This window comes from Cydia splendana, chromosome 2 (assembly GCF_910591565.1).
Source record: "Cydia splendana chromosome 2, ilCydSple1.2, whole genome shotgun sequence".
Taxonomy (NCBI): Eukaryota; Metazoa; Arthropoda; class Insecta; order Lepidoptera; family Tortricidae; genus Cydia; species Cydia splendana.
Genome location: NC_085961.1, coordinates 20,743,879 through 20,883,595, shown reverse-complemented (window position 1 = coordinate 20,883,595; position 139,717 = coordinate 20,743,879). Strand labels below are relative to the sequence as shown.

At 36.6% G+C, this 139,717-nt stretch overlaps 1 protein-coding gene and 1 non-coding gene across 2 annotated transcripts; both read left to right on the top strand.

Moving 5' to 3' along the window:
* Positions 1-24,184: 24,184 nt before the first annotated feature.
* LOC134805222 (lachesin-like) lies at positions 24,185-75,128 on the top strand. Its single transcript, XM_063778533.1, has 8 exons — positions 24,185-24,509; positions 57,462-57,559; positions 58,140-58,347; positions 59,293-59,457; positions 67,743-67,871; positions 70,307-70,441; positions 73,498-73,650; positions 74,938-75,128. Exons 1-8 carry the CDS (start codon positions 24,428-24,430, stop codon positions 75,084-75,086), a joined length of 1,119 nt encoding a protein of 372 aa, XP_063634603.1. The 5' UTR covers positions 24,185-24,427; the 3' UTR covers positions 75,087-75,128.
* A 1,406-nt stretch (positions 75,129-76,534) lies between these two features.
* LOC134806184 (U6 spliceosomal RNA) lies at positions 76,535-76,638 on the top strand. The gene has a single exon (XR_010146480.1). It is a non-coding gene; the product is annotated as a U6 spliceosomal RNA (small nuclear RNA).
* Positions 76,639-139,717: the final 63,079 nt, after the last annotated feature.

Genomic DNA, 139,717 nt, shown 5'->3' with positions numbered 1-139,717 from the left:
ATTTACTGCCGTATTCGAACTTCAAGATATTCACAAGAGACGACACGTACTAGATTCATTCTAGATACGTTATGGTTTAGATTCACCAGTTCTCTTTTGCAGCGCAATTCGGGCAACCAATGTCACTTTTACGTTAGATAGCGTAAGATATCTATTAAATGTGAATTGGATCTCTAAGTCATATCCTGAGGAAATCGTTCAAGAGTATCTCCAGAATCGTGCAAATGTCAAATTTGACAGGTTAGATCTTAAACATATCGTTATCGTATCTTGGTGATGTCTAAAAGATATCTAATAGATGTCTATTTCAAAATCCGAATCGGGCCCTTACTCGTTTCTAAGCGACAGTTTCATAAAAAATAACGTAAATATGATTAATGCACACAGGATAATTATTGTTTGTAAAGCCTTTAACTTCGGTGTTATCACTGATGGAAATAATAAGTATGCATGGGAGGTATGGTAAACCGTATTATTAATAAGTCTTAAACTCACTTAATACTTATTATGCATATTAGTTTTTATATATTTATGAAGTGAGCATTCTAAGATTTCTCTCTGATGTATGGAATGCTCATTTGTTTCTTGCACAGAAAATGTATGTCAAAGTACCTACTTTATAGGACAAAAACAAGCTATACCTATGTAAACTTAATAAACTTGTTTCTGCTATTCTTTACATAAGCAAATTTTAAAGTAAAAAAATAAACATTGTTTGTCCCCGCCAACGCATAAGCACGAGGAACCTTCAACAAAAAAGAATCTTATCTTAGGTACTTGCCTTTAATCTACTCACAAAATAAGTCCTAGCAATAGGTCAATGTGGGGACAAAAATTATATAATTGTGTGCAATGGGTAAGAAGCGATGGTGGCATAAGCCGTAGGGCAGGGTGTCCGTGCGTCGACCTACCGCAAGATCGATTGCATACCGCAGCTGCGCTTGTCCGCACGCCACCATAGCACGAAGCAAGCGACCAGTGGAACACGCAGATTGAAACAAGATAGATACTGCTTTGGCTCTAAGTACACCTACTTTGATTAGCCGCGGATGGATGGACAGACAGACCGACTGTCATAACTATGGACACGGGGAAGCTACAAGTGTTTCTTGTTGAATCCTAAAAATGTGTTCAACGCTAATGGAACCGCGGAAAATGGCGAGAACACCTGTGCCTGATATCAGCAGTTGACTAGGGGAGACCGAGGTGAGTTATGACAGAGGAGAGTTGTGACATCGTTGATTTTTTGGAATCTATTAACTAAAAACAAGGTCGCAATAGCGCGCGTTTGTTAGTTCAAGTTACGAGCTAACAAACGCACACTGTTGCGAGCTCACTAACAGTCATTAGATTCCAAAAAATCGACAATGTCACAACTCTCCTCTGTCAAAACTCACCTCGGTCTCCCCTACGCAACACTGAAAAGAGTATAACGACGAAGAAGAGAATGACGTTATTCATACGATCCTCAATGAAGGAGCTAAACATAAATTAACTAATTGAGGCTTGTAAAGTTTTATGAATACTTATTCGACCCCTCCCTCAACTACCCCCTTGGGTAGGTTAGTTATCTAAATTTAGACGTTAACGTAAACAAATGATCATCAAGTTTAACAGCGACTTCCGATCGACCCTTATTAAAATTCACTCTCACATTCGTCAAGGAACTTACACACCTGTAATGCACTCGTATTTAGTTGCAATAAATATATTGAGTAAATTAATTTTTCATCATCATAGAAGGCAAGATAGAAGGAAAGAGAGGCAGGGGCAGACCAAGACGTAGCTATATAGACCAAATAAAAGAAAAAGCTGGTGTCGAGTCTTATCAAGAGGTCAAAGCTATGGCTTATGAGAGGGAGAAATGGAAAATACTCCACCGACAAGAGGATACCTCTTAAATTGAAGAAGAGAAGATTTTTTTGTAAAAAATCTTATGTTATCTTATTTATACCTACATACATAAAATAAACCACGCAAACACGTCTAATTTTCATTAAAATTTCAATTGTATATAATTAGCCTGCATACCATAGCAGTATAATTTTAAAATAAAATAGCTCGTGACATAACCGATCGAGGGACGTGACGACAATATTTTAAAGTGAAGTATGTATAATTAATTATTATCAGAATTATTGAGATAAAATGTTATGACCCGCGCGATGGCCATATTCTCACGCTGCCCGTCGTATGTTTGGTTCTCTTCTAATTTTCTGGCTTTAAGCCCCCTTACGCTTTTCATAAACAATTCCGAATATTGTATAAAATAGGTACACGTAAAATATCTGTTTAATATTGAAACTGCTATGAAAAAAAATACTTGCTGCATACATTTATCATTTTGATGATAACGCTCAATGAGGGGATTTGCGGCAACTCGATGGACGTCTCTTGACACGCTGACCGCTTGACGTTTGCATTGACCAACATATTTCGAAACAGGAAGTAAGCAACTGTAGCCCTTCTGTTAAAGTAGGGAGAACTCCGATGTGTGACGTGGGAAAGTTTGTTAGATTACATGGACGACTTACCGGCAGATATAAATGAACAATGTTGAAAAACACTCACATATATGAATAATTACACATTTGACAGCATATTCATTAAAATTATGTCCGTGATAAATAAGTTAGAATTTAGGTACTTAATTACGTCTGGTGAGTTTTTAAACAATTATGAATTTATGAACCAATGACAGGGATACATAAAAAGTAACGTATAAATAGATACTTTACTTAAGAATTATGTACCTATACGTACATTTTTCAGTGATTTGTTGGTAAGTAATTTACCCTTACATAGTGTAATGTGATAGCGTAACAAGCTTGACACTATTCACGTTACTCACGCCTTCATAGAGAGTAGATTGAGGCGGAAGCTCTTACCGAAGACTTAAGATAGATGCAATTTGCTTCCAGCCACTAGAACACTTAGCTAATGCTCACTCTAATTTCAATAAGCTTAACGAAATTTCGGGTCTCTTTGATACCGTGTAAATTAATATAATCCTTTTTACTCGAGATTTAATCCGTAAATAGATCAGATGAATAAAAATCCACAATTCAAGCTCGTTGCCACTCCATAGTATTAAAAAATCTACTAAAAAAGCAATAAGATGATGTTAATATGGTATTTAGGGTATGGTACCCTATGACATATTTTTTTTGTATTTTCCAGACTTTTTAATACTATGAATAAGGTGGCAATGTGGGGCTACCTTTGTGGATTTTTCTTTCATATAGCGAGTTGGTTGGCACTCACGTCGTGAAGCATCGCATTGGTATTGAAACGTCGGTCATAATTAGCGTAAGCGCCGACCGACATATGGTACCTTGGCCCGTGGAGGTCACATATAAAAACCTTAACCTTAACTGGATGTATAGTTCTTAATTAATTAATGTTGTGCTTGGTAGTACTTAATTGAAATGTAAACTTAGCATTTTAAGTTTAAATTAAGAATACTAAGTTGTATGCATCTGATTTACAATTAGTCAAATTTCCAATTAAATAACGTTAACGGGTTGAGATGAAATGTTTAATGTTCGAATAAACCTTCAGATTATTGAACTGTCACGGAAGTGTATTGAAATAATAAATTGATGCATGTGTGTATCGATGCGCAACGACGCGAGACAGACGTGTGACAGACCGACGCGCGGCAGGAGGATTTATGGCTACCATTTAGTGGATGTCACGTGGGTTGACTATCGAGTGATTTTTACCTTTTATAAACGGTCGGAATATTTTACTTTTTCATGAAATAAAAACAAACTAGATACTATTTAGAAACTATATTTCATTTATTTATTATATTACAAAAAAAATAGTCATTACCTGAATCTAAAAATAAAACAACGAAAACTAAGGACCTAAACAAACAAGAAGTAAAAAAGAAAATAATATGTATCTTTATGTGTTATCTGTTTGCCCCGAATTTGCCCTGCGGAAGACCAGCGCTGGCTTTATAGCTAGCATTATGCTGAGTTGGGTTCATTTCGTGATGGACACTTAATGATCTGTTCTTTTTCTTGCTGTTATTGTCTGTACATATAATATACGTACATGTTTGGTGATCGTCACGAATAAATTTATTGTATCTTTTTACCGTTATCTTTATTTATCACTGAAAATGATCGGTTGCTATTCTAAGAAAGCATACGTGGTGAAGAACCCGGGTCATTTGTAAATAAACTTATTTTCCTATTTGGCTTGGAAGGCCAGAATGCAAACGCATGCAAACACATAACTATGCATGCAAGAGTTCATGGGATGAGCTTGGTGATTGGACCTTGGACCCCCTAAAAGAGCCATTATAAAAGGGACATCACAATGATGGAACGATGATGATATCTGATTTGTATCATCATTCAACGATAAAGTATTACTTAAAACGCCACATTAGATAGCTGTGTGTATTTATTCGACTTAGCAACGAGCCACAGCAAACTAATAAACGCATTTCTCGGTTTGGTATTTAACGGTCTCAGGCTTTAATCAGTGGGTAATATAAACAACTCTCTTCTAGCGTAAACTAGCGGAATTAAGACCAGATAAGTAAATAAACACACGCGTACGTTCCTTTTTTAATGAAACCTAGCTTAACGGTCACTTGCTTCAGCTAACAAAAAGGTTTAATACTTTTTTATTATAAAACTTACGGCCCGAACTTTTGACACTGACATATCTAATCCATAATGAATCCATATCGTATCTAGACGTAAATGACGTAATATTTGACTTATCTTAAAGTTCGAATCCGGCCGTTACTAAAGTAAGGTCATGTGCTCAGGTGCAAAACGCAAGGCCTGCTGATTCACAGTGTTCGTTATTGTCTTCTATATTGTTTTGGTATTTAACAGGGTTAAGAGAACAACTCTGTTATATAATAATATTTTATGCAACCGTTGTTTAAGAGAGGTTAAAAAGGCGAGTAAGACGCCATGAGTATTTTTTGACTCAGTTAAACAACGTTGCATACAATACTTTTTCTACGACCAAGCACTTACTTTGAAATTAAATTGTAAAACAAATATTTTTAATGTCATCTAGTGGACTTCTACCTACGGTATCTACCTATTTGGCTTGGGCTATCACTGATATTTTTTCAGGCCTACGCCTGTCTACTCACTAAGTTTTCGTCTTCATCCATTTTAACTTGAAAGACATACATACATACATACATCACTGGCTCAGTGACCCAAAGAGGATCTTGGCCTCTGACACAAGAGAGCGCCACTCTGCCCTATTCTGCGCCAGTTGGGTATTCCGAGGGCGGACAGGTCTTTTTGGGCTTCGTCACTTCAGCGGTATCTGGGACGCCCAGACGGACGTTTTCCGCCCGGGTGCCCCACATACGCTCTTCTCACAGCACGATCCTCCCCCATCCTCTTCAGGTGACCAAGGCAGCGGAGTCGTGTGGCTTTGATCTCGCCCATTATATTGGGCATCGCAACCAGCTCCTCTAGCTCCCTATTTTTCCTTCGCCTCCAAGTTCCGTCTTCCTCTCTGATAGGCCCCAGAATCTTCCGCCAGATTTTCCTCTCCGTCACTAAGAGCTTGCTCTCTTCTTTCTGAGTCAGTCTTCAGTCTGAGTGTTTTAACACAAAAGTTAAGTTTTTATTCGACAACCACAATATCCACATTCAAGAAGTAGGTAGCAAAGAATGGAGGGTACGGGCGGGAAAATGCATGAATGAAATTAAAAATACATGTCTTATTTGTCAGAGATGACATTTAAAATAAGGTTGGCAACAATGTATTTCATACAATATTTTTTAAGTGGTCATTACTCGAAGTATCGAACAGTGCCAAAAAGATACTGCGTGTATGCACAAATGCGTTTTTGGGGAATAGACTAAAGATTTGTCTTGACAACTATAAGGTATTAGGATTTTAAAGATGTGTGCACGACCCTTTATATGACAAATAAAAGTACAGGAGTAGAAAACATGTTTTACTCTCTTTAACATACACCTACTGCCAAATAACCATCTAGGACTATGAATTTGTAAGTAGGTTATACCACGGCTAGGCCGCTTTTGTTCTTAAATAATAATTTATAGCAATAGCTAGTAAATTCACGTATAATATTACGCGCGAATATTGGAGGTATACGTAGTTGTCGTAGTTACCCTACGAATATATTGATACATAATATAGTATAGTACTAGTAGGTATGTACGGTCGTTCGAGTTTCCATCACGTGGAATAATTAAAAGCAAACAAACTGCCACGTCCGCAGGCGATTCAAATAGTTACATTTATTTTTAATATTTTCCGGGATCTACATCAATTTTGTTTTACGAGAGTTGAAAAATTGAACACACCTGCGTACAAGTGTCAAAATATTATGATACCTACTATTTTTTTCTTGTTTATGTTTGTTAATCTTGCACCACTTGTAAGTAAGTAGTTGTTGTTTGGTAGATTACCAAAATTAAACCCGATGATTATACTTTCTTGCTTTGAATGCAATAAAAGTTGTAGAGTTCGCGTACCTACTTGTTAAAAATGTTACGTTCACCATAAACTTAACGCTGCCGAACGGGCTGGGGAAGTGGGGACCTGTACGTCGAAAATTACAAATATCTATTGTCCAAACCTTCCATTTAGGATTAAACCTAAGTCTATTATTGTCTCAAAGTTAGATATTGTTTGTATTATGGGCTGTCCGTCGCTTAATTAAATGAATATTCGACGCCCCAGCCAGTACAGTAGCGGGTAACAGCGCATTGTCACCACTTGCTGCCGACCACACTGTTATTAGATTTTACTGGTGCCGAAACTAACGTTAACTTAACAGGATGCTATGCTCTAATAGTGTTCTAGTGTAAACGGCAGTAACATCAGTGCGAAAATTGAGAATTATAGGTTACCACTTTGGAAAATTTGTATCATCATTATCGATTATTGAACTTCGCGGAAATCCATATTAGTTATACCGCGACCGTTCAGGAACTTGCATGCGATTTTCGATTCATTGCGGTTTTTGGTCGATCAACTGAATTCATTGTACTTTGTAATTAGCAATGTAACGAATATTGCATACAAGTTCTTAACCCGTCTAAATGAAGCTTAAGGGTACCGTAGTCAACTATGAGTCAGTACACGGCTTAGCTCATTAATTATTAGTAAGTACAACGATAATACTACCTTTTGCTTGTTTTCTCTATTCTACAAAAAAACCTTTTTAACTTAGGTATGTTCTTCAGTATATGACATACATATATTACATATACTCATGTATAAAACCTACAATAAAAAGCCGAACTAGGTGTCAAGCTATACGCTAAACAGTATACGTACCTACATCTCTAAAGCTTTTAGTTAATCCGTATTGACATTTAAAAGGTATTGGCATTCCTATTTTCCCTGCGGCGGTAGGTACTTTAGGGAGTCATATTTTTACTGTAATCTCCATCGCTTGACCCTCGGACAACTTATCGTAGATAATAACTGAACACTAAAAAAAGAGTGGTATGATATTATTTTGAGTTAGATACCAACATGGATGAAATGATAAAACTTTTTGTTTTCACCGCTTACACCGATTTACACCAGTGGTCCCATTTTTACTGAAAATATCCCGCAGTCAACCCTCATACTTTTCAAATGCAAATAAGCGTAGTATTTTTCAAAGGGTGCGTGGGTCCTGGCCTATTCTGCTCATTACAGGAAATTTAAAATAAATCTAAGAGTGTGTTTTTATTACGTTATTATTCAATGGAAATGGATACCTACCACATAGAAGAAAAAAATGATTTAATTGTGTATCTCGGCTTGACACGCGGCAGCGTGTCAAGCCGAGTTCAAAGGGAAAAAGAGAGTGTGTTATATTACACGAACCATGTTATATTACACGGACCTGTTTAAGCTGCTGAGGCAAAAATAATATTTTCAATATAAGAACATACAATATACAATGTTTACGTCTAAGCTTAAACTAAGCGAATCTTTCATAATTGATGGTAAAATCGGGTCTTGTCATTTTATTTTATTTATCACTAACTTTACTATCGTCACCGTTTGTACATCTGTCTTATTTTACAAAATATTTACCCAAAGTAAATGAAAGCCCCTTGCTTGTATTTCAGTAATAGATATCACAATATTAAAGGGACGACCCTTCTTCGGTCATTAGTGTCTCGAAAAAGTAGAAAAGAAGGTGCCTTTTCAGGGAAGTGTTATATTTCGCAGACTATAATGGCAAAAAGACAGCATTTTAGCATTGCGGCAGCGGACCATTCGCAGTTTTAGGTAGATAAGTACGCTTATTCTTAAAAGGATAGCCTGTTCCAGTTTTCTTCTTACATATTTACCCGGCACATCTCGTGTCCGCGGCCCGCGATATGAAAATGGCTCAGCGCTCATTTTAGAAAACAGGTTCTTAGAGAACATATTCAGAATCTAACCGAGTTCATAAGCTACGCTTTGAATTTTAAACTGAAAACTACATTGAATATGAGCGGAAAGGCGGGCGTTGTGTAGGTAAACAGTACGCTGCCGCTGTTTCCGCGAGTAATATTCGAAAAAGTACTTTTAAAAAGATGCCACTCCGAGTGTGGAAATAAAATGCTCACTATTATAATAGGTACTCTGCTTACTGGTATTCTCGTATTTGCCATGATGCTGAACCTAATTGTTACGTAAGATGAAATTAATTTTGTCTAACGATAGTTCGATAGAATGTACCTAACACATCTTGCAGTAGTTATTACTTAAAGAGACGTTAATTTTGACCCCCTTAATTTAATTTAATATACCATTGGATTAAATATCCCTACTTAATATTATAAATGCTAAAGTAATACTATCTGTCTGTCTATGACCTCTTCAAGCATAAACCGCTGAACACATTGAGATGAACTTTCGTATGGAGACAGTTTGAGACCCGAGGAAGAACATAGTTACTACCCATCGTCATCATCATCATCCCACGCAGAAGTAGTCACGAGCAGAACCGAGTCTAAAATACAGGTGATCTTAACTATGTGTTAATTGATCCAGATTACCTATATAAATTTACTCACCGACATTTTTTGTGTTAATTTAAAATGTAAGTACTCAGCCATAATTGCGTTGTAAAATAAAAGAGATTAACACAGCATTCATTGACCGATCGAGCGACTCCGTTTCAGCTTTGGCGAATTGCTTCTCTCTGTCCACCTGTTTTCCTCTACTGTCGGATTTCTCAGTCGATTGGAGTGATTTTTTTGGTTTAATGAGCAGCGGGCTTAGCAAGGTTGTACGACAAGGTAGTTATCACGCAATAGGTGTGGATAAAACGGCCGTTATCGTCGGTTTTATCATCCATACTATGGTTGCAGACGATATATGGAGTTATCCACATTTGACAGCGGTAGATGATAGAAGACAATTTGCATAACATGGTCGTTGGATAAGATGTGGATAATTTGACAGATTGTCCCATTTTGACAGTTCAACTTAGTTAATTTTAACTACGTGCTTCTTAGATGACGATAAGCCTTGTCGTGAAAGCAAAAGTAGTGAATAATCATATTTTAAGGTATAAATTACAGGTAAATATCAGTTTTTCTATGATTATATTGAGAGTTATTAGTTACAATGTTCCGCTGTATATAATATTGTCAATATTTTCTTCGCAGGGAAGTCAAATTTTATTATTCCTACTCGCGGCTGCTGTTGAAGAAAAATATCGTAAACAGCTTTAAGAAACACTTGCAGCCCATTTGATATGACGGACGAAGAGTTTCGGCATATTTACAGAGTGCGTAAGGAGTGTGCAGTGCATTTACTTATGTGCCGAATTTAACGCCGAGCTTCAAAACGGTGATGGGTGACCTACCAAAACATCTCAAAGGTAAAGCTATAAAATTGCAGTGTTTCTTATAAAGTTAATATGTATTCTATGCATAGACCCTATTATATTTGAAATCATTGATTCTATGTAAAACAGACGTCTTAATGACAATGCTACTAAACTCTTCAATACTAGGTACCGGCCTCATTATTATATGTAAAAGTTAGTATGTTAAGATATCTGTTGTACAATCTCTTACTTATGCTACTAACCTACTAACAGAGGTTACTTAAGCTACTATTTACTTCAACATTCATATCCTAACCTCCAGGGGGAAAATCTACTTGACAAAATTAGATTTACAGTACCGGTCAATAACATATCACCTTTGTGTGTTTTTGTATGAACTTGTAGTAGGTTAGTTTGTAGATTTCATATTTTACTAGTCATTTTATATAAATATGCATGTTTTTCCAGAGATGAGACCTAGCTAGATTGATTTTTCGCCCCCGAAAACCCCCATATAGCAAATTTCATCGAAATCGTTGGAGCCGTTTCCGATATCCCCGAAATATATATACATATAAATAAATAAATATACAAGAATTGCTCGTTTAAAGGTATAAGATATTATGAATACTGAAATACTGTGAACTACAATAAGAGACTCAGCATATTACTAAAAAAGCTCTTTAAAAATAATGAAGTTGACCATACATTAAAACAAAAAACCTCTATGAAAAAATCATTACATAGACCAATTTTTCTCATCACTGGACAAGGAATACTACTAAACTACCTAAAGCTCAGTCACTCAGGAAGTCACTCACAAATATAAAAAAAAGTTATACCGTAAAAGCATGGAGGTGATATATTATTGGCCGGTACTGTAATTAGGTACTTATTTGTTTTAGGTTCTAACAGTATACACCACACCAGCAGCACACCTACACCAGCAGCAGCAGCAGCAGCTGCTGGTGTGTAACAGTTACACCTGCTAGCTGATGGCAATTAACTACCAACGTGGGACTAGTCAAGATCATGGCTTGTCCATTGGAGCACTACTGACTGGATTGGCCACACTACTGTAAGCCTGAACCTCGAGCAGTTTGTAGATGCTGTAAACAGAAGGTAAGTTCTTTTGAGCACTGAATTAAGTATTAGACATAAAAAACTGTGACTTTCCACAAGGACTGTCTTAGTAACTTTTCCTTTTTTGAATAAGTATGAGTGCGGCTGTATTATGCATTGAGATATGTACCTACCCATTGTTTGATAGTTATGTATGATAAGTAGTTATCTCTGGGATATATAATCTGGGAATGCAATACTTATTAGGTTTAACTAAGGCACCTAGTTCTAATGTGCTGCCTTGTTTAATGGATATTATTCCTGGCGATTGTTTAGTATATATCTTGAGTGCACTAGACTGCACTCATGTGAAAATACTTACTCCATCGCTGCCACATGAACCTACTTTTACTTATTTCCTTCTTTTTCTTCCAGAAAACTTCTCGTGGATCAAGGGAAAAATTAGAGAAGACGCTCCTAAAAAACTTCCTAAGCATGCAAGCATGCACAAAACCGGCTCTTAATAAGCTTAATAAATACATATTTCGCCTATTACTATGTTTTACTATCACACAAATACCTACCTAATTTACCTATATTTCTATACAAGTAGAGACTAGTAAACATTCAAGACGGATAATCTTCACACAGAACACCATTCCCGGGCATGCTTCAATGTAGGTGTCACTTATTCTTATTTTTCATTTTAGCCTTATGCGTACAAAATTTGTGATATTATAGCTTCTAAATGTAAAATCCGACTCATATGCAGTATAGTACAATGAAAGCATAGGTAATAAAAACATTTTAGGCACGTTCTTACTTAAGAGGAAAGGGAGATGGCCGCTTCCGCTTCTCCATACAAACGTAGTCCTCATTTTCCTCTCTGGATATTGACATTATGGAAAATATTTTTACATAATTTAATGTATATTAACCATATAGCTATGCCCCTACGTTCGAATTTTTGATTATTTTAAAAATTAGGAGCGGAAGACAGATTACATACAAATTTTTAAATGCTTCTAACTCTTATAATAATTAAAAATTAAAAAAAAAGAACAAACGTAGGGGCATGGCTGTAGTTGATGTTGATATGATATACAACAAATTGTATCAAAATATTTAATGTTATTATCCAGAGAGAAAAATGTGGACTACGTTTGTATGAAAAGACGCGTCTAGTGAGTCTGGCGGTGAAAAGGTCAAATAAGAATATTCCTAAATGCTCTATTATGCTAATAAGTCTACTTTAGTGACTATAACTGCGGTCAGACTCAATACGCCAATAACTAATGTTGAATATTAAAAACTATGTTAAATTCCATTTAGGTAGATACAAGAATGACAATTCTCGTCACTTGTGGTGTTGTCAAGTCTTTTTTGTTTACTAAACTCTATAGATAAGTTAACAATTTCGGCTCTGTGCTAGAGAGAATATTATAAATGGGTAAATAAAACAACTATTGCCAAAAAATTAAACAAAGTTTATTTACACATTAAATGTAGGTGTACAAACAAATCATTGGCTGCCGTACCCGGTGTGAAAGTGCCCATCATGCCAGCAGCTTTATCGCTGGATTACTATGAAGTATGAACAGCTTTTGTACCAGGAACGTCATATGGCGCCCGGGGCAGGCACCAAATTTGCGCCTCCCCCCCCCCTCTCCGAAACGAAATGGGACCAACCCCTAAGTCGCGAAAAAAAATTTGGCTGTTTCATACATTTTGGCTGGTCCAATTTCTATGGGAGGGTAAACTATTTTTTTCGCGATTTCGAGGTTGGTCCCGTAGCAAAAGTTACTCAGTATAATCCCAAAACCTCCCTGGCAACGGGAATGTAGTTATTTTTTAGCCATCCTGTATAGTGTATAGGAAGCCTCAGTAGTCCACATATCGATGAATGTCGTCGATAGACAACATGTCACAGATATGCAGCAGCAGCTATTGAAGCAGGTTCCGTCAACTACGGCTCATATGCGCCTGCCGGACAAAGGGCTAGCGATCCACTTGCATAATAGGTAGTCTATTGGACAGTCCATAAGATGGTAACTTCGACAGGAGACCCCTAACGTAAGACGCGCTAACACTGGACACAACTCTGAAGCACTTGGCCCGCTCGCCTTATAAAACGAAAGCATAGCAACTCCCGCCGAATATCCCTCTGCTTGATACAAGTTTCTGGCATAGAGTATTCACACTACGGGATGGTGGGCGGCAGGGCGACAAAAGTTTCCCTGCTGCCTTTGGCAAGGCGGAGAGGTAGTCTTTAGACCATTTTGGCGCCCCCCCTTGGACGGCGCCCGGGGCACGTGCCCCCTCCAACCCCCCCCCCCCCCCCCCCAGTTTCGCCACTGAGCGGGGGCCCTTACCATTCTGTCTGATTCGACGGCCTAACTTACGTTGTAAAACGCTTAATGATAATACTAATGAACTGAAAAGGTTGTTTGTTGTTTTATTTGTGGATAGGTATGACACATATATATATTTTTGGAATGGTCTTCTCACTAGCTTTTATTTGATATCCATATTATTGTATTATTGCTATTTCATAACTGCTCATCTATAAGTTTCGTTTCCAATATAAATAGAATGCTTAACGGCGCAGAAAAGATCAACATTCCTCTCAGACCTCCAACAAAAAGGGGCCAAACTGAAAACCAGCGCTGGACGCCAGTCTAGCACATGCTGAGCTTGGTACCCACGGCCAACATGTCTTGCTAAATGTAATTACCTATGTATAGAGTAGACAATAAGTTAGTACTTAACCTAGAATAACTTAGTACATACTTAACATAGAATTTATATGTAGGTATATGGTTTGTATTCCTAATATTTTTTCTACCATCAACTTATCATGTTTTGGCAATGGAGCATTCCATGCAATTGTCTACCGTTTGTCCCGTAGAAATGCAGATTTTCTGGAGATTTGCAGGTATAAGAGTTTCCTTTTCTATGACAAATGGTCAAACATGCACGGAAAATTAATCGCTTGCTTTAAATGGCGAAAAAAAAAGTCGCAACACAGGAAATAAAATGCGTTTGTACGGGACAGCTCGTGGAATGCTCCAATAAAGTGATTTCATTTCATATCATAAACTGATGAGGGCATTCAGAGTGTAGTCTTGAGGTTGCCAAGCCAAGCAACCAAGTCAGGTGTCACGGTCTTCAGGTCCTCAACAGGCCCAGGAGTGGAGGAGGAGTGGAGTGGGCAGCGTTGGAAGATATGCTAAGTGGTCTGCATTCTGCATTCGCAAAGTGGGAAAGCCGTCTATCTCCATTTGTGTGGCTGAATTGCAGCGGCCATGTCCGGTTCTCAGGCGGCACCAGATTTTCCGAGGAAGGTCAAACCCTTTTGGTTTTTTAGTTGGGTCAGATATACAGCAACTCCGAGCTGCCGAAGCTGACCATTCCGCTATCCACCTATCCGAAATATTAAAGCTGCTCAGGCTCCCAGCTGTAGCACAGGGTCGGCGGGCAGTCGGGCGGCAGAATTCCTCGTGGACAGGCATTGTGGAGTTATTCGTGATATTCTCAGCCTCCCTCTTCAACGCCTTGAGTCGTCGGATGTGAGGAGGGGCAATGTGACTCAATGCCGGCAGCCAGTGGCGGTTGTAGATCGGATAGTGCCTGAGATGCATCGCATGGTCTCGTTGAGCTTAACGTCCAATCTATGGGTATGTGCACTTTCAAGCCTCCAATATGTTATGACTGAAACAGAAACAAATTATATTAGATGAGGTCAGGCGCAGGCTAGTACTTACAGCGGTCCATTGGCAAATTATGTGAAATTAATGTCACTTTTAGAAAGCTCTCGTTTTTAAGCCAGGGGGATTTTTTTGTTACAGTTGTCCAAATTATCGATTGAAAATAAATTGAATTTTGTTCTAGTAATTATTTATCCGTTATTAAAGTTGTATTATGTATCAAGTGTAGTTCTGTACCACTTGCGTCATAAAAACAAACCAACGAACACCTTATTTATCAAAATGTATCTCAGATATTCTATGCTAGGGTAATATACGACACAAACATACCCACACACATACATAGGCTGCTAAAATCATTCCCATAGTCAGGTATAGGTACAATAGACCACTTTACCAAACACAAAAAAAATATTCCAGCTGCCAGCAGTAAAGAAACCAGCTTCTACTCCCAAGCCCTAACAATATAAATAAGTTTTTGGCAATAATATAATTTTTGGTACAAGCTTTTATCGCTGACTGTACTTTTCTTTCAACAGGCAACTAATACTCCATGAGTCCATTCTAACAACACCAAGCACAATTAGTTTGCGTTGTTTTATCACAGTGTTCCCATGGCCACCTCATGTCTCCATCATCAGATCAGCTCCATGTCATCATAATATTGCAATTGTCATCCGATTTACATATTGTTATGTATGCAAAATTTCAGCTCAATCGGAAATCGGGAAGTGGGTCAAACTTAGCTGTCAAATGTATATGGCCAGCTTTAGTGCTAACATAACTGTTCCTAGTATTCCTATATTACCTACATGTTATAAGTAAGAATATTGTACGAGTAGGTATTATATTATTTTATAATCTTAGTAGAATAGGTACTAATACAATTTATTTGTATTGAATAAGGCCGGCGCCCCACTGCTGCGCACGCTACATCCACGGCCCACGTTTTAATACAAACCGTGGGCAAGCCCACGAAATTTTGTATAGGAACGTGGGTCGTGTACATAGCGTGCGCAGCAGTGGGGCGCCGGCCTAACTCTTGCAGGGAATTTGTAAGTTACTTGTGGGTATGGCTACTTTATTTATTTAATTTATAAACTTTATTGCACAAAAATATAGAATTACGTAAAAATGGCGAACTTAATGCCAAAAGGCATTATCTATCACCTACTAGTCAACCATAGAAACAAATATGTGACGTTCCACGGCAAAAGGTACCTTATGGCGGCTGGCGCTTACGTCGCATAGCGCCGCAATAATATTGGAGCGGCGTTAATAGTTAATAGCGTAAGCGCCAACCGCCATAAGGTACCTTTACCCGTGGGACGTCACATATAAACACTAAAGGTTGGTGCAAAAACCAATCAAAAAGCAAATGCAGTAGGTATATCTTAGATATACATACTAACATAAACATACATATATGTTATAAAAATAAATGTACTAATATGTATATGGGATGATAGATACTAGACGAGACATTTAGCAGATAACTACCGAGCATGACTACTCAAAAAACAAATTTTCTTGGGGCTTGTCTTACAGGTAGAGGGAGTGCATCCCATAGATAGGTTGCCTGAACGGCAAAACAATCATACATAAAACGGTTATGAAGAGGAAGGACTTAAAGTTTAAGTGAGCGGGACATCCGGAACGGGCATAAAAACTAAATACTTATTAATAATATTTTATCTTTATGTCTTAGATTTATGGCATAAAGTGTGTCTTTTTCTTTTTCAATAAACTTTTATTCTTGCTACAAAACCAGCTTCTAGAATATACAAACAGAGTAAAAAAATATATAAGTTTTTAAAGTGAGGTCTACGGGTTTCAAAGATTTTAATATTTGTTAGAACCCTTAAGTATGCACTTTTTATGCAGTGTGAATAAATGTATGCATAGGTAGTGTTGTAGTGTAACTTTTACACATCATGCATTGTTGCCAAATCAACTTCCTGCAATTATAGTAGTGATAGAACAGGTTTTTAACAAACTTTTGTCACTTAGTAGAACATAATAGATAGAATGAGAAGAAATAGATATTAAGTGTCAATAATATTAAAAGGCACCAGAAACTTTTCATGATTTTAGTTTAAGAAAGGTGTACTTACATCTTCAATCCTTTCTTCTAGATCTTAGAACTTGTGTGCACTGTGCAGCATTGCATTTTGTATCTCTGGGTTCCGAGAGGCTCATGAATCTCCCTGTAGGTGTAGGCGAACAGGGGATGCTGAGTTATATATTTGGCTAGCATTTTCTTGTGCGCCGAAGCATCGACTGAAATTAAACATATTCATGACAAAACCAGTTAATGATCAAACGAACTATAACTTTTTCTATAAATAAATTAGAGAAACTTACATTTTGGGTGGCATTTCCTTTAGTTTACACAGCAAATCAGTATTTTTCTTCGACTTGGTTTGTATTTTCACTAAATTCACTGAATCATGCGCGTACGCGATGCTTGTCAATGTCAAGTGAATTGTCAGTTGAGAAAACACGATTATCCGTGCATGTTATAATGTAAGTCAATTTGTATAAAGCTGTCACTCATTTAAACATTTTTCAATTTGGAAGTGTAGTAATAAAACTAACTATTCGTTTTCAAACATCGTCCGACACACGTCCGACATTTTAATAAAGCCAGGCATTAAATGGATTTTTCATAAACTCTAGGCATAGACAATCGTGGTCACTTACGAATGATAGTGGATATCTTTATACGATATCGACGTGGTATTCTTATCGTAGCCCGTAACCATGTTCAGCAAAACGATAAAAATACGACTATCGTTAAAAGACGACAGTAGATTTCACGCGCAATATGATATAACCTTGCTAAGCCCGCAGGTTGGATAATTATATCGAATTTTATTGTCGATTAAGATTTTGGATTTTTTTTTATTAATTAAGTTGAGAGGTTGAGAGTACGCTGTTTACTATTTGACAGAGCGCCTGGTCGAGCACATGGTCGTCATTAGATATGTAAATCAAATTGCTCTTCAGGAAATATTTTGAGTTATGTTAACCACACAATTCAATTACGATTACGGTTTCTTATAAAGGCTTACTTAGCAATTAAACCCAGAAATGGTAACGCGTTTAAATTCACCAAATGTTAAACATCCAAGATTATCTTTGGGTCGCTGTATTTGTTGGCAGAATATAAGCGTAAGTAGATACCTATCGCTAAAGGGATAGATACTGATAAGAAAATTGCCGTAGGCTCCATCGGGCCAACAGCGGCAAAGGGCCTAAAGGATGTTTTTCTGCAAAACAAGAGACAAATATACCTATACAAAAGCTAGGTAGATAAACGCATAGGTTGAACGCGAGTAGGTTGCCAAAAAACACAAATTACTTCAAAGCTTATTCCTTCTGTGACCCCAAATTATCCCTAAAAAGGAAGCTCGTCCTACATTAAGAATTGTATTTGCTTTGTTGTAATAAACAGCAGCGTAGGTAAAGGCAATGCAAACGGTTAGGCGTAAGAGCTATATGGGCGAGTAGGTATAACCGGGAGCAATTTATCTTATCCCTTATCCACAATGCTGGATTTGCGACTGTATAAAAAATATGCTTATAAATTATTATTTTCTAACCAGGCGGATGATAAATCTCGTGTCTATTTATTGTTTCGATTATGGACAATAATGTTCTGGTATCGCTGAGAGTGAGAACAAAGAAGATAAGGAAAATAATGCAATCTCTTCCGTTATAAATATGTTAGTTTATTCGTTAACTGAATAGAAAAAGAATTTGACTAAGTCAGACAGTTTGGAATAATTCATTTTTATTTACGTAAATTCATTACAATTTTTACGTTAGGTATATAAAAAAAACCGGACAAGTGCGAGTCGGACTCGCCCACCGAGGGTTCCGTACTATTAGTATTTGTTGTTATAGCGGCAACAGAAATACATCATCTGTGAAAATTTCAACTGTCTAGCAATCACGGTTCATGAGATACAGCCTGGTGACAAACAGGCAGACGGACAGAGGTCTTAGTAATAGGGTCCCGTTTTTACCCCAAAGGTACGGAACCCTATTGACCTTTATTTTTATTGGGCTGTATTTCAGAAATAGAAGGCAGCGTTTACATAACACAAACCTAAATTGATAACTAGGAAGAAAGCTTTTATCAAAATTATTCCTTCAACTGTGCAAACGGCTCTTCCTTATTATTAAGAGCGGAGTAATTTTACCTCAAACATAATTACGTATTTTAATAGCCGTAATCCAACGGAGATTGTAACAGGCATCACAACGTATTTTAAGAAATGAAAATTGTTAATTTCGGTCGTAATTTGTTTCGGTAGCAGGATAGTATTTTTTTTTAATTATTAAACAAAAGAACAACAGTAGTCAAGATGATGCTTGTCAGTCGGGTTTTTAACGGTCCGTAGTGAACTTATGTACAAGTAGTAATTTCAACAATTACTCTGCGAGATAAATCATATATATAAAATCGAAAAACCAGAACGGGATAAAAAACGAGCGAAGAAGCGAGATGGCGCCTTACAAATTTCTAAAAAAGATTTTGACACGTATCTCGAATACGACGCACGTATGATAAGAAAAAACTGTTTAAATCTATTATCTAAATATGAGAATAGAACTAGAGCATAAAAACTATCGCTTTCGATGCGTATTTAATTTACAATAAGCAAAAGAAAATTTCATAACAATCTTCAGTTTACGATGATCGACCATTTTCGGCAACTCTCGGTTAGTTTCGTTTCGGTGGTGGTACAGACAAAATTATTTGATGTGGTGCTACAGACATACCCAATGTATATGTTTGTCATGTTGGTATACAGTTATTGTGGCGTTTTATTACACTAAGTAAAATAAAAAGTGCTGTCAACCTCAACCTTAGTCTATAACCATACGAGTGACTTAAATGCCATAAATGACTTATCAATCAAATTAGTATTATCGTATGATTATCGTGTTAATAATTTGTATTTTATTGTTTTAAATTTCTTTTTGAGTTATATTATTCAGATTGACTTTCACGGCTTCGGCAAACATTGCCATTCGTCCGGGGAACGGGCTGCCGAGATGGGCCAAAAATATCAGTTCAAGGGATGGTGCCCGTAATAATGTGTGTGTGTGATAATTATACTTTAATGACTTTACAGATATAACCAATTCGGGAACTGTTTTCTCGCGTAATACGATACGACTCGACCAGGTAGGATTTTTTCTTCTTGCTGAACAGTCGCCATCAGATATATCGGAACGGCCGAGGTATTCACAAATATCTGAACAATGTAAATTATAATGTAGTTAAAGTGCATGCTCAGATATTTTGGAGCTCAAGGGTTGCTCAAGATCTGCTCAACCTCGGCCATAGCGACTGGCGAGAGCTATCGCAAGACCGGGAAACATGGCGTGATCTGGTGTCGGAAGCCAGGACTCATTTTCGGTCGTTGCGTCACCGTAGCCGTCGTAAGTAATATCAATATCCAGACAGGGAAATGGGGACTATTTACGTTTGTATGAAAATGCGATTTATGGGCGGTGGTCGTACATATTCGTCTTAAGGCGGAAATTAATCTAATGAACGTTTTTGCAATTGGGCTTATAAAAATAAATAATAATTTTGGGCTAGCATTTGAATCACGCATTATAAGGAGGGGCGGGGGGAAGGGTGGCATTTTATAGGGGTTGGTCACCCCTTTCAAACGACACCCGATTTGTGTCTAGGAGAGGCGTAGTTTTTTTTATAAGTGTTTCAAATTACGTGTGACGGAAGTGACGGAACGAAATACAGTACCAGAGTCATCGTTAGGTACGACGATGAGCGAAGCGAGGAGAAGTGTTAGGTATCTTGCGTTCACAACACACCCGACTCGCTGTCTAAAAAGAAATACAGTGGTCAAAAACATGTATACGGACAAAGTGCTCAGAAACATGTATAAGGACAAAGTGCTCAAAAATATGTATACGAAATTTTCTAAGTGCAAATTGGTTACCCTTTCGTATGCTTTAGTTGTTTTATTGAACATAACCTCAAAAATAAAAAAAATATTTTCGTGGTAACTATTGATTTCCTAACTTTGGGGATGGGTTCGGGGGGGTTCCTACTCCCTCCCCCCTGCCTATAATGCGTAATTCAAATGCAACCCCATAATTTTATGTTGAAACAAGTTTTAAATAAATACCTACGTAGATGAAAAAATACAATCTAGCCTTTTATCAAATCACATAATTTTTTGAGAAATTTGCGAATTAAGTTATCCAAATATCGGTTACAAATAAGAAGTCCCTATCACAGTTATAAACCCTGGCAGGGTTCAATACATAATAATATCGGTATTTAACTAAACATAAGACAAACTCTTTATTTCATTTACGCGAGCGGAGCTGCGGGCCCGTCTAGATTTAATATGTAAGGCGTACTGAACAACTTTCACAAGCTCTAAGATATTTTTAAATAAAATAAAAAATTAAGAAGTTAATACTTATTATATACGGAGCGTGCGTGAGGGAACTGCACCAAGTGGGCAGCCAGCTGTTAGCTGTGATTATCAGATGATAAATCTTATAATCACCATACTAAATAGTCTGAATAAAAACCGCGATACACTTCTTAGGTAACTCACCACTGCCACTGATCATTGAAAAACAATGAAAATAAAGAAGTTAGAAAAGATCAAATAACGAGAGCTTATCCTATTGCTGAACGGGAGGCCGATTCGACTTCACAAATTCCTGTCAATTTGATCACATTTTAACACAATTTCTGTACGCATCCCGGTCGGACTTATATATTGGTGCGAGCGTAATACGGTACGAGTAATAACATATAACGATGATTTTAATCGGTGATCAGGAAGATGTTTTTCTAACTCAGTAATTGATGTGTTAGATCACGTTCAAGTCGTAATTACATGGAAACAGACTTGTTTTTTTTTTATCATAATTTTAATTTAAGATCAATTTTATCCTAAATAAATAATAAATAAAAATAAAATAAAAATCGTTTATTGTAGACCAACAAAGTCCATAGGAGTGTTAGTAACATTCATCTTAATTGCCTAAAGGTTAGTGTACACAAAGAAAATAAAAACAATGCAGAGAAAACAAAAATATATTAAAACAAAAAACTAAAATTAAAATCAAAACCACCCCGACTATGGACTACTTGTCCCTCCCTACCACTACCTCGACCCAATACTTTGTTAGCGGGTAGTCTAGACGTTCGGCCATACACCTCAGCATGCTGTTGCCACTGCCGCGCACACGTTTTAGCAGTGAGGCTATTTTTTTTCGCCTAATAGCAAAATAGTCGTCCGCCCTTGCTTCGGCAAACATGCCAGATGCACTGCAGTGCTACGGCAGCCTCAACAGCATCCTGAGGATGTTATTATATTGTATGCGTATTGTGTTGTAGGCCTTCTGCGTACATTTCACCCACAGGCTGCACGTGTAAAACGTTTGACAGTAAGCTTTAAAGAGTGTCAGTTTCACCTGTTCGTTACACCGTGCAAACCTGCGGGCGATCATATTGCCTCTTACAGCCATCGCTCTTCTTTCCCTTTCCATATCTGTATCATCATTTAGTTCTACAGTGAGCATATGACCTAGATATTTGACCTTGTCAACTATTTTAAGGGTCACACCCCCCAGCTCGATCTGAGGCAGAGTGCTTATATTATATTTTCGTGCCTTAAAGATGAGCAGCTCACTTTTGGTGGCATTCTAAAATCCTTGTCACTCTACTAATCGGTATCTGTGAGTTATCGCGGTATATAGAGCCTCTTTACAAACTTAATAGCAATTGATAATTCATAAGTAAGAACTTGTCATTGTCATATGCATAAACAAAGTCATAGATCCGTCAAATTTCCCGCCATATCGATGGCACTTGACGTCTCGTAGTTACTTCATGTAGGATGTATTTAGTGGTTATTAGTTTTAATTATGTTTTAACTTTCAATTAATTAAACAATGAGATAATTGCGTGAGACCTAGCCTAATAAGTTTAATTTGGGCTAGATAATAATATTTTTCTACTCCTGATCACCGATTAAAAATCATCGTGTAGAATTTTAAAGTTCGAATGCCACCCCAGTACCCTGTAAATAAGTGGAGATTACGTACAAGAAAGAAATCTTGTGATTCTCGACTCCAATATCGAACTTGTTTTCTTATTTATTAAGGGAGGTTATACGCCCGCGACTGGGGGAGGGGGACGGACAGTTTTGGGTCTTCTTCTGTCTTTTGTAAAACTCATCTTCCTATTTTGAGAAATGACCTTGCAGTATAAAACTTAATTTAGTTGTCGGCGAAGTTGTGTCACGAATAAGAGCTTATATGGATAATTAATTTCTGCTATAATTAAAGCGTCTCGTCTCTCACTAGGGCACTTTCACGCATGTTAAATATTTTATCTTGTAGAAATAAATGGCTTGTACATGGCCACAAAATATTAGTTTATTTTATTTTTGATATATTCCTGAGATTAACACTTGGCAAGCTACACACGTTAAAAGGATTGATGATGACGAAATAAGAAAGTTATACAGTTTCTACGCTCCGTAAACGTGTTTACAAAATAATCCTGAACCAAGAAAGCCTGAAACCAAGGAATTTAATTTGAGTAGCGCTCAAAATTTAGAGAAAGACAAATGTAACTAATGGAATCACACACACAGGTGTAAACAAATTCCCTGACATAATCAAGCCTACATACGACGTGATGTAGTGTGAGCGTGCCTGCATATGTGTGTATGCAAGAGTCCGTTTTATTTGATACTCATAAACTATTTTAAACTTTATGGTACTGAATAAAAATAAAAAATCTGGCAGGCAATAATCTTTGCTTGTGACAAATGAGCCTTCAGCACAGCAGTTATTATGAATAGCTAAAACAATGGCGTGTCTCTAAAAATATTCTTTTTACCACACCAGCTCGGAAAGGCTTACTTTGCACTTCAAAAACCGATAGCAAAGTTGCATTTTATTCACATGTAAGGCAAAGTAATCAAATGCAAATTTTGAGTTGTTTTCTTATGTTTGCTGGTAGATTTTTAAATGATGATTTTGGATGATACATATTTAATAACATTCATGTGGATATGATATGGTTTGATTTTGTTTGATATTTTGCTTCGGGTTGGCGTGGTGAAAAATTTTGTGTTTCACTCGGGGGCAAATTTTGTTTAACCCTCGTGCTTTGAAACCCTCGCAACGCTCAAGATTCCATTTTTCGAATCACTCGCTACGCTCGTGGTTCAATATTGGAATCTTTCGCTTGCTCGGGTATCAATATCAGTGGTTAAACAACAACTTTGCCCCCTTGTAAAACAAATAACTACATATATTATAATTGGAAATGTGACCATTAAAATGTATGCAAATATTGATCTATAATATACCTATAGACTATAAAGAGGGTATTACCAATCGTAATCATTACAAGACAAAAATCGTTTTTGTTTATGTTTAGAGACCGACTGTGAAATATAATCTCATTATTCTCATTTTCGAACTGGAGATGGTTAAGTAACATTTTCTTACACTTTTGTCTTTATTTTTACGTACCATACAGATTTATTAATAGTTAATAAAACAGATAGAGTATAAAAGCACTCTGATAATAATCACAAATTATAACAAAGAATAAGTTCCAAACGATACAATTGCTGAAGCGCATGTGCACGAATCCGACTAAACAAGCAAAAGTCCGCTTTCTGCCAAATAGGCAGCGGCCTCAGTCGCTCCTCGGAACCGCGGCCGCCCGCACGTAGCGCCGCTACGCCTACCCCCTACGAACTTCGCAGGCGCTACGAGTGCTACGACATGTCACACTAAAGTGAAGTTTCCCGCGCTACGCTGCGATGTGACTTGAATGATGTTGTTGGGAAAACTTTTGTTCTGTATACACTTCGGACTTGTCTTCCATGTTGTGATCTGTTACAAGGATACCGCTGGTAAGTGCTATGAATGGAAATGTATCTAGAGAAAGCTCTTTTTTGCTTTCGGAGCGAGCTCTGAAACGCTAAAGTGGAGTAATAAATTTAATATTTATTTCCTTACATTTTTTTAATTCAACCTACAATATTAACATTACCTGAATATATTTTACAACTTGTTCAACTTCACAAGTGGTTTCCTCTTCCTTGCCCTTATGACCTATGTAGTTACTGAAATTGAATAGCAGATTATAAACACTCGTATAATTGGAGTCAATTATCTAATATGTTAATATTTGATCGGATATGTACTCAACTCATTCGCTTGTTAAATTTTAAATAAAACACTTATTTTCGAATTGTATTTTGGTTGTCGCTGGAAAGAGGTCTGGGGCCTATTGCATAATAAATAAATACAAAATCACAATTTTGTATTTCAAATCACTAATAGTTTTAGCTTGTATTTTATTATGCAATCCGGCCCTGATAATTAAATATTAAAGTTTTAAAATTATTAAAATATGCATACTTGTGAGTTTACAGAATGATAATACTATGTAGGTACTTTTGGTTAACATAACATAATTCGTAACATGCGAAAGGAATTAAGATATATCAATCAACCAGGTACCTACTATATTAATTATGCTTCGGTGACATTTGTATAACAGCATGGTTGAGGTTATCGACGTATCAACAAAATGTTGACAGTGTCTGTCTCTTTCAAATACATGGGTTTAAAAGTGACAGTTGCTCTGTCACGTTGATAACCACGTCCATCATACACCAGCAGTCCGTAATAAGTATGATCTCTTGAAACGAATAACCGCCTACCTTCCTTCTGCATTTCAGAAGATTTTATTCAACATAATACTACGTTCTTAGGTAAGCGAATGAGCTTTGGAAAGACAATGCCGCTGGTAGGCGTAAGAAATTATTTTATCTCTTTTATAATGTGATAAGTACTACTTAAATATTTACATTGCATGGTTTTAAGAAGACGAGTAAGTTTATTTGCTATTATTATATTTTACGAATAACTTCAAACAATAAATGAACCGACTTCCAAACAGCAGTTCCACTTTACAAAATGACGCTTTCCGACAGCAAATGCACAACATAGGAACCAAACTCAATATATACGTAATTTAGTTTTCAGTTAATTTTAATTTAACTTATTCATGTAATGTTTCTAGCTAAATACACACGTGCCTTTGAATTTGAAGAGATCTCTCGATTTCTCCAAGATTCCGTCATCAGATCTTGACTTGATGTCAGAAAACATACCCCTTCAAATAAAAAAATATATTTTCGAAATCAGTCGAATAGGTAGTTTCCGAATATTAGCTGAACATACAAAAAACCCTAAGAATTTATAAGTGGAACCTCTTTCTTTTTTTTTAAGTTAGTTATAATTAAAGAAAGAAAGTAACTAGATTCAGTTAACAAATGTAATTTTTTTTATTGAATTAAACGAAACCCAACACTCGCGAGCCGGAATCTGTCAGATAAAAATGTATGTTTCATAAAAAATGTTTTCAAACAGATTTTAAATATCACCAATAAGCCCGCATGAAAACATACAATCTGTATTTAAAAAAATAGGTGACCGAGAAAGGTAAAGCCCAATAAATGTTTTTTCAAATAGGTATACAATACGCTGGAATGATAAGTAATTTTTCACCAAACCAGCTCGTAAAAACTTACTTGTAAAACTGATGAGAAAGTAGCATTTTATCCACGAGAGTGGCAAGGTAATATGATGCAAAGTTTTGAGTTGTTACCTCATATTGGCTTTGAATTGATTTGCCTGCAGGTTCGAATAGACAATAAAGCAATTATTTTGGACGATAAATATTTAATAGCGTGAAACAGCAATTAGTTTGACTGGAAGTTAATAAGATAATATTCATCTAATATTACCTCACAGTCACGGCGATTTTACGTTAGAAATTTCGCTTACCTACTACTTTTGACTTTGTAATTTTTTGTATATTTCCTTTATACCTTTTTTTACTCTTATATCTTAAACGTCTTAACCTACCGTACTAAATGCAGAACTAGGGTGACTGATATAGTTATTGGCCACTACATTGTAAATGGCTACTCCTAAAAAATCAGAGAGAAACGAGCCAATTGCAGCCTTATTGTTAAGAGTGGCCAATTACTATGTAGTGGCCAATTACTATAGCAGTCACCCTGGCAACAAAAAGGGTCAATATGAAGACAACGTAAATTTCAAAATACCTTCTTATTATAATCGGATTAAGCAGCTCGTTTTATTTAAGAGGTACGAAGTGAATAAAATTTTATCTCTCATCAGTCTCGTAATGTCCTTTGAGAGCGAGGACATTTATTATTAACCCACACGCAGCTTGCTTGCGCTGCACATATATAGTCTGTTCGAGATCCTGAAACCGGTGAAAAATAAAGATACTACTCCTAAAAATACGTGTGATACCTCATTAAATTCGTCATGATGTCTAGAAAAATGTATTCGAAGCGTGTATTAGCACACAAAAAATATCAAAAGTTATAAACAAAAAAAGGGAGGAAAAAGTAGTTATTTTTTATTTCTCCAATATCTGAAAAAGTATTAATATTTAAGAAACCAAAATTAATATTACAAAAGAGGAGGATATTTCCAATCAAACATACCATACTTGCAGAACTTTATCTCCATTATTTATACTTTTTATTCAACGCTGAACACAGACAACCGCGCCTCATTTTCGAGAAACGGGCACTGCGTGAAAAAACGATTACGTAACATTAAATATGATTTTAAAGGTATTAAATGTTCATTAAAAAAAAATATGGTATATTTAAAACATGTCAACACATGTAATACTTGTAGAAATTTATCTTAAAGTTATTTTTTCAACAAGTTAGGCAATTGTTAATTAGCAAAATTTTCTCAAACTTCCACCTTTATTGAAAACGACAAAAAATGTATAAATAATTATCGTAAAATTTTATCGCTTTCTCATATACATGTTTAATAAGATCGCGTTAGAATAGTTCTGAATAAAATAATAGTTTGGTTATAATATTGTTCTATATTTTACAATTTTACCTGGATTTTTCGTTTTTCGTCAATTTTCTATGTTATTCTAAAACTTATTTTAAGCAAAGTATTAGCTTTATGAAAACTTTTATAATGTGATCTTATTAGGCATACATATGAGAAGGGTTCTAGATAGCATGAAAATTTTACAATAGTTATTTATACATTTTTTTTTTCGTTTACAATAAAGAAGGAATTTCGAGAAAATTTTGTTCATTAACAATTGCCTAACTTATTGAAAAATAACTTTAAGATAAATTACTACAAGTATTACATGTGTTGACATGTTTTAAATACACCATATTTTTTTTAGTTTTCCAATGAATATTTGATACCTTTAAAAGGATATTTAATGTTACGTAATCGTTTTTACACGCCGCGCGCGTTTCTCGAAAATGAGTCGCGGTTGTCTGTGTTCAGTGTTGAATAAAAAGTATAAATAATGGAGATAAAGTTCTGCAAGTATGGTATGTTTGATTGGAAATATCCTCCTCTTTTGTAATATTAATTTTGGTTTCTTAAATATTAATACTATTTGAGATATTGGAGAAATAAAAAATAACTACCTTTTCCTCCCTTTTTTCGTTTATAACTTTTGATATTTTTGTGTGTTAATACACGCTTCGAATACATTTTTCTAGACATCATGACGAATCTAATTACGTATTTTTAGGAGTAGTATCTTTATTTTTCACCGTTTTCAGGATCTCGAACAGACTAATAAATCGCATACTTAGTACAAGAATATAAAAGGCAAATACTATTTTAGCATTTACTTTAGCATTATATCCACCACACAAAGGCTTATAAAGGGTGCTTTTCCAACGAAGCGTACAAGAGAGTATCAGCTGATTATACTCCCACGGGAGACGCCTTTTAAATTTTTTTTTACTTAAAGTCATGCATATATTTAAATCAATTATATTCGTATTATTTCAGAAATTAATTTCTCTTCCGTGGATTTTAAGCGATTTTATACCATCTGTTTGTGAAGAATAAAAAGAGCCTCTCCGAGTTGATGTAATGAAAAAAAAACTGTACGTAATTATATTGCCATTGGCACAATAAACCCTTATGATACGTATCTTTGCGGTGCGCCTGCCTACCAATACTTTAACACTGGAAACTCTCGTTCATTTTATTACGAAACTACTTTTACTGTGTGTCACTTAGCACACCTGGGTACGATCTTCCTGCAGATTAACTCGTTGCTGAGTGGCTCTTTCTTTTTATAATTTCTAAAATATATAATAAAATGAATTAGATAATAGACCTACGTACCTAAATTAAATAAATTATTTAAGTAAGTAATTTTTTGATAATTATATAATATATTTGGTTAATTTTAGATCATTTCCGAATATCGGGTAATTTCGACAATGCACTCAGATGTGATACAATTATAAGTGATCTTTGGACGTACCCGACATTTGGAAGTGATTCCATATTCGGAGTTACTCCAATATGGGTGCGTCCCACGAGATATAACTACATAATATATAATTTCATATTAATAACATTCACAAGATATAATGAACGTTTGCTATAACATCAAAATCAATATTTTTATTAGGAATAACGGTCAATTAACATAATACTCATTTTGTATAATGATTTTTTATATAACACTCAAATACTCGAAATTCAGTTTATATAACATACATAACGTATATCGATCATAGTATATACTATTTTTTAGTATAATGATTATAAAATATAATAGCGTATGATATACTTAACTCCTACCCCTATACAAAACAAGCTGTTGCCAGAAAAGTAGGTTAGGTTAGGTTAGAACTGCGACCCCTACAGAAAACAAACTGCTGCCAGAAAAGTAGGTTAGGTTAGAACTGCGACCCCTACATAAAACAAACTGCTACCAGAAAAGTAGGTTAGGTTAGGTTAGAACTGCGACCTCTACAGAAACCAAACTGCTGCCAGAAATGTAGGTTAGGTTAGAACTGCAACGTCTACAGAAAACAAACTGCTGCCAGTAAAGTAGGTTAGGTTAGATTATAACTGCGACCCCTACAGAAAACAAACTGCTGCCAGAAAAGTAGGTTAGGTTAGGTTAGAACTGCGACCCCAACAGAAAACAAACTACTGCTAGAAAAGAAGGTTAGGTTAGGTTAGAACTGCGACCCCTACAGAAAACAAACTGCTGCCAGAAAAGTAGGTTAGGTTAGGTTAGAACTGCGACCCCAACAGAAAACAAACTGCTGCCAGAAAAGTAGGTTAGGTTAGGTTAGGTTAGAACTGCGACCCCAACAGAAAACAAACTGCTGCTAGAAAAGAAGGTTAGGTTAGGTTAGAACTGCGACCCCTACAGAAAACAAACTGCTGCCAGAAAAGTAGGTTAGGTTAGGTTAGAACTGCGACCCCAACAGAAAACAAACTGTTGCCTGAAAAGTAGGTTATACAATATGAGCATTATGCATTTTGGTGTTAGATGTTTTGAGTAATATACATTATAAATCTGAGATATTATGAACGGGTAAGTAATATAAGACATAAGAACTTATACTATAATATTCATATTATATACGCTCATATTGTATAAGTTTGTTTTATATACCGTTCAAGGTGTACAACGAACGTTTGATATAACATCAAAATATCTATTTTTGTTAAGTATAACGTTCATAATATCTCAGATTTATAATGTATATTACTCTATACATCTTACACCAAAATGCATAATGCTCGTATAGAATAACCTAACCTAACCTAACCTACTTTTCTGGCAGCAGTTTGTTTTATGTAGGGATCGCAGTTCTAACCCAACCTACTTTTCTAGCAGCAGTTTGTTTTCTGTAGGGGTCGCAATTCTAACCTAACCTAACCTACTTTTCTGGCAGCAGTTTGTTTTCTGTAGGGGTCGCAGTTCTAACCTAACCTAACCTACTTTTCTGGCAGCAGTTTGTTTTATGTAGGGGTCGCAATTCTAACCTAACCTAACCTACTTTTCTGGCAGCAGTTCGTTTTCTGTAGGGGTCGCAGTTCTAACCTAACCTAACCTACTTTTCTGGCAGCAGTTTGTTTTATGTAGGGATCGCAGTTCTAACCTAACCTACTTTTCTAGCAGCAGTTTGTTTTCTGTAGGGGTCGCAATTCTAACCTAACCTAACCTACTTTTCTGGCAGCAGTTTGTTTTCTGTAGGGGTCGCAGTTCTAACCTAACCTAACCTACTTTTCTGGCAGCAGTTTGTTTTATGTAGGGGTCGCAGTTCTAACCTAACCTACTTTTCTAGCAGCAGTTTGTTTTCTGTAGGGGTCGCAGTTCTAACCTAACCTAACCTACTTTTCTGGCAGCAGTTTGTTTTATGTAGGGGTCGCAGTTCTAACCTAACCTACTTTTCTGGCAGCAGTTTGTTTTCTGTTGGGGTCGCAGTTCTAACCTAACCTAACCTACTTTTCTGGCAGCAGTTTGTTTTCTGTAGGGGTCGCAGTTCTAACCTAACCTAACCTACTTTTCTGGCAGCAGTTTGTTATCTGTAGGGGTCGCAGTTCTAACCTAACCTAACCTACTTTTCTGGCAGCAGTTTGTTTTATGTAGGGGTCGCAGTTCTAACCTAACCTACTTTTCTAGCAGCAGTTTGTTTTCTGTAGGGGTCGCAGTTCTAACCTAACCTAACCTACTTTTCTGGCAGCAGTTTGTTTTATGTAGGGGTCGCAGTTCTAACCTAACCTACTTTTCTGGCAGCAGTTTGTTTTCTGTTGGGGTCGCAGTTCTAACCTAACCTAACCTACTTTTCTGGCAGCAGTTTGTTTTCTGTAGGGGTCGCAGTTCTAACCTAACCTAACCTACTTTTCTGGCAGCAGTTTGTTATCTGTAGGGGTCGCAGTTCTAACCTAACCTAACCTACTTTTCTGGCAGCAGTTTGTTTTATGTAGGGGTCGCAGTTCTAACCTAACCTACTTTTCTGGCAGCAGTTTGTATTCTGTAGAGGTCGCAGTTCTAACCTAACCCAACCTACTTTTCTGGCAACAGCTTGTTTTGTATAGGGGTAGCAGTTATAACCTATTTAGTATATCATACGCTATTATATTTTATAATCATTATACTAAAAGATAGTATATACTATGATCGATATACGTTATGTATGTTATATAAACTGAATTTATAGTATTTGAGTGTTATATAAAAAATCATTATACAAAATGAGTATTATGTAAAATGACCGTTATTCCTAATCAAAATATTGATTTTGATGTTATAGCAAACGTTCATTATATCTTGTGAACGTTATTAATATGAAATTATATATTATGTAGTTATATCTCATGGGACGCACCCATTATGAACGTTATACATAATGATCGTTATATACAATGATATTATACTTAAATAACGTTATACTTAACAAAAATAGATATTTTGATGTTATATATAACGTTCGTTATACACCTTGAACGGTATACAAAACAAGCTTATACAATATGAGCGTATATAATATGAATATTACAGTATAAGTTCTTATGTCTTATATTACTTACCCATCTTCGAGCTTATTGCACATGACAGCAGATGTATGTACCTATAGTCTGTATTTTTAGGTATTTAAATAAAAGAAAACAAAATCTACAATCAAAGGCTTCCTTAAGCCAGTTGAGGGTAGATGAAAACATTACACGACCAAATAATATAGGTTAAAGTCAGGTCGTTCAGTGACAGATCCAGGCGGTTTTGTATTTGGCCGGTTAACCAATAATTGTTATAACTACCCGAAAATGTACAAACTATTTGTTTTCTTTTATTTAAATACCTAAAGATACAGATATATTCGTAAAGCCCGCAATTATTTTGTAATATTTTTGTAAAGATATTCCAGTTTAAAACGTGAAATGTTTACTGCCCAAATGTATAAACACATTTTTATATTATTTACATTATAACGAGAAAAAAAAATAGCAACGATAACAACTATGTATAGTTGTATACCTACATAGATATTCTTAAACGCACTTTATATGGCAGCAAAAAAGAAAACCTTGTTTTTCATTACTTTTAGACTGCAACCTGGGAAGTAGAATCGATTAACATCTTCGAAAAATTTCATGCCTGTTGCTAATTTCCCATTTACATGATTTACAGAGTAACAAGATGCACGCTTTATATAAAAGTACCTACTGAGCCTATTTTAATGAGTTATTGAGTCGTATATTATTAAGGATGACTCATGTTAGAACGGCCCGGGTCCGGGCCGAGCCATCCGACACTTCGTTTTCCATAGAAAGCATCACGTGATCACCGGTCATCCGTCATAGAAAATGAAGTGTCGTTTGCCACGGCCCGGACCCGGGCCGTTCTAGTGTGAGTCGTCCTTTATGGTCCGCGCTGTATAATGTCGAGTATTTTATAGGTAAAAAGCTACCATAATGTAAAAAAGAATTCGTATACCTTGCAAAAATGAATCAAATTGACTTCTCAGTCGGGATCCTAACAAATTTCTTACCATTTGTATCCGTTTATTCTACGTCCGTTTTATGAAGATGCTCTACAATCTCTGAATGAAACGTTTGTCATTGGGTTGTCCCGGAGCTCAACTCGCGGCATTTTACCAACTCCATAATCTATGCTTTAGGTTTTTATTCCAAAATCCATCTAAAATTATTTTTACTTAGGTAGGTATTTTTATTTGTTTGTCTCTGCGCCTTTTACTTATTATTACAACTACTACTTTTTAGGGTTCCGTACCCAAAGGGTAAAAACGGGACCCTATTACTCCGCTCCGCTGTCCGTCCGTCCGTCCGTCCATCCGTCTGTCACCAGGCTGTATCTCATGAACCGTGATAGCTAGGCAGTTCAAATTTTCACAGATGATGTATTTCTGTTGCCGCTATAACAACAAATACTAAAAAGTACGGAACCCTCGTTGGGCGAGTCCGACTCGCACTTGCCCGGTTTTTCGTTTCCGTGGTTTATATTGAAATCCGTATCTGACTTACAGGTGTATTCTGATTTTAATAACAGGTTATGAATTAGATCTTGATTGGTTATGGATCTGATCTGTCAGTGTCAAAAGTGGCGTTTTTGGTTGAAGAAATCTCACTATTCTCACATAATGATGTAGACTAATATAGAATACTAGACGGGCCCGCAGCTCCGCTCGCGTAAATGAAATAAAGAGTTTGTCTTATGTTTAGTTAAATACCGATATTATTATGTATTGAACCCTGCCAGGGTTTATAACTGTGATAGGGACTTCTTATTTGTAACCGATATTTGGATAACTTAATTCGCAAATTTCTCAAAAAATGATGTGATTTGATAAAAGGCAAGATTGTATTTTTTCATCTACGTAGATATTTATTTAAAACTTGTTTCAACATAAAATTATGGGGTTGCATTTGAATTACGCATTATAGGCAGGGGGAGGGAGTAGGAACCCCCCCGAACACATCCCCAAAGTTAGGAAATCAATAGTTACCACGAAAATATTTTTTTTATTTTTTGAGGTTATGTTCAATAAAACAACCAAAGCGTACGAAAGGGTAACCAATTTGGACTTTGTCCGTATACATGTTTTTGAGCACTTTGTCCGTATACATGTTTTTGACAACTGTATTTCTTTTTTGACAGCGAGTCGGGTGTGTTGTGAACGCAAGATACCTAACACTCCTCCTCGCTTCGCTCGTCGTCGTACCTAACGGTGACTCTGGCACTGTATTTCGTTCCGTCACTTCCGTCACACGTAATTTCAAACACTTATAAAAAAAAAAACTACGCGTCTCCTAGACACAAATCGGGTGTCGTTTGAAAGGGGTGACCAACTCCTATAAAATGCCACCCTTCCCCCCGCCCCTCCTTATAATGCGTGATCCAAATGCTAACCCAAAATTATTATTTATTTTTATAAGCCCAATTGCAAAAACGTTCATTAGATTAATTTCCGCCTTAAGACGAATATGTACGACCACCGCCCATAAATCGCATTTTCATACAAACGTAAATAGTCCCCATATCCCTGTCTGGATATTGATATTACTTACGACGGCTACGGTGACGCAACGACCGAAAATGAGTCCTGGCTTCCGACACCAGATCACGCCATGTTTCCCGGCCTTGCGATAGCTCTCGCCAGTCGCCATGGCCGAGGTTGAGCAGATTTTGAGCAACCCTTGAGCTCCAAAATATCTGAGCATGCACTTTAACTACATTATAATTTATATTGTTCAGATATTTGTGAATACCTCGGCCGTTCCGATATATCTGATGGGGACTGTTCAGCAAGAAGAAAAAATCCTACCTGGTCGAGTCGTATCGTATTACGCGAGAAAACAGTTCCCGAATTGGTTATATCTGTAAAGTCATTAAAGTATAATTATCATTATCACACATACATTATTACGGGCACCATCCCTTGAACTGATATTTTTGGCCCATCTCGGCAGCCCGTTCCCCGGACGAATGGCAATGTTTGCCGAAGCCGTGAAAGTCAATCTGAATAATATAACTCAAAAAGAAATTTAAAATAATATAATACAAATTATTAACACGATAATCATACGATAATACTAATTTGTAGTCTGTTCGAGGTACGGAAAACGTGAAAAATATAGATAATACTCCTAAAAATACGTGTGATACCTCATTAGATTCGTAATGATATCTAGAAAAATGTATTCGAAGCGTGTATTAGCACACAAAAAATTACAAAAGTTATTAACAAAAAAAGGGAGAAAAAAGTAGATATGTCTTATTACCCAAGTATCTCAAAAAGTATTAATATTTAAGAAACCAAAATTAATATTATAAAAGAGGAGGATATTTTCAATCAAACATTCCATACTTGCAGAACTGTATTTCCACTATTTATACTTCTTTTTCAACGCTGAACACAGCCCTCCGCGCCTCATACTCGGGAAACGCGCGCGGCGTGAAAGAGCGATTACGTAGCATTAAATATAATTTTAAAGGTATTAAATGTTCAATGAAAAATTAAAAAAAAAAATGATGTATTTAAAATATGTCAACACATGTAATACTTGTATAAATTTATCTTAAAGTTATTTTTTCAACAAGTTAGGCAATTGTTAATCAACAAAATTTTCTCGAAATTCCTTCTTCATTGAAAACGAATAAAAAATGTATAAATAACTATTGTAAAATTTTGTCGCTTTCTAGAGCCCTTCTCATATACATGCTTAATAAGATCACGCTATAAAAGTTCTGAAAAAATTAATAGTTTGGTTATAATATTGTTTTATATTTTACAATTATACCTTGATTTTTCGTTCTACGTCAATCTTCTATGTTATTCTAAAACTTATTTTAAGCAAACTATTAACTTTATTAATTTTTTTATAATGTGATCTTATTAAGCATGTATATGAGAAGGTCTCTAGAAAGCGAGAAAATTTTACAATAGTTATTTATACATTTTATTTTCGTTTTCCATAAAGAAGGAATTTCGCGAAAATTTTGTTTATTAACAATTGCATAACTCATTGAAAAAATAACTTTTAAAAATTATACAAGTAGTACATTTGTTAACATGTTTTAAATACACCATATTTATTTTTAAATTTTTCAATCAATATTGAATGTCTTTAAAATCATATTTAATGTTACGTAATGGCTTTTTCACGCCGCGCGCGTTTCTCGAAAATGAGGCGCGGAGGGCTGTGTTCAGCGTTGAAAAAGAAGTATAAATAATGGAAATACAGTTCTGCAAGTATGGAATGTTTGATTCGAAATATCCTCCTCTTTTATAATATTAATTTTGGTTTCTGAAATATTAATACTTTTTGAGATATTTGGGAAATAAGACAAATCTACTTTTTTCTCCCTTTTTTTGTTAATAACTTTTGTAATTATTTGTGTGCTAATACACGCTTCGAATACATTTTTCTAGACATCATTACGAATCTAATGAGGTATCACACGTATTTTTAGGAGTATTTTCTATATTTTTCACCGTTTTCCGTACCTCGAGCAGACTATTGATTGATAAGTCATTTATGGCATTTAAGTCACTCGTATGGTTATAGATAGACTAAGGTTGAGGTTGACAGCACTTTTTATTTTACTTCGTGTAATAAAACGCCGCAATAACTGTATACCAACATGACAAACATAAACATTGGGTATGTCTGTAGCACCACATCAAATAATTTTGTCTGTACCACCACCGAAACGAAACTAACCGAGAGTTGCCGAAAATGGTCGATCATCGTAAAATGAAGATTGTTATGAAATTTTCTTTTGCTTATTGTAAATTAAATACGCATCGAAAGCGATAGTTTTTATGCTCTAGTTCTATTCTCATATCTAGATAATAGATTTAAACAGTTTTTTCTTATCATACGTGCGTCGTATTCGAGATACGTGTCAAAAACTTTTTTAGAAATTTGTAAGGCGCCATCTCGCTTCTTCGCTCGTTTTTTATCTCGTTCTGGTTTTTCGATTTTATATACACGGTGTGGCCTGTAACACGAGCAAAGAATTAAAACATAGATTGTACTCCTCAAACGGTGACACTTTTGTTCAACAACTTTTAAAAATTATGAAGTATTTAGACTCCCTATTTTTCATACAAAATAAATATTATCTTCAATGGACGCCATCGCCACGCCATATTAGTGTGATTGACGTTGCTTGTCACGCCTTAAACATAACAAAATTCGCAATACATTGCGTCTTAGAATAAACATTAAAGTGTAATAAAAATCAAACCACAAGTTATTTTTAAAAGTCGCTGAACAAATGTTGGTCAGTATGAGGAGTACAGCCTACAGTTTAATTTTTTGCTCATGTTACAGGCCACACCCGGTATATGATGATTGACTGATAAGTGTCTGGTCCGATTCACTGTTTTTAATTAAAATTTATGGCCATCAGAATATTTATCGTGTTTTTTGTTGAATTGAAATCAAATTAAAATATGCAGCTGGTGCCCCGATTAAAACTACTGACTTTAACTTAAGCCACTAGAGCACTTTAACAACCCGAACGAGACTAGCTAACTTGTTTCTCGGTACGTAACTAGTACTTGAAGTTTCTTAATGCGAGCTGTCAATAAATACTGTCTAATAGCGAAGGCGTACCCGCTGCGTCAGAAGATAATTACTGCAAAACGCTAGACATAATTTATTTATAACTTTGACAGATGCCGCTTTAGATTTAACCATGAATCCCGAGGAGTCCATAGTTAAATCTATACGTGTACCTACATAGGTAAGTGTAATATTTTTAACCCTTAAACAGGCCTGACGCATTTTTTACTTTTGATTACTGATTCGGGTAGGTAATAGTTTTAAAAGAAAATTAATTTCTTGTTTTTTTTTATCATCACTTATTCAATAAAAATGGATATGATGTCACGATCCTCAGTATTGAGGGGCCGACTGAAGAAGATTCAATAAAAAAATCCCGGTGGTTTTTATATGCCCACTGCCCGTTAACAATGGTGCTACATGGTCCTTATATGGCCACTGCGTGGCCACTGCCTTGTTAGCCATACCGAGTAGTTTTAAGGGTAAGTCACGTGCATATCACATTTACACTTGCGTTACAAAATGCACTAACTGCCAGCACTTGTTTGGCTCGCGCCGATGTCGTGGCTCGTAAGATTGACCGTTGAATCAATATTTAATTTAAAAACCAAAGGAAAATATATTACTTTTGTACTATGAGGGTTCATTTATACTAATAAATCTTACCCTTAAATTTCATGTAAACTCCCTGCAGGGCAGTGGCCACTTAGAAACCACATGAACATGCCCCAAACGGGCAGAGGGCTCATACGAACCCCACATTTTTAGAGCGAATATTTTATCAGAAAACAATAACTAAGGTAAATTATGACTTACTACACATACATTAGCTAATAATCTACCAAAAAAAATACAACACAAAATACTTACAGCATTTTTTTTCGGCGTAGCGAACTTTTATAGCGGGAGAAACGTACAAAAACGGCCATTTGTTGTCGATTTGAAATTGACAACTAAAATGTCAAAGAAATTTGTAATGACACCTTTCATTTTTTTACGTTCGGAAATCACCCACTTTATAGACTTTACGGCAATGACATTTTGCGGTCGTTGTATTTACTCTGCTCGTCAAAAAAAAAAACATTTGTTATGTGGTACCTATAGATACACAACCTGTTTAAGGGTTAAAAACCTACAGCTCACACTTAGTCTAGAGGTATTTATTTATTTATTTATTTAATTTGCTACGTTAGTAATAAAATTAATCTCTCTTTTTGGGCGAGGCCTATTAATTTGGCGCATAATGGGGTAACTTTGCACCGCTAAGTAAACTATAGGTAGGAGCAAAAATACCCCAAACAATGGGTATCTTGTGCTCCTTATTCCTCATAGCTTCGTTTTATATAAAGCAACATTTCATACAGTTGATTTATCGATAAAATATGTGACATAAGATGTTCTTCTTAATTTTCAATTCGTCTGAATATTTAATAATGAACATAATTAATTTATAACTTTGACAGATGCCGCTTTAGATTTAACCATGAATCCCGAGGAGTCCATAGTTAAATCTAAACGTGTAGGTACCTACATAGGTAAGTGTAATATTTTTAACCCTTAAACAGGCCTGACGCATTTTTTACTTTTGATTACTGATTCGGGTAGGTAATAGTTTTAAAAGAAAATTAATTTCTTGTTTTTTTTTTATCATCACTTATTCAATAAAAATGGATATGATGTCACGATCCTCAGTATTGAGGGGCCGACTGAAGAAGATTCAATAAAAAAATCCCGGTGGTTTTTATATGCCCACTGCCCGTTAACAATGGTGCTACATGGTCCTTATATGGCCACTGCGTGGCCACTGCCTTGTTAGCCATACCGAGTAGTTTTAAGGGTAAGTCACGTGCATATCACATTTACACTTGCGTTACAAAATGCACTAACTGCCAGCACTTGTTTGGCTCGCGCCGATGTCGTGGCTCGTAAGATTGACCGTTGAATCAATATTTAATTTAAAAACCAAAGGAAAATATATTACTTTTGTACTATGAAGGTTCATTTATACTAATAAATCTTACCCTTAAATTTCATGTAAACTCCCTGCAGGGCAGTGGCCACTTAGAAACCACATGAACATGCCCCAAACGGGCAGAGGGCTCATACGAACCCCACATTTTTAGAGCGAATATTTTATCAGAAAACAATAACTAAGGTAAATTATGACTCACTACACATACATTAGCTAATAATCTACCAAAAAAAATACAACACAAAATACTTACAGGATTTTTTTTCGGCGTAGCGAACTTTTATAGCGGGAGAAACGTACAAAAACGGCCATTGTCGATTTGAAATTGACAACTAAAATGTCAAAGAAATTTGTAATGACACCTTTCATTTTTTTACGTTCGGAAATCACCCACTTTATAGACTTTACGGCAATGACATTTTGCGGTCGTTGTATTTACTCTGCTCGTCAAAAAAAAAAACATTTGTTATGTGGTACCTACCTATAGATACACAACCTGTTTAAGGATTAAATTAACCTACAGCTCACACTTAGTCTAGAGGTATTTATTTATTTATTTAATTAATTTGCTACGTTAGTAATAAAATTAATCTCTCTTTTTGGGCGAGGCCTATTAATTTGGCGCATAATGGGGTAACTTTGCACCGCTAAGTAAACTATAGGTAGGAGCAAAAATACCCCAAACAATGGGTATATAGTGCTCCTTATTCCTCATAGCTTCGTTTTATATAAAGCAACATTTCATACAGTTGATTTACCGATAAAATATGTGACATAAGATGTTCTTCTTAGTTTTCAATTCGTCTGAATATTTAATAATGAACGTTTAAAAAATATTCAAAATTTCGTTAAAGTGGAGAAAATATTGGAGCAAAGTAGGACCATTTTACGGTTCTTTATTGGATTCTCTTGTTATGCGTACACGTGTCTCACACAGGAAGTTCCAGATGTAAAGCGGTGAGACAATGTGACAAGTACGAGTATATCTGCGAATTGTTATTGTTTTCAACCCTTTCGTTCACCTGATCCGGCTTAGCGGCGCGAGCTTTTAGTGCACACACGCCTCGTCTCACTCACTCACAAACTCCTACATATACCTACAACAATTATGTAGAAGCCCGTAACATTGTAAGTGAAACACGAGGGAACAAAATACCTTCAACCGTTCAATTCTCAAACAAAGGAAACGTAAGCTACTCTTTTATTATTGATGACTATTTGTGGTCTCGCTTTTCTAATGTACTTTCGGATTTAAACGAATGCGACAAGATAAATATGCCAAAGGGCTTTTAAACGTTACGCGTCTTTTTGAATCGATGTTTAATATTCGTTTATTTTCGTGGAGATTAATTTATGAAGTTTTATTACACGATATGACAAATAGGGTAGGCTGGTGTAGGCGTAATGCTAGATTTGTATTACTTACTTATACTTGCTTAAATGGGCGCTACCAGTATTTATTACGTGCTGCTAAGTAATAAATAAATTTATTTTGATAATACTTCCTTCTTTTCAGTTTAAAAGGCAAATATTTGTAGATACTATAATATCTCCTCAGAGATAGCTGGTCTAAATCTATATTATGGCCAGCCAAGAAATTAAAAGAGGAATTACTACCATTTTAGTGATAATTCGCTTATTATGACCTATGACCTTCGTAATTGTAAGCAATCACGCGTATTATTATTTATTTAATTGTACCTACCTACCTAAGAGACAACGTAAAAAAACTCAAAACGGCGCGTTTTCCCAGAGATAAGACCTAGCTAGATCGACTTTTTGCCCCCGAAAACCCCCATATAGAAAAATTTCATTGAAATCTTTAGAGTCGTTTCCGAAATATATATATATATATATATATACAAGAATTGCTCGTCTAAACATTTAACGTGTCTAGTATAAGAACACTTTGAAAATATTTATTTTGTGATGTAACCTAAACTGGTTTTTCCATTGGAACATTGCAGATAAGATAAAGATAAAGATAAAAAATAGTTTATTCAAGTAGGCATATTACAATGCGCTTATGAACGTCAAATAAATCTTTACCGGCTCCAACCGTACACCTCTGCCCCGAGAAGATTTAAATCCCCCCTCAATTGGAGGAGGGTATCCCAATATGGGACCGGCAACAAACTCGGCGGGACACATCTTTTCAAAACATTATTACATCTTATAATTAACATGCATTACGAGTAATTAAGAAAAATACAATTTAAATTAGTATAGAATTCATGCAATTATACTCAGTGACTCATCATCATCATCATCATCATCATCATCAGCCTACTCTCGTCCACTGCTGGACATAGGCCTCTCCTATTGCACGCCATTGAGCACGATTTGCGGCAACTCTGATCCAGCTCTTGCCAGCCGCCTTGCGAAGGTCATCGCTCCATCTAGTCTGAGGGCGTCCTACGCTACGTTTGCCGATGCGCGGTCTCCACTCCAGAACTCGCCTACCCCAACGGTTATCGGTTCTACGGCTAATATGACCGGCCCACTGCCACTTCAGCTTGCTAATCCGGTGGGCTATGTCGACGACTTTAGTTCTCTGACGGATGACTTCATTTCGAATACGATCCCTCAGAGAGACTCCGAGCATAGCCCTTTCCATAGCTCGCTGAGCGACTTTGAATTTATGGACCAGTCCTACCGTGAGTGTCCACGTTTCGGCTCCGTATGTCATCACGGGTAGGACGCACTGATTGAAGACTTTTGTCTTCAGACTTTGTGGGATTGATGACGTGAAGACTCGACGCAGCTTCCCATATGCTGCCCAGCCCAGCTGTATCCTTCTATTCGACTCTTTCTCGAAGTTGTTCCTTCCTAACTGCAGTATTTGCCCGAGGTAGACGTATTCCTGAACAACCTCGAGAACAGCCCCTTGTACTGCAATAGGTCCCGGAGCAACACGTTCGTTGAACATAACTTTCGTTTTGTCCAAATTCATCCGGAGACCTATGCGTTGAGAAGAATCAGCTAGACCGGTCAGCATATGCTCTAAATCCTGCAACGTCTCAGCCATGATGACGATGTCGTCCGCAAATCGCAAGTGTGAGATGTATTCGCCATTAATGTTAATACCATGTTCCTTCCAGTCGAGCGTTTTAAACATATCCTCCAATGCATTTGTGAACAATTTGGGGGAAATCACATCCCCTTGTCTCACACCACGATGCATGGGGATAGCCTTAGTCTGCTGGTTTTGGACTTGGACGGCCATGGTAGCTGCGTTGTACAGACATCTCAACACTTGGATATATCGCCAGTCGACTTGGCATCGCTGCAGGGAATCCAGAACAGCCCAAACTTCAATGGAGTCAAAGGCTTTCTCATAGTCCACAAATGCTAAGCACAGGGGCCGATTATACTCTTCAGTCTTCTGTATAATCTGCCGCACTGTGAAGATGTGGTCTATGGTGCCGTATCCTCCTCGAAATCCGGCCTGCTCCGGTGGCTGAAATTCGTCGAGTCTTCGTGCTAGGCGGTTCGTGATGACCCTCGAAAACAGCTTGTAGATGTGGCTTAGTAGCGAAATGGGTCGGTAGTTCTTCAATAGGGCCTTATTTCCCTTTTTGAAGAACAGCACGACAACACTCCTACTCCACACCTCTGGAGTTCTCCCATCGAAGAGAACGGCGTTAAAGATGTTCTGGAGCTCCTTCAGTGCAGGTTTGCCTCCCGCTTTCAGAAGCTCAGTTGTAACGCCGTCCTCGCCGGGGGCTCTTCCATTTTTTAGCTGTCTGAGGGCCATCTCGATTTCGTCAGTGCTGATTTCTGGCAAGTCTTCGGTAAAGTGGCGGATCAATGTGGCTCTAGAATCCTCATTTTCGGGATCTGGTTGAGATGCATGCGAAGCGTATAGCTGGCCATAGAAGGATTCGATTTCAGAGAGAATCCCCGACCGGGACGATACAACAGCCCCACCAGTTGTGGTCAGCTTCGTCAGGTGGCTTCTTCCAAGGGACTGGACAAAAACTTTTGACCCCCGATTCTGCTCAATCGCTTGCTCAATGAAGCGTGTATTGGCGCACCGGAGGTCACGTCGTACTAGTTTGCCAATCCTCTTGTTTAGAGCCCGTCGCTCTGACGAAGTGGCAGGTGGGTCTTCCCGTCGTACCTTCATGAGCCTGAGGGTTTCCTCCGAAAGCTTCGACCTCCCGGCTTTACGCTGTACTTCGCAAAATCTCGTACCTTCATCCCTGAGGATTCCAACCACATTCTTGAGGGTCTGGTTTATGTCAACGGCATTTGTGGTTTCCACGGCAGCGAATCGGTTCTCCAGGTTCGACTGGAATGCTTCAGATCCTACCATGGTTTGGAGCAGGCTAGGTCGGAGCCTGGACTTCATCAAACGGACACGTTCGAGCTTATAGTTGATATTCAGAGAGCCTCTAACAAGTCGGTGATCACTACCGGTGTTGAACCTGTTGATCACTGAGACGTCTCTGAATATATGCTTTTTGTCGGTTATGATGAAGTCGATCTCGTTTTTTGTCATAGTATCGGGGCTCCGCCATGTCCACTTCCTTTGGGGCTTTTTCTTGAAGAACGAATTCATCAAGAAAAGCCCCTCTCTCTCGAGGAAGTTGACAAGCATTTGCCCCCTATGATTCCGGCTACCAAAACCATGGGATCCTACTACCGACTCGCTGCAATTCTGTACTCCCACTTTAGCGTTGAAATCACCCATGACAACGTTGAAGTGGGCCTTGGTGGTGCGATGTAGGGCCTTCGATATGTCATCGTACATATCTTCCACTTCTTCGTCCGTGTGTGTCGAGGTCGGTGCGTAAACCTGTACCACCTTGAGGCTGTATCTCTCATTGAGCTTAATTACGAGGTACGCAACCCTGCTCGACACACTCGACATTTCTACGACGTTGTCACAGAGGGCTTTGTTTACCAGGAACCCTACGCCACCTTGGGATAGCTGGTCTCCCTCTCGAAAGTACATAAGGTGGCCCGATTCGAGGGTTACTGTGTCCTCCCCCTGTCTTCGGACTTCGCATAGTCCCAGAATGTGCCACCTTATCCTTCCGAGTTCTTCTTCGAGTTGTGCCAGGTGCTCATCCAGCCGTAGCGTGCGTCCGTTGTACGTCGCCAAGGTCAGTTGTTTGTGGCGGCCTTCCGTCACCCGGCGATTCTTCGCACCCCCTACCCTACCGTTACCGAGACCGCCGCCATGGTCCCGGACGACAGGGCAACCGGGAACTGGGGGCCGTGGTCTTTGGTGTGCTTCCATGGAGGCTTTGCCCATAATCGCCACGCTGGGCAGGCGGGTTGGCGATCGCAGAGCGTAACATATCGCACCAGTGTCACTGCTGCCCGACACTGGTCTGTTGGATTTTGCTACGCTTGTTTACAAATGGTTATACCGCCATCAGTCGGTCCAGAGCCTCGTCTGTTGTCTGGCAGGATGCACCACGAGCAGGTGAGGTTGGTGGGAGCACTGAGATGATATTTGTTCTCCCTTACATCCCATCATAGTGACTACATAACATCATACAAATACGTAGCTCTTTCAGAAAACATATCAAATTCTTACAAAAGGAAATGAAAATAAAATCAATAAAAGAAATGAGAATACATATTATATGAATCTGACTGATTGTTATGAGATGCTTTCATACAATTTGATGTGCATTCTTACCTGAGCTGAGTCACCTTTAACTCTACACATAAATACAATGCTTTTAATTGCTACTTGTCGTTATTACAGTTTCTGGTTTGGACCATGCATGTTTGTCTGTCAAGTAGTCCTCGACTCTGTAATAAGCCTTCAACATCAATGACTTTTTTAAGTAATTCTTAAGAGCTGGAAAGGGTAATCTTAAAGCATCCTCAGGTAACTTGTTATAAAAATGAATGCATTGCCCAACGAATGACTTCTGTACTTTACGAACACGAAACTTTCTGATAGCAAGCTTGTTTTTATTTCTAGTATTATAGTTATGGACATCAGAATTCTTAGTGAAGGAGTCTAGATTCTTAACAACATAAATAATACTATCATATATGTATTGGGAAGCTACAGTTAAAATATTAATTTCTTTAAAAAGTTCTCTTAATGATTCACGCACCCTTAAATTATATATAGAACGAATGGCTCTCTTTTGTAAGACAAATATAGTCTGTATGTCAGCTGCTTTGCCCCAAACCAGAATACCATATGACATTACACTATGAAAATAACTATAATAAACAAGGCGAGCTGTTTCAACATTAGTCAATTGTCTAATTCTCCTCACAGCGTAAGCGGCCGAACTTAATTTGTTTGCTAGTGTTCTTATCTGAGGACTCCATTGTAGATTTTTGTCCAATGTTAAACCAAGAAACAGTGCTTTATCTACCGTCTCTAAGCATTCATTATTCAAAAGTATCTTAGTATCGACTGGTTTAACATTCGGCAAAGAAAATTTAATGCATTTAGTTTTCTTAGCATGCTTTAAATATGATTCTGGCAATACCTATTTACTTGCATACTTTCTTGCTCCAGATTAAATAAAATTCATACCAAATTACTAAGATTAAAATAAAATAGCCAAACAATTTTCAAACATACATGTCGGCGCCAACAGGTGATATTTAAATTTGTTATAATTTTAATAAACCATGAGTCTGACTGTAAGTAAACAGCTCGAAGTGCATCTCACGCACATTTATAAGTGTGAAAGATGATTGAAGAAGACAACAAGATCAAAACCTTAATAAATATGTAGTTAATTCAGAATCTGAAAAAATCGAACTACATACCTAAGTATATTAATCCATTAACCCGTATAGGTTGTTAGACTTATAACAGAATTAGCCTTAAGCTTATCTGTATAATGGCCCCTTTATTCAAAAACATAAGTTTTATATAATAATAACCTTCCTGCGGCAGTCGGATAAAAACAAAAGTATTAGACGGGTAGAACCTACCCGCCCAAGAAGTTACCAAGTGCCCCACATGACTGGATATTATTAATAATTGGATAATAATTGTACGGATGGAGCGGCCCCTCCCATCCGGTCACGTCCCCAAAACTTCCGGCCAACCATTAAATTAAGAGCAACTCAACTTCATTTATCTCGGCTTGTTACTTCTACGGGCGATAAGGTTCGGAAACACGGCTGAAAAGTTTCAGCAAGTTGCGGCTAACTTGCGCGAAAAGTTGCGAATCACGCCGATCGCTCGCAAATTTGTTACTTACTCAATATTTTAAATAGTCTACGTCACTTCTTATCTGAACAACTTTCTTGAGGGTAACCACTTACTCAAGTAGTTATTGCAAGTATTAAAACCTGTAGTTACTGACCTCCCGTTTACTACTTTTCCTCTGTTACTGTTATTCCCCAAGTAACATTTTAGTCCTATAATTTTAGTTTTTATCGCTAAAAGCTTGTATAGATGTCGTATTAAGGTTTCAGAGGTGACCACCTGTCGTATAAAAGCGCTTGGCAACACCTTTTTGCTCTATAGGCTTATACAGCTAATATATTCTATAAGCAATTGATGTAAAGGTTTATTTCATCATTTTATAGAGCCGTTATAGGCGTGTACTATAACAGGTTCAAATATAACCACTATAGAGCAATATTACTGTATAATAGTATTTGGAATCACTTTTATGCAACTAATTTGCGCTATTAAGGTTCCCTGCCAAGCCGCTATAGTTTTGTGTTTTAACAGTGACAAAAACCCAACTATACAACGATTTTAGGTTATAGTGGCTTTAGAGATCACTGCTATAGTACATAATACTTTAGTAGTTTGCGCTATTAAGGTTCCCTGCTAGCCGCTATAGTTTTGTGTTCTAACAGTGACAAAAACCCAGCTATACAACGATTTCAGGATATAGTGGCTTTAGAGATCACTGCTATAGTACATAATACTTTAGTAGTCATATGAATACTATTATAGAACTGTTTTGCTCTATAGTAGCGTTTTTGGGACATATTTATAGCGTTAAAAAGCGCTTTAGTAGTTTTTAAATCCCTATTATATCTCATCGCTGTAAACGTCACAATGACTCTTTTATATCACAAAACTGTTGTATAGTGGTTTTGTTTTTTCTTTTAAAAGACAACAGCGTTATAGTTGAGTTTTTATGTCTTTTATAAACCGAGTTAGATACATAAAGGTAGAAAACGACTACTTGTAAATGATAAATTTGATCTGTAATGGCTACTTATATCTTGCTTATATAAGTTCAGACCTAAGCGACATAATGTGGTTCTGTACAAAATATTTTTATATTTTAATGAATTGATAAAAATGGACCCCAGTGATATTAGTGACTGTAGGTGAGATTTATCATCAATTATTTAATACAAGCATAAAATCGTGACGGTTTAGATATTTATCGACATCGATTATTAGCACATTTTTTTTACCAATCACACTGAAAAAGGAAACAACAGTAATGACTACATCTAAATTAAAAAAAAGTCCTATATCTCTCTAAAGAGTTTGTAGGTGTAACTGGGTCACAGCAAAATTCTTTTGGAACCCTAATTTTAATCATGATGGCGGTGAATATTTCGTCGTAAGTTCTAGAGTTAGCCTATAAAAGCGTCAGATTTACTTCTTGGCTGTATAGTAGTAACTATGGTGAATATCATTTTATTTTATTAAATTATTTTATTAAAAACATAAATAAATCGAGGGGGCATTTAAAATTCCTCATTAAACTAATACTATTCTAACGGTAAAACTTCCGTCCCATATACTTTTTGCACTAAGGACCGAATTATCCGACATCTAAATGGCGCATATTAATATAAAGTCTTTACTTATCACCATTTTACTTAGTACCGTTTTTGTGAAGTAAACACACAACAAAACCACTCACAACAGTTGATGGAAAACTTGATACCAAATTTCGTAGTAAAGGAACTATGAATTCTACAATAGTATAAAAAAGCACTATAATACAATTTCAAATACTACTATAGTATAAAACAAGCACTATAATGGAATCTCAAATGCCACTATAGTATAAATTAACACTATAATGGCGTTACTGACAACAAATTAGCACAAAGTGATCATCACATCACTTTTATAGACCTAAAACGTCACGACTGACACTGCTACAGGTCTACTACATCACTGAATGGCACATAAGATGCGCCATTTCGGCTTTATACAATCTTCTTTGGTCTTTTATAGGACCTTAGGTGGTATTTGGGAAACGTTCTATCGACTACTATAGAACCACAAATTGTTACTTGGGTCTGATAACGCAACTAATTCCCGGCTATTTCGTTCGTTCTATCACTATTTCACATGAAGCAGGTTTAAAATTACAGAGTAGATTGGACCTGGGCGTGGTGTGTGCCCGTAATTTGCAGAAAAAGCATCGATCGTTCTTTCATTGAGCTGGGAGATCGCGTGACGCCCGCTGAAGACGCAGCGGCAGCCGGCGCGAGCGCGGGCGGCGCCGCGCTGCGATACGCAAATATTTATTTCACCCCCGGCACTAGTCATTGCCTGAAAGCGTTGCCTTGTTGTACTGTCATTGTAAAGAGAAAATATTGCCCTCCCATATAATTCCCCGCGGAGTCACGGAAATTGTTTGCGATGCAACGCCCTTTGAAGGGTATTGCCCTAATAAATTGAGATTAATCGTGCCGGAATCGGTACGATCACGATATCCAGATGTATTATATGCTCGGCACTGTGTGTCTCGTATGTCTCCAGTTAAGAGTTTGTAGTTATTAAGTACCTATGGATTAAATATGTGTTATTTAATTTAAGTTGCATCCTTGCAGCAATACATTTGTTTCTCTTTTATTTATTTGAAATAAATGAATAATTGTACCGAAATCAAGTGAAAACACGACTTTTTTATTGATGCAACTACATATGCATTGGCACTTTTCTTGAAATACCTATTTCAACAGTTTTAACTGTGACAATAGGCTCAAATAAGGGTATACATATATCAGCAAGAAAACAGGCAATATTGCGGACAGTGAGGACAGGTTAATTTGTCTTGTTTGTTTGTGTAGGTAGTAGGTACCTACCTATATTAACCACCGCTATGGTCCTTGTTTGAATTTTTCGTTTTCTTAATAATTATAATATAACGTATCGAATTTAGTTTTCGCTGCTAACTCTCATACATATTAATAATGAAATTAATAAAATAGGCATAGCTGTGGTTAATATAATTTAAAAGTTATGTTGAAGAAGGTCTTTTATTAAACACATATACCTATAAAATAAAAAAGAATATCTGAACAAAGCTAAATTTACGTTATTGCAACTACTTACTTTAAAATTAAATTAAGATTAAATAAGACTATATTATAACTTAACAGCTTTAAATCAGTGAAAGCAAACTGAAAAATAGAGAAATAAAAGGAAACCTATATACCTACTTAAATATCCCAAACTATCACATTCATAAATAGAATTACCCATCTAAAAAGTGCGGCATTACATTACATTATATATACCCTACAAATGTAGATTATTGCACATACTCACTATAGTTCGTTTTTTTAGCATTAGAAAGAAGGTAAGCGATCTTGACATTGACATGTCTTTTAATTGAAAAACGCTTTTTAAAAATCAGTAACTATTACTTATGAAAGCAGAAGAATATAAATGATCGTATTAGATTCATAATTGTTACATATTTGCCGTGACTTATTTTTAAAACGTGTTTTTCAATAAAAAGACACGTCAAGATTGTTTACATTATTTCTAATGCTAAAAAAACGAATATAGTTCAGGACTTAAGAGCGCTCTTACAAGAAAAGTCGAAATAATGCAAAATTGATGATACTAGTCGACGAAATTCAGGACTTTGCGCTCATTATTAGAAACAATGAGTACTTGTTCCAGTAAAAGCGTCTTCTTATCTTTATAAATATCGTTGTAAATATTAGAAAAAGGACTTATTAAATTAGTAATGATTTTTTTTCTGATGGTCGTTTCCGAAAAACCCCGTGAAGCACTGAATGGCGAGCTCTTATTTGGAAATGTTGAGAATTTTACTCTGCTAAACCTGGCTATTTTGTATTACTAATACCCTGTACTTTAGGCATATCAAACTATATTTTTCCTACATACCTTTGAGAAAGAGAAAATCAAAGTAAAACGAACTCGATTTTCTCTCCGAAACAAGTGTCAATTCCTACGAAAATCTACTTAATATCGAAGTCATTTTCATACTCAAGCAATCTGCAACGTTTGCTTATACTGTTGGTATACATTAGTGTTTATGAAATTCTTCTATAATTTTTTGGCAATTTTTTGAAAACTACTCTATATTACCGATGACGCGCGCTGCGCCAGCTCAGTGCCGCGGCAGAGCTTGTAGAGGCAGGACGTGTGTCGGCCGGCTCCGCACATTTTCAACGGCGACGACGAGGTTTTTTATCATTGTGTGCGGCGGGCGCCGTGTAAAACGCTATACTGTGTGCGTGTAAACCGCAACGAGAGACTTTGATCCTAGCACTGTTTTTATAGTATTATAATTTATAATGGTACAGTTTAATAAACTACCGGACAGGATTAAAAATATTTGAAACGACCTGACATTCTATATGTATTTATTTGACTCAAGATAGTACTCAGGGTCTGATGATGGAGCCGGAAGGTGGTCACCGGTACCAATCAACCATGCAACTAAACCACTTCGTGTTTAGTCTCGTTTTATTCATCTCAACAAGATCTTTGACACAAGATAGTACTCAGGGTCTGATGATGGAGCCGGAAGGTGGTCACCGGTACCAATCAACCATGCAACTAAACCACTTCGTGTTTGGGCTCGTTTGATTCGGCTCAACAAGATCTTTGACTTAAGATAGTACTCAGGGTCTGATGATGGAGCCGGAAGGTGGTCACCAGTACCAATCAACAATGCAACTAAACCACTTCGTGTTTAGGCTCGTTTTATTCGTCTCAACAAGATCTTTGACTTAAGATAGTACTCAGGGTCTGATGATGGAGCCGGAAGGTGGTCACCGGTACCAATCAACCATGCAACTAAACCACTTCGTGTTTGGGCTCGTTTGATTCGTCTCAACAAGATCTTTGGCACAAGATAATACTCAGGGTCTGATGTTGGAGCCGGAAGGTGGTCACCGGTACCAATCAACCATGCAACTAAACCACTTCGTGTTTAGGCTCGTTTGATTCGTCTCAACAAGACCTTAGACACAAGATAGTACTCAGGATCTGATGATGGAGCTGGAAGGTGGCCACGGGTACCAGTCTACCATGTAACTGAACCACTTCGTGTTTGGGCTCGTTTGATTTGTCGCAACAAGATCTTTGACACAAGGTAGTACTGAGGGTCTGATGATGGATCCGGAAGGTGGTGACCGGTACCAATCAACCATGCAACTAAACCACTTCGTGTTTAGGCTCGTTTGATTCGTCTCAACAAGACCTTAGACACAAGTTAGTACTCAGGGTCTGATGATGGAGCTGGACTGTGGCCACGGGTACCAGTCTACCATGTAACTGAACCACTTCGTGTTTGGGCTCGTTTGATTTGTCGCAACAAGATCTTTGACACAAGGTAGTACTGAGGGTCTGATGATGGATCCGGAAGGTGGTCACCGGTACCAATCAACCATGCAACTAAACCACTTCGTGTTTGGCTTCGTTCGATTCGTCGCAACAAGATCTTTGACACAAGTTAGTACTCAGGGTCTGATGATGGAGCTGGACTGTGGCCACGGGTACCAGTCTACCATGTAACTGAACCACTTCGTGTTTGGGCTCGTTTGATTCCTCGCAATAAGATGTTTGAGACAAGATACTACTCAGGGTCTGATTATGGAGCTGATGATGATTGACAGGTACCCGTCGCCACCTTCGCGCTCCATCATCAGACCCTGAGTACTACCTTGTGTCAAAGATCTTGTTGAGATGAATCAAACGATCCTAAACACGATGTGGTTTAGTTGCATGGTTGATTGGTAATGGTACCTTCCAGCTCCATCATCAGACCCTGAGTACTGTCTTGTCTCAAAGATCTTGTTGAGACGAATCAAACGAGCCCAAACACGAAGTTGTTTAGTGACATGATAGACTGGTACCCGTGGCCACCTTCCAGCTCCATCATCAGACCCTGTGTATCTTCAGTGTCAAAGATCTTGTTGAGACGAATCAAACGAGCCTAATCATGTTACTACATGGTTGATTGGTATCCGTGACCACCTTAATCATCATCAGATCCTCAGTACCAGTTCGTTTTTAAACCCTCGTTGATACAAACTTTACAACCTATAGGTACCAAATGCAATGACGAAACATGTAAATAAGCGAGTAGGTACCTATAATTTCTTTCGAGTAATATACCTTCATAAGTACGAGTATGGGGCTATTCATAAATTACGTCGTTTCAAATGGGAGGAGTGGGGGGGGGGGGGGGGGTCTGGACATCGGATGATGGTAACATGACGTAGGAGGAAACAGATTCATCCGAAGCTTGATTTTTGGATGATTTGAGGGGTGGGGGGGGTCAAAAATCGTCAAAAATAGATGACGTAATTTATGAACAGCCCCTATGTACATTTGACTGCATTTAGTATTTTCGTACTTACCAAATAACAGTTTTAGAACTTTAAAAGTTAAGTACAGTTAGTGTTGTTATGGTTGATTTCAATATGCTTCGCGAAGGATCAAGAATGTTTAATCCATCATTGTAGTGCGAGTGTGGTAAAAGGGATCGGCGTACTGAGCTCGCACGGCCTGCCGCAGCGCGTAAAATACCTAAACTCGCTCAACGCCGAAATGTAATAGCGCTCTTAAAATTAACACTCGCTGCGAAAAACAACTTTACCCTTTTTTGCACAAATCGTTATTGAAGGAATAAACAAATGATTAATTATTAGGCATATACTAGTAATTCAGCTTTAGTGTTAAAAAATGCTCACGTAACCAATATGAAACTCATTGACGCCCATATTTGGATACCCTATGTTACGGAAACTTAATCCTCGCCAAACTGCAAACCATTCCGAATACACAACTAGATCGCGCCCATATTAAGACCCGTCTCGCCATACGCCTAGCATTTAAATAACGCACTATCTGTGTAGTGGCAGGATTCCAATCCCACGGTCAAATATATGTATAACTTCAAAAAATTATCACGTAGAGTCGAACTTGCCGTGAGTGAATAATGTGAGTAAACTAATTTATTTATATCGAATATAACGTATTAATTTATACTTATAAAGTAAATATCTCATGTCAAATAAAGTTGTAAGTTTTAATGTCCCTTTGCGGCCTACTATTTGTATTAGCATCGGAATTAGATAAAGAAAAATAAAACCGTCCACAAAAGGTTAACTATGCTTGTCTCAAAAACTTCGGTACAATTTCCTGAAATAAACAGCTTTGACACATATTTGTTTACCGTGTTAGTTAACATAACGCATAATAAAATACAAGTACATATACATTATTGTGAAATAACTATGGGCTTGATACTAATACTTTTCTAAGTAATAAATGTGTTATGACATGGATGGCCAGACAAGGTTTAAGCACCGGCATAAAACATTTTAAACTTTGTTTTACAGACGCTAAGGAGAGGTAATATTTGTGACATAAATTGTCCCAAGAGGTTTAGGCATAAAACGATAAAGATCATCTTTTGTAGCTTCCTCCTGTATTATAAATCATTCACTTGTGTGGGTTTAAAAGTTGTTACGAAATTTATTAGCTTCCCGGCTATCTCAATCTTATGCCGTTTTTATACGCGCGCGGTAACTTTATATCCAACAAAACCATTGTTCCGACCGTAAAACAAACGACTGTCAAAACAATTTATTTCGCCTAATGGGTAGAATTATTACCATCGGTATCGATTATCTGTAAACCTTAGGATTATGTCGTAAAGACTTATTTAGCTCAACTACCCCTCGCACATGCACAATTTGATTACATTATGCGACAATAAAATTTTAGTGCTAAGAGGAGGTATCGCAGCAGAAGCTACTAAACCGTTAGCCTTTATTACACCTTTAGTAAATTGACTTCTCGGAATACAGAGAAAAACGTTCATTACGGCACCCCTGGGTCCGTTCACTTGGATATTGCGACCCGCAAGCAAATTTGCTTTAGGCACAATAAATGCTTAGGATTGTACGTGCGTGAACGCGATACCGCGTCAGCAATAACGTTCTCTGGCCGTGCGGTGCCGAGGATATTGGCCTGGGGGCCAATTCGAACGTACACTTTGATATCAAAATGATGTCATTTTTAATTATCACTCGCGCGTGCATTTCGCTCGTATTGTCCGTACATGTATTGGCGCAAGCGAGTCGAACGAGCGAATTAAAAAAAATGACATTATTCAGATGTTATCACTTTGATTTCAAAATTTAAGTGTGAATTAGCCTCAACACTCAACAGAATCGACCGAGTCTTGTTCCCATTGCTTTCCGAGAACAGACGATTTGCCTGAAACTAAAAAGTTCGCTTATGAACAAGAATAACAGTCTTGCCCTCGGAGGAGCGAACACTTCGATTATTCCAGGCCGACCAGACTGAATAAACGATCTGGATATTTTTAGCCTTGACCTGCCGTGGATCGAGCTATTTGGTGTGAATTAAAATATTAATTTACAATTTTAAGGCAAAATTTCAGTAAAATAGATTTCGGTGAATCTGAATGGTTAAGAGCTTTATTATTAATTCGTTAATAACATAATTGCCTACATTAGTCGTAAAGTTGCTCAGCCCAAGTCGGCAAAATACTCGCGAGGACCATAAACACTGTACATTGTATATATTTCATTAACCCTTTACCGCATGGATTTTTTATTCTCCCCGAATTAAATATATGTAATAAAACACTATAAATTTAACATAAAAATAATTGTGAAAAAATCTATATTCGACCCAATTAAAAATAATAGTAAATAACAATTTGTTCCACATTTGGAACTTTATGTATTAGTGGCTAACCGGAGCCCGATTATTAAACTGGTCAAATTTGGAACTGTATGCAATATATGTATGGAAATGTAAGTTTAAAAAAATCACTTACAATTTCAAAAACTATTTATTCTTTTTATACTACTTTTTGGTAAGCTTTAGTCTATGGTAGCCACTTACCACCATACGGAACGTATACATGTTTGTCATTGACGTAGTAAAATAATTTGATCGTTATTGGTTATCTGTAGCTACCAGCTGTCACCGGTTATCTACAGATTATTAGTAATGCGGCTAACGTACCTAACTTAATAAAAATAAAATAAAGAAGTAGCTTGCCTGAGTGCATAAGGTTCCATATTTGTCAAACTGATAAAAAAATCACTAATGCATAATATTCCATATTAGTCCAATCCTTCTAGCTTGTAACGCATACTGTTCCATTTCAGGAACAAACTTTGACGACATCATACTTAGTAATTTGAATATAAATGCTTACATGTTTTACCGTAAAATCTCGCGGCATCTTTTTTTTTCTAATACTCAACGCTGGAAATTTATTTATTGCGCTAAATATAACAACGAAAAGCTAATTACAACGTAGTCAATCACACTTGCAAGTAAAATTGCCGGACGTCGGTGGAAAAGATAACGTCATATGGACCACAAACTAGTTAGAAGCTGTATCGAGTACAAAAAACGTTCAGTAGTATTCATAGTTTCTACCTCTTACAAGTTCAGTAAAACAGATGACGCTTATATCAGTCCAAGAGGTTATAATATCATTACGTTCCAAATTTGGACCCATATGCGGTAAATGGTTAATACGGCACGGTCACCTAAACAAACTCTGTTCATATAATGCGAAAGTAAATACAAAGCAGACTTAATTGAAAATAAAGTAAGCTGATAAAAAATATAAAGCTTAATAAATCCCCGATGGTTTCGGAATCGTATATATTTTTATAGCATACCTATTTGTTATCGTATCGGCTTTTGTTATAGCAGCCTGTTAGTGATTTTACTGTTAAATTGAATGTAAATATTTCTTCAGTTTGTAATTAGCAGGCAAACAGAGATCGGACCGTTTGCAATTTGTTGTCCTAATTTTGTTGCCCGCCTAATAAACCGCAATGTTCCTCGTCTGGTAAAAAACCGGACAAGTACGAGTCGGACTCGTCCACCGAGGGTTCCGTACTTTTTTGTATTTGTTGTTATAGCGGCAACAGAAACACAGCATCTGTGAAAATTTCAACGGTTCATGAGATACAGCCTGGTGACAGAGAGACAGACGGACAGACAGACAGACGGACAGAGGAGTCTTAGTGATAAGGTCCCGTTTTTACAGTTTGGGTACTAAACCCTAGAAACTAGTTTACACTTAAATAATTTTTGGACAAAAAGTAAAAACTAGTTTTCACGAACTATAGGGAAAACGCGTTTTCACTAATAATGGGTTTTGACGGTGACTTATAGCCTATAGGTACATCTTATTCATCCTAAACTTACATGAAAATGTAAATTTTACACAAATATTACATCTAGCTAATTAAGGGAACTCTATCTAATGGCTTGCAATTTATGATGCGTTATTGATGTAAATTTAATTATGTAACCACTACAGAATGCAATATAATGAATTATAGGTATTTTTACCTGACTACGGCAACGCAAAAGGAGGGTTATGGTTATTACTTTATTTTATTGTTTCCAATAGTTGGTCAAACAATCACCTACATTCTTGGTGCAGGCAATAACTACTTATACGCCGGGGGCGTATACTATAATTATCAGTAGGCTAATTAATGTCACAGTCAGAAATCAGGTTCCAGTATCATTAGGGACTTACGGAAAAAGAAGAAGCAACATTTGTTTTTCTGTGTTTAAGTAAATATGTATTACCCCAGTAACTTTACTCCCGCTGATTCGAAACGTATAGCGAAATTACTCAATTTATATAATGTATAAATTCTCTTATTTGTAGCAGATTCTTTTTCAGGAAGCTCAGTGATCTTTTTGTTATTGTTACAGAGGTCCCCCGCTTTGAAGATAGCCTGAACAACTTGACCGTGTCATTAGGAAGAGAGGCGGTCTTCACTTGTGTCGTCAATGACCTTGGATCTTACAGGGTTCGTACTTCGTTTGAGTGTTATTTAATTTTGTGTTTGATTGTAATAAGATTATTATGTTCGATTATAACCTTTATAAATACTTATTGTTCGGGAAGAATTTGGAAAACCGTAACGTAACAGCGACCTGTGTATTACCTATTAAGTACGTATTAATGAGATAAAACATGCTCTTATGCACGTGGACTTTACTATGCACATGAAGCATAAGGACCCTTTCATAATGGAAAGCCACAAATAAAGTCGTAAACACCATAAATAATTATTACATACCCAGTTGCAGGCATAAGTTACACGATTATTTGTTGTAGGTACTAAGAACAAAACAAAGTTCTCAATTACAATTTGATGCCTACTAAATATCTATCTCTTCTAATGTTTAATTTATTACAGTACCTACTGACTATAAGTTCAATTTAATAATATAACGTAACCAAACTAAGCCCCAGTTGTTTACTCGGTTATCTGGAATTCAATCTCGACCTTGACGTGAATAAGGCAATGACGTGCCTAAATAGGGCACTTATTCGGTTTCAATAAAGCTTAGATTGGTAGAATATTAACAAGTTTTGCTTGCAAGGTGGCGTGGTTACGCGTGGACACGCAGACTATCCTGACGATTGCGGGCCACGTGATCACCAAGAACCATAGGATTGCTGTTAACCACAGCGACAGGAGGGTGTGGTTCCTCCACATACATGACGTTCGACAGGCGGATCGCGGCTGGTACATGTGTCAGCTTAACACCGACCCTATGAAGAGCCAAACTGCCTACTTGGACGTTGTAGGTTCGTAACTGTTATACCTACTATGTGATGTAACTGACTTGCATTCGTTGTCGCTCATAATCCTCTTAAAACTAACAAAATTACGTTCTTGTTTATAATATCTACTACTCGTAATTGAACGTAAGTCGTATTGATTCACATAATAAGTCGTTCGTGAGTGTAATTGTTGAATTGATACAGTGGTACACGTGTGTATGGAGAAAATAAATAATAGATAAAAATAACCTGTTAAATATGCATTACCTCCGTAAGTCACCCTTTCTTCCATATAAAGTACCTAGTAATCTATAAAAAAATATCATATTGACAGACTGACTAACTACTAGTAACGAAGGTCAAATATAGGTGTATTTATTTTCTGGCATAATTCTCTTGCTTTCGGCTCGATTCGGAAAATGAATTAGATTTCTACTAGACTTCAACAAGTTACGATACAGATAATTTAAAGATATTTGTAAGATAGATATGTCAAATTTGACGTTTCCGCGATTCTGGAGGTCCTCTTGAACGATTTCGACAAGTTATGACTTAGATATCCAAGTCACATCTAGTCGATATCTAATGTAGATCTAGTTGATCTCTAAATCGTCTCAATATCTTGTGATTATCTTGAAATCCGAATAGGCCTGTTTGTAATTTGACAATTGGTTGCCCAAGATACTAGTTTGGCCCTGTTCACACTTATTTTATGAAAGTATCGCAGTACGCATACAACATTGTCTTCGTGTAGATATGTTCACTTCTGTTAAAAGTAGTAAAAAATAGTTTTATGTGTGCTAAATAAATGATTTTTCATTTTTCAATCCACCTTCTAAACTAACTAAACTAAATTAGTTGACTATGTTAACCGTATTGAAATTGTAAGCATATTAACTTAGAAGTGGGGTTAAAGTTTGTGGCAGTAGTTGAGCGGTTGTATACTAATTATTGAGTATGTAAATTTAGTGCCGCCGGATATCTTGGACTACCCCACGAGCAGCGATCAGGTGGCGAGGGAGGGCGCCAACGTGTCGTTGCGCTGCGCGGCGCACGGCGTACCTACGCCGAACGTGGTTTGGCGGCGCGAGGCTGGGGACCTGCTGCCCGCTACCAACTTTAGCGACACTCAAAGTAAGATATTTTATTACAAGTACACAAACAAAGTATGGTTGCACAACTTTTTAAATGACATCCAGACCGTAACCTACCTTTAGACGGTTTGACAATACTTTGAGAAAGAAACCATTTCTTGAATAGTTCAAAAGTTCTTGAATAGTTTTATAAAGTCTTGAGGTAATAAATAAATGAAATGTACAAACCGAAACAAATGTCATATACGAAGGGAAAAATTACCAAAGCCTCCAGTGTCTAGAGCTGGAATCCACCCAAACCCATGCCACCCATGCCACCGTGACCGGATAGCCGAGTGGTTCAGGCAGGTCCGGTAAACAGGGGACGCTGGTTCGATTTCAGCTCTGGACACTGGAGGCTTTGTCCGACCGCCTGGCCGGCACAATTTGGATTTGGATAAATCTGGTTCAATGGTGGATGATTATGCAATAAAACTTTGATTTTATGAAAAGACGCATTATATTATTACTTTTCACATACATTTATACCGTGAATCGACATTATAACTAATTTTCCGTTTATTATAAAGGAAAGCGAACTAGCTAGTGCAGCCATTTTTTTGTAAGAGACAAAGCACAGATAAAATATCTTTGACATAAATCTAGGCCGAGCTGTTTGAGGTTTCAAATTAAACTATTTGCACAATGAATGGCAAATTACTCATAAATCTTATAATAATACATATAACGCTCAAACATCCCGCCCGCCAAGAACAGCATGTTCTTCCTACCGCCCGCCATGACATCATACAGGAACAGGCATATAGAATTGCATACATAACATGGTTTAGGCATTGCACCTTAATAAAGTACTAAATTAACAAGAGCTAACATGACATCAATAGACAACTTTGAACTCTATCTAAAGTTTTAAAATAGAAAACAATACAAGGTACACTGTTCACCAGTCTATAAAGAAGAGATCATGAACAAGTTTGATAACAATCTATAGAGATAGAGATCACAGGCTTAACTAAGACAAGTTACATTGTATACTAACCACTTGTTAATATTTACTAATATACCCGTACAAAGGTGAGTATCATCAATCATCAGAGGTTTTACAACTCTGTTATAACAATATAACATAAATGAAAATTAAAATAAATTAAACACTTATAAGTATACCTATTAAAGTATTGGTACAACATAATAATATTCTTTCCTATCAGTCATTTTAAATAAGTACACTTTTATTTCTAAGTACACTGATATAGTTTTACATAACTAGTGACTTTATACTATTAATAGAAACTTTGGTAAACCTTATAGGAACTTTAATAAGTCTCTAAAGTTATACAGTAACAGTATCAACCACATGAAAATTGCAGTACCATTTGGATACCCTAAACTAAACATATATTAATAAAATAACATACTCATGGTCTTGCTCTGACCTGTAGCAAGATAAGAATACAGAAAAAACAATAACTACATTACAAGTAATACTAGTTGGCAGCAGGCAATACTATTAATTTGGAAACAGGTCTCACAAGTTTGGAATGATTACATTTTAAGGTAACGACTCTAGTGACATTGTCTGGACCAGGGTGCTTTTCTTGTACTAACCCGTATAACCACTTCGAGGGCGGGAGATCATCCTCCTTAACTAATACTACGTCACCTACCTGTGGCTCCGGGGTGACCTTAGTCCATTTGTACCTCTGATAGAGCGTCGTTAGGTACTCCTGAGACCATTTTCGCCAGAACTGCTGCATGAGCTTCTGGGTGAGCTGCCATCTATGCAAAGGGCTGATCTGAGAATCTTCATAGTTACTATCTGGAGCGGTTACCAGAGCTTCGCCAACTAGAAAGTGTCCCGGGGTGAGTGGACTAGTGTCCACTTCATTTGACGGTAGCTGGTACATGGGCCTACTGTTTAAACAAGCCTCCGCCTGGACTAAAACCGTTGATAACTCCTCAAACGTGAGAGTGGTGCCATCTAGGACCCGTTTCAAATGGTATTTAGTAGAGGCAACACCCGCCTCCCAAAGTCCACCGAAATTGGGAGCCCGGGGTGGAATAAAATGCCATTCAGTACCTTCATTAGCTAAGGCCTCAGCGACCTCTTTCATGACAGAAGACTCGCTCTGCTGGAAGAGGACTCGCAGTTCCTTGGATGCACCGACAAAGTTGGAGCCGTTGTCGCTCCAAATCTCCTTACAAGGACCCCGACGTGCGACGAACCGTCTGTAAGCAGCTAGAAACCCTTCAGTGGTAAGTGAACTTACTGCCTCCAGGTGGATACAACGTGTTACCATACATACAAACAGTGCTATGTAACCTTTATAGCTTTTACATCCTCTACCCTTGGATATTCTAATATTTATAGGGCCTGCATAGTCGCACCCAGTGCGATGAAACGGACGAGCAATAGTTACCCTTGTACTGGGCAAATCAGCCATGAAGGGTTGATTTTTGGTAGCCTTGTACTTTATGCATCTTACACATTTACTTAAAATATGCCTAATCAAGCTCTTGGCATTGAGAATTAAAAACTTGGATCTTACATAATTTAGGGTGAGTTGGGGGCCTCCGTGGAGAGTCCTTGTGTGAGCGTCACTCACAATCAGCTTGGATAAGTGATGGTCATGGGGCATTATTATAGGATGCTTAACATTATAAGAATGATCGCTATGCTCAATCCTACCTCGAGTTCTCATAATACCATCCTCGTCCAAGAAGGGACACAATGATACTATTATGCTTCTCCGGGGGATTGGATTAGAATTATTCAAGTTAGTTAACTCCCGAGAGAAAGCTGAAGATTGACTTGCTTTGATACCTACCTTTAAGGCATTATCAAGCTCCCTTGCGGTCAGATAGGACTGAAACGATTCTCCTTTCAATTTTTTACAAAATCTGAGACAGTAAGCTACTACCCTTACCGTCTTGGATAAAGATGAGTATTTAGTCCAAACACTCAACTCTTCGGATGGCTGATCCGTGGATAAAACAGTACATACATGTACTTTCATGGGCTTGGCTTCAAGCTCAGTGGATACGGTTTCGGATGTTGGATGCTGGTAGTTAGGGTCTTGTAGCCATGCTGGGCCGTGGACCCACAACTCGAATTGGATAAAATCGGCTGGTGACATTCCTCGACTGGCACAGTCCGCCGGGTTGCTGGTGGATTCTACATGCGCCCACTGATCATTGTTAAGTATGGATAGAATATCAGTGACGCGGTTGGCAACAAACGTTGTCCAGCGGCTCGGCTCGCCTTGAAGCCAAGCTAGGACTATAGTCGAGTCTGTCCAAGCCCTGCAACAACTGACTGGGATGGATAGAATAGCGGATACTTCTCCCAGCAGTTTGGATAAAAGTACTGCCCCGGACAGTTCAAGTCGGGGTATGGATATCTGGCGGATTGGAGAGACCTTTGTTCGAGCTGCGACTAAATGGACTGTGACATTACCTTCATGATCCACTACCCGAAGGTATACGACTGCTGCGTAAGCGTCGTTGGAGGCGTCACAGTAGCCATGTAGTTGGATATCACTTGCATCTTGCCGGAGACCGACCCATCTTGGCATGATGAAGCTGTTGAGAACTGGCAGCTGCTCCCGGAACTCGTTCCACTCCGTCAGCAAGTTGGAAGTTACTTCCTGGTCCCAGGAGTGACCTGAAACCCATAGTTTTTGCATGTATATCTTGGCTCGGATAATAACTGGGGAAATCCATCCCAGTGGATCAAAGAGACGTGATATGTCAGACAAGATGTTCCGTTTGGTGACGGGGCTTGGCTGTGGAGGTAAGTTAACCTTGTAGTGAAATGAGTCAGTCTGATGATTCCATGACAAACCTAGGATTTTGATCATGTCATCCAGCTTTATGTCTTTGTCAGAGCTAGTAACCGGGTGTGGATAAATTGTATCCATTAATTTTTGGCTATTGCTTGCCCATTTTTGTAATTCAAACCCAGCTTTACTTAGCAAACTGACCATCTCAGAATAAATTTGGATAGCTTCATCATCAGTCTCACACCCACTCATTAAGTCATCCATATAGAAATCTGTCAGCACCCTTCCTGCAGCCAATGGATAATCTTGACCTTCATCTTTAGCCACTTGCTGTAAACTTTTGACTGCAAGATAAGGAGCTGACGAGACCCCGAAGGTTACACGTAACATCCTGTAATCGTTTACAATATCATCAGAACTCTCACGCCACAGCAGGCGTTGGAAATCAGTGTCTTTGTCCACGACTTTAACCTGTCTGTACATTTTGACAATATCTGCTATAAAGCAAATTGGATAAATACGCCATTTCATAATGATATGACGCAGTTCAGGTTGTAGTCGTGGACCAACCAAGAGATCATCATTCAAGGACCTACCATTGAGACCTTTAGACGAGCAGTCAAAAACTATGCGAAACTTGGTTGTGGATTTGTCACTGCGAATCACAGCATGAAAAGGCATGTACACACAACCAGGCTTCGCAGCTTCCTGCTGGTCTTGGATGAGTTCCATGTGATTGAGTGATAAATATTCATTGATCACTTTGGTATATTCTTGCTTTAGGAGTGGATTACTATTCATCTTTTTCTCCAATGAGAGAAATCTCCTTAAAGCGACTTTCCGTGAATCCCCGTACTGACATGACGGATCCTCATGACGGAATGGTAAACTAACAACATAGCGACCTGTACTGTCCCTAGTTGTAGTGGATGCATAATGCTCCTCACACGCTTGGTCTTCCTTAGACAACAAGGTGCGAGGCTGGTCAGTTTCAATTTCCCAGAATTTACGGAGAGTGTCATTGATGGAGCTATCCAGAATATGGGCAGTTATAAAGTTATTAGCATGGTTACTCACTTGTGTTTTTCCTGACAGGATCCAGCCCAGAGCGGTGTTTTGTGCTGTCAGGTTGGACGATGGATTCCGTACCATACCCTCTATCAGAGTCTGTCCATACACCTCAGCGCCCAGCAACATGTCCACATGCCCTGGAGTGTCATATCCTGGATCTGCCATCTTTAATTTCTTCAACTCTGGCCAATTATGAATCTCAACTTTCTGTGAAGGAATGGGATTAGTTACCTGTCTTACCACATATGCCTGAACAACACAACTAAAGGAGCCACAAGTGGATTGTATTTTGAATTGAACCTTGTGTTTAATTGGTGTTGACAATGGGATTTTCTCCCCACCCAGTCCTGAAGGATCAACACTACCATTTGCAGGTATCTTGTGTAACTGAAGTAATTGTACAGTACGCTCACTCACAAATGATATTTGAGAACCCTGGTCAAGAAATGCCCTAAGTGTATGACAATTTCCCTTATTTTCTACCTTAACTAATGCCGTAGTTAACATTACCTCACTATTGGGCATACTCGACCCTTCAGCAGCATGAGCCACAATGTTACTAGGTACTGTTTCCCTCTGCTCTGGCTTCTCCTGGATACCTTCACGCTGTTTGCCGTGGATCTTTTCCCCTTCACTGAGTCGGCTTGGTTGCGCTGAAGGTGGATGCTCGCTGTCCAGATGCAGCAGGGAGTGGTGGCGACGACCGCAGCGCTTACATGATGTATCTCGCTTGCACTGTGTTGCAGAATGCTTTGCTCCAAAACAATTGAAGCACAACGCCTTATTTTTGACAAAGTCCCGCCGTTGTTGTACTGAGTCCTGGCTAAAACGCTTACATTGGTACAACAAGTGAGCCTCTGCACAGCATGGACAGGATATTGATGACGCTGTTGCAGTAACGCTGAACACCTTAGGTCGCTCTGCTTCTTTTGGTTTTGTTTCTCTCTTGTTACTTGGATCTAGGAACTCTAATGCTCTGAATCTGGATTCCAGGAATGTTGAAAATTCACTAAAGGTTGGTAGTGTGTCTGAGTTATCACTGATCTTGTGTTCCCATAGTTTCCGGGATTCCTGGTCAAGCTTCTGTATGACCAAGTGGATAATAATGAGATCCCAGGATGAAACATCTATATTCATGTTGGTGAGAGCACTTAAACATTCATTTGTTGTGTCCAATATTTGTTTGACACCATAACAAGATGCTGTGGATAAGGTCTTTTGGCTTATTAATCGATTGAGTATGCACGATGAGATGTAGCGTGTGTTACTGTACCTTTTCTTTAATAATGTCCAACATTGTTCATAATTTGCATCAGTTATGGGTGTGTGTCGTATTAATTGCTCTGCCTCACCTGTCAGATGACCTTTCAAGTAATGGAGCTTTTGCACAGGTGCTAAAGTTTGGTTATTATGGATCACAGATTCAAATAAGTCATGAAAGGTAGGCCACTCTGCATACTTGCCGGAAAACACTGGGATAATAATTCTTGGTAGCTTCACTGCACTGGATACATTGGATTCATTATTGTGTGAGTGAGCTATGGATATTGCCGGCAAGCTTGCTTGTGGTTTGATTTTGTCCAAGGCCTCTTTTAACTGACATTTATATTCGATGTATTTCTCTTCGACTCTGTCATAAGTCTCGGATGTGAAATAGGTGTTGTTGGGATCTTCGGATTCTAACACGATAGCTTGATGATTGTTCTCGAAACATTTCCAGTAGCCTTCTAACAGGTCTAACCTTGTTTCTAAGTATGTACTCGTAATCCGGGCCTTGGGCGATTTTTTGAAGTTAGATACGGCTTTATCTATCTTCTCTTCTATATTTTTCTGTAATTTGGTATAAGAGTCGACTTCCATGATGATTTTGGTGGTGAACTTTCACTTGTTTTACAAACTTCCGGTTCGTTTGGACCATGTCCGACCGCCTGGCCGGCACAATTTGGATTTGGATAAATCTGGTTCAATGGTGGATGATTATGCAATAAAACTTTGATTTTATGAAAAGACGCATTATATTATTACTTTTCACATACATTTATACCGTGAATCGACATTATAACTAATTTTCCGTTTATTATAAAGGAAAGCGAACTAGCTAGTGCAGCCATTTTTTTGTAAGAGACAAAGCACAGATAAAATATCTTTGACATAAATCTAGGCCGAGCTGTTTGAGGTTTCAAATTAAACTATTTGCACAATGAATGGCAAATTACTCATAAATCTTATAATAATACATATAACGCTCAAACAGGCTTTGATAATTTTTCCCTTAAATAGTGGTGTGTCTACTAGAAAAAACACAAATTACAATATTTTCATTGAAAGTAATTTAATTTGTTCTTAGAGAAATGTACAAAAGCTGTGTGTTTACATCTACTTGAAATAGCAATCTCTTAATTCGCGTAAAAATAACAGCGCACTCAGAATTGAGACTGTGTGAGTCTCGCGCAGCTTGTATTTTAGTAATTTAAATTAAATTATTTGGCTCGGTGTAAAGAGATCCGAAATGGAAGAATTATCCTTTCCCCGGAGCTGTCTCGTTAGGCAACGCCCCGGCGCGTGAACATTGTGCTCGGTCTCGGTCTCATTTTACTGCGCTGCATAGTTTAAGGACTCTACTCCAACTCCCGCTTTCTTATTGAAGTCTGCGGATTCAGATTAACTTGTTGTTTGATGACATTCGCGTTGCAAATTAAGTCCGAGCATTCCAGTTTTGGAGAACAAAGTCTTTGCGGTTTTCGCCAACCAAGTTCGATTTAAGTTAAATCTTTGGCGCTACAACAAGAAAATTGTTAAACTTGGTTATAGATTTAATTACGGGTGGCGTATTCAGAAACGCAAATTATTACACCAATTTGATTATATTTTCAATGCGTCGCGTACGTATGCACACAATACATGTATGTATGTAACTTCGTTGGCTAAATATAAGTACGAGCGCAATGGATTTTTTTTATCGGTATTTTAATGTATTTTTTAATTCCTATATACGTTTCCAGAACACTGTAGGAATCTTATAACAGCAAGTTTTGATTGTAATATACATACCTAATTATAGATTTTTTTAAATAACCGGAGAGATATTTAAATGTAATATTCGAAAGGCAACTGTAGATATAGATACATTAGGTAAGTACTTACTTACTGTTACGGCATTACTACCTACTGAGGTGAGGACGCGGGCGCTGTCACTTTCAATTTCCTTGAAAAAAATAGTGACGGATTGAAAGTTCTAATCAGCAGTAATGTGGCAGCGAACGTCATTCATTTGATCAAGGAAGTAATACTCCATGCAAGGAAGGTTTAAGTCATACACCTACAGTTAGTATAACTTGAAGTTTCCTTCGATAAACTGCACAAAAGATTCTCGTACAGAAGGGAATACTTTTTTGCATCTTATCAGTGACATGATTATGAAGGAGTATATATGTAAGGTTATGAACACTACGATATTAAAGTTCGTAATTAGATTCATCAGTGAGCGGCGCGGTGTTGCACCTGGTGAAGGTGTCGCGGCTGCACATGGGCGCCTACCTGTGCATCGCGAGCAACGGCGTGCCGCCCTCCGTCAGCAAGCGTGTCATGCTGGTGGTGCACTGTGAGTTCATAATGCTGTTTTTGGATATTTTCATGCAACCCGATTATGTTGCTGATTTAGCTTCAATACAAAATAAATGTGATGTTTTTTTCTTAGCCTTTTGTTTACTTTTGTGTGTGTGTTTTTTTAGACAGTCTTTCTTGGATTAGTTTAGTAAATTGGTACCCATTCGTACAAGTTTTGTTCCGTTTTAACGTACACTTTTGGTAATGCTTGCAAAATCATTTTAAACTTAAATTATGATTAACCTATTACTTATTTCATCATCATCATCTTCCTCGCGTTAACCCGGCTTTTGCCACAGCTCATGGCAGCCTGGGGTCTGCTTGGGTTCATATAATATAATATTATTTATAACACTTTAAACTCTCGCGTTTTGTACACATATTTAATTACACAAACGGGTAGACCCACGATATAATTTCATTGTTTTTATTACAATTACATTATCATATCTAGGTGCCAGGTACAACGCGATTAATCATAAAATTTAAAAATGTAATGAAAAAAAGTATCAAACCATTTCTATTTTCTGAATATTTTAATATTATATTTTTAGCAACTTACGCTTTACGCATAAATTTACCGCTTCCCAGCCCCTTCGGCCACAGCGACTGGACGACAGATTACCCAATTCGGAACTGACAGCACCTTAAGCACGATTTACTCCCTAAGGGTTTAAAAAAATATTATTGTTTACTAAGCGCTCTACAGGATTTAAGTTATTTTCACCCTTCTTTACTGCTGTAAAATACGCTTGGTAACAGATTTTTTTAACGTGATGTAAATTTATCCTGATTTTAGTAATGATCAAAATAAAGAGGATATGTTATAAGCCCTAGCCTCGAATCAGATTGTCAATATGAAATCTCACTAACATTCGTTAAATTTGTGGAATGACAGAAGAATTATGCGAATAGTTTGGTCATTTCTTCTTTTCATTTAAATGAGTACAAGGTTAACCAAAATAATAACAACACTACTATAAGTGTCTGGCCCGCATTAGATTTACTTTTTCATAGAAGGTAAGGTAGTTTAGTTAGTACAATAATTTTTTGACATAAAAACCTCAAAATTTCATAATTAATGGCATTATTCAGAAATCAGAAATCAGAAATCAGAAATTATTTATTTGCATTGATACAGTATGGGGATGTTACAATATGGTGTTACAGATCATGTACCTAGCTTGCATGCAAGCGTGCAAATTCATCATTATAATCATAAATTTAAATAAATATAAAATGTCAAATTGAAATACTTGAAAAAATAACAAAATATTAACACAATAGGCATGTCACAATACAATTAATAACTAAATATCACAAATTTGAATATTGCTGGTATTCGAGATATGACTTATTCATTAATAAACGTTTGTTAAACCAATACAACAAACCGTTGACAATCGTTTACCCCTGTTCGTCTTTTTGACATTTCTGTTTGTTAGAAAGAGGCCAAATTTAACAAAGGTTGTTAAATTTTATGAATAACGGGGAAAAACTATATTTTTATTTTGACCTTACTATACTAGTTTACAGTTTTACAATTAATTTTACTTTACTGTTATACAATTCAGTGCAATACTTTATCATTAATGATATTCGAAAAATGTACAGTCGACATCAGATATATCGGAGCGGCCGAGGTGTTCAAAAATACCTAAACACGCACTCTAGCGTCTTGACAATAGACTCTAATATAATCAATAGAGTCTTGATTGTGAGCACCCTGGCCGCTCCGATAAATGTATCTGATAACGACTCGACTGTACCAAAATAACTTCTTTTTGATCAAAACACAAGTAACGACGAAACTACAAAGGATTCGATACGAATAAAACACTACGAGCGGGGATATCATGCTCACTATTTTTAGCAGCTGGCGCGATGGTTGCCGTTCCCGGGCTGTTGCGTGACCGCATCGAACGACACAACTTTTACTGCCGTGCCTTTTGCGCTGGTGATAAGTTGATGTGTTTTATCAATGAATTAACCTTACCACCCAAGACAGTATTCATTACGAAAAGATCCCTGTCATGGTGTTACACGAAAGTCTGTTCGTAATTTAGTCATAAAATCTTTAGCAGGCTTCTTTTATTACACCTGTTTTCTACTGGATGGGGCATTACGGCCCCATTTTTATACGAGACTGCGACCGCTCATTACAGTTGCATCCGCGTTCGCAATCTAAATCTATACTCTTAATTACGTAGTCTGTGGATAATGTGGGCGGTAAAAATCTACAATACAGTCAATTCTTTTTTTTTACTATTAATATGACGCGTCTAATATACATACATCATACATCATCATATATTTTATATAAATCATCCATAGTTATACAACCGACAGATTGCTTTTTCCTGAATGCATGATTGACCCTACAGTAGATAGAATACTAACCAAAATGCTATTGATAATAATTTGTTACAGTTCCCCCTATTATGACAATACAGAACCAGCTGGTGGGGGCAAAGGAGGGCGATACGGTGCATCTTGACTGCCACTCGGAAGCTTTTCCCAGATCTATCAACTATTGGACGATAAATGACCAAATCATATCACAGTGTGAGACAAATTCAAATTTTACTTCTCATTATGTATTAGTATTTTACAGCTGCTGTAAATAAAGTTAGGTATGTAGGTATAAAATACACCTAGTTTCCTGTTGTTATTGATTCGCTATACATCAACAGTCGTCTCACTCGACTAATATACCTAATACTGCAAAATACAGCTGCATCCAACTCATTTCAATTACAATAGAGATGCAATACGAATACAAATACTATATAAAACCTTATTAGTCCTCGACACCAGCCATAATCCTAACGTTTTAGTTTTCACCTCCATTGGCAGGTAGCAGTCTATAATGATAAATTGAATGTAAATATTCAATGTAGGTACCTATTTCTATCTATACACCTTTATGCGAGTTAAAAATATCAAATACATGAGTACCTAATAATGAGAACATTTCGTGTCATAAATATACAATGACTTAATACATTACACTTGCAACACCAAAATACTCGTACATGGTCATTCGATCAATACATATAATTTAAATACTCCTAAGTGTAGCAAGTAGAACATTCAAATTCTACAGGGTTTTTCAGGAGACGAGAGCAGGATCAACGCATTCAGCAAATTGTTACTACTGTTTTGTAACAGTATTAGTAAAATTAACGTTATTTTTAAGTGTTGGCTGAACTCACGATGGCTCCTTAAATACAAAACGATCCGTTAACATTCAGGCCTATTCGGATTTCGAGATAATCACAAGATCTTGAGACGATTTAGAGATCAACTAGATCTACATTAGATATCGACTAGATGTGACTTGGATATCTAAGTCATAACTTGTCGAAATAGTTCAAGAGGACCTCCAGAATCGCGGAAACGTCAAATTTGACATATCTATCTTACAAATTTCTTTAAATTATCCGTATCGTAACTTGTTGAAGTCTAGTAGAAATCTAATTAATTTTCCGAATCGAGCCGATTAACATTTATGTAGGTACTGAGTGTGTGGTTGGTCCTTCCTGCTCACGTCTTATGAATCACGAATCTATCTGTATTTTAGTTCTCCCAAGGGTTCGAAAAAATTTCTTTTAAGGTGCACGGGGGCCATTTCGACTGCTGGGAAATTTCAGCTAATCGAAATATCCTCCATGTTTTACATTATTAACTAGAATCACACACAACACACCTTTTTCGCTATCTGGACATATATGGTACCTACTCTAGTTTTAATTTTTAACAAGCAGAAACGTCTGCGAACGATGCTATTAAGCTTAGAATAAATTTAAAAGTGGAAAAATTACTGTCTTGGGTGAGACTTGAACTTACGGCCTCTGGATCCAGAGGCCGTGAGTTCAAGTCTCACCCAAGACAGTAATTTTTCCACTTTTAAATCTACTCTAGTTAATAATGTAAAACATGGAAGATATTTCAATTAGTTGAAGTTACCGCGCAGTCGAAATTGCCCCCCTGCACCTTAACCTTATAAAGTAAGGCCTAGTAAATATATTTCCCACAATTATTATGAAATTTAATTCAAAGTTATGGTTCAATTTCGCATAATTTCTGAGTAAGTAAGGGTTAAGTGTGTCACCTTCCGATAAAATTAATTGATGACTGCGATGCTTGTGCTGTGTGCACCTCATCAATCGCTCTCGGCCGGTGACAAGTCTCAGCCGGTGTCATTGGCGGCAAGGCACCGAGCTGGCTCGCGCAGCCCGCCCGTTTACGGCGCAGGTACAAGAAGTCCTATTTGTTCAAGAACCATAGAATTAATTACATATTTTTACTTGGCAATGAAAAGTAAAAGGTACAATATCAGTTTTGTTATAGACACAATGAAACTACTTTCAAATTAAGGATAACAATAGTTATTCTCAGGAAATGCTTTCACATAAAACACGTGTGTCTATGATTTGTTATGTCGGCATTGTTAAAAGATTGTCTTTCATTTTCGTTGTCATTTACTGGCTTTATCGTTTCTTTAAGACAGAAAAACACATTTTTACGCACCTACCTTTTAACTGTAAACCTATTGCTAACTAAATACATAATGAAAATATATTTTTTACGAATCCCGAGAAGGACTAGAATATAATTGAATGTCATACTCGCTAAATTAGGAACGCCCATCGAATAATGCACTGCGCATAATTTTAAAATTAATATAAAATCAGGTTTCAAAGCTTTACTCTTTGAATTCCTTTCTTAGACATCAGTTACACGCTAATTCTGGAGTCAGTTCAGTCCATCATTCTGGTCAGAATGACGAGAGAATTATCGTGTAACACTCGGACTGATGGACTGATGGTCTGGACTGATGAAAATTTAATATTTTAGATAATATTCGTCAGTCCATTTTGAATGACAGAAAACTGATAGGAGACTGATCGTGGAACCTGTTTGTATCATTCTCGCATCAGTCACCATAATAGACAAGACTAAATGACTGTGTTGCGTTCTGTGTCCAAACGGCGACTGTGTCGTAATTTTATCAGTCTGTTGTCAGTCTGAAAACTGATAGGAGACTGATCGTGGAACCTGTTTGTATCATTCTCGCATCAGTCACCATAATAGACAAGACTAAATGACTGTGTTGCGTTCTGTGTCCAAACGGCGACTGTGTCGTAATTTTATCAGTCTGTTGTCAGTCTGGATTGTACGTGTAACCGTGTCTATTTTCCATCATTCTGGCATCAGTCAAAACTTGAATAAGACTTAAATGATGACTGAACTGACGCCAGAATTAGCGTGTAACCGATGTCTTATATTGTATGATGTCATTAATAAGAAAAAGTTGACAATACCTACCTACAAGAAAATTAGCATCCGGCATAAACCTTTTGCTGTGTGTGTGTGTGTGTGTGTGTGTGTGTGTTCGAGTGTAAGACTATAAAGTTATATGTATTTATAACAGCTTAAGACGCAGCAATCCGTGTGGTGTGTGATTTATAATGTAGAAAATATATCTTGCAGGCAGCTTAGGCTATGTTTTGTGCAAATATATCGAAATATTTATGTTGTTAGATTGATGTTTACATTTCCTCTCCCCTTCAATAGTAAATAAATTCTCGATTTATCTAAGATGCCTATGTTTACAGCGGACAAACGATTCGAGATCACCGCAGTGGAAAGAGGGTACGAAGTGGACATGCGGTTGAAGATCAAGAAAGTAGTGCGGTCCACGTTCGGCACCTACAGCTGCATATCAAAGAACTCGCTTGGCGACACCGACGGGACAATTAAATTGTACTGTAAGTAAATATATTTACTTAAGATTTTTTTTAATACTACTCCAGTGGCAAAGAAGCATAGGGTCGGCCTGGTGGTAAGCAGTGACCGTCGCATATAGACGCCTGCAACTCCAGATGTGTTACATGCCCATTGCCGACCCTAACATTCCTCACCCTCATTGAGCTCTGGCAACCTTACTCAAAATAAGTCTGTTATTTATTGAAAACCAACTAATCAAGCTGCAGTAAAAATAGGAAAACGGATAAAAATTAAAGAAATGAAAGTTGATAATCTAAGATGCTTGATAAAACATTGTTAACTCATTGTACATAGGTAAACAGCAGCGTGTTGATCTTTTATATTACGTCCCTCGCTTGTCAGAAGCTCAATTACAATTATGAAATTACCCTCGGGGCTACATTCCCACACCGCAAAAATAGACTGAAAATAACTTGTGTCAGAACGTGACAATTTTATATTTGTGTAGGCGTGAGCGGGAATTAAGCTATGTTTACGATCCCTATTTTAATCGACTAATTCGGTACCTTTTTTATTCGCCAAGCTCGAACTCGGCGAGGATATAATAATTATAATTAATAAGATTACTTGTACAATCAGCACCAAACACACATCAACCTAGTCCCAAACTAAGCAAAGATAGTATATACATACTTACTACTACTACAATATATGTACATACTTATACATATAGATAAATATATACATACTCGTAGATAACATCCAAAACTCAAGAACAAATATTCATGATAAACGCACAAATGCCCTTACCGGGATTCGAATCCAGGACCTCCTGCTTCGTAGGCAGGGTCACTACCGATTAGGCTAGCATTTAGGTAAGTCAGGGGTCGGCAAACCGCTTATCACTAGCCGCACGTGGCTCTTTGGTCTTGCAATTGCAGCTCTATAAATCACTCGTGAGACTAAGACATATTAAATAATTTAAATATATTAAAACCGGTCACTCATGTTTTGTATGTCGCGTGCTTGAGCTAACATTATTTACATAGTAATAAATTTAGATTTTTTTTATTTTTTTTTTTTAAATGGCGATGTTTTTGCCAATGCACTAATGATTTTTTTGCTAACACACACGCAGAACTTACATGCAAAGCACATAGCAAGCACGCTTACATTTAAATGACTCTTAACCCATTCAGCGATAATCACGACGCGTTGTCATTTGTCTCTACGAAGCATTAATCGTAGGTAAACACCTATTATTTTAGTCCTCTAATAATAAATACATTTCATATTTTGTCTATTAATGATAGATTTGATGTTCACAGCGCTATCGGGCAAGTTTGAGGAGGCGCAGTACAACGAGGTTGGCGAAGATGAAACGCCTGACGTCAGCGAGCTCGAAGCACTAAAGCGCAGTGGCGCGTGCGCAGGTGTTCACCTCGCGCTGCCGCTGCTGCTGCTTCCCGCGTTATAACTTCATTTGTATATACAAAATATATTGTTACTGTAATATTTTCACAGCCGTTTCATTTGCTTCCTTACGTGCATTCACATGACGGTGGCAAACGGAAAACGGCGCTTAAGCAGTGGAATGAGATGGATGCGTGAGGATGAGTATTTTGCAGGTTTTTTTAAGCAACTCGAGCATTTCCTCTCGAAAGCCACCTGGGTTTCAGTGACCAGGGGTTGGCGATTGATGGGTCGGGGGTTGAGGGGTTGTATGAGTATGAGGTTGACGGATCGAGGGATTGGCGGGGCTCAGGGGTCAGCGGAGTATGGTGTTTTTTTAACATTATCCAGCATATATCCAGCACTTGAATGCAGCTTACAGACATTAAAAAACCGAACTCTACGAGCTACCCAAGGCGCGAGCAAGTAGGTACCGACATCTCAATAAAAAACACATAAATTACAAGATACCTAATACCTACTGCTTCCAAATTTTTAATAAATAATTATAAACCCGACTGGTTACATTCAATTCAATTCATACTTTATTGATAAATGAAACAACTGTACCGATATTCGGAACCTAATAATAATATTGAGAATGGCAACACTGCGTAGTCGGTCGTATTGTCCTTTTCTAGCATATACGTCCTTCTCTCTCCCACACTCCCACCACTCAGGCAGGTTGCTTTGACAGTTAAACAAGGCAATTTTTCAAGTCATTGGCTTGCTGTTTTTCCATCTGGAAGGTCGTGAAGCTAAACTGCTGGTGAGTTTTTGAATTTGTACCCCAGTTTAGCTGACTATATTGAAAAACAGTTTCTAACGGTTTTTGCCGTTCGAAATAAATATTTAAATTTAGTTGTCCGATAAACTATCTAGCAAATAAAAACGATCCGGAATAGTGATGTGCAAGTGTTTTCAAAGGCTGCCTGCGCGCACCGTGGCTATGCCAATGAAAATACTAAAACACATATGTTAGAAAACACATCGAGCTGGTAAAGCGTGCACGTGTCACCATTAGAATTTAATTTTATACCTACATTAAGTCTCTTCCGAGTCTTGTTAGTTTAAATCTTTGTGTGTGTATAATAACGGTTGAAATTATAATACTTAAATGGTGATGTGTGGAGGCATACCCTTCAGTTTTCAAGTGATTTGTGTTTTCGAATACGAAAGGATCGGATAGTTAATACGTGTTAAGTAGAACCTATGTATTGAGGTAGAAGTTTATAGACGTGTAGGTTTTATCTGCCCAAGTATCTATCAGCAATTTGTCTTTTTATCCCGTTCCGGGTTAATATAATATTGCAAAATTATTTTTTTTGTGAATTAAATTGCTGATAAATAAGTGTACCCGCTTAGGAGTCGACGAAGCCCCGCCTTCGCGGGGCTTCTATTTCCGCTCTGAGGGACACAAGGTAACGAACAAACCTACATCGCAAACATTGCATTTATTTTTGTGGAAAGTGAGTACTTCGGCAGTACATAAACTTAAATCTGACTAGACATAGAGAGAGATTAGCATGGCTCTGCGCAAGAATGACATGCGAAATCGTAAAGTATTTCACTCTTGATCTACCAACTTATATCTCTCCAACTAGATATTTAATTTTGAATTGTTAAAATGTAGGTAGGTTAAAATGTAGGTACCTACTTAAATAAATAACTTAGCAGGTACTTACAGCTTAAAAGGTTAAGGAAAATATCTCTTGCATGTAGTTGCTATATGTGCTTGTGTTATTTTGGATTTGAATAACTTGATTATTAAATCGTTACGTAACTACATACACGAGGGTCAATTCTTAAACCTACCTACCTACATAAATAGTACACTTGGCATTAACGATACGGGAATCTTTAGATTGATTCATTGACGAAGACGCATGGTTTGGTTCATATTGTCAAATTATATTAGTTAACTGAAGAGTTAAAGTTTAGTTTTGACAAATCTGCGCGTCACCGTGAATGACACTTTCTAAAAGTGCCTGTAAAAGCCTGCATAAAGCCTTTCACCTTGTCGAGCAAGGAACCCGCAACTAAGGGAATATTACCCATAAACTCAGGGTATTCGATTTGAATGATATTCTTAAACCTACGTCTGTTATGGTTCCACCTGCGTAAGGTGTGCCTAAGAAAATCTTTTATTCGTTCACAAACTAACGTCAAGTTATTTGTGATGAAACCAATATATTATGTACCTATCTAAGGCTGCGCAAGCCTGCCATGTCTCCACCTGCGTAAGGTGTGCCAAAGAATCTTTGATTCATTCACAAACTGACGTCAAGTTATTGATGATAATATTATAACCTATGTAAGCCTGCGCAAGGCATTTCAGACATATTCATAGAAATATAAATGATATGGTCATAACACATGCGAGCAAGTAAGCCACAGTCAGAAAAATATTACAAAAATGAATTTGTAAATATCTCCTTTTAGAGAAAGTAAAAAGGGTTCTAACAAAATCAGTCGAAATAGGCAAGGCTTTGTTATTAGTTTTCATTTTTGTTTACCAATCTATTCTAAAAGGGTCCCAAACACCCTATTGGCTAAGCCCAAAATTGGGCTAATTAATTGTGGTAAAAGTGAAAATTGCTTTCCATTTACATTACATTTCTAAAATTATAAGGTATAAAATAACCTAAGATTCCAGGCCTATTTCGACTCATTTTTCTTTTAAAGGTGAAAAAAATCTTTGCACCCTATTATAAAATTGTGGTCTGGAGACGCTTAGCCTCATAACTTGGGCGGCATAGAGAATACTAAGAGATTTAGTCACCTAATTTCGATTATAAGCCCAGGCAGAAAATTGATAATTAGAATCAGGAGTGGTCAATCCACCAAGGTCCAGACAATCTGTGGACTCTAATTTAATCAGACTATGTAAGCTCACGACAGTGCTTACGGTTCCATTCTGAAATAAGCTATGGTAAACATAGTATTATAATTCAAATTATATTTCTCATGGTGTGAAACAAACAGCCTGCTCAAGGTGTACAAAGGGTCCGATTAACGGCCCTATGAATATCTAAAAAACCTTTGAAGTCTAGGCCTGCTAAGGCAGACTAGAAATAAATACATATGATCACAATGTAAGAGCAGCTCACAGTTGCATAAATTATATTTGCCTCGAGAGCACTAGACTTTCAGTTAACATGTTACGTTAAGTTACGAGTACCTACCTATGTACACAACATGACCAAGGTTACCTACCTATTTAACTATTATATCCCTGACTGCCATGGTATAGGAAAATTATCATGTGCTGGCGGTGCTGCACAAGCATGTTTGAAATAAAATATACAAAACTGGCCTGACGGGCGTTTATCAATTATGTATTTTACACCTTGTGTCTGTATTGTGACCCAGGAAGTTTTAAACCACCTGTATCGTAAGTGCTCCTATGCACGGATTAAGTTTATTTTAAACTACCCATGCCCTAACCTCAAGGGCAAGTGCTTCTATGCACCGACTAGATACTGTTATCACTTAATTCACTTATCATGACTTGTTATAGTTTGATACTACACGTTTAACAAATTTAAGACCGTGGAATGTACCCACTACAAAAAGGTTTTTAAAAACAGTGACTGAATGGTTTGCACGAACGGTTCTAGCACAACTTCTGGGCGGTCACGTCTAGGGCATGACCCTCTAGTTCTCTATTTATACATAATTATAACATTGTGATACTGTTCACTTTGCACAATAAAATAGGGAAACAGGAGCACGCCTTGCGAAAAGGCGAAACTATTTTGAAACGCGAACTTTTCAAAAATAGATTGAAATATATAAATATGTCTTTGATGTGGAACATGTACACCCAAACAAATGCAGTCATTTATTATATGTTAGCAAAACTCTGCCAAAGTTTTAGTCTGTCTGTACAGTGTAAACGGAAGGCATCAATGAACAAACATCTTGAAACATGGTGGATTAATTAATTTACACCCCGTCTGTGTCTTGCTCCTACCAAATCCACAATTTAAGGACCTCAACCTATCTAGGTACCCTTCTTGCTCGAGCCCTGAAAAAAAAAAAAAAAAAAAAAAAAAAAAAATGTTCACAATAATCTCATGCAGTCAAGTGTCGGAAAACTAGGTCCACACACTTAGCGCTACCGTGAATATATATCTAAGAAGTCTGTATACTGCCTTCCAGGAGGCGGGATGTTAATAGACTAGCCTATATCGTAGGCCAGAGATATAGTATACAAAGGCACACTGGCCCAAATCCAGTAATATTATAATTTCAGAATATAAAATAATTGACAATTCTGCGTATACTTGATATCAAAAAGTTACAGTTATCCTTAGTTCATAAGGAGGATAAGTATACATAAATATCAAATAAATTCGACAAAGTGTTGACTCTAGCATTGGATGAAATAGGTCCCTCTTAAAGGGCCTCTGCACTGTTGGCTTTGGGCCCACGGGTGCCCGGCAAAAGGTCGGGGACCCCATGGTTCCGCACAGTTATTGCAAATAATGTAAAATCACTAAATAAACACACAAATCTGCATTTTGGTTAAAACACATGCGATGAGCTAAGGTTTCGAATTAAGTACCTTATTCTTAATAATTTACACACTGGAAAGAGGAAACTGAATATTCAGAACTATGCAATGTCTATAAATGCTTTACATAAATTAAGCCACTTAAGCGTTCAGAACCAATCAAGCTTATGTCTACTAGTAGGCACCAGATAAGGTAAACTTACTGCATATATAGAAATTAATGAGTACAATTTAGGTCACTTGATGATAGCTAAACATGAATAATCAGAATGAGCCTGCACCTATACAAATATCATTGATAAGGTTCTGTGGCATTTCTATATTAACCATTTGAACGCCAAGAGCACCAAAAAGTGTCATTATCATTACTAGTCGTGCCAACATGAGTGTTATGTTATGGCTTAAGCTCTCAAAGTAACCTTCACAATTTTAAGTAAGGTTTGTTTACGTACAACGCGCAACGTGTAACGCGTTCGCGTTAGTAAAGCGTACAAAGGATTAAATGCATTTTATAGCTATAACCAAGTATATAGCTCACATTGGCTCACAGTCATGAAAGGAATTCAGTAATTCCCTATGACATTTTAGTAAGTAGGTACCCAATACTAACTTTGTGGGTAGTGATAGTGATATAACGAATATGTACAATATTCGTCTACTTAATCCCGAGCTAGCTAGCTTTTCGGTGAAGGAAAACATCGTGAGGAAACCTGCATACATCTGCGAAGAAATTCAAAGGTGTATGTGAAGTCCCCAATCCGCATTGGGCTAGCGTGGGGACTATAGCCCAAGCCCTCTCCGCATAAGAGGAGGCCTGTGCCCAGCAGTGGGACGTATATAGGCCGAGATGATGATGATGATGATGATGACATTCATATTGTGTTACCCTGTGTTCCCTGTGTTACTTCTGTTATTCCTCCTACGATTGTTTTAATACTTTTAATTTAACAACATCCAATATAATTTTAATATGTATTTATTTTTACCTATTATTAAAAAGCACTTAGTTTCTATTCAAGAGTAAAATAAACTGCAACAATAATTATGTCTCAAGTAAACCTAGTAACGAATAACGGTCCTAAAGTCTAATCAAACATATCAAGTTATAAAAGACATTTAGGGTCGGTACACACGCGATATTTCTAGTCACGAGACCACATCGGCATCGTGGCAGCATCGATACTGCGTAAAAATATTGCGTGTACTATAGTCCTTAAAATTAGGTCTCCATTTTTATTTGATTTTGTCTTATAATGTGACACAAACAGTTTCCTAAATACACTCGCACGGTGTAGTAAACGCGACTATTTTCGCTATATACCAAAGTAAGAAAAGTATGTACCTAAGTAAGTGTAAGTATTATATTAGGTTATATGACGTGTTACTAACGGTACTATTAAAATGTATAGCAGTGTATTTACAACAACAACAAGTCTGAATGATGGATCATTATTATAGTCTGCTATTTTTAACTAAAGAATTTTTTTCTTGCATAAATGTATGGCGTAGTGATTTATAGTTAAAAAAACAGGATATAGAAAAAAAGTCAACGATAAATCATCGTCGTATAAAAAAGTTTCATATTTTCTGGATGTAGATGTAAAGCTTCGGTTGAAAAATAATGGGCAAGATACTAAATTGAAATAGTTATGTATTTTCCTTCCGGTTTTCCAGTATTATAAGAATTTCTGCTAGAAAGTAAATAAGCCGGTTTTCTATTTTTTGAAGTGAAGACTTCTTTAGCGGCGCTGAGCACTTTTTGAGGTGGGGAAAAAATGATAAACTCGATTCAGAACGCGTAACGTAACGCTGACGTCATGTGTCACGGACAATGTTATTTACCAAAGAACTTTAGTCATAACGTATCATAATCAATCAGGTCAATTATTTAAAACTGGACTTTTATATTAAGCAATAAAGCTCAATGTTCTAATCTTGTACGGACTGAAATACGAGGATCTCACAGTTACATAACTTTATATCACTCCAATATAATTCAAGAAAGCTAAATCTTGATGAAATCTCTAATAAAAGTGAACTCTAGTACTGGTGAATAAAACTCAAAATATCATGACCAAAAATATTTAGATGCGAGGTCTGCAAGGTAACTTTACAATTTCTATTCGAATTTTAAACAATTAACGCTACAATTTTAAGCTCACTGGCCAGCAATTTCGGAACTAAAGTTTTTCAATAGAAAGGAGGATGGGTCAATTATACATAGTGCTGCAGTCATTGAGTTTTCACTTCTGTCGGCACTCCCGGAGTGCAACCCGTTGTTTTTTTTTTAATTTCTAATATTTTATTCCATACCTATATTTATTTGAGTAAAGTTTTCAATTAACATTGAATAAATGTTAAGTAATAGTTTTCCCTTAATTTTTATTTTCTCATTAACTGCTAGGTATTATATTGCAAACGACGGTGTTTACAGATGCCTCTTTCAATGAGTTCCCGATATTCTGGGACTGTTGCAAATGGCAGCTTCACGAATTTTTGAAAGTATATTTAATGTAAATGGTTACGCTAACTTGAAACTATTTTTTATTCGACTAAGTTGTAATCGCGACTCGTGTGTGCCTTTCCTACTATCCCCTTGTACACAGCTGTAACTGTCGGCGCGGAGCCGTAGCCGTCACTATTGTCATATATCATGGCGAGTTCCGCCGGTTCTATATTTCATGTGTTGGCCGGGACCTAGCACCTGCGTCCTGTCTCGACTATACTGCTTGCCGTTCGCGACTTGAATGTAAATTTGTCACATGCCATCCAGCGGTGTCACGTGACGACTGTTATCTCACTTACAGAGTTGTTATGTAGCCATTCTGGCGTGACTGGAGAAATGTTGGAGCGTTTCGTGAATAAGCGAGGTGAGTGAATATATTACCTACGTTATCTAGGTTTATAATGTAACCACGAAATACAAAGAATTCTTTAAATGTTGACATGGTGTAAAAAACGTGATCGTACATTGGAAGGAGCGAACGTACCCTAAACCTTATTTTATTGAAGGTAAAAACCTTGCGAGAGTGTTCAAATCTATATATTTAATGTAAATATTATTACGTATTCGCGAGTAAATATAATAAATAACATTCGATAACATATCATAAGACGTATCGTTTAATTTAATTGATACTGCTTAATTGAATACCTGCCGTAATTGCTCACCTACATTTATTTACGTAATATCGGTGAAGATACATATATATTTCATAAATGCCGTAATAGATACTCCACAACATTCCGCCCGGGGGCGTTAATGAACACTTGCTCCATGAGAGGCAAACACTCCAGCAGAGATTAATGTAATGGACTACCTGCGACTTCCCGTCGCTATCATATTTATTGGCAGCGATTACATTCATTGACTAGGTAGGTGACTTTTTTTTGCACGGAGATGATTGTAGCAAGTAATTTGTCATTATCGCTCCTAAAACTTAAATGTAGGGGAGAGGAGCCTAAAGCTAGGTGATTTTTACTGCAACATACTTAATTTCTCAAATGTCAGAGTCTGCCTATTTATGTAATGATTATAATAATAATTCTGAGTTTTTGTAAGTTCCGATCGGGCACCAATGTTATGATATGATGTAATTGATATTAACTAGATGCAAAATAAAGAAATTGATGATTATGATTAAACTTCGAAATTCGGAAACTACCTAATAAGTATATCTACCATAAGGTTGCTACTACCTACTTTTTTTCATACAATCTTATCGAACGATGAATAAATATATAAAAAAATGGAAATACAGGGTCGGTGAGACGTTCATGTGAATTTCCATAGAGATACTCTTAATTTGGTATACTGAAACTAATGAGTCTACGATTATAATGTGAATAAATATAAATTATTGTTTAGTTGTAAATACAACTAAAGTTTCAAAATTCGTTTTGTGATTACTATTATTTTTATACGTACTCCGTAGGCCGGACAGCCATCTGGCCAAGCAGGGTCTCCGCTGGCATGCGGCCGGCAGTAGGCGGTCGGGGAGGCCCTGTACTACATGGAGGCGATCAGTTGAGAAAGAGGCTGGCTCAACTGGACTCGGCTGGAAAGAGCTGGAAGAAGCCGCTCAAGATCGTGACAAATGGAGAATTCTTCTGCGAGCCCTATGTCCCTAATGAGGGATAACAGGAATGCATCATCATCATCATCATTATTTTTATTTGTAGTAATTGCTTTACGCTAGGGGGTAGGGCAAAGCGGGTTTTTAGGGAAATCTTTGTTTTTGGACTGGATCTCTACAAGTAAATATATATATAATTACCTACTAGACAAGTTTCAAATTGTATATTATTTATATATTTTCTTTGACTGTCACTGCTTGGAATTGAGCTGTCCAGAAACTTTATTGGAGCATTTAATTTAAAATATACGTTTTTATTTTTTGCAAATAAAAGGCAACAGAAAGATTTACACTAAATAAATTCATGGTCCAGTTAGTTATGCTATGACAAACCGAAAACCATTTATAATAGGCAAAGTTAACGTAGCATTCGCGGGCGCACTTTATTTATTTAATCGTGTTACTATTTAGTAATGTAGGCTACTAGTTCGGAACCAACTAGATAGCGTGGAGCTACATTGCACAGATCTGTAGTGAAACTATATTGAATGAGTGATAGTTAAATATTTTTTGATAGGTATATATGTATAATTCAATGTTTGGAGATTGTGACGCAAAATTGGTTCAAGCATTAGGTGCTTACTTTTTTCCTAAAACAGTGGCTCAAACATTTATGCAGTCAGCAAGTGCCTCTAACTACCCGATAGAAGTTTAATAAATGTTAGTGTCACACATAACAAACACGAACTACTTACTACACTTCATATTAATTATTGTCAAACCCTCCGACAACAACACTTACAACGTCCGCGCTCAGATGTAAAGATACATCCCTTGGCTTCAACTTCTGAAACACTGGTCCCCAAGCCAACGATAAATCAAAACCATCTTCCCTATTGAATTTTCCGGGGCATATATGTACATATGTACCTAGTGTATACATTTGAGGGGTGTAGCATGTGTTCAAAACGCGATTACGGTTATTATATAGATATTATTCATATAGAATTTTCCCTCGTGATACATATTAATAATTATTTCAATATTCCGGTTATTAATTTGGGCATGCAAGAAATTCATTAGCATTACACATCAAATGTCAATAAAGCAATTTACTCCTTTTTAATAAAATATTCATCAACAAAATATTCATAATACTATTCAGAGTAACAAAATCAATATTACGTATTTATTTTGTTACATGTACATATGTATGTAGATACCTAGCAAGGACTGTAAAGTAACGGTTCAAGACTACGAGTCAAAAGTATCTACCATTCTCTAATAGCTTAACAAATAAGTCCCTGTATGTAAAACAATCAGACTGTGACAGATACTTCAGAACGCCAACTGGGATATCTCTATTTGTAAAATACCTAACTCCGGATTGGCAGATATTTTTGGAGCGTTGTTTCATTCGCCACTTTGATGCAGACTGTACTGACTGTACGTTCTTTGTATTCACTATTTTGTCGCAACATACAGATGTCTTCACATCTTTTTAAAAATCGATATCTGAGTGCAAAATATAATATTTACCCCCTTATTCATAAACGTTTACTTAAGTTGACAAGCCGATAATAGTTTGTCCCTTTCCGACGTATTGGTATGATGGAAAGGGACAAACGATTATTATCGGCTTGTCAACTTTAGTAAACGTTTATGAATAAGGGGGTTAGATTATAGGTAATACCTACCTCCTTACTACTCACGAGTTCCTTACCTAAATGCGCACGGAAAAAAATACTTTTTAAGCCCACAATGTACCACTGATGGAAAAAAATATACAAAAATTAAGCTTACTTCAGGACAGGTGAGAGAAACGAAGGGTCGTCACGATTCGAGGGTCCGGATGCATTCAGTGGAGCACAAACGCGAGCATTCACTTTGAATCAGTCACGGGATTAGGCCGTTCGTGATCTGAAACGCTTACTAGACAATGTCTTGTTTACTTAGAGAAACTCAAGAAGCTAAGTAATTGGGGGCTTAATGAAAACCAAGGCGAAACTTCGTTCTTTGTTTAGAAAGTTAATACTTATTGTTTCCCTTTCTGAAAAATCAGGGAACGGGCAGTCCGACATGCGGCGAAAATGTGATCAGTAATTGACTATTGTCTCGCGTGCAATGGTACCTATGGATCTATATCCGTAGGAATAAAGAAATGCATAGGTTAATGATTTAATTTAATACTAAAACCGCAAATGAACTCGCTCATTCTCGCTTCTTGCTGATCGCCGCCGGTCGCAAGCCTGCTTAAGGCTCTCGGGCCAATTCGAACAATGCTTATAAGATGTCACACCGATATGATCCCGATATGTCAGTGTCAAAAGTGACATTTCTTCAATTAAAAAAATGTTACTTTTGACATTGACAGATCAGTATCATTTCGGTGTGACATCTTATAAGCAATGTTCGAATCGGCCCGTCTATTAAGCTATGCTGAAAATTTACTCTGGCGTATTCAAAACGTTTTAGACTTCTTTGATGTGAATATATTTAAAGGTAAGTACCTATATTTGTAGATAAAGTATCACTTTATTGGTAGGAATTAATTACATGAATTACAATATAAAAGAAGTAGGCCTACTAAATAAAATATATAACTAGACTTACCTGTCAATAAAACTAAAGATAATATAAGTCTTGCAATAAGTATACAGAGAGAGGCGAATGGAACCATCATTGGCATGACCGGAATTACATACACAGGTAAAAATATTATGAAGATAAGAACTTACAGTTTAATGTTTATACGACTGTTGTGGGTCGTACTTACGTACAAAATTCTTGTTTCTAATAAATAAATAAATAAATATCTGGGGACAATGTTACACAGATCGACCTATAGCCCCAAACTAAGCAAAACTTGTACTTTATTGTACATATATTTATACATCGAAAACAGCCATGACTCAGGAACAAATGTCTGAGTAAATCACACAAATATATGCAGTAACCGGGATTCGAACTCGGGACAATCGGCTTCATAGGCAGGGTCACTACCCACAAGGCCAGACCGGTCGTCACTATAAAAAACACTTTTATATTATATATTGTACGTAAACTGCCTACGCTAATAAGATTATAGAAAGCGATATGATATTTTGTAACTCGTTAACATCACGATTTCAATTTTATGTGGCACCGAGGCGTGTGGAAATTAACAACAAACCTCGGTTATTTGACTAAATCGTTACAATTTTGCGACGCCATTAACCCCCCAACACTTAATGAAATTATATTGGACACGCACGAATGCCAAACCGGCTAACCAGCAACTTGCCTGAAATCAAAAACAGAGGATCTTTTATAGACTGTTGGTGTTGGTACACTGAGAGAAAAATCACCACCAGGAATTAATAAACAGTTCTGTACTGGGGGAAAAAATGAAGTTTTAGTAGTAATCATGGAAGTTTCACTATTTCTGTAAAATTTATTTATTTCTACAAACAGCTCAGTAATACTAAATCTAATTTCAGCAAACAGACTTTAGTAAATGGAGCACTAAACAAAGTTCAGTATTTGTTACAATCCATTTTTATTACTACTAAAATTCTCCGATTTTTACTAGTAAAGTTTGTGATTTTTGGAAAAAAGCATCTGTGATTTCAAGTTATGATTTTAGTAAATGTCTCACTTACATAGTTTTGTAATATCTAAAAAACGAGTTCGCGGGAATAACATTACCCCATTTAATACTAGTGGCTCTGTGAGCTGTAGACCTCGCGAGCAGAGCTTAAAACTGAATAAATGTATGGTTCCGTTGTTTAGAAGAATTTAGAGAATCTAATTTGACCATAAAAACTTAACTATCAATTGCTTACAAAATTCGGGAATTGGTTTAGATATGCGACCTCTAGAGTAGAACATATGGACATACGAAACAATTTTTGGCTAACAGGCCAATTCAAACTTACACTGATATCAGAAAGACATCTAACTGATGTCATTTAGTTATCGTGCATTTCACTCGTTCTTGTCCGTACATGTATTGGCGCAAGCGAGACGCACGATGACTACTAAATAACATGATAAAAATATCATCCCGATGTCAGTGTACGGTCGATACCCCTTAAGTATCCACGTCGCCATACTAATTGTATAGAAAAGTGGATAGAGTTAGACCAAGAAAAGTCTGCAGAGATTTTGACAGCACACGCAGTGCCAATGTTATTTGTGCCAGTGTCAAAATCTCTGCAGACTTTTCTTGGTCTAACTCTACTTATGTTAGGAAACCAACATTACCTTTGAATTAGCCTGTAAACTGCAACTAAGAAGCTTCGTGCTCGAGTGTGGCCCATAATTTCCGAAATCATTTTTTCTTCGAGACAATTACTCCGTTCTCATATTTTGCGTTGCCCATAATTTCCCGAAATCATTCATTCTCGGTAGCAATTACTCCGTTCCCATATTTTCCCAATGGTTTTTTTCCGCAATCGCCTATTTTTAATATTTTTAAATTAATCTTTTCCTTATAATTTTCGTTCTTTTAAATATCTAGGATAATATTTTCTTGTTACTGTATGTTAATAGTGTAGTAATTATATTTGTTACTTGTAGGTATTTCACATACAACAAATATTAAAAACACTAAAAATAAAACATAATCTAAAAAAATACAAGTAAAAAACCAAACGCTGTCAGCCAATAACTCTAACCTACCTATCTCTGGGAGCAGATTCGTTTTTAGGGTCATCAAAAAAAAAATAACCCTAACCTACCTATCTCTGGGAGCAGTTTCGTTTTTAGGGTCATCAAAAAAAATAACCCTAACCTACCTATCTCTGGGAGCAGTTTCGTTTTTAGGGTCATAAAAAAAATAACCCTAACCTACCTATCTCTGGGAGCAGTTTCGTTTTTAGGGTCATCAAAAAAAAACCCTAACCTACTTATTTGAAAAAAACCTGGTTATTTTTACCACTAGCATTAAAAAAAAGAGAAAATATGGAGATAGAGAATATTTAGTTAGTGAAAAAAAAAACCTACTGGTTATTTTAACTACTGGGATTAAAAAGAAAAGGGAATAAATTGAGAAAGGGAAAATTTAGTTTATGAAAAAAATGTCCACGAAAAATAAAATAAAGCGAAGAAATTCCACTGGGAAAAACAGGAGAACGGAGTAATTGCCTCGAAGAAAAAATTATTTGCGGAAATTATGGGCCATTTTAGCGAGGCGATCCAAATTAAAAGGCTCTAGGATAATGATAGTTAGACTTTGAGCCCGGGAAAGCGCAACGTACGAGCAACCTACAGCTAGTTCCCTGAGCCCAAGGTCGACCACTACCCTAGGCAATGTTAACCCCTGCGATTTATGGATGGTGACCGCCCATGCTAGAACGTAAGTGGAAATTGACTCCTGGAACAGCCATGCCCTTGAACTTAAACCGCTAAAAAAATGTTCAAACAAAAACTTAAACTAATACGCTTACCTCGCGCTTCGCGCTCGCTTGATCAATCAGCAATACGATGTTTAAGTGCAAAAAATAAATAAAAAAAGTTGCATTTACTGGGGATCGAACCGGGTACCTATCCCATATCCTTGCTTGTAAGCGTCTTTCCAACTGCGCTATGATAGCATTTAGATGAGCTGACGAAATTTGGTTACTTATTCTCGAGTAAGAATTTAAATATCTAATCTAAAGAGAATAGAGTGTATAGGGCACGTGCGTGAACTATAGGGGGCAGCATAGGAGCCGTCAGATTTTTGGCGTGAGGCGTAAATGTGACGTTTATGCTTCCGATGTAGCCCACAAGATGAGAGAACCGGGCGTGTCTCACTCCGCGATTTCGTCGCTTTGCTACAGGTAGCTAAAAGTACATCCGTTCGGCCCCAATTTTGGGGTTTGCCATAAGCCGCGCGTGGCGCTGTCGCCACCTAGCGGCCATATCTGTGCTGATCGTAACAGACGCGTTTTGTTACAGAGTGAGTCTTCTGTACTTAGTACTATTATTTATTCTGTGACAGAATATGCATAAGGAAACGTACCTACAAGAACGGTAGATGGTAGAACTTGTTTTGGCAATGTACATGTTTCCGATTCAGGCCACAAGATGGCAGACCCTCCAACGCGGACGGTCCCTATATGTAGTAGAGGGTTATTGTCATACTAAATTTTGTAGTCACAGTAAATTTACTGCCATCTTTCGATACAGGATTAAAATGAAAATGAAAAAAAAAATCAATAAATGTATATATGTATGGCTAAAAGGTTTTTTTTTATTTTTAGAACGCCATATGATTTTGTCCCATGTTCTTTTACTGATATGAGTAAAAATTGTTAAATATAAAATGGTGTCGCCATCTAGACGAGCATAGGCCAAAGGTATGGCGCCGTATATTCAAGAATCAAATTTTCTTTAACGCGCAAAAAGCCATCATCTCTTGAAAAAAAATAAACGAATACGCTTAGCCCGCGCTTGATAAATAAAAAATACGATTTTTTTTCATTTTTTCAAAATAAAAAACAACAATTGATACGAAATTTAAGTATAAAAAAATACAAAAAGTTATGAAGCAGCATACAATTACTGAGGATGGAACCAGGGACCTCCCTATGCAAACAAAAAAGCGAACGTTTGCTAAATGCGCCATGATAGTTCTTACTAAAGCTGACGAAATTTAGCTACTCATTCTCAAGTAAAAACTAAATATCTAAATACCGCCGAAACCAGCGATACAAATTTTCTGAAGTTTTGGCCATTTAATCTATAAACATATATCAAAAAGAAAAAACATTTATGATATCGATACGACTATTTGTTTAGGCGACAGGTATCACGACGCCGCCATTTTTAAAAATTTCCAAAAACCGGATTGACAAAAAAATTTTATTTAGTCATGGAATCTGGTCACAAAATTTCATGAGAATCGGTTAAGAATTGCGACCTGTAGAGGAGAACATCCGGAAATACAAAACTAAATATCTAAATACCGCCTAAACCAGCGATAATTTTTTCTGCATTTTTTGCTATTAACTCTGTAAACATGTCTCAAAAAGAAAAAACTCTTATGATATCGATACGACTATTTGTTTAGGCGCCAGGTATCGCGACTCCGCCATTTTTAAAAAATTCCAAAAACCGGATTGACAAAAAAAAATTATTTAGTCATAAAATTCGGTCACAAAATTTCACGAGAATCGGTTAAGAATTGCGACCTGTAGAGGAGAACATCCGGACATACGAAAGCAAAATGCCCGAGTCAAAACGTAGACCTTCGCTTCGCTTCGGTCAATAACAATTCAGTTGTTACTATAGCGACATTACAAAGTTTACTGGTATTTAGTAGATAGACTTGTTGTGTTTATGTTCATTGTTGTACCAATCACTAAACGAGTTTTGTAATACCAACACAGCTACTTGCTACGTTCATTTGGTTAGAGTTAGTATTGTGTCGGATGTCGGGCGGGCGTTTCTCGTGTCTTCTTTGTTTAAAACATACTTAAGTTAAATAATAAATTTAGGATATATTGTGGGCCATGGACATATTAACCCGCGACCTACTGTGTAGTTGGGGTCTACAGGAATATATTGTTCTGCAACTTCGAGCTAGCTGTTGTTATTCTAGTGATAATGACATCATAGGTAAATCTAAACTGTTTGCAATTCCAACCTCCCTAGCACAGGTGCGCCGCGAGAGCATGTTGCGCGCGTAATAACTACTAGTCTCTTTCTGACTGTATGAATAAGAAAGGAATGGGTAGAATATCTCGACAGGCTTTTATAGTGCCTCTTTAGTACAGAGATATACTACCAAATGCTTTTTTTATTCATACAGACAGAAATAGAGACGGGTACCTACCACGCGCGCGACATGCTCTCGCGGCGCCCGTTTGCTAGGGGCGGAGGAATTGCAAACAGTTTAGTTTTTGCCTGTGACGTCATTATCTCTAGAATAACAACAGCTAGCTTGGAATCGCAGTACAGTTTAGTAAAACCTATGACGTCATCGTCTCCGATATTGCTAAAGCACGCTTAGAATTACAAAACGGTTAGTTTTCACCCATGACGTCATCACCTCCGATATTGCTAAAGCACCTCTCGGAATAACAAAACCAAATTTCTGAAATTACTCTAGCATACTTCAAATTACAAATATAGAAGTTGTATTTCCTACTAAATGGAAATTGCAAAAGTCAATTTGTTCCTATTAGTTGACTCTCCTTGTCCCCGGATTAAGTCTAAGTGTGTTTTTGTTAGTTTTTTCTCTCAGTGTATCAGCATTTTCCTTTCTGATGTCATCCTTGAACCTAACTAATGAACTATATCATATAAGTGGTTTACTAATGTGTTGCAGAAAGTTTTTTGACATATTTTTGTATTGCATAATATTACTTGGCAGAAATGTCGTTTGGCAGAATTACCTTTCGCATATATCCTTTAGTATACAATCATTTCGCAGAGTTTTAAAATCCAGAACTATGTTTTGGCATACTCTTGATGTTCATAATAGTCTTTGAAACGAATATTATTTTCGCAGATAAATGTATTGCATAATATTTAGGTGACATAAAGTTATCAAGTTGAGTCTTCGTCTACAAGGAATGGTGTTAAAGATTTAATAAAACTACCCTTTGTCCTTCCACGGGTCTCAAACTATCTGCATACCAAATTCCATCTACTCGTAAATCACTTTGGCGGTTTAAGCGTGAAGAGGTAACATACAGACGGATAGAGTTATGAAGGAATTGCTGTTTGCTAGTTTTTAAAGTGTATTTATACGGTAAAATAATCAGTAACTATAAAGTCCGTCGGGTAAAAAGATTATGAAATAAATTTCATAATCTAATGATAGGTACATACCTATCCTAATGTTATACTATAACCTAATCTATTTTTCTGGCATGTGTTCGTTTTTGTTGAGGTCTCAGTTCTAACCTAACCTACTTTGCTCGTAGCCGTTCGTTGTTGTATGAGGTCGCAGTTCTAACCTAACCTAACCTACTTTTCTGGCAGCTGTTCGTTTTTGCAGGGGGTCGCAGTTCTAACCTAACCTAACCCACTTTTCCGGCAGCCGTTCGTTTTCATAGGAGGCCGCAGTTCCAACCTAATATAACCTTCTTTCCTGGCACAGGTTAAATTTTGTTGGGGTCGCGGTTCTTACTTAACTTAACCCACTATTCTGCTAATAGCAGAAAGCATCACCATGCCATAATAAGAGTATGCTGCAGGATGATTATGGTACATAAAATTATGCTAAACTAAAGTCGGCGAAAGTAATCTTCTGCTAAATAATATGCTGCAAAATGTATTGTATGCGTAGTAATAGTAATGCCAAGTAATATTAGTTATGCAAAATTATCATTCGACTAAAAGTGTTTCTGCGATACATGTTATGCGAACTGTATTTCTGACAAACAATAGTATGCCAGATGAGGGGAACCCCATATAAGTAATTACTTATTTTTGAGTCTATAGATGTTTATTTACCTATGTGTCTATTTTTGGAACGCCTTGCAACCCAAGAGGAATTGGCAATTAATTAGATTTGTTTCAGATGAAGATAATTAATAGATAATGCTATTTACAATTCGTATTCGATAAATAAGGCAAACTTAATTTTATTACCTAAAGGATATAAGTTAGCTTTAGTTAGCAGTGTTTGTGTATAAAAGTTTACATTAATTGATTAGATCCAACACAAAAGATCTGCTACAACTAGATGGAATCGATAAAGCGTTGAATAGAACTTTCTGACAAGTTAAATTTCATCGAATTAATCCCATATTTAATTGACTAAGAGTTAGAGCAAAAGCCAGTACCTATCTTGATTAAAATAATATCAAAATATACGAGTACTTAGATGTGGTAAAGGCGTACCCAACAGCGGCAGCAAGCGAAGTAAAACTACAAAGGGTTTATACTACAAGTTAACAGAAGGTAGAGGTAAACATTTAATATCAGTAAGCATCCAGTAAGCCAAGAAACACCCACCCACACATCGCACATCGGAGCGGCGTGCGGATCCGCATGCAATTTGAAGACAGACCTTAACAAAACAAATAAATACTAAACGATTCATTATTCAGACCGGTACCAACGAAATACTGAGCCAATGTCCCAGTAATTAAAACTTATTTTCACATTTGGTTCGCGTGCAGCATTCCATTAAGAAGAAAATGAGGATACAGTCTAAATTATTAGCCGATGTAATTACCAACTGATAAAGTGTTAAGTTTGTAAGCGTCATGTGGAAAGGGAAGCTAATTAAGATGAACTTCCTTGGGTATGATAAGACGAAAGATAATAAAAATTATAATGTAAGCACTAATTAAAATTTTTGTTTATACAGAAAGGAATACAATGACTATTTACTTAAATACCGGGAAGTAGGTATTAGAGAATTTAAAACTTTGGGTAGGTAACTGAGATATAAACCCTTTGCTAGCGTAACAAAGCCCACTTGAAAGTTGATATACCGTATCTTTAATTATTCTACTACCTACCCCACATCCAAGGAAAAAAACAAAGGAAATGTTAACTCAAAAGATCCGCTTATAAAGGATTTCCGCAATTAAAACGACGTCAGGAAGATCAAATGAAGAAAAATACAGAGTACAGGCGAAATGTTTAAAAATCCCAAATGTGAATCATGATGTTACAGAGGAAAAGGCTTATTTTTTTTCATCCTGATGTTACGTATTCTTTTTTATTTGGGGTTGCAGTATTAAATGCCCGCACAAATGAAACGAGAGTAGAGAAAAATGCTACCATGTGTGGTTCAAACGTTCTTTCGTCTTCAATCAGACGGATTCGGGTAAACTGCGCGACGCTCGAACGTGATTGGTTTTCGGATCAAGCAAGTCCTGTATCACCCGCTGGTCAAGCCGCCATTACTTTTACTTTTTAATTTCTTGTCAGCTTTAAAACTCAAACAATCCTTAAGATGAGGGGACTAACGCAAAGTTGCAATTTATATTGATTTTTTACACGTTTTAATCGAGGGTAAATGCCATGAAAAAACTCACTCACTCTATTTTTGAGGGCAGACTAAGCAAAACCTTAAACGGTTAAAGTTGACTCTATAGAAAAAACACGAAAACATGTAATTTATTTTATTATTCTCAATTGTATATCGCATGCTGCCATAGCAGTATAATTTTAAAGTATAAATAACTAATGACATTGCCGAGAGATTTAACCAGCAAAATTTTAATTAGAAGTATTATATACTTTCACAGATATATTGACGAAAAAGGTCGAAACCCGCACGATCGCGAAATCTTCCTTCGGACGAAAAAGTTTCGCGCGGCGCGCCTAATCTTTTGTTCCTTTCTAATTTCCTGGCTTTATGCCCGTCTTAAGACTTTCTTGTAATGCCAAGCGTGGCTCACTCCTCGATTTCGTCGCTTTGCTACAGGTAGCTAAAAGTACATCCGTTCCGCCCTAATTTTGGAGAAAGCCATAAGCCGCGCGTAGCGCTGTCGCCACCTAAGCGGCCATATCTGTGCTGATCGTAACAGACGCGTTTTGTTAGAGAGTGAGTCTTCTGTACCTAGTACTATTATTTATTCTGTGGTAATGCATATCAATAGAAATTCATGCAACGATTTTATAATCTTTAAGTGCCTGGAATTAGTAGGTATGCTTTGTTTCTTTACATAGTAATCTATGTAGTCCATATTCTACCCCCAGGTAGCCAAGCATCCGGTTGCTATGATACTCGTAATTAGTACCTAACTAAAGTGGATAACTTCCAATTCGAGCTCAAATTACAATCAACCATAACAACAATGATTCGACGAGGAACACTCAAATGAATTTATCGGCATCTGTGTGTTTTTGATTTGAGATTTCCAATTAAAATGGAATGTGGAGTGCAATGATGTGATGTGATGTGATGCAGCCGGCAGTGGCGCACTCGGGACGGCAATAACGCAGGCATCAAACGAATACGTGCACGGGCTAGGGGTGATAATGTTAAACAGGGAAAAATCGATTAAATAAAGGCAGTCGTTTTTCAGTTTTACTTGTAATAAACTTAAAACTAAACTGGCCAAGAGAATGCCGAAAATATAAGGGTTCCTAGTTAACTAACGGAACCCTAAAAAAGGTGGTTTTCGTTATACCCACTCGCAACAACGGTTTCCTAATTAAGGTTTTCAATATCTGTCACTGTCTTTTATGAAACTTGTTGTTACAGCGCAGCGTACCTACACAGTCTTCTCATATCTTGCTTAACGCCTAAAAACATTGGTATTGTAATTAAAATAGAACAGGTAATACCAAAGTAAAACATAACATTGTAAAAAATATAAGCAGTTCTTAAGATAAAAACTGTAACTTGTCTCGGTTATACGCGGTTAAGTGCAGGATTTTAAAGCACTTTGACCCCGGCTAGGGATTTGGTATAATGGCAACCCTACCCACGATAAGAAGAGTTGTACGTGCTAACTCCTTATTATTTGTGCACGGACCCGGCCGGCGTGCAAACTGGCGGAATTAAACAAAAAGAATACGAGTAAGTTATGCATTTTTGCTCCCTTGTGAGCTATTTAGAAATGCAGTCCGTTTAAGTGCAGAATAAAAATTTCAAAATTACGTAGTTTTCAATAAATAAATCGTTTTGTTTTATTTAAACACAACACCGTATTAACAATAAATCTGTACCTATTTTATTAATTAAGCACATTTTCATTTTACTATTACCTACCTTTGTAATTTTAAATCAGTACAGCCCTTGAACAAGCCTTAGACAAATCTGACGAAAAGTCGCGAAAAACGAACTACCTATACCAATAACTTAATAGGTATATATATAGGTTGCTTAATAGGTATTGATATTGCGCTTATACTTAGGGCCCACTTACTTTATACAAGTTTTCACAGGAAACTATACAAATCTGTAAAATTACCACCTATCAAAATACCATCACTACTTTCTTTTCGTCGTTGTATTATTATTAAACCCACACTGTTTACAGAATTAAAAACAAGTGGGTGAAGAAATAATACATGGGCCTGCTTAAATGGGTAACTTTATAAGCAAGTGAGTGGTATTCGGGTACATCTAAATAGGTACTTCAGAAGGTCGGCTAATTTCCATAGTCCCTCCTAATCTATGATAGAATGTCAATCTATCGGAATTATCCAACAATCTGAAGTATTTGGAATTACTCAAATACAACCTAATTCTTAAAATAAACACTTAGCAAACAAATGCATGGGAAGAAAATAAAGTTCAACTTAGCATGATAGGTACATTTTTACATACACAGAAAAAATTTCAATAGCATTATCGGTAGTGTCTAAGGTTTTGGCAACAATGGAACGTAATAGACGAATCCTCCATAGTGTAAGCGAGCGCAAGCCTGAGCCTAATAAATGCTTTGTATGAGTAGGTATATTCCTATCAGTTGAAAGCAATTCTTTTTAAAGGAGGTTTCCTACTTTTTAGGGTTTCCAGATTATTCTGACAAGGCTACACTAATTCACACAATCATGTTATGTAGGTAATCATAATCATTGATTGCAGCCATGGTGTACCAAGGTGTTCGTCGGAAATACTAGTTAAGTTAAAAATATTAAGCACTTCATTCACAATTCATCAATTTTGTTTTATTTATTCACATAAATATGTTTAGGCTTAGCTGTGGAAAAATAACCAAGGTTAGATGGAGTGAGAGTAACCCTTTTAGGGAATCCTCGTACTGTTTCTCTTGCCCCATGCAAAATAAACTATTGTTACTCTTACCCCACCTGACCTCATTATGATAAATGTACCTGTAAAATGTAAGTTATTAAAAGGACAGATTAAATAGATTAACCAGGTTACAAACATAATATATTTTAAATATATCATAAATACTCATAAGTTTCTCTGGCTATTAATCCTTCCACATTCAGCAGAAAATTATTTCAAATTAAGTCCTATATTCCGCAGAATATTAAGCTTACCGAGTCTTCCTTTGACTCCCGTTTGTCTATGATTCTCAAACAACTCGGCAGAGTTTATTGAATATTTTTCCAAGGGAATTAATTCGCATTTGAATCGCTTGGTGGCATCCTTCATTAATCGTCCGCTTCATTTTAGCAATAAGTATTCATTTCCTCCACTGCGCCGTGGGACCGTCTTCGATTCAATGAAAATCTGAATGTGCTTCTTTTGCATTATGAATAGGTATCAGCGAATAACCGTATTTCAGCGCGATCGCTTTATTGAGCTCCGGATCGAGTGTTAAGCAAACAGAAAACGCGAACCATGAATTATCTTTTTTTTTTTGCCGAGGATGTTGCGGCCCTTCCCTTTGTGATGGCTTTATCACGCAACTTTAGCCGGGCTATGAATTGAGAAGTATAAAATACGCTAACATGGTTTCAATAAATGTTTAGTCAATTTTACAAACAAATTGACCCTTTTTTATATAAACTACTATCAGCTTCAATTCAGTTTTTTGCTGATGGTACAATAAGATAAGCCTAAAATTTTATGGATTTATTACACAAGTTCAACAAAAACAACAACCCAGGAAGAGGAGGAAACAAGAAGGAGCGCTAGTCCAGAGGTCGCGGGTTCGAACCCCGGCTAGTACCAACGATTTTCTTGAACCCTTTGTAAGAAATATCATTTGATATTTTTTACCAATCGCTTACCGGTAAAGGAAACACTGCGATGATGTATATAGGCTAATTTTGTTTTATTTTTATTTAACAAACAGTTTTTTTTTTCCTTAGATTTTTTTATTTTTATTTTGATAGATGCAACTTCGACGTAAACTAATTTATTTACCTACCAAGGGCCACTTGCACCGTCCCACTGACCCGGGGTTAAGCGGTTAAACCGTTAACCCAGTGTCTAATTGTACTGGTAACCATGGTAACTCCAGGTTTAACCGGTTAACCCCGGGTTCGTGGATGGTGCAAGTGGGCGTAATTGATACTCACATATGAGAGCAACTTAAAATATAAATTAATTATTAGTTTTAAATATTTCTTAAATAGGTTACAAAGTTTAGATGTAACAAACCATTTGAAAAGTAATATGGATGAGTACCTATGCACCGTCATTTGCAAGCGCTTTAGAAAATGTTAATTTCCGGAGGGCGTTAGCGGCCGTACCCGTATTCGTATGCGCTAGTACTGCTAGATACCTTATTCACAAACATTTTTGTTCTTAGTAAGGTAACTCCTACTATAATCTGATCTCGAGGTGCAATTTAAGTATGCGTAATGTTAGTTCACACTTATACTGGTTGAGCTGAGGCTATAAACCCGTTGAGCTTTATAAATAACATCCCTGTGAATACAAGTAGTTTCTTGGAGTCGTATCACGCTGCAACTATACAGGTACAAATATAAGTACGCATCTAGGCCAATCAAATTAGATCCAACAATAGCGTTTTGAGAAATTAATTCCCAGCAATCTGGAAATCGTTTTAATACTTGGTCCTAAATGCGTGTAATCCGAGTTTCCGCAATCTCAGGTATTTTGCTTGAAATTTGGGAGCCTTAGAAGATACATTTTTCCTTGTATTACCAAACCACTCGATGTAGAAGGAGCCCACTATCAATTACAATGGCACTACCATCAAGGTTTGTTGGATCAGACACTGGTTTTCAGATTTTTAACATGATTTAACCAAAAATAAAGAAATTCGAAATGGCGGCCATTTGTTTTCAATTAAGACTAGAAATTCATATTTAGGTACCTTTCGGATCCTAAGATATAATTTTTTATCATAATTAGAATTAAATTTTCCGTCGGACGTAAACGTCGTTCCGTTTTCGATCTACAAACAAAAACTGAAAAAGAGCAAAAATGTAAGTACACCTCCCGGGATGGAGCGGATTACTCGCGGTATTAAAACAATTTCCAGCTTGCTGGGAATTAATTCTTTGAAAATAGTACATTACGATACAAGTGCGAAAAGTAGGAAATTCGCAACGAGTGGCGATAAATTGTAACACGACCGAAGGGAGTGTTTTAAATCAACACGAGTTGCGAATTACCTTTTGGCACGTGTATGTATTGTACAACGTTATACAGTACATAATATGGCCCTTTAAATTTTTGACATAGGCACGTATTCTCCTTAATCCCGACTTGGGCGGTAAAGTAGCACCATATGTACTGTAGGTAAATCTAATTTGATTGGCCTACACATCAATCCCAGTGCTATAACTATGCATTACAAAATTATAATCGACTTCAGGTTTGTATTTCCAGAGAATTTCAAACTTTTGAATTGAAATATTAAACGCGATTATTGTACTTCTACACTGAGAAAAAAAACTAACAAAAACACACTTAGAATTACAAAAATAAAACTTAATCCGGGGACAAGGAGAGTCAACTAATAGGAACAAATTGACTTTTGCAATCTCCATTTAGTAGGAAATACAACTTCTATATTTGTAATTTGAAGTATGCTAGAGTAATTTCAGAAATTTGGATTTGTTATTCCGAGAGGTGCTTTAGCAATATCGGAGGTGATGACGTCATGGGTGAAAACTAACCGTTTTGTAATTCTAAGCGTGCTTTAGCAATATCGGAGACGATGACGTCATAGGTTTTACTAAATTGTACTGCGATTCCAAGGTAGCTGTTGTTATTCTAGAGATAATGACGTCACAGGCAAAAACTAAACTGTTTGCAATTCCTCCGCCCCTAGCAAACGGGCGCCGCGAGAGCATGTCGCGCGCGTGGTAGCTACCCGTCTCTATTTCTGTCTGTATGAATAAAAAAGCATTTGGTAGTATATCTCTGTACTAAAGAGGCACTATAAAAGCCTGTCGAGATATTCTACCCATTCCTTTCTTATTCATACAGTCAGAAAGAGACTAGTAGTTATTACGCGCGCAACATGCTCTCGCGGCGCACCTGTGCTAGGGAGGTTGGAATTGCAAACAGTTTAGATTTACCTATGATGTCATTATCACTAGAATAACAACAGCTAGCTCGAAGTTGCAGAACAATATATTCCTGTAGACCCCAACTACACAGTAGGTCGTCGGGTTAATATGTCCATGGCCCACAATATATCCTAAATTTATTATTTAACTTAAGTATGTTTTAAACAAAGAAGACACGAGACACGCCCGCCCGACATCCGACACAATACTAACTCTAACCAAATGAACGTAGCAAGTAGTAAATTTTACTAAAATCACTAACATTTGTTTCGCTGTGTTGGTATTACAAAACTCGTTTAGTGATTGGTACAACAATGAACATAAACACAACAAGTCTATCTACTAAATACCAGTAAACTTTGTAATGTCGCTATAGTAACAACTGAATTGTTATTTTAAATGGGGTAATGTTATTCCCGCGAACTCGTTTTTTAGATATTACAAAACTATGTAAGTGAGACATTTACTAAAATCATAACTTGAAATCACAGATGCTTTTTTCCAAAAATCACAAACTTTACTAGTAAAAATCGGAGAATTTTAGTAGTAATAAAAATGGATTGTAACAAATACTGAACTTTGTTTAATGCTCCATTTACTAAAGTCTGTTTGCTGAAATTAGATTTAGTATTACTGAGCTGTTTGTAGAAATAAATAAATTTTACAGAAATAGTGAAACTTCCATGATTACTACTAAAACTTCATTTTTTCCCCCAGAACTGTTTATTAATTCCTGGTGATGATTTTTCTCTCAGTGTATACGTAAGTACTTATAGCAAGAGCATTTTCATTCAGTAAATTGATAAAAAAAAATATGTTACAACTTTAGAGTTTGTAGGTATTCAAGGCAAATGGTGAGAAAGTGTATTTGTGTATTACAAACAGTCCGCTAAATTATACCTACACTTGACTCGTGACCGCCATTGAAGGCCTTCACAACTCAAAGTTTAAAAAAGTGCGTGGAGGGTTCCATACCTTTATTAGGTACAAAAAACCATACAAGCAAAAGGGCGCAACTTCGCGGCACTTACGTCGTTTTAATAAAAATATACGTTATTTGATTATTTCCAAAAGTATTCGCTAAATCAAAAAACGCTCTTTGTAACCTTAATAACTATTTTTATATATCACTCGAATGATGTGCCACACGTTTTTTTACTGTTTTTCTTTTGTCATTTTTAGTTACATGTATGGAGTACCCGACGTACGAGTATTTTTATTTTATTTTAACTTCTCAACAATATAGCGGCTCCCAAAATACACCTACGCTACAAGTTTCATTGAAATTTACGTTCTAGTTTCCAAGTGAAATGGCTATGTCATACGGAGACCGACGGACACAGACAGACATGACGAAACTATAAGGGTTGCCAATTAAGATATGGAACCCTAAAAAGTCGAAAGTCAAAACATTTGATATTTATTCAAGGTGGCTTAGTAACAAGCACTTTCGAAACATCATCTAAGCATCAGTATACTCGTAACTACCTACCTTCGAAAGGTCATAATCATAATCATCAGTCATAATCAAAACTTGATGAAATATGTAGATGATATAGACCCTAGTATTCGTAAAATCACATTTTCTATCTCTCCTGGCTTAAATCGTACAAGAGAACGCAAGGAAATGAGGAACGTCATCCATTTTCTATTACCGATGTTTTATTCCAGACCATTTAACTTTTTCAGCGGAAACTTGGATCTTCATAAGCGGCGAAGCGCCGCGACCACTTCGTGCTCTGTGTCCACGGGGATTTCCCATCCGTCCATATTGAACGAGAGATAACAGTCATATCCAACTTTTAATAGAGATGTTACATATTTTAGGGGAATAAAAAATCCAGCATTTATTTAAATTAGGTAGTCACCTATACATTACTAATGTATATTGTTATTTTTTCTTAACAATTACTGAGTAAGTAGGTATGATAAGCACGATATGACAAATATGAATTGATGATGTTATATTGACCACTGTATATACCAAGCTTAGGATCTCTAAACATATAAGAACCAAAAAACTATGTAGGTGAGAGGACTAACAATCATTGTGAATAATATATTTTATGTATATATTTTGACCGTTATAATTATGTTAATAAGTACCCATTTTGAAAGGATTTAAAAATACAGAACGAAGGACGAGCTTATAATTACCATTGAGTTTCTAGGAAATCGCGTACGAAACATAATGAATATGAGTGTCTTTATAGGGATACATTTCATAAATCAGGAAATGATTGTGCGAATTCATTATTTTATTTAGAGTATTAATTTTAGTACAGGGTCTCTAGAATAATGTAATGTGCATATTTTTTACGCCGCACTTAGATTTCAGATCCTTGTTTAGGACGCCACCACTTTTCAGCCTGGCGACATCAAGTTTCCTGAAGCCTGGGAGCCCTACTACAAGGATCAAAAGTCAAACTGCGGTGTAATTATTATGCACATTACTATTCTAGAGACCCCGAACTATTAAATTATTAACTTTTCACGCCACTGTTCGGAAATGTGGCAATAGATGGTCTAAAGCCAAGCTGGAAAGTAGGCAATAGCTGTAGCACCTGAAGCACCACTACTACAATGTTTCATTGTTATCATCATCTGTCATTGGTGACGGTTCGCTACAGCAATGAGTATCATTTAAAACATAAAAATCAATAAAAGGTATTTTTTGGCGCAACTTTTTCCTTCAAAAATAAAAAATTAGGTTATTTATAGGACCAATTTCTTGTTAAAAAAAAAAGAAATGTCAAAACCATTCAGTTCATTTTTTTAACAATTATCCATTCAGTTCACGCTTAAGGCGTTTTTTACTTTTGTAGCTGTTTGTGTTTTTTTTTAGCAAAACCGCTTCTAAGTTTAGAGTAGGTTTGAAGCAAATAACAGAAAAACGCCTCCTCTTAAAAGTGATAAAAAAAGTAAAAAAGGCGGGATATGAAAATACTTATTGAATTGGATAGTGTAAATTGTGTTTGACTAAAAATACAAGAAACACGTATCTACGCTCGCTATAAAAATGAGTTCTTCTAGTGAAGACAATGATATTCTTACGCTGACGCCTACCGAAATTCAAGAGACAGCACAGGCAGTGGCTAGTAATTTGCTACCAGAGAAATCGCGGGCTAGTACTTAATAGTTATGCAAATGTTTTCTTATTTCCTCGCAGTAGTCGTGAAAAGCACTATGTAATGCCTCGGCCGGAAACGCTAAAGATGGACTAGTATTATTTGAGCAAACGCACTCGTCCATCTTTTAGCGGTTTTCCGTCCTCTCCTACAATGTACTATAACTATTAATTAACTAAATTATGTTGCACTATGACATTGTTTGTAACGCCTTGCATTAAAGACCATGAATAAATTCTACCCATCGCAAACAGGCGGCTACATTAAGTGCTGTAGAATTGTTTAATGAAAACTGTATGCAGTACGTAAAGCCTGCTGTTGACCATAGGTTAATTAAAAGCAAACAGTCGAGAGTTTACCTTGTCCATCGGACAAAATCTGATAGCCGCCTGCTACAGGTAGATACACCATCTCCTATAACGCAACTTTAACAAAGACAAATATTTACAGGTTTGAAATATAAACGACGAAGCCAACATTGCTAATAAAGGTTTGATTAGGTATTTCCTATCTTTAATTAAAAAAACTAGCCGCGTGGAGTTATTACAGGGATAAAGAAACGACTTCACAAACCATATATGTCATCATTTTACGGTCTTCATCAGCTGTTCTACTAATTGTAAAAAAAACACGTAATGTAGAATCTACATCAATTGGATTTTTACCCGACTACGGGAAAGTCAAAGGCATGGTTATGATTTTTACGTTATGCTTGTGGGCATGGTCTAATAAAACATGGTCTTCCATTCCCAGAGTGACACGGGCCTACGTCACAATAACATTGCCACTTTATTTCAACATAACATGTTACATGGGTACATTATACCTATGGTTAATAAGTTAAAATATTTCTTTATAATTTTATAATTTTCATTTATATGTATTTTAGCTTAAATTTTACAATAACACGTCATTTTTAATTACTCGTTAGCAATATCTTCCGATTCACGAAAGAAATTTCAGACTTTCGGGTAATTCTGTTTATACTACTGGCAACACAGGATAGCGCTGTGCACATTTGACAATTCGGATCTAGATAACTTCATGCCCTGACCGTCATCCTTGTCGAACGCGTGTTAATTGTTATTTCCTTCTCGCTCAGTGTCAGCAGTCGCAGTGTTTTCCAAACTTTTCACGTCGTAAGCTTGGTAATTAATGTGTAACTGTGAATTAGTTTTTTAAACGTTTGTCTTGTATAGATAAATAAAGTTTAATTTAATACATTAGATTTGTTTTATTTTACTATGTTTCTACATGAATAACTTAAAATTAATGCCGTTAAAATAATTTTCACCGTTGGTTAAAATTCTCCCACATTTCAAAGTTTGAGAACCTGTAAACAGCATGATGACGTAGGCGCGTGTCAGTTAGGTCATACGCGAATCTCGGAATGGAGTACCAGGCGGAGTATATTATTATACCATGCTTGTGGGTATGTTTGTATACTGAACTTATAACGTAGGTAGGTAGGTATGTTCCGCCGTAATATCGCAAGTAATATCGTTACTACTGACAGATTACTACAGACGATTTAGATGAATGATCTGTCAATTCCTTATTTAGGTACCTACACATTTCAAATAAGAAAGGGGTTTAAACGAAAAGAAACGTAAATGAATAAATGTTTTTAATCTTTTTTATCACGCATTGGTTGGGAATGCCACTGCGGACAGATAATATTCAAATTAATTTTCAGATAGCTTGATGGATGACGTTCACTATACTATCGCCACTGATACCGTAATGCTATTTGTCAGCCTAAAGTGAATGCACGTTTTATTTTAACTGGAAGAGTAATAAATTGTTGCTCAGTGAATGAATGGGCAGGCTAAACGCTGAACTACGTTAGAATCTCTTTGAATTTGATAGAAAAACTGAACCCTGAAAATGGGTGAGTAACAGAACTGAAACGAATGTGTAAAATATTACTTACTAGTATATTGCATTAAACTCAATGTGTTATATGTATATCTCCCAAGGCTCCCAAAATGTTTGCACACCTCCTGGGATTGCGCAAACTCGGATTACACGCATTTATGACCAAGGTATTAAAACGATTTCCGGCTTGCTGGGAATTTATTCTTGGAAAAAATCGAATTTGATTGGCCTTTACAGTTTATCAAAGCTTACAAATAATCAGAAACTTAAACAAAATTTATAATAATTGCAACATGTTTTGCGTAATCTGGAGATCTCATAAAGAAAGCTACCTATTACTTTTACCGGAATGAATATGCAACCGATTTCCTTAAAATACTAAATAGTTGTACGTAATTATTGGTTTACCTTTATTTTGCCGGCAATTTTTCTGCAGATTTTCGTTTCACAGAAATTTTTTCAAGTAATTTCAAATAGCAAAATAATCTTTACATAAAATATTTACTTCAAATAATTTTAATTCGGATAAGTTATGTTTCCCCAAAAATTTAAATCATTAGTTTTGTTTCAAGAACAATTTGTTCATGTCATTTTATTTCACAGAATCATCGATCTGTAGAAAAGTCACTTCTTATAAATACGGTTCACCAAAATTTAATATACAGAGTAGTCATTTATTTAGTCGAATTTTATTTATTGAGTCGTTAATTTAATGCAATCTGCTTCTCTGGAAGGAATTCGTTTTTAGGGGTGGCCGTTCTAACCTAACCCACTTTTCTGGCAATAGTTCGTTTTTTTGGGGGTCGCAGTTCTAACCTAACCTAACCCACTTTTCTGGCAACAGTTCGTTTTCTTGGGGGTCGCAGTTCTAACCTAACCTAACCCACTTTTCCAGCAACGGTTCGTTTTCTTAGGGGTTGCAGCTCTAAAGTAACCTAAACTCCTTTTTTAGCAATTTCAATGAATACCACGGGTATGTGAAAGGTAATTTAGTAAAATAATAATTGTTGAAATTAATATTCTGTGAACTGTAGTGTCGCACAAATAATATTCAATGAATAATAATTCTACAGTCAGTCGTCAGTCTTTTATTTTATTTCAAAATCTTTGAATAAATATTCTGAATTTTAATCAAGTTTCAAAATATGTTTCTTTGAAATGAATAATCGAAGACACAGAATTAATTGTAACAACAATGTGCGATTCGATTATTCTATGAATTATTTTCTCTATAACAAAATTCTGCAAAATTTGGCGGTAAAATAAGGGTACACCGTAATAATTTTATAGTAAGCAACTATCTATTTCATGCCTGTCACACCTATACCTAACCAGTTACCTCTGTAAGTAATTCCAACTACTTACATATGTACTTAAAATGTAACCTTTTCAGACGTTTCTACCCACGTCCCCTGTAAATCGAAGAGAAAAGGTTTTCATCAGCGGTATGTTAATTACCCTCACCGCAGAATACAACCCTTTTACCGCTGTCCATTTCGGTTTCTGTTTTATTTACGCTTTCGGTGCAAACGTGATTTGTTGAAAGGGTTTATAATTCGTGTACGTACTTGAGGTACCTATTCTAGTGATAATGTTGTTTATTATTTCAAAGTTTCGTAGAAATTTAAGAAAAAAAATATTTACAGAGCTTACAACTTAAACAATCGTCGTCTTAATTCACCAATAGGTAGGTACATCTACTTGTGTAAAACTGAATTGAGTTTTATTTTATATTTTTTGAAATTATTCGAGATACAAAATAACACATAGTGTCATATGTGCATACATACATTACATAATTATGGTCAATTGACCAGGACATAAAGCAACAGCGGATGAAGGTGAGATGAATGGACGGATGTCAATTTGCATTTTAGTGTGACCGTAAATCATCACCTTTGGCAGTACAGTAAACCGGAAGAGGACATCCGCTTATCAAGGACAAGCTGCATGGACCTTACACTAAGTTTACGGAATCAAATGAGACTTATAATTTTGAACACTTGCGTAAATTGTATAAACTGTAAAATAAAAGTACCTACATATGTATTAATACAGATATTTATAATGTTAATAAACTTGATTGAAAGTCAAAATAAGGCCCTGCAAATCCCAAGAGTTCGCCGAGAGGCACTTTCTTTCAGTGAATATTTAATCTTGTTAAATTATATATTCGTCATTTTACTTAACTAATATAGACTGACAATTTTTTTATGAATTTTTAATCCAGTCATAATATACTAAATTTCTTGTGCTTTTAATTTAATGATAATGTTCTTTGGTTTTCAGTAAAACAGATTGAATTGTACCTATGCAAAACGTAAAAGCTACATGAGGTAAACAAGAATTAAAGTCCACATAGCGCCGATACTGGTCTTTGTTCTTCTAATCCTGACTTTCCTTTCAGATAGAATTCAGTCAGTTCTTAAATTAAGAATTTATTTCAGAACTTCATACTTTCCTGTTCCCCTTTGTGTTGCATCACAATGGAAATTATTATCAATTGGAAAACTTTCCGTTTCTCCAAGTTCTATAAAGCCTTACATTTTATTTTCCACTTTTGGCTTTCTTTGTTTTGTAAGAAGATATGCAGGGAAGTATAATAAATGTTATTTCAACGAGGGAACAAACTTTATAAGTTTACTTATGCTTTATGGAATAAATCTCTTACTGTCATTGTCAACACGGCTATTGGATATCCACCTGCAATGGTGCCGTGGTGTATTAATTACTTAAAAATAAATACATTTAAAAGGATTTTGCAGTCGTGTTATCTTTTAAAAGGTTTTCAAATGGAATATTCATACAGCCTGAGTAGCATTAGGTTGTTTTGAATTCCCCCGTGAGAAAGAATATACTCGTAGTAGGTATATAAAGAGGGTAACTCGTAGTTATACGAGTATTAACAGGGGTTTTTCAAATTGATTTATATAAAACACGAAAGGGTTTTATTTTTTATAGTTTATTTTTAGAACTGTAATTCTTAGGTAGGTACCTAATAAGCATTTGCTAAATAATTAGTTGTTTAAATCACCACCTGTCTGTTATAACTTTATAAGAGGTAATAGGTAGTATCAAAGGTCGGGTTGTTTAGTTGCCTAAAAAGTCATGAAAATTTCAAAAGAAGAGTGGACTGGTTGGATCTAGGCGGCGAAATAGATTTCCGTAGAACAAAGAGCCGGCCGTGGACACACGCCCGCCACTCGTTGCCCGCCTACAAAGGACTACAAAAGTATACCTAAATAAATGAATGATATTGCTTTTTAATACAAGTAGGATTTTCAAGTGCATAATACCTACCAGTATAGCCTCTTTCATGAACAAGTATTATATAATATGTTTATTTTAACAAACAGTTTAAAGTAGTGAAAACGCGTATTTACTGAGGCGATATTGAAAACTACTTTAACTAGGGAGTGAAATTAATTAAAAGTGTGAAGGTAAAAACAATTGCGCCATTTAACAGTCTATACAGTCTTTGGAAATACCGGTTATCACCAATTGAAAATCAATGTCGATGTCCAAAATAATTGACCTTTCCTGCAGCAATGCAGTAGGCAAACTGCAGTGCTACGCTACAAATGCTGTCGCAATTTAAATATAACCTTAAGCAGTCAGCGTGTTCAAAAAAGGATATAAATTTTGTTTCCTACCTGATAGTAGCACTCAGAATGTTACTGCTACTTTTTGTTCTTGTTGTAAGTATACTTGAGGACAAAGAAAAGAATAAAGAATTATAGACGCAAACCGCAGTGACAGACGCTTGGCAGGCGTAATTGTACAATAGTGGATTCAGAACGCGGCCGCAGACACTTTGGCCGAATGTAATCTTCGACCGTGGATAAAGTTCCCTTCAGAAACAATAACAATTCGTTCAACGATATAATGTGGCCTCACAGTTTTCCCTAGAGAAAGTTTTAAGTGCAAAAGGCCTCACAAGTTTATGTGTTGAATGAATCTAGGAACGAGCGTAATGTAAAAGTTGTAATTTGATTTGCAACGGCAACCACTAGACGCGGTTGTTTCATTTAGGTACAGTAAGGCCCGTTAGCTTTGTTTCTATTCATTGAAAAACTTTGTTTCGAGTTATGAATAGGTAATTGAAAATTCATTAGGGGTTCTTTACTCGCCTCCGCAATATCTATGTACTGCTTTATAAAACGTTGCATGACGCTATTGTAAATTCGTCATTTAGATTATTATTTTACAAACATTTCTTCAATTATCTTTTCTAACCCGAGACTATACTATTCATATGAAAATATAAATATTATTTGTAAAAAAACATATAAGCCATGATAATTTTCTTAAAATTTCTACCCAATATGAGATTGATTCAATGTCATCTATGTAGGGGACGATGGATTTGCAAGCATATATACAGAGTGTACGCCAGTTTTCAAAGCGAATAGTAGGTACCTATACCGGGTGGGGCCTGTAACAGGAGCAAAAAAATAAACTGCAGGCTGTACTCCTCAAACTGACCAACATTTGTTGAACGACTTTTTAACTTGTGTTTTGATTTTTAGTACTCTTTAAAGTTTATTCTAAGAAGCAAAATATATTGTAATGTTCAAAGCGTAACAAGCAACGTCAATTACAATTATGATAGCGTCCATTGAGGATAATCTAACTCCTAATATCTAATAATACTATATATTATAATAATTTAAACGAGACAATTCTTGTATATATATATGTCGTAGGCCGATCGTACGTTCAGGCAGATCGTAATGTTCCTGTGTAATGTTTTGACGATAGTCACATCAAACCAATATATAGGTAGGATAGGTTCGTTAGGTTGCTTCAGATGCCCGAAGGGCAAACTGCCCAGAAATAGGAGCCCCCCGTCGAATCAGGGAACGAGTCAAAGATTTTCACGTTTCACGATATGCCTGATCTTACGATCGGCCGCCGACATTTATATATTTATTTATATATATTTCGGAGATCTCGGAAACGGCTCTAACGATTTCGATGAAATTTGCTATATGGGGGTTTTCGGGGGCGATAAATCGATCTAGCTAGGTCGATCTTATCTCTGGGAAAACGCGCATTTTTGAGTTCCTATATGTTTCCGAGCAAAGCTTGGTCTCCCAGATATTATTTAATTTGTATGAGAAATAGGAAGTCATAAAGGCTTTGCTTAGTTTGGGGCTAGGTTGATCTGTGTAAGATGTCCCCTAATATTTATTTATTGATTTAATAATTTTTAAAAGTTATGGAACAAAAGTGTTATCGTTTGAGGAATACAATCTATGTTTTAATTATTTGCTCGTGTTACGGGTGGGGACCCGGTATAATATGACTGTATTTGTTGTTCATACATTTTTTAAACCCTATTTTTAATTGAGGCTATAAATATTTACTGGCCTCTGATATCTAAATTCTCTGAAAGATAATTAACGTGGGTTTATGTTGAATTACATCTGCTGAAGATGAAAATACAAAGTAGGAAGGTACTCGTTACTAATTATAATAATATTACTTCGTGTTCAGCCGGTGTTATTAATTAGAGTTAATGGAAAATCGGCTATTTAGGGTATCAAAGAGGCTTTATTACTATTTTCCGCTATGAAGGTCGTTGTAAACTTAGCACTCAATAGCAAGTGGAGGAATATGCGGCCGCTGGCTGGGCTGCTGTGGCAGGGTCGGAAATAACTCTACACCTCGTTTAGCTCTGTCTGAAAGCACCATAATACCTGAACAACTTTAAGCAAACGGGATATGGACTTGTTGCACTAACCACAAATAGTGGACTGCAGAAAGTCACTCAGAAGTGAACTATGATATTTCTCATACCACTAAAGTAGAACATTTTATAACTAGACTAGACGGTTTGGCGCAATCGCAGAGACCAATTTGAACGTACATTATGATATCTAAGTGATGCCATTTTTTTAACATTCGCCCGTGCGTTTCGCTTTCGCCAATACATCTTGGTACGACCAAGTAAAAGCTAAATGCACGCGTAAACTTGCGTCGTGCCAAAATTTAAGAGAATTAACTGTAGGTACCTAACCTACAGTTAATTCTCTTAAATTTTGGCACGACGCAATTTTAAAGTATTTTTCATATAGCTTGGGTACGGTTAAAAAGCAAAGTACCTATACAATAGATATATTAAAATAACAGCTGTTATGGTGCAACGTGGGGGGTTATTGAAATATTGTACGACAGTCTAAACTATAGTTATTTGTTTTGAAGACTCGAGTAACAATAATATATATTACCCCCGGAGTTACACACAATGTTTTTCATCACACTTGCAAAGAAATAAAACTAAATCTTAAGCCAAATTACACTTGAATTTCGTGTTTCTGGATCATCGGAAAGTGCCTTTAGATTATTATTTTTTATCGGAAATCGCCTTAATTTGTAATGTAGGTACTTACTTAACTATACATCTAAAAATGTAGTTTTGGGTTGTTTTATTTTCCTAAGTAATAACAATTATTTCTTGCTCTTTGGGCTAAACATTTTTTAAAGCAAGAATTAGTTCTTTATTTAGACTTAAAGATTACAGAAAAACCCATAGCTAAGGTCATGCGCAAGTCAATCTTAAGAAACAAAATAAAAACTTTGTAAAAATATGTGTTATATACGGAAACCGACTCACACTTGACAGGTTTTTTTCTGCGAACATAACTTAGTGAAAATAGCCTTAGATTTTTCCACTAGTTCCCTGGGTGTAAAACGATGCGGGGCTTTTTACCAGGAGTGTGGCGGCGGGAGCAAATGTCAGTCCCGTGTCGGTCGGCAAAGCACCTAATAACAGCCCTGTGCTAATGGATTGTGCTCCGACGCGCTGGTTAGTGCTTTATGTTCCGAGAGATGCTCTTTAGCTCTTCATACACGTGGCCATTGATTAAACAGGTCAAAGAGCTCGACAGTGTAATTAGTGAATGGGATTCCTTAATATATCATAAGTGGCATAAAAAAGAACGCGCGGACTCGCGCACGAAGGGTTCCGTACCATTACGCAAAAAACAACAAAAAAATCACGTTTGTTATATAGGAGCCCCACTTAAATATTTATTTAATATTTGTTTTTAGTATTTGTTATTATAGCGGCAACAGAAATACATCATCTATGAAAATTTCAACTGTCACGGTTCTCGAGTTACAGCCTGGTGACAGACAGACAGACAGACGGACGAACGGACAGACGGACAGCGGAGTCTTAGTAATAGGGTCCCGTTTTTACCCTTTGGGTACAGAACCCTAATAACTGCGGTGAACCTTCATTTGGTATATACCTATTACCTAATCTATTGACTTGTATGAAAATATTTTTGTTTGTAATTTTTGATTCTCTAACGTATGAAAGAATAGAACCCCTATCGACTCACTACATAATTATTTTCTAGGTATTACTAAAGGCGGCAATTGGTGCCTTACTACTACTTCCTACTTAATGCATTATCTGAACATTCGACGACCTGTGATACCAACTGTTTTTTCTAGTTTAGCCGCCAAAAGTGACCCTTGTAAATTTTAACTTAATTGATCCAGTAGCTTCGAAGCACATTGGCTGAGACAGACGAACGAACAGAAAGACACGAATGATTCTTTACGTGTAGGTTGTATTGCGCAGAAATATATAATCTATTAACAAACTCCATGTCTTATGTTCAATGTGTTATTATAATATTGATCCCAAAAACACAAGGTTTCTTTTTCGTGACAATATAGTGCAAGTACCTAACTAAAAAGTCTACTCTTGCAAGCAGAGGGGTTACTTTACTCGTTAATCTTTTAAGCATGCCATCCAGTATAATCCTATTAAATTGCTTGAGTTCTTAAAGGCTTTTTAGCTCCCTTCAGTTAGTTCAATTACTCTAATGTACTCTATTTAGGCACCGTATGAAACTTTTAGACTTACATTCAAGTCTCAGTTTAGTTCATTTCTATTTCCACTAGAGTCAGCAAAAATAAATTGAACTTTTGCAACATAGATATGTTAGGTATCCTTATCGAACTTAGGTACATTCAATATCTTAAAGCATACTAAAGCAAGTCATGCAGGAAATCCCTCTAAATAAAAGTAATTGAAATTCTGGATCGATACACTTTAATGTTAAGTGGTCTTCCTTAAAACGTTTTGGATACAGGTCTAGTCCCAGCCGCTCGTTTACAATGAATACCGGTAGCTTTCAACCACAGTTGGTGGCAGGGACCGTTACTGGTATTCTGACTACAGGTTATTATTGAGGTATAACCGGTGTAATTTGAATTTGGGTATTTATATCACTTAAGCTCCGAATAGAGGTATTCGAATACCGGTATTCAATAGTGTTATCGGTTTAGCCAATTGACAACAAATACCACTATTTGATAGTTTACTCCTAAAGCTATTACCGGTAATAAGTAAGTGCCAATACCGGTTGTAGTAGTACCACGATTCGTTCCTTCGCTACTCGTCAAGGACGTTGTCCGGCCCGCTTGTAAAGTTGTAAATACTTAAGACCCGGATCTTAGAATGCCCGTTTTCATGTTGGCTGGTAAAATTAGCTGTTAGGTGATGATTTTCAATGATAAATATTTAATAGCGTTCATTTGATTCATTTAATTGTTTTTTTTTTTGTTGATTTAATTGTATTTTATTACGTATGTAGTTTATAATCTCAAATATATGAGCGCCGATTAGACGTGCGCGCCGCCGCCATAAGGAGTCCGCGCGCCGCCGCCGCCGCCGGTAGATTAAAATGCGCGCCGAATATTTTTTATAAGACAGTATTATGCAGCGTTAAAATATGTAATAGGTTATAGTCCGATAAGAAATAGTTGAAATAGGCGCCACTTCCTACGTAACTCTCACATTTTTGACGTAAAATACTTACTTAAACATGGCAATAATTACGTACCTACTTACGGAAATTTTTTGGTCATATAATTTAATTTCTACTATTTTATGTCGCACCAACACCATACTAACTATTTATTATGTGGCAGTACGATTTACATAAAAATGTGTTGTATGTAGGGTAAACCCTCCAGTGAATGAACACCCCCCAGTGAATGAACAAAATCACGTTTTTTATCTAAAATAAGAAATACAGCAGTTTCCACCACTTTTCGTATTTTTTTTCTTATTAACAACTCTATTTTCTATGCAATGGCATCCCGTGATAAATTTATTTTCGACCAGTTTGAATGTGACTGGCATTTGAAGTTTACAGGTTTCTGGTTTTGAAGTTTTGTAAGGAAAAATTAGATCCCAATTAAGAACAGTGTATGTTTGGAGCAACATATGAAGTGCTTATTTAATGTTCACCTGTACAAAGTTGAGTTATTTGGTTAGATTAAGAGTTAAACCTCCTATAAATGTACACTTTGTCGGCGTATTATGCGATTAAGTCTTTATTTTTTATAGTTCCATTACTGGCTTATCAAATGTTCTGAAACCAGTAAATGAACGGTGTGTTAATTTACTGGTGTAGTCTAGATTTAAATTTTTTTCTAAATTTATATGTAAACGAAATGATATTGTTCACTGACTACACTTGCACTGCACTTCCTACCTTTTGTAATGAAACACTTTCTTGACAACTTAATACTCATTTATTCCGAAACCAAATTGACTATATACGTGGCTGTGGAAAAATCTTAATAGCGTGAAGTAGCCGACAGAACAGCGACATCTACTGTGAAATTGGGCAACTATAAAAACTAAACATTACTACATTCAACAGATATTGAGCTTGTTTTTTTGTGATTCTGCATAGAAAACGATTCTGATTCATTCAGCCAGTATTGGAACAAACCTAATTTCTATAGTCCATTTACTAGATTTTTCATGCCTATGTATGAACAATACAAAATTTGGATTGTTCATTTATTAGATTTCTACTAATTCTATGTATGAACAATGTAACCACGAATAATAACGCAATGACAAGTTTATTATTTTAATCATTATTTGCTAAGCCTGACCTATTTTCATCAAAATATGAACGTTGTTTCTTGTTTTAGTGATTGATTCTCTTTTTCTTATTAATATGGTACAGGTTTCTGTGTTATTGGTGAATAACTATCATTTTATTAAATTGCAATCAATATGCAGGGATAAAAAGATATGAACGCTTTCGCTATACCTACTCTAATAGAGCTAGAAACGGTTTTTGTGTTATAAATGTTTTTTAATGCTGATTAAAAAGATGTAAATAATGTTCATTCACTGGGTTTTGCGGTGTTCATTCACTAGTTTTTATGTCCATTCATTAGGTTTTTGGGTACTTTTTGATAAATTCTGCTATAACTCAAAAACTATGAAAGTAATAAAAAATCGCAGAAATTACTTTCTTATTTATTAAATGAGGATTGATTAAATTGCAGTTAATTATTCCAATTATTAATGAATGCTGAGAAATGCTTTTTCAAACTTGGATAATTGCTTAAGTGTTCATTCACTGGAGGTCTTACCCTACCATGTACCTATGGGTAAAACACATTTACAAAGTATAATGTCCAGTGTTTTAACCGTTGTCGATTACAGGGCACTAGTGCCAAGTATGCGAAGAGTAAAATTATCACGTTTTCTGGTAGTTTTTATGAATATGAATATGAATTAAACAGAGGGATTTTAGGTGTTTCAAAACCTTTTAAAAAGTCATTACTTGTCGTATTGCAACGTAATGAACCAAATAGATAAAAAAATATTATTACGGTTTTTTTTTCCTGTGCGTTCATCAAGACATCAAGAGACAGACCCGATTTCATTTGAGAAATTTCTTACGAAAATATTGAAAAAATTGCATGCATTGTTGTATACCATTGCTCAGATGTTGCTGCATCCTACGATACCCCGCTAAGTTTGATTTAATGTTAATAAAATGACGCCAATGACTGGTAAAATTTTACCACCTACGAGCTATAAAGCTATTGGAAAAATATAAAAATAATAGGTTTTACTTTAGTTCATAACATAAGTTGACATTATCAGTAAGTGTATTTGTAATTAAAAATGCAATTATTCTATATTTATTAAAAAAAAAACATGAATTTGACAAAAAAAACCTTATGCATATAAAGTACTGTATACTAACTAGGCAACGTCCAAAATACTAGACGTCTTTTCATTATGCGGCGTATCTTTTTATTTACACCGACTGGCAACATCCAACATATTTGACATACCTATGTTTTTTTCGAAACTATTACAAATAGATTTTTTTCATGATTTTTCTACAATAAACAACCACATAATAAGATAATAACACCAAAAAAATTATACTAACACAGTTTTTTGAGATTTTTTCCCTTGTCGATTTAAGGGTTAAGCATGGCTTTTCATTATACGTCTTAATATTGAAAAGTTGAAAAATTCCACGCCGCCGCCGTGGATTTTTTTCTGGCGCGCCGCCACCCAATTTTTTTCGACCGGCGCGCACGTCTAGCGCCGCCCAATAGGCATTTAGCCGGCGGCGGTTCGCCGGTCAAAATTGGTTGGCGGTGGCGGCGAATCGGCGGCGTAGCCTTGAAAACTTGGTTTATGCGAAGAGAATTCAAACCTTAATTCATTTAATTTCATTTCATTTAATTTATTTAATTATGGTAGGAAAAAAGTTTTTCATGGCATTAACTGTAGATAAGCAGCATAATGAACATCTCTTTATATTGTGAGGTTACTGTTAATTGAATCTATCACTAATTCACTACACTTTATAAAACAAAGTCCCCCGCCGCGTCTGTCTGTAACTATATGAATGTATGTTCACGATGAACTCAAATCAAAACCTACTCAACTGATTTTCATGCGGATTTCAGCTATCAATAGAAAGATTTTTGAGGAAGCTTTAGTTTAGGTGTACAATTTGTTAAGGTTTTGTGTAATCCGTGCGAAGTCAGTGCGGGTAGCTATAGTCAAATATAATAGTTATTATATGTACGTATCGCCAGGAGAGGTGAATGATTACACACACTGCTCGCACAGACCACCTACTAATCGCAAAAATAGTATGAATGAATCAATGAGTGAATGTGACTTAAATGTACGATATTAAAAGCCTATAAAAACCCCTTCAAGAAACTTTTTTTCAGTTGATATCAACTTGATATTGGTACGAAATACGGAACCCTAAAAAGAATATTAATTTCAAAATGTCTCAAAAATTGTATTGAACAACTATTTACAACTAATATTGCTCAAAGGTTAACTGGAAGAGATCCCTTAAAGGCATAAGTTCGCCTTTGTACTAATGACGAATGTTATTTTTCCTGTTTTGTTTTGATTTTTGTACAATAAAGTGTTTTACTACTACTACTAATATATTAAAGCAGAAGGAGTTGAAAATAAAGTTCCAGTTAATCCTTGTTTAATATTCGCTGAAAGTTGTTGAGCATTAGACTTTTCTGAGTGAGCACTCTATGTATTTTTTTCTTTATGTGGTTAAATGCACGTAATGATTATTTTTAGATATAATTTTAATTTATATTTTTGTTCGGTAAATAAAACAAAAATATGATATGAAATGTTTTCTTGATTTCTATTTAAAGTTAATTGTTTTTATATAAAGTACCATCTCTTAAAATATCGGTGCCTAATTTGTTAGCACGTTATATAAAAGCAATAAATTCCCGATCAAACTAATCTGCATAGCATTTGCAACGACAACGTGTGTAAATATCATCGTTAATGTCAAAGTTCTATGAAAATATGACGTTTATATTATAATAACACTCCCTCACTTTGTTCTGTTCAAATCGGTGCAAAGTTAGCTTAGACAGACTCTAGTATCTAACAAGGTCACGCCGATGCCACACCGATAGCGCAGAATTTTGGCGGCGGCGGCGGCGCGAAAATTTTGGCGGCGCGGCGCTCATATTTCATATGGAAATGTTTTCTGGGATTAATTATTTTCATTAATTCATTCATTAACCTCGTGCCTTGAAACGGTCGCAACGCTCAATTTTACAGATTTCGAACCACTTGCTACGCTCGTGGTTAAGTCATGAAATCTTTCGCTTGTACAGCGATCAATATAAGCATGAGCAAAAAGAATAGATAGTAAGTTACATATGTCTTTGGCATGAGGACTTAACAACAACTTTAACCTCTTGTCGCAAAGTTTTTGGTTACTCTTTGATCAAGTGCAATGAATACCGGTATTAAATACGAAAACCATTACCGGTATACTGAATACCTGTTATTATTGAGGTATTAATGAATACCGGTATTTCATTATGTCAATTAGTGTACAAATAGCGATAAAGACAAAAACGGAATGACAGCAATACCTCTAATGCGAATATAGGTATAACATTTTAACCGGTATTCGTTTGACAGTTTTTATACAGGTATTTAATAAAACCGGTTATACGGTCCCTGGTTGGTGGTGGATTCGGAGGGTAATGTAATCTCGTAATAGCTCGAAATACTTATAGAATGGAAACCCATCTATAATTTTTACATGGCAAAGGTTATGTTAACATAATAAAAGTTGATGAATTACCTATTTACCAAACGGGCAGATGTGACTAAAGACCGTACGATACGCTATAATTTGTTTTATTTAGGCTTCGTGGTTTACTTATATTTAAAAATCAAAGGTTTCACTAAATATACTGTGTCTCTTAATCAGTAGCTCTTAATTATTGATGTGATGAACACCCTAAAAACCCTTGATGGGCCATCATAAGTGTCTATTTAGTGTGGAGGGGTGATGAGGCTATTTAGTCTGTGTCATGTAGGTGATGCAGATGATAGTAAAGCCTGACCAGTAATATATGACCTTTGTCAAGAGGGCGCTGTTGTCATTTACCTATATAGTGACAGTTCATTATAGTATGAAAAAATTAGTTCCAATGAAATTCCGCAACATGGCACGCCACTGATCATATATTACTGGTCAGGTTTTACTATCATCTGCATCACCTACAATATGACACAGACTAAATAGCCTCATCACCCCTCCACACTAATATGTTATGATGATAAATACATGTTGAATTTTATCAAGATCTAGTTAAATAGATGTCTAATGCCATAAAATTCAGAAATTTTAAATTTCAATAAAGTCTATTAATTTTCTTTGTATCAACAATTGATAAAATATCAGGTTACACGTAACTCAATACAACAACAAGAACTAAAATTATTTTGGCCGCTGCGCTGCCCTTGACTAACGTCCTCACTTATGTTACTAACTTTAAAACCCACCCGCTCCCACATCGGTCGGTAGGTATTCCAATGAAACGATTTGTTAGCACTTGACTTGCGACACAATATAACAGTGACAAAGAAGCCCCTAACGACCCCAAATTTATCGCGAACTTTCCACTAATACCGTCATTAAACAACCCTTTGTTTTCCCTCTGATAAAAACGCCGAGCGGCACCTCTCACTTCGTAATTTTTATCTTTCATCGCTTCAATGCGCACCGTGAGAAAAAATACTGATAATTTTCTTGAACTTGGCTCACAGAAGAATCTGGCGCGTGTGCCCGAAACGTATACTTACCTGGCTTTAGATGGCTTTTTATACTTAGATGGCTTTTGACACAAAAAAAATAATTGCATTCAATTATAAAAAAAACCGGGCAAGTGCGAGTCGGACTCGCGCACGAAGGGTTCCGTACCATAATGCAAAAAAAAAAAACGAAAAAAAAGCAAAAAAAAAAAACGGTCACCCATCCAAGTACTGACCACTCCCGACGTTGCTTAACTTTGGTCAAAAATCACTTTTGTTGTATGGGAGCCCCATTTAAATCTTTATTTTATTCTGTTTTTAGTATTTGTTGTATACGGCAACAGAAATACATCATCTGTGAAAATTTCAACTGTCTAGCTATCACGGTTCGTGAGATACAGCCTGGTGACAGACGGACGGACGGACGGACGGACGGACGGACGGACGGACGGACGGACAGCGAAGTCTTAGTAATAGGGTCCCGTTTTACCCTTTGGGTACGGAACCCTAAAAAAGTCAAAATATTATTGCACACGGAGTTTCTATTCCGTATTTAGTAGGTACCTATGTATATTATTAAATAACATGTGTAATGACTACGCCTAGAAAAAAATTATATCATACCAATATACTTTGAATGATAATCTTATAGATTGTGATGGGCTAACTCATTAAATTTTCATAGTAGCGCTGTTAAGTTAAAGGAATGTACAGGCAACTCTATAAGTGGATAATCCATTAAGGTTAATTTGATTATTTTTAACTCTAATTAATAATATTAGCAGAAACGACTTCTTGTTATGATTATTTTTACTCAGAAAATAAATTATCATATAAATAGAAATAGATTACCGATCTGTCGATCACGCTTTAAATATTTCAACCCATTCTATAAACCATTATGTAGGTAGGTAACCATTTTCAACAGATTTTTGAAGTGAAAACTTCTTTAGCGGCGCTGGGCACTTTTTGAGGTGGGGAAAAAATTATAAACTCGAGACAGCGTAACGCGATCACGTGACCGTAACGTTTAGATGGCATTTAAATCAATAAAGAAAAACTCAATGACGCGTGAGCGGGGCTCACGAGATATTAGGGAAAAGGTTTTTTTCGAGGAGTTGTTGAGAGGCTAAAATTATGTAAACCATTATGGTTGAAAATTATTATGCTACAAAACGTTATAAGTAGAAACATTATAAGTATCGATAACTATGCTTTTAGCTGGTATGACATTTGATTCATTATAATCAAAACCTATATGCACAAAAAATATATGACAACTGCTGAGTATGTCATCAAATATTATGGCTAAAAATGTATGATACATAATAATATGACTTTTAATTTGTATGCGCAATGATGATTATGACACAAGTTGTTATGCGCATCAAAGATATGACCTAAACTTGTATGCAACCCAATATGGACCCCTTTATATCACTCAAATATCAATAAAGCTACATCTTAATGAAATCGCTAATAAAAGTGAACTCTAGTACTGGTGAATAAAACTCAAAATATCATGACCAAATATATTTAGATGCGAGGTCTGCAAGGTAACTTTACAATTTCTATTCGAATTTTAAACAATTAACGCTACAAATTTGAATTTCGAATTTTAAACAAGCTCACTGACCAGCAATTTCGGAACTAAAGTTTTTCAATAGAAAGGAGGATGGGTCAATTATACATAGTGCTGCAGACATTTTGGACTAATCATTGAGTTTTCACTTCTGTCGGCACTCCCGGAGTGCAACCCGTTGTTTTTTTAAGTACATGTAAATTGATATGTTAAAAAATGCACTTTGAAAATAGCGAGCGATTCATTAATTTTTGGGTCTGCCATTGATCTCCAGAAACAACAAGACGCCTATAGCATTTTCAATCCATATAATAGGGTATTTTCCTACTAGTCAAATCAGTTACTTTTTTTTAGAGCTGTCAAAACGATTTGCTAATATGGAATTTATATGAAACATTACATCGTGACGTCACGGTCAACTCGCCTACTTTTTATATTTCTATCCGATTTATTAAATAGAACTTGTGTTTAAAAATAACTCTTATCTGTGTTTTTCTAATAATTATCTGGTGCTTTATTTCATGCATGGTGTAAAATAATTTATTTTAAATACAGGATAATACCCTATTGTAAATAGATATTATAATGGTGCATGAAAACTCAGATACTTATAAAGCTTAGAATAAATTTAAAAGTGGATGAGGTCTTGGTGGCTCAGATGGCAGCGCACTGGAGTATCGATCCAGGGGTCGTGAGTTCAAGTCTCACCCAAGACAGTAATTTTTCCACTTTTAAATTTATTCTAAACTTAATAGCATCGTTCGCAGACGTTTCTGCTTGTCAAAAATTAAAATCAGATACTTTTATGTCAGAAAATGCACACAAGCCTAGTTTGAAGAAGTTATGGTGTAAAATTGGCGTGAAGACGGTAAATTTACGTTAAACTAGCAGTTATCTGGCGCCGCGGCCGGCGGGGAACTTGCTATCAACACTCCGCCGTTACGGCTACGGGCCGTCTACTAGCCTCCTACTAGTATTACAGTAATAGGCCAATACTTTATTCGCGGTTTTAAAGTAACTCCATTTTTATTACCATTTCCGCGACACTTTAGAATGACTGATTTCTAATCAATAAGAATAAAGTAAGATACCCATTAATTTGAGCTCACCTGCTTCTACTTTCGTGTTTGTTTTGAATGTAATAAATTAAATTGATTGTAATATGTACAGCGAGCTCCAAAATTGTATGGACACATTTTGAATGGAATTGACCGACTCGAAATAAACGAATATGTAATTTAATTCCTGTCAAACATGTATTTCAACGATGACGAATTGGCAATATCTAGGTACTTATAGTTGCAACTTGAATGAATAGAAATTAGTAAAAGTAAACAAACAACAAAAAAATAATTGTTATGCGGCAAAATATAATATATCCTTTTTAAGACATTCTTAAGATTTGTTATGAGTCTTATGATGGTTAGTAGGTAGGTACCTATCGTTCTAGTCGCTTTTAAACACTCTATGTCCGCTTTTATATGCACATTTAACCGTGGTTACAGGACTGAATATGGACTTTTTTTTTACAAGTGCACTAAATTAAAATTGTATTTTAAAATTTCTTTATAAAACAGTTGTTAAATTATGAGTTCAACACTATACATAAAAGGCAATTTTTGTGTATGGCGCTGATCCAGGTTTCTGTACCTACTTGTAACTTGTAGTATTGTACAGTCGAGTTCCGAGTTCACAAACATAATTACAAGCCAACAACAAAGTAATTGTGAACTATACGCAAACGCAAATTGTGAAAAAAGTAACAAATGTGGTCGGTAAACGTCTGTCAACTTATTACTTATATTTTATATACTCGTAAAATGAGGCCCTGGCCACAATACTACATACATAGTATGTCACATCACATAAATGTGCCTTTATCATAATGTTTATAATTCAAGTAAACGTATCAGATAACTGACGAGTTAGGGATGTATGTATCTCGAGGGGATATGTCAGGGCATTGTTCGGGAGGTTCTCCCGGAGGCCGAAACTTTCAGACCGCTCTTCAAACTCATTGACAGGCACTTTGCAATATAATATACCATCAAGGGAAAATACAGACATATGAATTGTAAGCAGCAGGCAATTATCTAAAAAATCATAAAAATAAGATTCGTTTAATGCCACATAAAGACCGTATCGTTAAGTATAAATACAAATACAATAACGTAATAGTTATTTACGATACAAGTGCGGAAAAGAGGAACGTATTCGCACGTGTATTGTACAACGTTTTACAATACATATGGCCCTTTAAATATTCGACATTACCGCACTAGGGGGGTAAAGTAGCACCATATATGTACTGTAAAATTGTTGTAATAACTGGCTAATCAAAATTTTGAATTTATACTTCTTTTACACATTATGTATTCCATTGATGTATGTTGTCACTTCAATAAACTAAGTCAACTAACAACATACGTTATCACTTATCAGCACGAATTTATATTTTAAATAGATTTACACGTTTAGAAACTGCGTATTCTAGTATAAAAAGTGAATCGGCAAGTTTTTACAATATGTGCGTGTATGTTTTGTGAAAATCCGTGAAGATTTAACAGTTCACAAATTTTCCGATATTTTCTGTTGTGACATTGGAACAGCTGTAATCATGTCAAATAATTCTCTTAGTGCAATCAAACCACTTATAAACAGAGAGGGATATTCATCATGGAAGTTCAAAATTCGTATGTACCTCATACATGAAGATTTATGGGAGACCGTCATCGGATACCCTGAAGGTAACAATATCTCAGCTGAGAAGAAGTTGCGTAACGATCAAAAGGCGTTATCTAAAATATGTCTCACTGTAGATGGTATGGCTATTACCCATGTAAGGTCATGTAAGACAGCCAAAGAAGCTTGGGATGCCCTGGCGTCCGCTTACGAGGACAAAGGCTTAGGGCGACGTATAAGCCTCGAACGGAAGCTGTACAGGTACTGCCTTGATGATTTTGACTCTAATATAGAGACTTACATAAATGCTGTCATGTCAACTGTGCAAGATCTACCCGATATAGGCAAAACTATAGAAGATGCTTCAATAGCTGCAATTCTTCTTGGAGGCTTAAGTCCTCAATATGCACCCTTAGTAATGGCTTTAGAAAACTCGAATATAGACATTACTGTTGACCTTATTAAGACGAAATTACTGAATGAATTGAATAAGCCAGCCTTAGATAACCCTAGTACTGCTTTTCGAACCCGAATGAACCCGATCAAGCCTCAATCGAATCAAAAGAAGCCGGTAGTCTGTTATGATTGCATGGAGCCTGGACATAAGCGGCCAGATTGTCCCCATAAGAAGGATAAGAAGAGAAAACCCGTTAATCATAAGAATTCTCTATGTGCGCTGAATGTTAATGACGGCTTTCAGGATGATAAATTCTTTATTGATTCTGGTGCTTCAGCACATATGTCGTCAAGAGTAGATTGGATGGAAAACGTAAGAGGTTCTTCAACTGGGACCGTGACCATTGCAAATGGTGAAGTATTACCCAGCACAGGCGTTGGAGATATTTCTATTACCAGTAGCGGTCACAATACTGATATAAAGAAGATCACGGATGTGGTTTACGTACCGAACTTGAAGTCTAATCTTATTTCAGTCAAGAAGTCGGTTGATAAAGGCTTTAGCATAGTTTTTGATAAAACTGGTTGTAACTTTTATGATTCTGATGCTTTTTCCTGTAAAGGTGATGTAATTTTACATGGTTCTGTTTGTGGTGGACTGTATTCTTTAGACTGTACAGTCAACCCACCTCGTCAATTATCCGCATTTGAGACACACTCCGATGTTTCTAGCTTTAAGCTTTGGCATAGACGTTTAGGTCACCTGTGCCGCATTGGAATGGATCAGCTAAAGAAGGGTCATGCAGTAGGCGTCGACTACTCAGCGGTAGACAAGGAACCATGCATTTCCTGCATCGAAGGTAAGCAAAGTCGAAAACCCTTTAAAAAGGTTTCTCACAAAAAGTCAACCTCAGTTTTGGAACTTATTCATTCAGATGTCTGTGGTCCCCTGCCTGAAACCTCATTTCAAGGCAATAAATATATTTTATTTTTTATAGACGATTTTTCTCGTATGACTTTTGTGTTCTTTATTTCTTCAAAAGCTGAAGTAAAGAATAAGTTTTGCATTTTCCAGTTATCAGTGGAGCGGGAAACTGGAGCCAAAATCAAGACACTGAAGAGTGACAATGGAAAAGAATATGTTAATGGTGAATTTTCGAACTACTTACAAAATCAAGGAATTCGACACCAAACTACAGTTCCGTATAGCCCACAGCAAAACTCGGTTGCAGAGAGAACGAAGCGTTCTATTGTAGAGAAAGCCAGATCAATGCTTTCTGAAAGCTCTCTTTCTCAGGCCTATTGGCAAGATGCTGTAGAGACGGCAGTGTATCTCAAAAATAGATCACCCCATCGTGCTCTCGAAGGGAAGACGGCGTACGAGAAGTGGTATGGTAAGATACCAAATTTGTCTCATCTACGCGTTTTTGGATGTAGAGCTTTTATTCAGGTCCCCGAATGTCATCGGAAGAAACTGGACATGAAAGCGTCTGAACACATTTTCGTCGGATATTCAGAAGATCCACGTAGCTATTATTTTAGGGACGTTGAGGGAGAAAAATTGTGAAAAGCAGAGACGTAACTTTCTTTGAAAACCATTTTCGGGATTTAAAAGGTAAAGATAGTAAGTCTGGTGTTGATTTAGATGAACCAGCACCTATACCTCTTCTCCTAAGTTCAGAAGTGAACTCGTCAAATAGTTCAAATGAACTTACACCTCAGGTAAATACTGTCACCGATGAAGAACATAATCATCCAGATATTACACGTGTATCAGAAAATATTGTCTCTAACTCTGAAGTTGCAGAACCGTGGTACAACGCTACTAATGAAGTTGAACAAATTGAAAATGATTCTGCACAATCAGAAGATGAAGAGTATGATAATGAAGCTGTGGAACCAAGGTATAATTTGAGGCCCAGAAACCCTAAACCTGCTGCCAATTGTGTATGCATGCAGTCTTCATCCCTTAAGATGATGAATGAACCTACAAGCTATTCGCAGGCTATGAATGCAGAAGATAGAGACATGTGGTATCGAGCTATGCAAGATGAATACCAATCACTCCTTGAGAAAGAAACGTGGGTTCTCGTTAACAGGCCAGATAAAAAGGTTATACCTTGCAAATGGGTCTATAAGCTCAAGAAAAATGCACATGGTGACGTAATTAAATACAAAGCAAGGCTTGTAGCCAAAGGCTTTAATCAAACTTATGGTGTTGATTATTCTGAAACTTTCTCTCCAGTCGTTCGTAATTCTTCACTGCGCATGCTTTTCGCGTTGGCTGCTGAAAAAGGTATGAAGATGCATCATTTAGATGTGGACACGGCATTTTTAAACGGAGATTTGGAGGAAGAGGTGCATATGAGTCAGCCAGAGGGATTTGCTAAACCTGGACAAGAAGGTAAAGTATGCCTACTAAAGCGTTCGCTTTATGGCCTAAAACAAGCACCGAGGGCTTGGTTTAAAAAATTAACCGAAATTTTACATCGTTTAGGTTTTAACCAAACTCCTTCTGAAGCATGCGTTTATACTAAAAAGGTTGGTACCGAGTCTATAATACTCGCCTTCCATGTCGATGACATTGTCATATTCTATAGAGAAAATAAAACGTTAGACGTCATAACTGACTTAAAGAATTATTTTAGCTTAAAAGTGTTAGGCCCGTTGAGCTATTATTTAGGTTTGAATATTAGTTGCAAACCTAATGAGATTAAATTATCTCAAGAAACTTACATTAAGGATTTGTTGCGAAAGTTTAATATGTCGGATTGCAAGTCTGCACCTACGCCATTGGAAGCAAAAAAGTTGTTGCCGTGTGAAGATGGTAATGTAAACAATTCTTCGTTATATCCTTATCAGCAATTAATTGGGTCACTGATGTTTTTGGCTGTAAATACGAGACCAGATATCGCTCATGCGATATCGTATTTAAGTCAATTTAACACTAAATATGACAAAAGTCATTGGATTGCCGCAAAGCGAGTGTTGCAGTATTTAAAAGGCACTATCGATTTGGGCATTATTTACAGGAAAGGCGGTGGATGTCTACATGGTTATGCAGATGCAGATTGGGCTAACTGTCCCGTAGACCGTCGTTCCTACACAGGATTTTTCTTCACCATGGCCGGTGGCGCTATCTCTTGGGAGAGTAAGAAGCAGTCCACCATTGCCCTTTCATCAAGTGAAGCGGAATTTATGAGCTTGTCGAGTGCGGCGAAGGATGCTGTGTTTCTGAGGCGGTTGATGTTTGAACTTACTGGTAAGTTGACAACTATACCAATTTATAATGATTCACAGTCTGCTCAAAAACTGGCACTGAATCCAGTCCACCATAACAGAACCAAGCACATAGATACAAGATTCTACTTCATACGTGATTTATTAAATGACAATATTGTTAATGTCATTTACACTCCTACTTTGGAGATGTGGGCTGATGTGCTAACTAAGCCATTAGCTCGTACAAAGCATCAGAAGTGTGTGAAAGGTATTGGTTTATTTTGATTACGGGGGAGTGTTGTAATAACTGGCTAATCAAAATTTTGAATTTATACTTCTTTTACACATTATGTATTCCATTGATGTATGTTGTCACTTCAATAAACTAAGTCAACTAACAACAAAAATATACAGGGTGATTCAGGAGACGTGAGCAGGACTAAAGGGGCCCACTGATTACCCTATAGGAACCCTTATAGTTTCGCAACCCTTGTAGTTTTTACTACATATTTAATATATCATTAATTCTTCTTCGGCGGGAACGGACTCGATTAGATGCATAGCCTGCATCAAAAGTACGTCGCGGGGACGGTAATTTGTGTTTTGGGAAAGTATCCTATGAAACTCAGTGACACATTCATCCTCGATGTAATCATTCGCAAGTATATACGAAAAGCGAGCCATAGTATTCGACAACAACCTAGTGCGTAGGTGGCACCTTTGTGACACATACAGTAAACAAACCACATTGACACATCACACGTCACGTCAATCACATGGCCTACCGCGAAACAAGAAAATCGAAATTTCGTTATCTAATCTCTCTATCACTCTTGCATATTCGAGCGATAAAGAGGCAGATAACTAAATTTCGATTTTCGCGTTTACCGGTAGGCCCTTGTTTACAAACCGTCTTGATGCATCAATGTCATATTTTATTGTCTGTGAAAACTTGTCAAAAAACAGTTTAAGGCACAGTATGTATAAGTTAGTCTATGAATTTACTGAGTCGGTAGTGCTGCACTCTGGCGGCAGAACATTGCAGTAATATCCCCTTTTAACCAGGTTTCACTATAGTAGTCAAAAATATGTTTACATTTCTTGCCTTATTACAAAGGAATAAGGTCCAAAAGTGTATCTTTGACGTCGACTGTCCATTTTGATGAAAAAATTTAACTAGTTGAAAAACATGAAACTGAAGGCTCTCGACTGACAGCAGATGACGGCCAACAGGCCACCGGCCGGCTATCTGATAATGTGTGTGTAAATTGGCCTGTAGGCCACGGACTGTCCGGCAGATATCTGTCGACGCTGACCGGAATCGACGAGCCGTAGTTCGAATAGCCGTCAGTCCAAAATCTGAAGTAGAACTGTTAATGTGTGGCCTTTTGCGGTCAACTGACAGGCTGATATCGTCCGGCGAACTGTCAATTTGTAGGGACCTGTCAAAATTATATCAGACTATTGCCGGCGGGCGGCCGTACGGTGGGAAACTGACGACTCGTCTGTAGTCGCAGAGGTGGCAGCAGACCATTGCCGGCCGGCAATAATCGTTTATGTTTGTGGACGTTATTGGTCTAGGACGGCAGGCCGCCCGATAAGGCCAGAGACTGCAGGCGGACTGGTAATCAGTGGGCCCCTTTATACTGCACATTTCGTAGATTATAAGCAACACTTTCGTATCAGTATTAGTGAGGTTAAGGTTTATTTACGACATGCGTGGTCACCCTAAAATTAGAATACTAAACTACCGATATTCTGTGTCAAATTGAATGTCACCACTGTCATCGCGGTCTGGTTACTTTTGAAAACTCGTATCTCACTCAAGTTTGACAGTTTATTTTCTTCGTAATCAAAAATTAAAGAGGTTTTATGCTTATTAATTAGGTCTTGTAGGGTGACCATGATTGTAGAGGATTAAATTTGCCCTCACCAAAAAGTTAAAAAATAGGAAAAAATCTGGCTGTTTCACCTAAATACGACGGTAATCGATCAATTATCAGTTACTGAGTGTACAGGATTAGTCCTGCTCACGTCTCATGAATCATTCTGTATATTACAAAACTGCGTATATTGCATGTGTATATTTGCATGTGTGCTTTACTTACTACTACTACTACTTACTTAATTAAAAAAAATGTCTACTACGACTCGTAACTTAAAATTAAAATATGTATTATATATTTATACCACGGTAATAAAGCGTGCGGCTCGTCTGATGCTAAGCAGCAACCGCACGTACCCCACGGGCGCTTGCAACTCTAGTGTAATTATATGTATGTATGCACCTTGCCGACCCTACAAGCTTACAAGAGTTTACTATTGGAAGCATTGGACCATCAGGAACACAACACTAATACATACATAGGTACAGATGTAGTGCATAATTGTTTTCCATCGTATTTTCTCGGAAACGTTCGTATTTGTCATGCTGCTTCAGTCAACCTCGGTACTTTTTGTACCGAGACGTCAGTTCAGACGTCAGATGAAATAGCAAGACACGTTCGTACGTTTCCGTGAAAATACGATGGAAAATAAGTATGCACTACATCTGTACAGAGTACCTAAATAGCAGTAGGTACTATTATTATATGGCTGTAGTCTTCTGTAAGGTGGAGGTGCTTTCCCAGTTGGGCTGCCCCAGATAGTCCAGATTCAAGCGAGACGACATTGCGCTGTGCACTTCTTATCGACTGTCTTTGCTTATTGTCTGTCCTTAAATTGTTTTATTTCTGTACGGATATATTATGATGGTCATTCTTATCTACGTAACAGCGTGATAAAACGGTGTCCGTCACTTTCTATTCCAATTCGGTGTTAAAGAGTGACAGTTATTTTATCACGTGGATAAAGATGGATAAAGCCATCCATAATACGCCGGCAGGACACGTTTCATGTCTGTTGGCATGTACCTACATTTTTAGCCACATCCCAAAACGAGGTCCTTTGTTGGTTTCGTACGCCTTCACTATCTTCTTTCCCAGTTCGGATTTAAAGGACCAACGGACATTTTCAAGCTTACCAAGCTTTCCGTAAGTGATTCCTTTTTACACCATTGGTCCACAAAATGGATTATCTCTTTTCTGCTAAAAGTCCACGCATTTTAAATGTGAAATAAAACTAGTAGTTCGCCCCGAACTGAGAACTCGCGGTTTGGCAAAAATTATATAGAGTGATTTCGTTGCACCTACTTACTCGTATAGTGCGACGTAAAATAGTAGGAAATAATTTTTAAGAAACTTCCGCGCCACTTTCTACGTCACTGTCACATTTTTGACGTAAAATCTATGCGTAAAATGCTTACACATGGCAACAATTTTGTATGGACATTTTTGAATTACATTTTATTTAATTTCTACTATTTTATGTCGCACTATAGGCGGTATTGGATCAAAAATCGCGTGGATTTATTGCAAGGTCTGTGGAGCCCTTAACTGATAGATTTAAAGTCACCATATAGATTAAAATAAACTGTATCTGTGGTAAGCCGAAATATTTCCTGTCAAATGTAAAATACCTATAGTATGTTTATTTTTATCTTGCTAATTATTTCTTAATGGTAAATTAAAAAACGATATTATAAAAGTGTAAGCCGAGCACTTTAATTTGATACCAAACTCGACCATACTTTCTTGCAAATAAAATGACCAGAATAGCAAGCCCCCTCACAAACAGCTTTTTGGCCTTCTAAGCTTTTCTATCTCAATAACCTCTTGATCGAGCCTGCTCATAATTTAATGACTAAAATAGAATGCCCTCGACTACATGTTTACCCAATTTCATTTAAATTAGAACAAATTTACTTTAGTTATTGAGTATCAAACTATCTTCTGACAGTTCAGCTTAAAAACATCGAAATGCCGGGATCTGCCGCTAGCCAGCCGTGTGTTCAAAGTTGAATGTAAGAACTTCGTTCGCTTCGCTCGCTCGTTCGATTATAATATTAAAATCAAATAACCTAATAAGCTAAACCATGCGTTCAAATGTTCAGATTGGCATAAAAAATTAGAAATATTCTTTTTTTATCACAATAAATGTCTGTCTATTTTTATTTACACTTAACGCTGCAGTCTTGAAAATGAAAAATGAAGTTACATAATAAAAGGAAAGCGGTTATTAAAAAAACATTTACTGATATGGCTTGGAACTTGTTGTAGTAATTAGTGATTGTCTCTTGGATGTCTCCTGACGAAATTAACTGTTTCGCTCACGCGCTTGACGTGCCTATGCGACATTTGTGCGGAAGAAAGTAACAATTACTTGCCTAGATTTAACTTATTTAATCGATAATGAAACACGAATAACATCTATTTAATCTGGTATACGTATAAAAATTAAACATTTAGGTACAAACAGTATTTAATTGTACGCTCAACAAGCAAAATAACACCACTTAGAGCACAAAAGCAGTTAATTGTCAAAGCCCATTAGCATTTAGTTCAGCATATAAATAGTCTTGGTAAAGTTTAAATAGAACGGTTGAATAGTCTTTATTCTCCTTGGATTTTATTCAGAAGCGGGCTTTGAAGTAGTCTAGTAAACTCGATTTACCTACAGGATGTCTACCAAACAAATTTCACAATTATATTGTACTTCGATACTTTGTAAGAATGGCGGACTTGATGTTTTAAAACGTTTAAAAACATGTCCAGTCAACCATTGCTCTTAAAAATTTATTTGAGGCAAGTTTTATGATATAAGTTATACGAGTTTGAATATAAGTAAAAAAAAACCGGCCAAGTGCGAGTCGGACTCGCAAACGAAGGGTTCCGTACCATTATCTATAAAAACGGTCACCCATCCAAGTTCTGACCCCGCCCGATGTTGCTTAACTTCGGTCAAAAATCACGTTTGTTGTATGGGAGCCTCACTTAAATCTTTATTTTATTCTGTTTTAGTGTTTGTTGTTATAGCGGCAACAGAATAAAATGTTGTTATAGTGTCTAGGTATCACGGTTCGTGAGATACAGCCTGGTGACAGACGGACGGACGGACGGACGGACAGCGGAGTCTTAGTAATAGGGTCCCGTTTTACCCTTTGGGTACGGAACCCTAAAAATTAATTACTTGTTACGACTATTTACATAATCTAAGAAGCTAATAGGTACTCTAGCATGAGGCATTACAGTTTACAGCTACGTGAATTCTAAACCAGAAACAAGGCAAACGACTTTCAGAACCCGACGTGGCAACGACGGCTATAAAAAGACTGGGTTCTACTGTCTAATAAACATTTTTAGAGTTTCGGAGTGATAAACGCTGCAGTGATGCGTCCACGTACCCATGAGAACCCGTGTTCACTGTGCAATCATTATAAATCAAATCAATCAATCAATCAATCAATCAATCAAATTTTTATTTGCTATAAATAAGCACAGTTGCATGCATGCAAATACAATTAATTTCACTATTAATAATAAGTCACAATAATAGATATACAAAGAATAAAACTAGATATAAATAACACAAGTAAAACAAACAAACAGAAGAAAATAATAATAATTATGGATAATGTCAGGTTAATTTAATACAGCAAAATATTCGTCAATAGAATAATATGGCCTATTTATAAAATATTCTTTCACTTCATGTCAAATAAATTCATATCGTCACATTCCCTTAGATCTTTGGTCAACTTATTATATACTTTAATTGCATTATTACTTAAACTTTTATTGAAGTGTACATAATTAGAGTCAGGTAGTGCTAGTTTGTCATTGTTTCTTAAGTTATAATTCTGAGTTTGGCCAACCGTACGATATGATTCTTTATTACGGGGGATAAACAAACATATACGATACAGATACAGCGATACTACGGTCAAAATTTTATTGTCTATGAACATATTTCTATGTGTGACAGGTCCTCTAGCGCAGCCTTCTATAATTCTGATGGTTTTTTTTTGTTTTAACAGGATAGAGTTTATATTGACACCGTTACCCCGAGCTTCAATACAATAGCTGATTATGCTTTCAAAATAAGAGTAATAGACACTTTTTAATATGTATTTATCCGAGCTACTAGCTAAACTTTTTAACGCATAGCATGCGCTCGCCAACTTCTTATTAACTTTGTCAATATGGTTATTCCACCTTAGATACGGGTCAAGATTTACTCCCAGAAAACGTACACAGTTAGATTTAGATATAGGAATGTTGCACTCAAAGTCAGAACTATTACTGCAGCGACGGAAGATCATTATAGAAGCACTTACTGCAGTTAATACGTAGACCATTTGCTGCGAACCAGGTAGTCAGCTCATTCCAGCAGGTTTGTATTAAATCGTTAAACGTATCTTCAGAATCGGCATTCAAGACTATACTGGTGTCGTCCGCGTACAGATAAGTAGTCCCACAGTTAATGCAGTTCGGCAGGTCATTTATAAATATTATAAAGAGGAGTAGTCCTAGAACGGATCCTTGAGGAACTCCATATTTTATTTGTTTCTCATCAGATCGGATCACATTGTCCTTCAACGGTTCTTTTATTTCAACAAACTGGGATCGTTCGGATAGATATGATTTTAAAAGTTCAAGTGCCGTACCACGTATTCCGTAATACTTCAGTTTATCGAGTAGTATTCTGTGATCAACGCAGTCAAAAGCCTTTGTTAGATCACAGAATACCCCTCCACATTTAGAGCCCCGGTTGAGGCATTGTAATACCTCCGTTACTAAGTTGTTCACAGCCTCCGATGTATTTTTATTACGTCTAAACCCATATTGGTGTTTACAGAAGAGATTGTTTTTTAAGAAGTGTGCTTCCAGTCTATTGGCTATACATTTTTCGAAAACTTTAGCTATAATCGACAGAACTGAGATGGGACAATAATTATTTAATTCTAATTTGCTTCCTTTTTTATGTATGGCGACAACTCTCGCGCGTTCCTTCCCGTGAACACTGTGCAATCATTATGAAACCTTTAAGGACTTGACAGACGGGTTTCTGCACATTCTGCAGATCCGGAGGAATCTAACGATATGTCACTTGTGGGTCAAACAGATCACTGTGTTATGTCTTTCCTGTAGACATACACAAGAGTTAAGGGCTATAAAGGTTAATTTTCTTATTTAACCCTTATCCACGTGAAAAGGTCCTCCTTTTATTTAAAGAACTATGATAAAATCATTACTTACATGCCCACAAGCTGTTAACTATTGCCCACAGGAGAGAAAACTAGGGTCTTATCGCGAACAGCACATTTTTCTCTCCTGTGGGCAATAGTTAACAGCTTGTGGGCATGTAAGCAATGATTTTATCATAGTTATCTAAATAAAAGGAGGACCTTTTCACGTGGATAAGGGTTAAATAAGAAAATTAACCTTTATAGCCCTTAACTATTGTGTATGTCTACAGAAAAGACATAACACAGTGATCTGTTTGACCCTTGTAGAAATCCGTCCAGTATCCTAGGCTACATGGTGTCCTAAATCATTAACTGAAACCGTTAACTACTCTACTTTTTGGTTTAACCGCAGTCAAGTAAAATGTTGATATTGGAGTAGTTCGTGTTAGAAGGTATAGATTGTACTATAGATGAAAGTGGGTTTCGTATTCGCCCCACTATCACACTAAGCGAATCTGCCCAAAGGGATTGACGAAAAAGCCGCTTGTTTAAATGTTTTCTCTATGAAGGTTTATTTTTTCCACAAAGGCCAAAAGTATGGAAACTAACTCATATGGCATTAAAAAACTGTGACTTTCATGCGATGGATTTTTAAACTACTCATTGACGATTAGAAAACAAAACAGTAAAAATGATAATATAACATTTTAAAAGTAAGTAACTCAAGTTCTGATTACGGTAATTGCCAGTTCAATGTTTTGTAAGGCAATTAAAAAGGGCGACGTAATTTTTCTAAATTTCTTTACAATACGTTCATCATCTTGATAGTGACGTTTTGAATAAAAACAAAGTAATGATACATTGCGTGCTGAAGTATTTTATAAGAAAAATGCAAAGTCGTAAAATTTTAGTAAACCATTATGAACGTGATTTCTTTAGGGCCTATACTAACTGCCCTTAGAATATGTGGTCGTATCAAAAATACACTTGTACAATAATAATATTAATAAGAGGCCGAGGCTTTCTAAACGCCAAGGATCTCCACAACCACGAGGTGTACAATCTCAGGAACTATTTCCTTAACAACGAGTGTGGGATGCATCGTGATGTGGTGGCAGTAGATAGGAACCTCACGCCGCTTTCCTTGGCAAACGAGAACTGGCGCAAACCTGTGGTACTAAGTACTGCGGATCGCAGGGCGGCATGGGAGAGTAAGGTGCTACACGGGCGGTTCTACAAGGCCCTCACGGGACCCGATGTGGACCTGCTCGCGTCGGTGAACTGGTTACGATTCGGGGACCTCTTCGGAGAAACCGAGGGTTTTGCCTGTGCAATTGCGGACGAAGTGATGATGACGAACAACTATCGGAAATATATCCTGAAGGACGGTACGGTTGACATCTGTCGGGCATGCCGCCGTCCCGGAGAGTCACTCAGGCATATCATTTCCGGTTGTTCTCATCTTGCTAACGGCGAGTACTTGCACAGACATAATCTCGTAGCCAGGATTATTCACCAGCAACTTGCTCTTCTATATGACCTTGTGGACCGCGAAGTACCGTACTACAAGTACTTACCTGCGCCTGTTCTCGAGAATGGTCGTGCCACGCTCTATTGGGATCGATCTATCATCACTGACAGGACTATTGTAGCCAATAAGCCTGATATTGTGATAATAGATCGATCGCAACGTCGGGCCGTGCTCGTTGACATCACCATCCCCCATGATGAGAATCTCGTGAAGGCCGAGAAGGACAAGTCCAGTAAGTACCTAGACTTGGCTCACGAGATAACCGCCATGTAGGATGTTGATTCGACGATCATCGTCCCGATAGTCGTTTCAGTAAACGGTCTAATAGCGAAGAGTCTCGACCAACACCTTGAGAGACTCTCGCTAGGTGGTTGGATCAAGGGTCAGATGCAGAAGGCGGTGATCTTGGACACGGCGCGGATAGTCCGCCGGTTCCTCTCTCTGCAGCCCTGACCACCGGTAGCTTGGGCCTTGCCCCGCTGCTGGCGGCACCCTAGGTTAGGTTTTTTATAATGTGTTTATATTAATTTTTATTGTTTTGTAAGTGTTTTTATATTTTACTTTTATATTCATATTATAAAATAACCTAACTTAAGATGAGAAATAAATAAAGAGAATAATATTAATAATACCTAATAGAAACATAAGATATTAAATAAAACAGCGTTACCATACTCCTGACCTGGGATGTAGGTATATGTAGTCGGTTCGGAAAAAGAAGAGTCTTCTCTTTCCGCACAGACTCTAGCCTTTTTACTGTATAATTGTATAAGTTTTAAGGTAATGTTATCGTAGACCATAATTTCATACGCGAAATTTGTAGGATGAAACACAAAAGGTGGAAACACATTTTCCATAATGGCGGCGGTTCTCCGAGGTCCTCAAACATTAGACTGCGTGGATATGAAAACAGAACCTTTTATTAACATACATACCCAATTTCAGGACTTTTCTAGCGATTTCGACTTTTGTCCTATTTCGATTGTACTTATAATATATGGTAATTCGTCAATTACTAGAGCCACTGTTTAATAATACCTATCTATTCACCTATAAACAAAATTCATTTTAGTATAAGGTGGCCAGTTATTGAAACCTTATACTAAAATGAATTATGTTTATAGGTGAATAGAATTCATTTTTAGTATCATGTGGCCAGTTCGGTATTAACCGGTGGCTAGTAGGTATTTGACGGTTTACCCTACTTAAACAATTATCATATATTACCTATTCAATACTATAAATTCGGTTCATTTAACCATTTCCCGGTCCTACCACTCCATGGGATTTAATACCTACATATAATTATGTCCAGTTACTGTCCGTAACCGGAAAACTGATATATGTAATCACCCCCCTGTACGGTTCAATTTCCGAACGAAATTATTAGCCATTTATTTGTTACGAAAAAACTTATGAGTAGGTAAATTAGTCTACTTTTCAATAAATTGCTATAATGTAAGAAGTTTACAGAAACAGCCCACCATTCACATATAATTCTGCACAAACAAAACAATACTTAAGCTTAACGTTACATCAATAACTGCCAATCAAGAGTAATCGAAATCTACTTAACTCTACATAATTATTATACCTAATCAGAAGATTAAGCTCGGTAATTATATAATTTGCGTCATGGCGTAACGTTACGGTACTCCGGAGATAGATCGTCGCTCATTTAGAAAATATTAGCTTGACTTAATTGCGTAACTTTAGATATGTCATCTGGGGTAACTACAAATTACCCACTGATATAATTAATGTGTTGCTGGTATATGAGTAAATCATACGTCGACTGCGAATATGTGTTTGTTGTATTAAATTTTAATGCCACGCTCATTTCTACGCTTCACGAAGCAATAAAGTAAAGTACTTTAAATCTACCGCACTCGCGCACTAAAGGTAGGTACCAGTGGCCTATTTTATAAAGCTACAAGTTACAATTTACAAGCGGAAGTCTCGTTCTAACACATAGGGTTTGAAAGAGACTTCCGCTTGTAAATTGTAACTTGTAGCTTTATAAAATAGGCCACAGGTGGCCAGTTATTGAAAGGCGACCAGTTATACCCTCCTAAACTAATTGTTGCACAAATTCTAGTGGCTTACTGAATAAGTAGGTATCCCACCCGGGTGCATTACATTTGTTATAATTACGCTTCATATATTATAGTTTGATATATCGTTATTTTGAATAACGTAACGAATGGCATACTACCGTAATACCTTATTAACGGTATACATAATGTTATTATTGGCATAATGGTCATAAGGTATATTTACACTTCGTCTAATATACATTGCCATAATTATTATATACTCTAAAGAATATTATTTGTTATAAGAAGTGACATCACATAATTATTTATGTGGCATAATAGTTGCATGACATAAATGGGTTAGGTTAGGTTGGAACTGCGACTCCGCATAAACGAATAACTACCTAACAAAAGGAGGGTTAGGTTAGGTTAGAACTTTGACCCTCCGTAGAACAAAATACTCTAGGAAAAAAAGTGGTTTAGGTTAGGTTTGAACTGCGGCCCCCATAGAACGAAAACCGTGAAAAAATTGGTTAGGTTAGGTTAGAACTGCGGCCTCCCTAGAATGAAATAGCTAGAAAAGCGGTAGTCTTCGTACTAGTTATAAAAAGTATGTAAAACTTTACGTTATCAGTAAATGAAATATGACAAAAAATGTTATACAATATATGTATTTATACTTGATAAAATTGTATGAAGTATTACGTTATACAAAAATATAATATAACAAATGTCATTATAAAATATGTCTATATACTATTTGAAAATTATATTACATTAGGCATTTTATTAATGACAGTTTAGATGAAATCACAATATAATAAAGGAAACGTATAATAAAAATTACATTATAACATACAATAATATATCAAGTGGCATTATAACAAATGTATGATAGTTTTTTTATAATTATATTAAGCATTACACACCCATCTCACCCAGCTGTTACTTGAAATTATTTAACTTACTAGAAGTTAGGTAGGTACTCGCCGTATTCGTCGTAGGAAATCGAAGTACATGTTTTTTTTGTAGCAAGTATCTTAGAATGGTTCAGGTCCAGCTACAGTGATGCTTAAAATAAAAGTTACCCCAGCAGGGATAGGTAGGTATCTAACGTCAAAAATATTAAGCCTATGGAGTTAATTATGACGCTCTTGGTAAACTACTTAAGCACTGTTTCAATGTTTGGAACAAAGGAAAGATGTACTGTGACTCCGGGTACCAGCCTTAAATTACCTTACCAATTAAGCTACAGACTGGCGAGACCTATCTTCATTTG

Coding starts and splice junctions, on each gene's coding strand:
- LOC134805222 (XM_063778533.1), top strand. CDS start 24,428: ATGATGTTGTTGGGAAAACTTTTGTTCTGTATACACTTCGGACTTGTC. Junction 59,458..67,742: donor CAACTTTAGCGACACTCAAA/GTAAGATATTTT, acceptor GTTCGTAATTAG/ATTCATCAGTGAGCGGCGCG. Junction 70,442..73,497: donor TGACCAAATCATATCACAGT/GTGAGACAAATT, acceptor CTATGTTTACAG/CGGACAAACGATTCGAGATC.